At 42.3% G+C, this 107,519-nt stretch overlaps 1 protein-coding gene across 1 annotated transcript; it reads left to right on the forward strand.

Annotated features, from left to right (window-relative positions):
- The first annotated feature begins 21,598 nt into the window (after window positions 1-21,598).
- CASQ2 (calsequestrin 2) lies at window positions 21,599-100,068 on the forward strand. Its single transcript, XM_037815117.1, has 11 exons — window positions 21,599-21,847; window positions 52,181-52,265; window positions 55,027-55,127; window positions 56,520-56,631; window positions 60,501-60,574; window positions 66,194-66,324; window positions 67,933-67,978; window positions 74,240-74,294; window positions 94,880-94,980; window positions 96,931-97,005; window positions 98,294-100,068. Exons 1-11 carry the CDS (start codon window positions 21,614-21,616, stop codon window positions 98,495-98,497), a joined length of 1,218 nt encoding a protein of 405 aa, XP_037671045.1. The 5' UTR covers window positions 21,599-21,613; the 3' UTR covers window positions 98,498-100,068.
- The last annotated feature ends 7,451 nt before the right edge of the window (window positions 100,069-107,519 follow it).

The raw sequence follows: 107,519 nt of genomic DNA on the forward strand, positions 1-107,519 counted from the left end.
ATGAGGGTTAAAACCAGTGATGGTGAGAAAAACAAAAGGAAGGGAAGCGGCAGCTGCTACCCAACACCTGGCTGGTGGATGGCTCCCAATTCATCCTTATTCACCCACACACCCTCCAAAGCCAGGGTTGTTTAACTAGGGACAAGTGTTTCAGACCAAAGGTATTTGGTGCCAAAGTCATCATTGGGGGAGGAAAACAATTTATATCCGTGGCAACAATGAAAGGGGGCAGAACCAATTTCCTGTCAACAGCTCTAAAGCTTGCCATGGGCCATCTGAGTGAATGTGGGTTGGACACTGTGCCTCAGTTTCCCCCTTTGTTGATTGGGGGATTGTGTTCTCACATCTAAGATGTGGGTGATAAGACTTATGGTAAGAGAAGATTCTATTTCTGCTCCAGTCTTTGTGACCTTGGGGGGCCAGAAGGGCTTGCAATTGTGGTCAAAACCAAAAGTGTTCCTGAACTGTGAGGTCTGGGGAGAGACAAGAACCTGTACACCCAATAGCTATTTATTAAGGACTCCATGTGCCTGGCGTTGTGCTAGGCACTGAGTATGCAGTGGTGAATACAAGCAACCTGAAGCTCACCCTTGCCCTCGGGTAGCTTACAGTCTATGGGACAAATACACGTTAAACAATTCTTCATTCCAGTACATGTAAAGTTACCCCTCTGATAACTACTTCAAAGAAGCAAAGAGTTACGTGAGAGGCTAGAGGGGGACTAGATCCTGTCAGGGAAGGCTTCCCTCAAAAAGGGGCAATGAAGCTGAGAGCTAAAGGGCAAGTAAAGTCGGCTCAGTGAAGAAGGGAAGGATGAGCATCCTGAGCTGCTGGAACAGCATGTGCAAAGAAAGCCTTCTGCGACTGCAGGTGTGCTAGGTCATATTATTCGCTGTATTTTATACCATAGGGCGTATGGTATAGGGGGTGGGAGGGCAAGCAGGATTTTTTTTCTGAGTAGGAATTGTAAGCTTTTTCCTCAGCAGGGGGCTGGATGCAGCTCCTGTGTTTCACTTAGCTGGCTGGTCAGTAGGAACAGGGTCAAGATGACCTGATACAGCTCTGGGGCAGCACACAATAAGAGGGACAGGACTTGCTTCAAGGGATGGGTTTTAGACAGGGCCCTTGACATTGTATCATCTGTATTAGTCAGCTATCGCCACGATAATGCTGAGGAACAAGCTAACCCAGGCACTCAAGTCGGTCACCGCAAGCAGCGTTTATGCCCATGGTCTGCAGGTAGATTTCAGTTCAGCTATCCCGGGAGGCTCTGCTTCAGGCTTCAGGTCAGCTAGCCTGGGTTCCTGGCTTCAGACTGGCTTCAGGTCTGTTTCATGTGTCTCATTCTGTGGTTCCAGGTTGAAGGGACAGTGCTACCTGAGGCTTGTTCCACTCATGGTGGATGCAAAAGTCAAGTCAAACTATGCAAGCACACTTAGGGCTTCTGTCCACGTCATATCCACTAACATTCCACTGGCCAAAGAAATTCAGGTGGGCCAAGCTCAACATCAGTGGAACAGGGATATATATTCCACCCACAGTGGGAAGGGATATGAATGAATATTTGCTGAATGATAATCAAATTATCACACCATCCTTAAGACCAGAGTGTGATTATCTTAGGATCAGAAACCGGTACTCTGCAAGCTCACTATTTGTACTGTCTACTCTCATTTCCTCTTTGTTCGCCCTTAGCATTTAGTTAAATTCTTCTTGAAACTGTCAGGTGTTCTCAGCTGTGCCATGAAGAACCAAGGGAAAACAATTTTGTCCCCACCTTGGACCAGAGTTTTAAAAAGAAACGGGTGTACCCTGGGGTGAGAATCCCAAGTGGGAGGTGAAACTCAGGGGAACAGTTTCAGAGAATTCTTGTTCAGCTGTCCCTGCCCCTCAGGGGGATTCTCCTTCCAGCACTCTTCTCTGCTTACTCCTTGGAGGATTCTGGGATTTGTTTTCATAAGAAAACAGTGTCCTTGCAGTGTGGATGATGTGTCAGACTATATCATAGATAAAAACAGCATGTCATCCATCCTATCCTAAGATGCTTCCAGTTGACTTGTCGTCAACAAGACAAGCCTCCATAGGTATTGACAGTTGTTTTAACAGTCACGGACCTTTCAGGTCCAATGGAGGAAAGTGAAGTCTACAAATGCTCTGATTTTAGAGAGTAATTCATTGGGAAGTTATAAGCACACCCATCCTATTCCTAAGAAAGAATGCTGAAGGTGACTAGACTCTGCCACTAAAAATCAAAACCCTGATCAAACTCCAGGGGCTATCCACAACCTCTCCCCTTTCTCACTTGTAGCCAGTGGTTTCAATTTGCAAGAGTGCTTGTCAAACTTTAATGGGCTTAGGAATCACTAGGGGATCTAGTTAAATTCAGATTCTGATACAGTGAGCCTGAGGTGGTCCTGAGATCCTACATTTTTGATAAGTTCCCAGCTGATACTGATACTGCTGGTATATCAATCTCATTTTCAGTAGTGAGGGAATATGGAAACCAAATTCTTGTCCTTCTAGGACACTAACCTACAGAGGGAGTGAAACTGCCATTTTCAGCACATCAAAACATTAAAAATGTATGGGGTGACATTTGGTAGGCTTTGGTGTGGAGCAAGGCTGTTGCATATGGTTTCAGCTGCCAAATTGGGAGCAGAGGGAAAGTTACATAGAGGCTGATGTTTTCTCAATCCAAAAAATAGTTTTATAGCCAGAGCTGTTAGGTTATTGCAGATGTACTGAGCTCCCAGCTCCTGAAGGCAAAGGAGAGAAGTCCAAGGGACCACTGATGAGAGAATGTGAAAAGGACTTAAGCCTGGGTGTGTAATGGACTGTAGGACACTAGAGTGTCTTCAAGCTCTTGGTCTATAATTATATTGCATATGTGGCCTCTGTATTAGATACGATTCTTTCTAATTTGTGTTTTATAATTTTTGTTGTGAAATGCTCAGAAATGGCAGATGCTATAAATCAACCCAGCTAAAGAGAACCAATTCTAGTCCCCCCAAACCCCCAACAGACTTCTTATTTCTAGCTAATCTTATTTACTGGAAATAAGGGGCAGAAGTGAGACTTGCTGTTTTGCACATTGACTTCAAAGTACTGGCCTTGGAAAAGCCCATGCAGAGCAAAGGGGAAACCAGGGCACAAGAAACTCAGCAGGAAGTCAGAGAGGAGAGGGCACCACCTGGGGACCAGATCCTGTGGGCTTCATTGCTGGGCCTGCTACTTACTAGCTGTGTTCCTTGGATGGGACATTGAACCCATCTGACCCTCCCTTTCCACATATGGTAATGAGGGAATTGGATTAGGTCCATTGGCTTCATTGTCTTTTCTTTTTAAGCAGAACTGTTTTACCAAATGAAGTCAAATGAAATTTATCCAATATAAAAAAGCCAAGCTTCTCTTCAGGAGCAGGAGAGTCTGGAACTTCCCTGTGGGTCCCCTTGATTCTTCCTTGGGCATCGCTGTGGAAACCAACTGATCTAGCAACAGTTTACAAACCGCAGCAAACCACCTGTCTAGATGGCCTCAAATGACCCTCCTGTTCCAAGGCCTGTGGATCACATCATCTGCAGAAGTGTCCCTAAGAGTGGATGAAAGATTGGAATTATACCTCTCTCAACAGTAGTGCACCTGGCTGTAAAGGGCTTAGGTTCCTTCCTTTTCCTGCTCTACACACAAATTCAGGTTTTGGGTGATACAGAATGTAAGCTAAAATCCTGAGCACGGTGTACTATTCACAAATATTTGGTTGCAAGGAACAGAAACCAAATTTAATCCAGATTAAATAAAAAAGAATTCATTGGTTCGCAATCCAAACTTCAGGAAGAACTGGGGAGCTGATCTAAAGATAAGTGGAACTAGAGACTAAAAGCTTCTTTCTTTTTTTGAGTAGCAGGGGAATACGACAACCAAATTATTTTCTTTCTAGGAAACTAACCTACAGAGGGAATGAAACTGCCTTTCTTTTCCTTCCTTCCTTCCTTCCTTTTCTTTTTCTCTTTCTTTCTTTCTTTCTTTCTTTCTTTCTTTCTTTCTTTCTTTCTTTCTTTCTTTCTTTTCTTTCTTTCTTCTTTCTTTTTCTTTCTTTCTTTCTTCTGTCTCACTCTCTCCCTCCCTCCCTCCTTCTCTGTCTCTTTTTTCCTTTCTCTTTTCCTTTCCCCTCTCTCTCTCTCAATTTTAGTCTCAATCTCACTCTCTCTTTTCTTCTCTTTGCTTTTATTATCTGCTGATTCCATTATCTCCTCCTGAATGGCTGCAGTCATCTTTGTATTGTCATTCTTCAAGCTTGGTAACTATAGAAGGAAGAAAAGTGCTCTGATACAATATATCCATTTAAAAAGAACATGAAAGGGAAGGGTTCTGCTTGGGCCACGTGAGCTGGGTGTCCTCTGTGGACAGGAGGTGGGGTAGGCTCTGTGGTGAGCAGTCCCTATGGGAGCCAAACAGCTAGAGGGGAAAAGCTGTTTGAAAAGAAGAGGAGAAAGGAAGGGGTGCTTGGCATCAAAAACAGTAGAGTCAGGGGTTTCCAATCATCCAGATGGTAGAGTGAGCTGCTCCAGGGTTCTCATGCCCCAGAGAAACTTTAAGCAACAAACAAGAACTGGCAGAACCATCTTTTTCAAAACTGCAGGAAATACTTAAAGGGTTGCAGTAACAGGGAAAGGCCAAATCAAGAGAAAGGAAACAAAAATGATAGGAAACCTCCTTGTGGTGCCCTATCCTCTTCCCTATCCTTTCAACTGCTCAGTGAGGAGCTGGCCTGTGCTTCCAGGGCAGGTCCCTGGTCCCAGTTCTGGAGGGAGAAGAGTAACTTTGTGCACACACTGGGAGCATGAATAGGCCTGTGCTAATCTGTCTGGTGGCAGCCTGAAGGCCTGAACGAGGGTACTCATCACAGGCAGCTGACAAGGCTCTCTTTCAGAACATGGTAGGAGAACAGTCAAATTGTGGCTGCCTGGGGCAAAGGTATTCTGCTGTTGGACATACAGTGCTGTGCCTTGGACCATAAGGAAACACTGGTTCCTAAGGAAAAGACATGTGGATCTGTGTGAATGAAAGAATTCTGAGGGCTACATGCATATGTGCCCAGGAAAAGATGCATGTACAGAAAAGACCAGGGAAGATCCTATGCTTTTGTCTCAGGCTATTCTCTAAACTTATTGTTAGGACAGCTAAATCCTAAAGGAGAGCATTCACACAGGCCAATCTTCAAAGACTGATGAAGGCATTTCTTTTCTTTTCTTTCTTTAAAAAATTTTGTTAGCTCCTGGAATTCAAGGAAATCTCTACTATAACACCAACTGTATGCAAACTTAAGGAACAAATGCCTCAGTGTCAAAATTTCAGAGAAAACACATTAAAATACCAAAATGCCTAGGTGGCAACAAAAGATTACAAAACATACCAAGAAACAGGAAATGATGGCTCATGCAAAAGAGCAGGATAATGAATTCGAAACCAACATCAAGGAAGGCCAGAGCTTGGACATAGCAGACAAAGACTTAAAAAAAAAATTCCTAAATATGCTCAAAGAGCTGAAGAAGAACATGGATAAAGAATTAAAGGAAATCAGAAAAATGATAGAAGAACACAAAAGGAATGTCAATAAAGAGATCAAAATCATGAAAAGGAACCAAGCAAAGCTGAAAAGCACAGTAACAGAAGTAAAAAATTCCCTGGAGGAGTTCAACAGAAGATTGGAGTTGGCAAAAGAAAGAATTAGTGAACTTGAAGAAAATACAATTGAGATTATTCAGTCTGAGAAACAGAAAGAAAAAAGAATGAAGAAAAGTTAACAGAGCCCGAGATACCCATGGGACATCATCAAGTATACCAATATATACACTGTGGGAAGGAGGAGAAAGAGACAAGGAGGTAGAAAGAATATTTGAAGAAATAATGGCTGAAAAACTCCCAAATTTAATGAAAGTCATGAATATACATATTCAAGAAGCTCTATAGACTCTAAGCAGAATAAATCTAAATAGAACCACTTGAGACATAATGATTTTCAAACTGTCAAATGCCAAAGGTGAAGAGAGATGCAATGTGTCATGTATAAGGGACTCTAAATAAGATGAAGTTCCGATTTCTCATGAAAAATCATAGAGGTTAGAAGGCAGTAGGATAGCATATTTAAAGTGAAGAAAGCAAAAAAATTGCCAACTGAGAATTCTTTACTTGCAAAAAAAAAAGAAAATTGCCTTTCAAGAATAAGGGAGAGGTTAAGATATTCCCAGGTGAACAAAAAACAGAGGGAGCTCAGTACCATTAGACCAGCACTACAAGATATACTAAAGGGAGTTCTTCAGTTTGAAAGGAAAGGACCCTAGCCAGTAGATCAAAGCCACATGAAGACTTAAAGATCTCCAATAAAGATACCACAACATGGGTAAATATAAATTCCAGTGCTATTGTGGTTTTGGTTTGTAACTCTACTTATAGCTTTCTACAGGATCTAAAATGCAAATGCATAAAAAGTAATGATAATTGTTTGGAACTTATAATGTATAAATATGTAATGTGTAACAAAAACTAAATAAAGGTGGGGTAGGGAGGGGTATAGGAACATAGTGTGTTTATGCTAATGAAAATACACTGTTGTCAAACCAAAGGAGATTGTTACAGATTTAGGATGTCAAATTTAAGCCCCATGGTAGCAACAAAGAAAATAATGGAAAAATGTTTGGAGATATAGGAATAATATACAAAATGAGAAGAGATTCTAGAGGGTTCACTACAAAACTTGGCAAAGGACTTGACAGAAATTTATCCAAGGAAGATAAACAAAAGGCAAATAAGCACATGACAATATGCTCAGTATCATTAGCCAATAGGGAAATGCAAATCAAAACCACAATGAGATATCACCTCTGTGATGGTTTGAATCTGAATGTATCCCAGAAAAACAGATCCTTAAATTTAATCCATTCCTGTGCATGTGAACCTATTGTAAGAAGGACATTTTGATAAGGTTACTTCAGTTAAATATGGCTCACCTCAATCAGGATGGGTCTTAATCCTATTACTGGAGCCCTTTATAAGCAGAGTGAAATTCAGATAGATGGAGAGAAAGCCACAGGAAGCAAGAGGCTGGACATTGATGGAACCTGGAAGAGAAGGGAAAGACCAGGAGATGCTGCCATGTGTCTTTCCATGTGACAGAAGAGCCAAGGATTGATGGCAGCCAGCCCCAGAACACTACAGGCTTTGCGGAGAAAGCATTGTTTTGTTCATGTCTTCATTTGGACTTTCTTTTAGCCTCAAACTGTAAGCTAATAAATTCCCATTGTTTAACCTGACCCATTTCACGGTATTTGCTTGAGTAGCCCAGGAAACTAAAACAACCTTACACCCACTAAAATGTCTACTATTAAAAAAAAAAGTAACAAGTGCTAGAAGGGATGTGGAGCCATGGGAACTTTAGTACACTGTTGGTGGGAATGTCAGTTGGTGCAGCCACTGTGGAAAAACAGTTTGGCAGTTCCTCAAAAAGCTAAACATAGAACTACTATATGACCTGGCAATTCCACTTCTATGTACTTACCCCAAAGAATTGAAAGCAGGACTTGGACAGATGTTTGTACACCAATGTTCATAGCAACATTATTTACAATAACCAAAAAGTGTAAACAACCCAGAGGCTGGTCAACAGATGAATGGATAAACAAAATGGGGTACAGACATACAATGGCATATTATTCAGCCCTAAAAAAAAATAAAGTTCTGATACATGCTTCTGCATGAATGAACTTTGAAGACACCATGTTAAGTGAAATAAGTCAGATGTTAAGGGACAAATATTATATGATTCCACATATAAAATAGCTAATAACATGCAAATTCATAGAGACAGAAAGTAAAGTACAGGTTACTGGGGTGGGGGAGCTCTCTGTATGGGGTTTGCATTATTTTTGCAACTCTCCTATAAGTTTGAAATTATTTCACAATAAAAAGTAAAAACAAACAAACAAAAAACAACTAACAGCAGAGGTCTTTACATCTGGTATTCAAAACTTCTCTTAGTCGGGGTCCGATGTAGCTCCACCGCATCACTGCTCATTAAGTTGCACACAGCCATCACTCCAGCCAGACTGTCCCTCATTTTTTGCTTTTGTTTCTCTTGTCTGGCATGTCCTTTTCTTCTTTCTCTGCCAGTCTAAGTTCTACTCATCCTTTAAGGTTGGTTAAAATCCAATCTCTTCCAGAAAAACTTCATCTATCCAATATATTCTCTCCCCAATATATTCTCTGAGAATTTCACATACATATTTCCAGCAGTGTGCTGGCAAACATTTAATAATGGTTCTCCTGGAAAACAATAACAAAAACATAATAACCTTGATTTATCATTTTCCAGTTTCTGTGGTGCAAATACTCCCATCATGGTTGGTTTCAAGCTACCAACATGACATCACTAAATGCAGAATTGGGAAGAGATGTGCAGTCAGACACTATTACATAGAATTTTGACCATATAGATAGAACAGATGTAAATAACCTCATGGGCATTTATATTACCACTACTGGTGTGGCTTCAAGAAAAGGGATCCAAGCAACCATCAGCAGCTGGAAGGGGCAAGGAACAGAATCTCCTGTAAAACCCCTGGAGGGGGTGTGGTCCTGCTGACACCTTAATTTCTGACTTCTGCCTCCAGAACAGTGAGAGGATATGTCCGCTGTTTTTCCTTTTACTTAATTATTTTATTTTACATATATATATTATTGAGATTGTTCACATACCATACAACTATCCAAAGATCCAAAGGGTACAATCAACTGCCCATGGCACCATAATACAGCTATGCATCCATCACCACAATTAATTTTTTTTCAATTTTTAGAACATTTTCACAACTCCAGAAATGAAATAAAGACAAAAGAGAAAACTCGAATCCTCTCATACCCCTAACCACACCCCCTCCATTATTGATTCCTAGTTTTGGTATAGTACGTTTGTTACTGTTGATAAAAGAATGTTAAAATACTACTAACTGTAGTACATAGTTTGCAATAGGTATGTATTTCTTTCCTATATGCCTCTCTATTATTAACTTCTAGTTTTAGTGTCATACATTTGTTCTAGTTCATGAGAGAGATTCCTAATATTTGTACAGTTAGTCATGGACATTGTCCACCACAAGATTCACTGTTTTACACATTCCCGTCTTTTAACCTCCAACTTTCCTTCTGGTGACATGCGTGACTCTGAGCTTACCCCTTCCACCACCTTCACACACCTTTCAGCACTGTTATTCTCACAACATGCTACCATCATCCCTGTCCATTTCCCAATGTTTAGGTTCACCCTAGTTGAACATTCTGCTCATAATAAGCAACCACTTCCCATTCTTTAACCTCATTCTATATCCTGGTAACTTATATTTCATGTCTATGAGTTTACATATTATAATTAGTTCATATCAGTGACACCCTGCAATATTTGCAGTTATGTGTCTTATTTCACTCAACATAGTCCCTCAAGCTTTCTTCATCAACCCATTTCTTTTAAGATGGTTTTGTTCACACACCATACATTCCGTCCTAAGTAAACAGTCGTTGGTTCCCTGTATAGTCACGAATTTATGTATTCAGCACCATCACCACTATCTACATAAGGATATTTCCATTTCTTCCACAAAGTAGGAGGAAGAGTCAAAGAAGGCAGAGACACAAAAGAAAAAGAAAAGAGAAAGAGAGAGAGAAAAAACAGCAGCAACAACAAAAAGACAGCTAGAAAGCAACAAAAGGAAAGATAGTATTATCTTAAAGTAGAATAAAGAGTCAGACAACATCACCAATGCCAGGAGTCCCATACCCTTCCCCTACCCCCCCCCCATATGCATTTAGCTTTGGTATATTGCCTTTGTTAAATTAAAGGAAGAATAATACAATGTTTCCATTAACTATAGTTTCTAGTTTGCATTGATTATATTTTCCTCCAATCCCACCCTATTTTTAACACCTTGCAATGTTGACATTCATTTGTTCTACCTCATGTAAAAACATTTTTGTACCTTTCATTACAATCATTGAGCACCCTAAGTTTCCCTGAATTACACAGTCCCAGTCATTATCCTTTGTCTTTTGTTCTGGTGTCCCACATGGTCCCAACCTTCCTCTTTCAACCATACTCACAGTCAGGCTTGTTCAGTGTACTTAATTGCTGCACTACTATCTCCCAGAATTGTGTTCCAAACCTCTCACTCCTGTCTTTTCCTTTCTGTCTGCAGTGCTTCCTTTAGTGTTTCCTGTAGAACAGGCATCTTGTTCACAAACTCTGTCATTGTCTGTCAGGGAATTTTAAGCTCTCCCTCATATTTGAAGGACAGTTTTGCTGGATACAGGATTCTTGCTTGGTGGTTTTTCTCTCTGAGTATCTTAAATATATCACCCCATTTCCTTCTTACCTCCATGGTTTCTATTAAGAAATCCGCACATAGTCTTATCAAGCTTCCTTTGTATATGATGGATTGATTTTTTCTTGCTGCTTTCAGGATTCTCTCTTTATCTTTGACATTTGATAATCTGATAATTAAGTGTCTTGGCATAGGCCTATTCAGATCTGTTCTGTTTGGGGTATGCTGCACTTCTTGGATCTGTAATTTTATGTCTTTCATAAGAGATGGGAAATTTTCATTGATTATTTCCTCTATTATTGCTTCTGCCCCTTTTCCCTTCTCTTCTCCTTCTGGGACACCAATGATATGCACATTCCTGCATTTCATTTTGTCCTTAAGTTCTTGGAAATGTTGCTTATATTTTTCCATTCTTTTCTCTATCTGTTCTTTTGTGTGTAGGCTTTCAGGTGCCTTGTTCTCCAGTTCCTGAGTGTTTTCTTCTGCCTCTTGAGATCTGCTGCTGTATGTTTCCATTGTGTCTTTCATTTCTTGTGTTGTGCCTTTCATTTCCATAGATTCTGCCAGTTGGTTTTTCGAACTTTCGATTTCTACCTTATGTACTCCCAGCGTTTTCATTATACAGTTCATCTCTTCTGCCATATCTTCCCTAAACTTTTTGAATTTACTTAGTATTAGTTGTTTAAATTTCTGTATCTCAGTTGAAGTGTAAGTTTGTTCCTTTGACTGGGCCATAATTTCGTTTTTCTTAGTGTAGGTTGTAGTTTTCTGTTGTCTAGGTATGGTTTCCTTGGTTACCCCAATCAGGTTTTCCCAGACCAAAATGGCTGTGGTCCCAAAAGGAAGAACTATTCAGTATCCAGTTTGCCTGAGGGCATGTCTTAGAAAATTGGTACGTCCTGTGAGGCCTCAGGTCACTGTAGCTCCTGTCAGCCAGTAACTCCAGACTGGTGTAAGGAGGTGTGGCCTATGGCTGTTTTCCCCCAGGCTCTGCGGTCTGGTTTTGAATGGGAGGCAGGTAGTAGAGATGGGCCCCACCTCTTTCCTCTTAGGGAAGATAGACCCTCTAGGGAGAGGTCATTAGTATTTGAATACTCTTTCTCTCTCTCTTTCTCTCTTCCTGTGCTATCTCTACCCTTATCTGGGTCAGAATACGGGGAACTGAAATGGCTGAGCCTTTCTCCACTGAGCCAAAACAGGGACAGAAAGCCCCCTTCAGGGCCAGTCCATGGCCACCCTCTGGCTCTCCAAGGTCAGTCACCACCCAAATCCTCTGTCTGCTTGTTGGGTAGTCGTAGCTTGTATTGAGCAGTTCACATTTGTTAATTAAAACCCCAGTTGGAGCTCAGCTGAGCTGTATTCACTTGCTCAGAGAGATCTGCTCTCTAGCACCATGAGGCTTTGCAGCTCAGGCTGTGGGGGGAGGGGGATCCTGGCTTGTATCCGCAATTTTTACTTACAGATTTTATGCTGCGATCTCAGGTATTACTCCCAATTCAGGTTGGTGTATGATGAGTGCACAGTCACATTTGTCTGCCCACAGTTATTCCAGATTATTTACTAGTTGTTCCTGGTTGTTTATTAGTTGTTCCAGGGGGACTAACTAGCTTCCACTTCTCTCTATGCTGCCATCTTAGATCTCTCTCCAGTTATTTTTGTAGTAGGCCATCTGATACTGCCCCATAGGTGACTAGGGATGTGTTTATTTTTTTCAATTGTTTTTCTGAATGTACTTCATTATAGGTAGTTTTTTCTACTTTGTCTTAAGGTTCATTGATCTTCTCTAATATCTTACCAGCTTTTAATCCCATCTAGTGTATTTTTATTTCAGATATTTTATTTTTCATGTCTAGATAAGTTCTATTTGGGTTTATTAGTGGACACTTACCCTTGTTACTTAGATGCTTAGAGAATTTGACTAGTCCTACCCAACAGTTAATAAGGTCATGCAATCTCTTGGAAATAATATAGCAAAGAATAGAGAATTTGAAATCTACTCACACAGAAAATCTGGCTTATTAGTTATGTCACCTCAGGAAAGTCACTTACTTTCTTTGAGCTTCAGGATTCTCATCTATAAAGTGGGGGTTTAATAGTATTAACTGAATGTTTAGGAATTTGTTGGAGTAGCAAACAGGCGGAGGAAGTATTTGGGGCCATGAGGTCCCTTCCTTAAGTTCTTCAACTTTCCCACTTTGGAGACTGGCTTTGGTTATGAGTCAGAGGGAGGATTTGCAGTCCCTTTGCTCTCAGAAGGAGTGGCAAAGGAATGTTTCTGGATGTTATAAACTGAGACCACACATTGCAAGGGCAATACAGTGGCTATTCCCAAGACGTTTCTAAGAAGATGATCCAGCCTGCTCATGAGAACCCACAGACTCCAGACTCTGAAGAATCAGCCCCAGACAGATCTTCTCCAGTCTCCACTGGTGGAGAACTCTGCCCCTGGGACAAACTCTCACAGATGCCTGAGCACCTGAGCAGTGTCAGGCTGGACTTGTGCTGCGGATGAATGATCAGGGGACTTCAGAAAATGGCCTGCTGCTGTGATGATCCAGCAAACAGGACAGGCAGAAAGAGAATCAAAGGACCATATTAAAGCATATATCCAGGAAAGGTGAAAGAACCAGGGCTGCTGGGAGCACTTGCGCTGGAACAGTTAAGGCTAGGGTAGCCTTCCCAATCTAAACTCACCCCATAGGCCATGAGGGTGAGACAGGTCTATAAATAGCAACAAGCTGTGCAGCCAGGGCTGGATACACCAGCTGAAAACAGTGCTCATGTAACCAAACAATGAGTTAAAGCGTGCCACCTATTTTTTGAATTCTGTGAGCAGGGCCAGTTTCAAATGAGATCATAAGGACTATAATGCTGGTTAATGCCCACTGAGAGGGAACCTCAAGTAGCATGTCGTGGACCAAGGGTTTCTCGACCTCAGCACTGGTGTCATTTTTGGATCAGACAGTTCCTTGTTGTGAGCAGCTACCTCGTGCATTGGTGAATGTTCAGTAGCATCCCTTACCTCTCTCTGCGAGATGCCAGGAGCATCTACCGCCCACCATTGAGTGGCAACAATCAAAAAATGTGTCCAGACATTGCCAAATGTCTCCTGGGAGTGGGAGGGGGGAGGATCCCCCTCAGTTGAGAACCACTGATCTAGTCGTCTGGTCCCAAGCCTCAGAAAAACTGACAACACTTTCATTAATGTTTACTGAGACCTGAGCTTGTTGTGAAACACAGGGACCATGACTAAAAATCCAACACTTATAGTGGTTTACTAATAGCTGTGAAGCAGAAAGCCATTCTTTATAGAAAAAAATAAATTGCCCTGAGCACTTACCAGCGGCGTGCAGTGTAGTGGGTAGGAACATATACTCTAGAGCCACCCTGGCAATACTCGAATCCCATTTCACCATTTATGAATTGGGTGACATTGGGCCAGTTAACGTCATCTCTTGGTGTCTCAATTTCCTTATCCATCAATGGCAGACAGAGTCTCCCTTACAGGGCATTTGTGAGGAAAAGCCTCAGTCGCTACGTGTAAAGTGCTCAGCAGAGCCCTTGGCAAATGGGTCCCCCGGGTGATCTATTCCAGCCCTTCTCAGCTGGGGTGGGGTGTCTTGAGAGAGGAAGTGACTTGCTTGAAGAAATGGTTGTCCCTGCTCCCCCATGGAGTGGGGATAGAAAGGAATCATAAATATCAAAGGACCCGGTCAACTATACTGGACTGAACTGTTCTCTCATATCTGTTTGTTGCAGGCAATGGGGCTAGATGAAGATGCAAATTATTTTTATACTGGTAAAACAGCTAATGTCAGAGGAAGGGCAGCTTCTCTGCATTTTTGGAGTCACTTTTCACTGGTTTCCCTTTGCATTAGTTTCCTGTTACTGCTGACAAATTTCCACAAACTCAGTGGCTTAAAACAACTCAAGTTTATTATTTTACAGTTTTGGGGGTCAGAAATCTAAAATTGGTCTGCAGGTCTGTGATGCTTCTGGAGTCACTAGGGGACAATCCATTTTCTTGCCTTTTCCAGCTGCTAGAGGCTGCCAAGCACCCCTGGGCTTGGGGCCCCTCATCTTTCCAACTTTTGCTTTCATCATCACAGCTCCTTCTTTCACTCTGATCCTCCTGTCCCCCTCCTACAAGGACCTTTGTGATAACACTGGGCCTCCCAGGATAATCTCTCTCTTTCAAGATCCTTAACTTGACCACATGTTTGGAGTTCCTTTTGCCATGTAAGGATCTGGACATCTTTCCCCTTTGGGAGGCCATTATCCTGCCTACTACACCCTGCACCTGGATACTTTGATATGATCTCTATATCCAGCTCTCTTCTGTTCTACTTCTTTTCCTGAGAAGGATATGTTCCTCCCACTAGTTCCAGGACAAATTAATCCTAAATTTCCATTTCTCTGTTCTTGTTGACATTTTCTTCTGAACTAAATTCCTCATTTTTGTTGTTGTTGTTGTTGCTTTTCTTTTTAAAGTTGTTCCTTTTGTTCTCTCCTGTCAAAATATCTGGTTTCCCTTTATTTCTCGCCCTGTAAATTTTGTCTGATCTGGATTCTTCTGTTTTCGTTTGTCCCTGAGGGAGACAGAGAAAGCTGAGCAGACTGGGGTCCTGATAAGCCAAATGGACCTGGGTCCAAATCCAGTCCCTTCTACTTACCAGCCGTGTGGCTTGGGCAGCTGACTTGACCATGCTGGACCTGTTTCCTTGTCTGTGAAATGGAAGAAGGAATGCCCAGCTTGATGGGATTTAAATGAGATGATGTGTAAAATAACATGAGTCCAGTGACTGGTTCATAGCAAGCATCAGAAACATTTCTCCTAAACACACAGAAAGCATAATATAGTCCCATACATCTGGTGGAGGTGATTCAATGCGAGAACAAAAGCCTGGGCCTATCCCTGAGTATTCGCCCCTGGCAGGCGGCTGTTTATTATTCTGAGGCAATTCCTGGCTTCCTGAGCCTCCTGGGGGTGCCATCTATATCAGTGTAGGGACAAGCTGCTGGAGCCAGCCTGGTTCAAACCCCAGCTCTGCCACTACTAGCCATGGGACGCTGGGCAAGTTACCGAACTGCTCGGTGCCTCAGTTTTCCCATGTGGTAAATGGGAATAATAAAATTGCCAACCTCATAGGCTTGTTAAGAAGAATAAATGAGTTAAAGTAGTAAAGTACTTAAAATAAGTCATGGCACAAAGTATGTGCTACATAAGTGTTTGTTAAATAAAAAGCCAATTTGTTTAATGAATATTTAATGAGAACTACTATGGGCTAGGCCCTGAGCTAGTTGTGTGGGGTACTGAGGAACAGGAGCTGGCCCTGCTCTGATAAGCTTGGACTATATGGGGAAAAAATTCTACACTGAAGGTCTCAGAGGGTCTCCCTGAGAGAGCAACAATTGTCAAAATCTGGAATTGTTATTAGTAGAGTTTCAGAACCCTTTTCATCCTAGCATTGACCCCTTTCTGCTTGGTTCATTTTAGAAGTTTCCTGGGTGGGGAGGTAGGGGAGGTTCCTGAGGCTGCCTGCTTTTCAGAGTTAAGAGGAGAAGAGGGCCTTGAGGTTGTGAAGAAGCTAAGAGGCCTGTTCTGAACTGACCAGAGGAAGGCTGAAGCCATGGAGCCCAGGGCTCTAGAAAAGCATTTCTGGAAACTTCCCTGGCCGGTCACCCAGCAGAAGACGAGTATGAGGTAAAGGGACCAAAGGAAGACGCTATATTCTGCTTTGTCCACTGGGTGGAGCATTTTAGCCAGGGAAGGACCTCTTTAAGGCAGTGAAGTCCTGGGAGGAGCTGTTTAGCTTTGAGAAGAGGCAAGCTTCAACTTGTCCAGAGTATGCTCTTCAAAACCCTTCTCTGCAAATAACATACATCAAACTTCCTCAAGCTTGTGGGCTGCGCCAAGGCCTACTGTAGTGAAACAAAATTCTCTATGGGGGTAACAAACTTTAAAACTTTAAATCCAGAAAGGAGCCTTACTCTTAAGGCCCAGTGAATCTGAGACTCTCTTTCACAAATTGGAAATGCGAGGGTTGGAGAGAAGAGGATGAGTGGACAGGGAGGGTCATGCAGGAAGGCAGGGTCAGAACCAGCCCAGCGTGCAGGTCTCCTGGCTTCCTGGTCATTGTCCTCTAGCTAAAGTGCCCCAGAGGCAACTGGGTGGGTTCCCTGCTCTGTAAATCTTTGGAAGTGGGTATGTTTTATGAAAAGGTAAAGGAGTCTGAGAAAACTAATCTTGACTTCTGAGGAAGGAGGAGGTGCTGAAATCCCCTCAGGTCCTGGGAGCAGAGGCGTCCCCCATTTCTCCCTGGGGACTTGAATCACTAAGCGGCAGGCTCTCTGCCTCACGCCCTTACCGCCTTCGGATCCCTGCTCCATCATCCCTGCCTCATAGCTGCTTTCCTGATCCCCCATCCGAAAGAGCACCCCCCCACCCCAGTCACCCATTCTCCCCTTGCTCTGCTCAGTTGTTCCTCAGAGTGTGATTCTCCACTTGACATTGTATCTCTCTCTCTCTCACACACACACACACACACACACACACGCACGCACGCACGTGCGCGCACACGCACACACACACATTTTCTGTTTGTCTGTTTATTGCTTTTCTCCCCTCTAGGGCACAAGCTCAGTGAGTTAGAAGTTTACAATGTTGCCCTGTTATGCCCAGAAGAATATCTGGTACATAGAAGCTGCTCAATACACATTGTTTACTTAATAAATAAATAAAAGATCGAGTCTACATATCCTGGTTCATCTGTAAAGGGATTTTTTGTAAAGATCAAGTTAAATAATACATGCAAAATCATTCTACCACCCGTCAAAGATAAATAAATAAAAGGGGCTAGGCTAGAGTAAGGGATCTTAGGGGGTGACCACTTACCAAGTGAGGATTGGATATTGTTGGCAAAACATGGGGCCTACATCATATACCGTGATGAAAATGAACATTTGTTTGTGTTGGTTTGTCTGTTTAGTTTTACTCCTTCTTGTTCAACAAAACAAAACAATAAAATCCTGACAGTGGCACACAAAGATACACACACTTCGGCAAGAACACAAAAATTAGAAGCGCATGACACACTGGCTTGGGCAGCAGCTAAAACTAGAATGAGACAGCAAGTCACAAGATGTTGACTCAAAAATGTGTGATGCCTTCCCTGTTTACAAAATAAAGGAGGTGAACAATAAGGCAAAGGAAAAACAGAAATAGGAAAATAAAAGGCAGTCAGAGAAAAGGCTGATACCTAAAAAGTTGACTATGGAAACCTTTCTCTTGGTGAGAGCAGGACACAAATGCAGATGTTCACAACTACCAGTGGATGCAGAGAGGGAAAACTGATCACAGTATATGACGGTGGCTGGGCCGTCCTCAGGGCTGGGCTGCAGGGCCCCAAACAGGATCTGGACACAGGAACTTTCCATAGATGGGACTTTTTTTTTTGTTGTTATTCATGCATTTTTGGTTGTAAACCAGATTGAGGGTTAAACCAAGTTTTAAAAAATTATACTTTTGCCCTGATAGTTTTCCTCAGTTGTAAGTCAGTGGGAAATTCACAGCCTCTGACTTCAAACATCTCTGTAATAGTACAAAAAAAGAAAGAAAATCTTATATATTAAGGAAAGTGGAGCAAATTCTAAATAAAGGTAACCCAATGAGATTGAAACAACTGGGAACAGTTTTGGGAAGCTGATCTTGAAAAGACAAGACATACATTGTTTCACTTGGAAATTTTTTTCCTCCTATATTTTCTAAAGAAAGCTGATATCTTGCATGATTGTCAATGACCTGGAAAGCTAACCCCACCTCAGGATGGTTATTCTTGGCTTCATCTTGAAAAAACATAGAGCCTATACCAATCAAAAGAATGAAATGTCATCAAGGCTTTAAGGTTCCTGGTACCTTAGAGTGTCTTGTGAGGCCAACTCCTTATCAGCCTGTCTCAGGGTAAGACCCTTTGACTGCATTAGAGGGTCCTCTCCTTACTGACGTAGGCCTGTAAGCTTCTCCTGTTCCCTACAAAAATTGTGAGTGACAGATCATCTTTATCTCCAAAGCTGATTTCTCAACTGAAGGAAGACAAAACTTGGCCAGTCTCATAAGAGAGCCATAGACAACTCTACAAAGCAGAAAGCCACAGCTGAGCAATTATTGACCAGGAGACGAGATCGTCAAGGAGCCACTTAAGGAAAGGGGTGTCTGCAGGGGAATTGTCCAGACTCAGAAGCAGAGCAACCAGGGGCACCAGGTCTAGGGGCAGAGTTGGATTCTCGTGCTGGCAGTTAGTAACTCTGCAATCCTAGACAAGTTTCTAATCTCTCTGAAGCTGTTACTTCATCTGCAAAATGAACACTAATCACAGCTCCAGTTGCCTGCTGGACTCAAGGAGAAATGGGTAGGAAAGTGTTCACAAACCACAAATATTAGAAACTGGCAAGTGATTATTGTAATAACCAATGTTTCAACATCTCCAGTGAGAATGACATAAACTACCTGCTGTTTCTGAGCACCTACTTTGTGCCACACTCTTCCATCCATATTCTGAACCTTATGCTGTAGTTATAATTATTCCCATTTTACATAGGTGATGACAAGGAATCAGAGACGGTGAGTGGGCAGGTTTGTACCTATCATGTTCCCCTCAAAAGCCATGCTCTTTAACACAATCTTGTGGGGGCAGACTTATTAGTCTTCTGATTAGGGTGGGATGTTTGATTAGACTGTTTCCATGGAGATGTGACCCACCCAACTGTAGGTGAGACCTTTTGATTAGATCATTTTCATGGAAATGTGGACCCCACCGATTCCAGGTGGGCCTTAGTTACATCACTGGGGTCCTTTAAGAGAAGCTGAGAGAGACATTTTGGAGAGGAGCTAAGATATGTAATCCAGAATTTGCCTCTGGGAGAAGCTAAGAGCCAACACAGATGCTTGGAGATGCTGACAGATGCAGACAGAAGGATGTTTGGAGATGCTAAACTAAGAAATGAAGCCCAGAGTTTGTCCCAGAGAAGGTAAGAGAGGACTCCCAGATGCTTAGAGAGAAACACCCCAGGAGAACCAAGCAGAAAGAGCTGAGAGAAGCTAAGAGGGAGACAGAAGTCCAGAGACATTTTGGAGAAAGCCATTTTGAAATGCAACGTGGGAACAAAGGACCAGCAGATGCCAGCCATGTGCCTTCCTAGCTGACAGAGGAGTTCCAGATGCTGTTGGCCTTTCTTCAGTGAAGGTATCCTCTTGTTGATGCCTCGTTTGGACCCTTTTATGGACTTAGAACTGTAAATTTGTAACCTAATAAAACCCCTTTACAAAAGCCTATCCATTTCTGGTGTTTTGCATAGCAATAGCACTAGCAAACCAGAACAGTGAGTAACCCTCCAAAGTTCATTCAGCTATTAAAAGGCAGAGTGGGGATTTGAACTCTGATCTATATGACTTTGAGACCTTCTACACCATTTGTCAAAGGAAGAGGAAAGGGGCAAAAGTGATCACATTAGGGGTTAATGTAAAAAACAAATATGACAGGAATGGTAGTGAAAAATCTAAGAGGGTTTCTGAGTGAGGTGGTTGAAATTTTATTTCAGTTTAAAGTAGGGATAGATTCTCTACTGGCATAGGCAGGGTGCTGTTGTAGGTGGGGACGGCAGAGGGGACAGAGGCCCTGGTCAGGCTGGGGCCTCTGGAATCCTTTATGTGCAGGGTGTTCTAGTTTGCTAATGCTGCCAGAATGCAAAACACCAGAAATGGATTGGCTTTTATAAAAGGAGGTTTATTTGTTTACACAGTTACAGTCTTAAGGCCATAAAGTGTCCAAGGTAACACATCAGCAATCAGGTACCTTCACTGGAGGATGGCCAATGGTGTCCGGAAAACCTCTGTTAGCTGGGAAGGCACGTGGCTGGTGTCTGCTCCAAAGTTCTGGTTTCAAAATGGCTTTCTCCCAGGACATTCCTCTCTAGGCTGCAATTCCTCAAAAATGTCACTTTTAGTTGCTCTTGGGGTGTTTGTCTTCTTAACTTCTCTGGAGCAAGAGTCTGCTTTCAACGACTGTCTTCAAAGTGTCTCTCATCCGCAGCTCCTGTGCTTTCTTCAAAGTGTCCCTCTTGGCTGTAGCTCCTCTTCAAAACATCACTCACAGCTGCACTGAGTTCCTTCTGTTTGCCAGCTCATTTATATGACTCCAGTGACTCAACTTAGACCCACCCCAAATGGGAAGAGCAACACCTCCATGGAAATTATCCAATCAGAGTCAACATCCACAGTTGGGTTGGGGTGCATCTCCACAGAAACACTCAAAGAATTACAATCTAATCAACACTGATAGGTCTGCCCACACAAGATTACATCAAAGATAATGGCATTTGGGGGGACACAACACATCCAGACTGGCACACAGGGCTAGTGGGAAAGGGTGTCCTAATATCCCTTGCCTAGTGACTGACACACCTGCTTGGGCATCAAGCAACACAGCCAGGGCCAGATTTCTAAGAAAAGAGGACACGAGGCAGGGAATGGCAGGTGCACAATGTACAGTCCACCTCGGGGCTCCCCTTGGTTCTCATATCAGCTGTGTGCAAGTAGGGGACAGGCTGAATGACCTGCCCAGAGTGATTTAACAATTCAGTAATGTATGCGTGCCATTTTGGCTGTTCTAACCTCTCCACTGGCTTATTGGTGCCACAGACCTTCATCTCTTCCCTCTCTGCTTTTCTATTTTTCCCTCTCAAGTTTACTTATCTCCTCTGACCCTCCTAGCCTCCTTATTTCATGTGTACCCATTTCACAAGCACTTCTTTTTCCTCCTCCCTCTCCACCACTCTGACAGACTATATCAGAGAATCCCTCAACAGTGCCATAGCTATCTTTTTTATTCGTTGCTTGACTTATTTTTAGCCTGAAACAACTGCATCCTAAAAATGGAGCTCCTAATGAGACAGGGGCTGGGCAGAGCTATGTAAGGTATCTGGGGCTTGGACTCCCAGCCTCCCCCGCCGCGCTCTTACTCTACACGCGCATGTGTGCGTGAGCCTCTCCTCTCTTTGTCCTGAGCCCACGATTACAGGGTTAGCTGGACCCAAGGAGGTGAAGAGTCGATTCTCAGCCCCTGGAAAGGCAAAGGAGAGAGACAGACCCCACCTTTCTCTGCTCCCCACACGGCTCGACAAAACCTCTCTCACAGTCTTCTGTCCTCTGTACGCACGTATTTCTGAGGAAGAAAAACAACTTGTCCCAAATGAAGAGAACTCATCTGTTTGTTGCGGGGGTTTTCTTGCTGTCCTCCTGCAGGGCAGAAGAGGGGCTGAACTTCCCCACCTACGACGGGAAGGACCGGGTGGTAAGTCTTACAGAGAAGAACTTCAAGCAGATTTTGAAGAAATATGACTTGTTGTGCCTCTACTACCACGAATCTGTGTCTTCGGATAAGGTTGCGCAGAAGCAGTTCCAGCTGAAAGAAAGTGTTCTTGAGGTAAGCAGAAGGGCAGGGTTGCCACATGTCTAAGAGAACATGGGAGGTGTATGTGCTTGGTCAGGGGTGGCCAGGGGTTGGGATTAGGGCATGAGGGTGCAGGGAACATATACCAAAGTCTGGCTGCCTTTGTCTCACTTAAATCTGAGAATACTCTCTTTGGAAAACTGGGACCGATGAACAAGGAAAGGTGGGTCCCACTCTTAAAAATGGAGATAATTAAATGTGTTTCACAATGAATGGGTCTAATTTAAAGTCTTTCACATTATAGACCTCTTGCTTTTCCAAGGGTTTTTTCCCTATTGCTTGTTTTTCTGAAAGAAGATGATAACTCTTGGCTGACATAAAATTCAGAGATTATTTGTGGATTTCATTCAGGGTGCTAACTCTCCACTCTTTACCCCTCAAATCCCCCCATGATCCTGGAGAAACAAGAGTCATTTGACCTTGCATTTCTTCGTGGCCAGATGGGGGAGAGCGCTAAATGTTTTTCCTCTCTCGGGATCTGGTTTCAGTCACCGTTACGCAGTATAGATATGTGAAGATCTTAGCTGCACATTCATTAACGGGACTTGTTTTGTTCTCAGAAAGTTCTTGGTGTGAGTTTAGGAAAGATGCTGTAGTCAGTTCTTATTTTATCTACAATACATGGCCTGTTTATAACCTGACACGGGCCCATTTTCTAATCCTTTGAGAATGCCCTAGGAATGATCCCTGCAGCTCCTCCTGGACAGTTTAAGATCACTTACATTTTATGAGTTACCTGTGGGTACCAACAATTCTAACAGGCACCAAGATCCCTCACCAGTGCCCATGCCCAGCCCTGGCCAGTGTTCCTTGAGCATTACACCATCTATTAACCAGCACAGAGCACTCAGGTTAATCAAACACTTTGATTAAGAGAATCGTCATATAAAATTTATATGCATTTGAATTCTCAGAAAAAAAACTTGACTATACTAAAATCCAGGCAAACCAGACCAAACACATCAAAATATCTTTGATGATTTTTAAAGCACTTCAGAATCCTAGGTGTCTTTGACGATCATACAAGCACCTATTTTTACGGGATTTCTACATGGAAGTGTGGTCATCACAGAAAGGTCTGGTTAACAAAATGCTAAACACTTAAAAAGTATCACCAGGATGGTTACATTTTTCCTCAGGCTCTACCATGGGGGCTGAATGTGAACGTTTAGTTTCCTCTGTGGTTGGCAAGTGTAAGAGAAAGCAGGGACACTTTATAAGTCTTTGCAGTATATAAATGGGAAAATCTCATCTCCATCTCAAACTGTAATACTCAATTATTCAGAGCCTTTTTTTGAGAAAGTTAATTGAAGGCATAAGGACTTAACCCCATAAGCTCATTACTGTCCAGTTAGTTAAGACTCAAAAATAGGGGTTTGGGTAGCCAGTACAATGATACAGTGATCCAGTTTCTGATTCCCTATCCTATTAATATACATTTTATATATATATGTATTTCTCCAACCCAAAGACCAAGTTCTGGGTCCCCAAGCAAAATCATGAGAGAAGACTTTCCCCTGAGCTCACCAACCCTCCAGATGGTTCTGATCCAAGAGCACCTTCTTTTTGTGGGCATCTGGCCCTGCAGAGACTGAGTAGGTCAAAGTTCAGCACAGGATGTTGTCTGGAGCCCCACAGACTCCTAAAGCTGGAAGGGGAAAAAGGGGGAAAAGAACAGCGAATATCTGGCTCTGCCACTACTAGACACATGGTCTAGTTTACTTAATTTCTCTGATCCTCATTTTCTTATCTACAAACAGGGTAAAATAATAACTATCATACCAACTTGTTGGAGGATTAAATAGCAATAACTACTATTTATTGAAGGCTTACTATATGCAGGGTCTATTCTAAGCACTTTATGTAATAGCTGGTTTAATTCTTACAATAGTTTTGTGAGGTAGACCCAGAAACCATCTCATTTTACATATGGAGAAACTGAGGCACACAGTGACTATGTTGCCTAAGGTCACACATTTTGCACCAGTGAAGGCATTCTTAGCTCCTACACTGCACTACTCCTGGAATCAAATGAGACAATGTGCAAGGAGCTGCTGGGGAGACTATTTGGGACCATTGTGAGAGTCATGAGTAAGTAGAGTCCCTCAGCGCCTGGGCATGGAAACAATGACGCCAGCACCAAAAGGGCAGAGAAGCATGTGGCCCTGGAGGCACTGTTCATGCAAATGTCTGCACCAAGGAGGAAGCCTAAGTAGGGGGCATCTGTTAGCTACCTGTCAGGTACAAGTTCTTTTTCTTGGAATCCAGGACAAAAATGGCTCCAGGAATCCCATGGATGGAGAGAGAGGGTGGGTGTGAACCTCTAAGTTTTCTTTATGGTCAAAACAACTATTTTTGTTTTCTTACTCCCCTGGGCCCTGCAGTCAGAACCCTGTTCTAAGACAGTTATTCTGCCAGTTCCAGGGGCTTTGGTTGGGGCGGTGGTTGGGGTGCAGGGAGAAGAGGAGCCATCCCCAGTGTACATCCACAAAACATTGTGGGCTCAGCCATGGGCAAGCAGCCACAGAGAGGTTTGGGCTCCTCTCCCTCCTAGTAGTTGAGGAAGGTGGTTTTTAACAACTTTTTTTAATTGTAACCCACTGTGATCCAGTGCACGTGCACGTGCAAACATACACACACACAACAAAAGTTTCATGGGACAATACTCATTATTACTTGGGGAGTGCTACATTAAAAAAAAATTCTCTTTTACTCTATTCTGTTCTATTTCATTTAAAAAAATATTGTTCCTGACCCATTAAATTGATTTCATTCTCCAATGATGACTTGCTACTTTCAAGTTTGAAAAACATTGCTTTCGGGGTTAGACGTTCATAACTCATCACATGAGGGCTAACCCATACTGATAACAATCCAAAGGCAACTGTGGTCAGTCATGTATACATGGTCTCCTCTAAGGGATGTCAGTGAAAAGACCCAGACAAAGCCCCGTCCACAGGACACGGAGGTCATGGCCACACCAGGAGGCCTTGAAATTCTGTTCAATTAGTCATACATCCATCTGTCAGGCACTTACTCTATGCTAGGCCTTGAGGCGGATGGTGTGGATACAGGGTGTAGTGGCTCATAGCCTAATAGGGAAGAAGATACACAAACAAAAAGCTACAGTGCCAAGGGGTCACTGTAATAGTCGAGCTATTTATAAGATTCTTTGGGAGTACAGAGGAAAGGGAGTGAGGTAGATGGCGTGTCAGGGAAGAGATGGTCTGTGGATCTGAGTAGGAATTTTCCAGGCGAGCAAGCAAGGGGAGGGGAGGGAACTGCAGGACAAATGTTCTGATGGCTCTAAAAGGTTTTCCCACCCATTAATATTTTCCTAAAATTCGGCCACAAGGGCCTTATTCCTTTAGGATAAGACTTTGATGCCTCTGGGGGAAGTAGTACTTTAAGATGCTACCATCATTTACACCTCCCGTGGTTGAGTTTGAGTTCTGTAGTGGGTGGACAGGTAGAAGAGGAGAAGGGATGGGATGTAAGGTCACTAAAACTTAAGCAGAAAATGGGCGTGTAAACTAGCTGCAGGAAGCACCAAACTCACACTTCACTTTTCGATTTGGCCTGGGTCTGTCTCAGGGGCTGCTGAATGGATGATTGGAATGTTAGAGCTCATGAGAGCCTTGGGAATCATCTGGTTTGTTCTGACCCCCTCATTTCATAGCTATGGCCTTGTAGTAGCGTGACTTCCCCAAGATCGTGCAGCTGGTAATTGTAATTCCTGCTTGGGCAAACTTCATCCATGAAACAGTGCATCCTCGTTTAGGAATTTAAAAATATACAGACAAGGATAAAGAAGGCAGTAAAAAGAACCACTCAGAAATAAACATGATTAACAGACAGATTTCTTTCCAGTATTTTTTTTCTACAAATAAACATAGTTTTTTTCAATTGGGATTACACTGTTTATATAGCTCTTTTTCCTGCTTTTTTCATTTCCATTGTATTATAAGTGCTCCTATGTCATTCAATAGTCTTATTTTTTTTTTTTTTTTTTGCAAATGTGATTTTAATGCCAGATAGTATTCCAGTGTATGACCATACATATTTTCAAAGTGATTTCTCTATTTTTGGATATTGACACAATTCTCAGCTGTAAAGAAAATCTTTGTCTATTTAGATTTTCATTATTGTTTTAATAAGCATTTTTTGATTACTAGCTAAATTTAACTTTTTTCATAGAATTATTTGCCATTTACATTTTTTCTTCCATGAATTATATTTTATGTCTTTCTCTCCATTTTTCTATCAGGGTATCACTACAAATTATAAAGGGAGTTGCAATTTTGCATGCCATCTCCTGCAGCTTCAGCTGAGATAGTGAATTCAGTCACACCCAAGTGGCCAAATCCTATTAACAATACTGGATTCAGAGACAAAAGAGGAGGGTATGGGCAATGAATTCAAGTCCTCTTTGCTCCTTCCTTTCCTGCTTCTTCTTTCCCTTTGACAGGAGCTGCTGCTCATGTCAAGTTCTATGAATATTGCCAGAGAAAATCTTCCAACATCACCAATCTTCTCTTTGGTTGAATGCTTGAAAGATGTTGTGCTCCAAAATGAGCTTCCAAGTCAGATAGACCTGGGTTAAATTCCTAAGTAAAAACCCTCTTTACATTCAGTTTCCTTATTTGTAAAGAGGTGATAGTAAGTGTTGTGTAGACTAAATGAGGTAACATGGTAAGAGCACAGTTTTTGGCACACAGAAGGTGCTCAACAAATTTGGCTTCTTTTCAGCCCCCATGCTGTCAAGATTTTAGACACAACCTAGCCTATCCCCATCAGTCTATGGACTAAGGAAACTGGGCCACTTTCAGGGAGCTCAGAGGCTGGCGATGCGGATGCCATGTTGCTTATTCACAGCCAGCTGGGCCCCAGAGAGGTGGAGTGACTTTCCCATGGTCACTGCTTCTTAATACCCCCATGCTCAGCTCTCCCTCTGTTCTCCAAGGCTCTGCCCAGTCTGTGCTTGATACATTCAACCATCTCATTAACACCATTTATTAAATAAGGTCCCTTCCATGTTTTCAATCATGGTTCAGTCTGTCTCCCTTTGAGAGGTGTTTCTTGTTTCCTTCAGGCTCCTTCTAACTTACTCTAAAGTTAGAAGGACTTGTTCCAGCTTAAATTAGAAATTCCCTCTTCTAGATTGGATGCCTCCTAGGAATAATCAGAATTTAAGCAAACTTGGTAATAGGGGAAATGAAAACAAACAAACAAACAGAATCAAATTCACATTGGGCAAGGATCAACTAACTGCTTGTAGAGCAAAAACACAAATGAATAAACTGGTGATATGAAAATATGGCAGAAAGCTACCTTGATGTCAGAAGGACCCTGAGCTGGCTCTGTACAAATATCATGGCATCCACATTGTCAGTCCCTGAGCTCTCTGGAAATGGCATTACCATATTCCAAATACCTAAGCAGGAGATGGGGAATCATTTATATCTTCCTCTGCCCCTCCCACCTTCACACAGATCTTATCTTTGACTCCAAGGCCCATATCCTTTCCTCTACCCCTTTCTTCCTCTAGGAAACCAGCATTCCAATGAGAAAAAGAAGGAAGGAAAAGGACAAGGTTTCTCCACAATCAGCTTCAGACTTAGAAATAATTTCATGTCAACTTAAACCATCTCTAGATGAAAAGGGGAGAGGAAAAATGCATGGCCCTCAGAGCTTGGTTTTAGGATCTCTAGGCAATACACATCACCTATCACATTCGAAATTAATGCTGTTTAGTATGTATGTGTGTTTGTGGGATTGGAATGTGGGGAACAACTAAGTGGACCAACTTGTAGCCAATATATGTTTATTAGATTAAGGGAAGCTACAGGGAATTTTCTCAGGAGCAAGTTGGGGAGGTTTTGTAACGAAAGTATGCATTGTGAATCCATGAGTAGAACTGATCACTCTTTCATTCATTCATCAAATATTCATTGCTTTTAGCGGACACTCAGTATTCTTTGCATGAATGAATGAATGCATGAACGATGAACGAGCAAAGCTTTCCACATTGTGACTGGTACAAATGGCTTCGTCTGTTAAGTGACACTATATAATGCTTACTGGGGTGGACGAGTTCCCTGGGACTGGCAAGCAATCTGGGGCCTTGGCACAAAAATAGCCACATCATCCCTGATAGTTGCATGCCAGGCTGTCCTGCTGCTGCTGTTGTTTTATAACAGACCTCAGCTAGGGCTCAAGGTTTGAGGCTGCTCCTGGGTGTCTCCTGAAAAGGTACCTTCTGCTCTTCCTGCTTAAGGAGGTCCCATGTTAGCTCACCAGATGAGCTATGGGGATGCTCTTCTGTCATCCACATATGACCTGCCCAGGGCTCTCTGCCAAGCCTTCTTGGATATTAAATGACCAGACCACCACCTAAAAACTGTTGGAAAATGACCTCTGCACCAGCAGGAAGGTTGGATGTTGGGACCAATTTTCCAGTGCCATAGTCAGGTTACTTTCCACTAATTTTTAGGTGGTGATCCCACCATGGATTATCCATTAGCCCTATGTAGGGGCCAGAGGAGGGAGGAGAGTGCTGGTTTCCATCATCTATGACAGATAGATCTGCAAGCCCCCTAAAAGATGTACTCTCTTTTTTTTCACCTAATTGATTTGTATATCAAGTAATCTTTGCCTGAGAGTGATTTCAGCCTCCGTACACTCTGCTGTGTGCCCCAGCCAGCCAGAGGTCACAGCCACCCTTGTACACCCATCCTCAGATGAGGTAGCAGTGCTTGGGAAAAGCAGAGGACTGGAAGTCAGGGCACCTGAATTCGAAGTGCTTCTCTTCTACTTACCCACTATTTCATCCTGGGCAAGTCATAGAAATTCAGCTCATTTTAATCATCTATAAAATTGACTGTGTAGTTTCTACTCCAATGAATTAAGAAAATTAAATGAAAGCAGATGAATAAGAATTTCTTGTAAAATTAAAGGACTTGTATGTCAGGTGTTATTATTTTTATTCTGTTGGTTGCTATTTAGGAAATTAATGTATGTGAAATGCCTAATTGAGCACTGAAATGTAGCTGGGGTTTGTCAGTTGCTAATTTCCTTCACCTATCACTTAAAAAGTAACAGTAGTTGTCAACCTTGGCTGCATATTGGAGTTTTTGTTTTGTTGTTCTTAAACTTTTTATTTTAAAATAATTTCAAACTTACAGAATAGTTGCAAAAATAACACAAAACCCATACAGAGAGTGCCAACATATCTCTCTCCCCAGCTACTCACATCCACCAATTTTAACATTTAGCTACATTTACCATATCATTCTATCTATCCAACCATCTATCTGTCTATTTGCCTATTTTCTAAACATTTCAGAGTAAGTTGTATACATCAGAATCCTTGAACACTTAATACTTCAGCTACATTTCCTAAAAACAAGGATATTTACTTATTTAACCACCTTATAGTTATCAAGTTTAAGAAACTTCACATTGATATAAAGTTTACAGTCTATATTCTAATTTTTTCTTGTATTCCAATAAGGTCCTTGTGAGCCTTTTCCAGTTCAGGATCATGTATTGCATTTACTTGTCATTATCTCTTGAGTTATTCTTTTTTAAAAAAGCCATGGAACTATATATACAACATGAATTTCCCTGTTTCAACCAATCCCAAGCATCCCATTCAGTGGACTTGATCACATTTCACAGTATTGTGCTACCCTCACCACTGTCTATTACCAGAACTTTCCCATCACCTCAAACAGAAACCCTGCACCCAATATGCATTAACTCTTTTCATTCTGCCTCCCCTTGGGCCGCTTCTGGTAACCTGTACTCTACTTTCTGTCTCTATGAATTTGTATATTCTAGCTATTTCATATAAGTGAAATCATACAATATCTGTCCGTTTGTGACTCACTTCTTTCACTCAGCATGATGTCTTCAAGGCTCACCCGTGTAGTGGCATGTATCAGAACTTCGTTCCTTCTTAAGGCTGACTAATAGTCCACTGTATGTTGCTTTAGTTTCCTTGGCTGCTCGAATACCATGCAATGGGTTGGCTTAAACAATGGGCATTTAATGGCTCACTGTTTTGAGGGCAGGTAAAGTCCAAATCAAGGCATCATCAAAGCAATGCTTTCACTCCAAAGACTGTGGCATTCTGGGGCTGGCTGCCAGTGATCCGTGGTCCTGGGCTTCTCTATCCCACAGCAATGCACATGGCGGCCTCTCCTGGTCTCTCACTTCTCTTCTAGGTTCTGCTGACTTTCAACTTCCTGCTCTCGGTTTCTTTTTCTCTCTCTGTCTGAATCTCATCCTGCTTATAAAGGACTCCAAGTAATAGGATTAAGAACCCACTGATTGAGCTGAGCCATACCTTAACTGAAGCAACCTCATCAAAAGGTCCTACTTACGATGGGTTCACACCCCAGGAATGTATTAAGTTTAAGAACATGTTTTTCTGGGGTACATATAGCTCCAAACCAGCACATAGGTGTATACCATATTTTGTTTACACATTCATGTACTGATAGATATTTGGGTTACTTCCACCTTTTGGCTATTGTGAATAATGCTGCTGTGAACATTGGTGCACAAATTTCTGTCCAAGTCCACCTAGGGAGTTTTAAAAAGTCTTAATGTCTGGGCCCCATCCCCCCAGATGCTGATTCAATTGGTCTTGGCGTGAAGGGGAGAGGTCCAGATACTACAATTTTTAAAAGCACTCTGGATGATTCTATCGAACAGCCAAGTTTGAGAACACAGACCAGCAATGATGGCATCACCTGGTGCTGGCAGAAATGCAGAACCTCAGGCCCCAACCCAGAATCAGGATCTACATTTAAACAAGATTGCCAGGTGATTTGTAGGCACATTAAAGTTTGAGAACCAATGCACTGGTTGGGAAAATTTTCCATATGATCAGAATCATATTGCACCTGTTTGATCTTTGGTCCACTGAACCACCTGAATGATATTGGACCTGTCATCAAACCTTGGAGAACAGCTGTGATATCAAGTTGGTTTGGGGGCTGCAGGATTTCATGCCAGCCAGGCTTCCCAGAGTTCTTCCTGCTGACACCTCACTCACACAGTCAGAGATTGATCTCTTGGACCTCCTTAGAAGAGGAGGCCATTGGGAAGCTTGAACCTACTTGAAAGATTTCCGGTTGAGTTGTCCAGTGTTCTGAAGTCAAACCAGATGGTGCTCTTCTAAGTAGCATCCTTAGAGTCCAGGATTTACCTGCTGCAAGGAGAAAATGCATCCGTTTGGTTGCTGCATCACATTGTCCCTTTCCTCAGAGGAGATGGTAAATCTGAGAACCATGGAGGTATATGAATGTGGAATACTAATATGTTACCATATTTAAAGGGAAGCTGTGGGAAAGTGTCTCAGAGCATTTTATAATGTGAAACTAAGTTCCGTGACCATTTGAACAGAAATATTCATTCTTTCATTTATTCATCAAATATTCCTACATTACTTACAAAAATGCAGATGACATGTCTCCTGATATTGACAGATACATTTCATTTCTAGGGATGATAGGAATCTACTTCCTTCAGCTCTATGCTTAAATGTCACCTTATCAAAGACTCTATCCCTGAAATCTATATAAATCAGTTTCTCCAAGCACTCCCTTTATCCCTCCTACCCTCTATTTTTCTCTATAGTGCTTAGCAGACCTGAGATTGCTTATTTTCTGACACTCCCCTATAGAGTATAAAATCCACAAAGGCAAGGATTTTATTTTATTCATTGCACTGAGATCAGTGTCTGACTCCCAGTAGGCACTCAACGGTATTCAAAGAATGAATGTTGAATGAACTGAAGGAAAAGGAGGCGAATGGAAATAACATTCACCACAAACTTATCATAAACTCTTCCCAATATGGACATTTTACATACGTTATTTTATTTCATTCTTACAACATATTCTCACATTACAGACTAAGAAATGAGCCCAGAGAGTTAAGTAAAATTTGCCCAAAGACACAAAGCTACAAAATGGCAGAGCATGAGATGAGGCAGGGTTTGAACCCACCTTTATTTGCTTCTAAATGTCATGTTCTTTTCACTACACCAAGAAGCAGGTAAAAGGGATTGCTTCATGTTTGTAAAGCAGCACCAATTTATGAAGGAACAATTTTCTTCAGTTCGATTTCTGGATTTTCATCACACTTGAGCAGAGTTTAATTGTACAGCTGGACTAACTATGTGACCAGAGTGAGCCAATGGACAAATGCTTAACAACTTTTGGTATTTAATAAATGTTTGATGGATGGATGGATGAAAGGATGGAGGTATGGAAAAAGTAGGAAAAAACAAAGTTATAACAAATACAGTCTATATTGGAAAAATATTTCCCCATGATCTCTTTTTTTAATTAAACTAAATTTATGTTTTTAAAATGAAAAAACAGTTCTTTTCACTATTGGGTAGAATGTAAAGAGTTAGGTTGAATCTGTCAGATTTAGGGAGCTGTTTGTCACCTTTTCTTAATCCCAATGAAATGTGAGTAATTCTATGTTTTTGTTGTTGTTTTCATGGACCTCTTGGTCAGAAATGTCTGCACAGCATGGGGAGAGATCACTGGGCTCCATAAGGCTGACCCTGCATTCCAAACCCATTTAGCACTGGCAGAGGTCTCAGTGGTTGCACCTCAAATCCCCAGGACAGGGACGCAAAATGGAGTTGCTGGACTCAAGTAAATCTACAGATGGAGTGATGTGGGAACACCGAGCAGAAAATAGAACACAAACAGGATTTCAGGTATTTTTTCCAACTGGTCACTGCCCAGAGATGGTCCTCTCCAAACGTGCACCTGCTTCACTCTGAAAAATCAGATGAGGTCAGGCTTATTTTGGTTTGGCTTTGAGAACTAGTCCTCACATAAAACCAGTGTTCTTTCAGAAGATGTATACTCAGACTCTAAAATCGCAGTTCTCCATAGAGCCCAAGGGCTGCTGAACTATTGGATGAGAGTTTGCTGTGCACCTTTCAGTAATAAAACTGGTACTTAGGGTGACATGGTAAAAGGACGAGGAGTGCTGTGGGAAGAGGATGGATTGAGTTGATAGTAGATGAATTCTTCCTTTCCCACATTGAATTAATAGGGAAGTAGAGATTTTATAAAGCAGAAAATACACTGTTGATTTCAGAAATTTTTAGACCATTGGAAACTTCTTTTTTTGCTACTCCCATACCAAAAAGCCTTGCATAATATTCTAGCCCCAAAAGGTTATCTAGTCATCATAACCATGAAGGAGATCTCCCTCCCAAAGTTGTAAATTTTTAAATGGGCACATGAAATACCATGAAAGTTGCCATTATAGTGCTACTATAAGGACTATTATAATGTAAAGCAGTAAAATAAAACTGAAGTAAAAAAAAAAAGGTTAAAAACAAAATTTTTTTCAGAATCACAATATTTATCTTTAAAAGTAGCAGTCCTGCTCTCTCACAATTTGAACTTTACTGAAGGTTGCAAAGTATTTTTGTGTAATTATCAGGTCAGTCTTTGCACACATCTAAAACTATTTGTTCCTCCAAGAAAGGCAGCCCTCCAAAGTACTGAGACTGTTCAGAGAAGCCTCTGAGGCTCCCGTCTTCTATAAACTGGATGCTGTAGGCCAGGATTACGCAGATTAGCTGTTTCTGTTTGGATAGTCACGCAGGAAAATGGCCAGCGTGCCATCTTGCAGCGTGATGGGCTGGGTGAGCCAGGGCCGCTTCGGCATGCCCGGGGTGCCCGTTCCAGGAGTGCCTGCCTGCTGCCTGGGTGCCCCATGCCAAGCAGGCCTTTCCTCACCATCTGCTACATCCTGGGCAGGGAGACAGGCCAGGCAGGCCAACAGGTATCCCTTACACACTCACCTGCCTCTGCATTGCACCGACACACAAAGCCACCCTGGCTTAGGATGCTAACCGTTTGTTGGCCTGACCATGACCCCCTATTTATTTATGAAGAAAAAAGAAACACACTCAAAAGGAATAAGAAAATACAATACATAAATGTGAACCTGCGGTATTGCATAGCAGTGGAAGAATCATGGACTTTGGAGTAGACCAACCTGGTTTTGAGTCATTGTGCCATGACTACTGTGGGGGTGCAGGCAGGTCCCTCACTCTCTCAGGCTGAGTGCCTTCCTTTGTGAAATGGAAACCAGAATCCCTTCTTTATGGGGTTCTTAGGAAGAAACAAGAGACAATGTACAAAATGACTGGCACATGTTTAGCACTCAGTGAAGAACGGGCTATTCTTGACATTATCCTGTATGTGAAAGCACATTGACACTCTCAGATCTCCACATATGTTAGTTATGCATGATATTTGTTGTCATTTGTAGATGTCATCAAAATCAACACTAGTCAGATGTTTCCTAAAATTCAGCCCAGTAGTAACAGATCCCTCTCTTGTTTTTCAGTGTGCACTGAGGGAAAGAGAAGTCAAAGACCTCTTCTCCCAGTCATCATGATCTTACATTTAGGAGTTCTCTCCATGAGGTGACCTACCCCCTCTACTTTTTCTTTTTTCTTTTTTCTTTTTGTTAATATAAAGAGCACCAACCTATGGAAGGTTGAGCAGTTAGAAAAGGGATATCGCTCTCCAGCTCCAGGAAGGCAGTGACTACTGGTGGGATTCCCGAGAAGGTAGGGCTCACCAGAGTTTGGGCTGCCAGACTGCGTATTCACAGGCTCTCGGTACTCTGAACTCTGTCGCGAGAAATTAAAAAAGGTCATGGCCTAGCCCCATATCAGTCAAATCCACTTTAAAAAAAAATCCCTTTGCAATGATATTTTTAGTATTCTGTATATATATATAAATAATCTCAGAAACAGCCTCTGCCATGCTGTCTATTTGGAGCTCACCAAATACTGCACAACAAAAGATTGTGGTGTGTCTGTCAGAGACTGTGGGAAAACAGAGGTTCTCAAGGTCTGATCCCAGGACCAGCAGCATCAGCACCACCCAGAAACTTGTCAGAATGAAAATTCTTGGGGCCCTCCCCAGACCTGCTGAATCAGAAGCTCTGGGAGGGGGCCCAGCAACCTGTGCTCTCACAAGCCCTCCTCCAGGTAATGCTGATGCACACTCAGGTTCCAGAACTGCTGGCTTTGCCTACTGGGGTTTGCCTTGTAGTGAATTTTTAGGGAACAAGCATTCTCTAAGTACTGGCATAAATGTTACTCCTGCAAAATGAGACCTCAGTTTTCATGTTTGGAAATCGAGATACAGGAAGTTGTGACTTGCTCAGTGTCTCACAACTGTTAAGTTGCAGAGCCAGCATTTGGATGCAGATCCTTCTGAGCTTGGGCTCTGGAGCCAGAGTGCCTGGGTTGGAATCCTAGCTTTGTCACTTCTGTGCTGTGTGACTCTGGGCAAGTTGGTTAACTTCTCTGTTCCTCCTTTCCCTCATTGGTGAACCTCCACTTCATGGGTCTTTGTGACGATTCGATAAGATAATCTAAGTAAGGTAATTGGAGCACGACCTGGCATATAATAAGCACCCAATAAATGCTATTTTTATTGTTGTAGTTGTTATATTGCCTCTCAGCTGGGTGGAGTGGAAAAAACACACACCGTGGGCTCTTAGGTCTCTTCCTTGTCTTTGACCAATACTGAAGTCAAATCACCCTCACTGAGCCAATAGTCCCAAAAGTGCCTATAAAAATAATCAAAGGCCTCCCTCTCCCTGCCCCCCAGGCTCTTTCAAAGGCTGCCCATTCCAGCCTCAAGAGGACCCAATATTCACTTGAATATCATAAAAGAGCCGTTCCACTCCCTTGGCTTGCCTCCTCCATGGATACATCACGTGCCCGCCCCCCAGCTATACATAACCCAGGCCTGAGTTGTGGGGGGTGGAAAGTGACAGGAGATTACTGGAGATAAACGTCAGCTCTCCAATTTCAGGAGAGGACACATAGTTGTTGAATTTTTTGACATGTCGCCAGATGGTAACAAAGACAGTGGGTAAAACATCCATTTGAGGGTTGATGACAAAACCTCGAGGGCAATATACTGAGTGAAATACGCCAGACACATTAGGACAATTATTGCAGGGTCTCACTGATAGGAACTAATTATAATATGTAAACTCATAGACATGAAATATAAGGTACCAAGATATAGGACGAGGCTTAATAATGGGGAGTGGTTGCTTAGTACGAGCAAAATGTTCAATTAGGATGAACTTAAATGTTTGGAAATGAACAGGGGTGTTGGTAGCAAGATGTGAGAATAGCTAACAGTGCTGAATGGTGTGTGAATGAGATGGAAAGGGGAAGCTCAGAGTCATATATGTCACCAGAAGGAAAGTTGGGGGTCAAAAGATGGGAATGTATAAAACTGAATCCTATGGTGGGCAATGTCCATGATCAACTAACTGTACAAATACTAGAAATCACTTCCATGAACCAGAACAAATGTATGACAATACAATTAGAAGTTAATAATAGAGGGGCATATAGGGAAGAACTATATACCTATTACAAACTATATACTACAGTTAGTAGTATTTCAACATTTTTCCATAAACAGTAACAAAATTACTATATCAATACTAGGAGTCAACAACTGAGGGGGGTTGGTTAGGGATAGGGGATGTTTAGTTTCCTTTTCTTTTTTTTCTTTTTTCATCTTTCACTTTTATTTCTTGTCTGGAGTAATGAAAAGTTTCTAAAAATTGAACAAAAATTAAGTGTGATGGATGCACAGCTGTATGAGGGTACCCAGGGGCAAGTGATTGTACACTTTGGATCTTTGGATAATTGTATGGTATCTGAACAATCTCAACAAAAATGAAAACAAAACAAAACAAAACACCCATTTGACTCTTGGCCTACGTGGAGAGAGCAGGATTGCAGCCAGGGTATTTTTATTAACTGGCCTGAGGGACATTCACTTTGAGCAAAGATCTGTGATATTTTCCCCCGGGATCCTTAGATGTCCATTTTTTTTTCATATTCTTGGCACTGCAGAAAGTAATCCCCACTCACCTCCCTTCAATAAGCAACCACTCATTTTCCTTCTCCATCCCACTCTTCCTCCACCTTCTCTCTGACCGTGAAGTAAATTCATCTCCATAAGGGTGGTTCTCAGGAGATGGTAGAAATGTAACTTTCTTCTTACCTTTCCCTGATAATTGGGGCTGATAATTCCCTGAGGAAGAATCTGGACTTGGAAGGACATACACAGACATATGGGCCCATATGGGCCCTGAAGATGGCATATTCGATGTGCTGTCCTCTCAGGTGCTGGGGCAGTCACCTGCATGGGGGCTGTGCCGCCACCACTGCTGTGTTAATTTACCTCCCCCCACCCCTTCACGGGCAAACTTCTTGAACAAGAGATCCACACCTGCTCTAACATGTCCTGCCAGCCGCTCGAATGTTTAACTCCCAGCACTTTGGCTTGTGTCCCAGCTCTTCTCTAAAGGTCACCCGGGACTTTCCAGTCCTGAAATGAGACGCCTCATGGTGGTTCCACCCCTCCTTGACTCCCCGGAACATTTGATATGACCACCCTCTCCTTCCTGAGGCTTTCTCCTCCCATGATTTTGGAGTCATGACACCACAATCCTTTTTCTCCTCCTACTTCTCCAATAGCTCCTTTCTTGCCCCCATGTGCAGTCTCTGCTTCTTGTTCTTGCCTTCTATGACACAGCCAGTCCTTTACCCTGTAAAGGTATATGTTTTCTTGGTATACCCTCCTCCCTGAAGATGTCACCCACTCTTACTCCTTCACCTCTCACTTCCACAGCTCTTCCTCCAAGCCCTAGGTTGGCTGTGCTTGCATTACCATGAACTCATTGCTTCTAAATCCAAGCTGAGAACCTTGCCCCCAGTTCTGGCATGTTCTTCAAATGCTAGTTTTGTCCTTCACTCTGTTTCCTGGCTGGAGACCCTTGGATCATCTTGCCTCCTCCTCTCCCTCCATCTTCCTCCCTTGTCTCCCAGAAGCCAATGAACAGTTCACCAGGTCTGGCTGATTCTCTCCTTATAACATTCCCCACATAAATTATTTCTTCTCTTGCACTGCTACTGCCTGTGTCTGAGACTAGAGGCATCTCCCACTCAAAAAATGGTATCAGCCCCTGACTCGTCTCCTTTCCCTTCTACTCTCTTTTCTACCTGTAAGGGATTTGCCATGAGATCAACCTTACCAAAATTCAAATTAGTCATATTGCTCTTCTGCTAAAATATCTCCCAAGTCAGAACTGCTAGCCCTAATATTCAAAGTCCTTCAGCCTCTTTGACTAATATACCTTAAACACACTATCACTTTCAGCTCCCCCAACTGAGCCCTCTGCTTACATGAGCCAGACTGTTCTCCCACACCCACCCTGCACATTTGTGCTGTCAAACTTTTGCTTATGCCATTTCCCCTTCCTGGTAAGCTGTTGCTGCTCTCTTCTGCCTGTCCGCACACTCCTCTTCCAAGGAGTGCCCTTTCCAGCTGGCTGCCCCTCTCCCACGCAGTCTCCCCTATCACTCACTCATTTATTCAGGTAACTCATGTTTTTTTGAGGTCTACTCTGTCCAGGTTCTGTACTAGGTGCTAGAGATTGCATGGTGAGAAAAATGGATATGGACCCTGCCCTCATGGAGCTGATAGACTATTGAATTGATAGTTGATAGACAAATAATCATATGAGCAGATATGTAATTATGAACTGCAAACCGTGTGCTATGAGCAACTGTAAGAAGGGACTCTGATTTAGATTGGGAGTCAAGGAGTGACATTTGAGGAACTGACATTTAAGTGAAGACCTTGAGGGTACCAGGCGTCAAATAATGGAGGGAAGAGTCTTGTAAATACAGGGAATGGCATATGTGGAAGTACAGCCTGTTTTTGTGCCTTCATGTGAATTAGAATAAGCTATTCTCTTCAAGAATCTGTAACCTGTGCCATGGCCCAGTGCTTGGGAGCAGAGCAGGGACTGACTTTCACCTTCCTCTTGGTTCAGGACTTGAGCAGTAAACAACCTGCACAGCTGAATGAGGTGTTCTTGGGCGAAGACCTAAGACAGGAAAGAGCTCAGTGTTTTGAGGGACTAAAGAAGAGTGTTGTAAGTAAGAGGGAGAGAGACACAAAATGAGGCTGGAGAGGCAAGTGGGCCAAACCATGTAGGGCATGGTTGGCCCTATTAGGGATTTGAAACTTCTTCCAGAGTGCAATGGACATGAAATCCCCAGTTAACTCAGTCTGCTAAGTTCTGCATGATCTGACCTACCTGCCCACAGAGCAGGTAACTATTTGAATTATGCGATTTAGCTACTTAACTTTTTTTAAAGTTCTTTTGTACTCAAAAGAATCAGCAATGGTCAAAGCAAATCCTAATATTTCTGGAAAGAATAAGCACTGTTCCAACACCCAGGAACCACCACATAACCATCCATAAGAGTTAGCTTTAACCCCATTCCCTAGGAGGGAATGGCAATAGGTAAGGATATTTGGGAAGTAACCAACTAGCCAACACAAAACCAGCAGTGGAAAGATTATAAGTCAACAGGAGAAAATTGCAATCAAATCTGAAGAGTATTCTAATTTTCTGGGAATTTAAGACACTGATAGTGACTCTACCTTTTCTTCACCTCCTCATATTTGCAACCCTGGGTCACTACAGTTGGCTGCAATTGTTACTTCCCCCTTTGGCTCACATGCCCCTGGAATGAATGGGGTACTCAGATCAGTCCATCATTCATCCACAAGAAGGCTGAGTGTCTCCAAGAAATGTGGAAGTCACAAAAGAAGCACAAAATGGGGTCCTCTTCCTTAAAGGAGGAAAGATTCACAACAGAAGAGACAATACACAGCTATAGTGATCACAAAATAAGTGCCCAATTGCTGTGCCCCTGCGACAGGCTATTGGAATTCACAAAAGGGAGAAATCTGTGGAGCCTGGGGTGATAGATGAGCAGGAGTTGGGCTTTTGCAGGGTTTGGGCTGCAGGGGAAAGGAGACAGGAATATTTAGACCGGAGAATCAGGGCTGGAGCACAGGCAGGAGGCAAGTGTGAAAGGCCGATAATGTCAGGCCTGCCCCACTGGCCCAGCAGGGGCTTCTGGTCCTGAGGGAGCCAGATAATGTCTGGCGTCAGCCTGGAAGGCTCCAGGCTTTCACCACAGTCCTTCTCCTCCCACCTAGTCCCAATGCACTCTCCGGTCACTGCCAGTCCTGTCCACTCTTGGCTTGGGCCCATGAAGGGTACTTGCTAGGGCTGCTGAAAGTGATGACAGAGCTTAAGTGGGCAGGCTCTGGCCTAGTCAGGGTTGGAGGCAAGAGTGACCGGGTGCTGCAGGGATTATGAGTGCCAACGAGGAGGCAGGCAGGTGTCCACTAGCCTGAACTCCTGGCCCATCTGTGATGCTGGCTTTGTCAAGCCATCCGTGGCAGAGGACAGCTATTGGTTGTGCTCAGTTAAACAGGAAATCAGAAAGACAGAATTGAGTTCATCCGAGATAGTACCTTCCACGCATATATCTTCAAAAATCACATAAATATCAATAAGGCTGGGGGTAATCTCAATGTTATGGGAATGCTCAGGAATGATTATGGTTTGCAAACTTCCTTGGGTATGGTAGGATCATGTTGGAAGCAATGCAGTTATTTTAGGTTATTTGTTTTTCTTATTCCTTTGTTTTGTTTTGTTTGAATTGTCTTTTTTTAATTTTTTGATAAAGTAAAAAAAAGCTATGGCATTAAAAAATACTTAACTTCAACGTAGTTATTTTAGGTTATTTGACTTTTCTTATACCTTTGTTTGATTATGGTTTGTTAATTTTCTTGGGGTATGGTAGGAATATGTTGAAAGCAAAGTAGTTATTTTAGGTTATTTGCTTTTCTTAATCCTTTGCTTTGTTTTGTTTGAAATGTTGTGAGTTTTTTTGTTGTTTGTTTTAATTTTTTGATAAAGTTAAAAACTTTTTAAAAGAAGAAAGAAACATCCTGCAAATTATATCTATCTATCTATCTATCTATATATATATATATCCATGAGGTAACCAGCATGGTCATGCTTTATATGCCTATTAGAGGAATACAATTTGCATCTACCTAAAACCAATCAAAACATGGCTGTGTATGCCTAGGAGAGGTAAGAATTAAACTGTCTGTTTAATTCTCAGAGTTGATTTCTTATTTCCTCTCTCATTTCTTATATTTTTACTATTATTAGGACTTCCATGCCAAAGGTGGAGGGGTCAGGAAAGCCAAGCAGGGTCCATGGTTCACAGTTGGAAGGACACCAGCTCATATTACTTTTATGAGCTGACAACCATTTATAGCTGTGTTTTTCAGAGGGTCATATGAGATGTGCTGCTTCAAAATCATGGGGTGTGGTTGTGTGGTTTATAAAAATGTAGATTCCTGAGCCCCACCCAGCTCTCCTCTCAACTCTTGGTGCCAAAGCCCAGGAAGCTCCATTTTAACCAGCAACCCACTGAAATTTAAGAACCACTGTCAGAAGTTCATACCCTGCAATAGGGAAACAAACTAATATCTCTAAGTTATTAGATCTCAGCATCACTGACTTAGAATGATAGATCAGGGAATGTTTAAAACTTTTTGACAACACTAAAGAGGACAGAGTGGCTTACGCTGAAAACTAGAAAACTCATTTGAAAATGACCTTGTCTGATAGATTAAATGCAACAGACTGAAACCAAATGAGTTTGCAGAAAGACTGACATGTCGTGTATAGGCATTGCAGGAAAGCTCAAGATGAATCATAACATAAATACTGATGATGCGCCTTTCATCTTAAGCCTTCCCTAGTCCCAGCTGGAATCCAAGAAAGGAGGAAAAACTGCAAGGGGGCAGGGGTGTGTGTCATTTGTTCCCTGTGCCCCTCCCCCAGCCATCAGGGATATTCTGCAGAGCTCTCTGCTCTGCTGGATTACTCTTTGCCTTAGGAAAAGGAGCCAGAGAGAAAGGGAGTAGGAGGAAGTAAGAAGGCTAAGAAGGGAAGAATGAATAGGTGAAGGAAAACCTGAGAAGTTACAAGGGAGGAAATCCAAGGGGAGAAGCCACTGATGTTGGGAAAATGAAGGAAGACATGGGAATGAAGCATGGAAGAGAAAGGAGAAGAATGTATATCACAGGTTGTAAAAACAAATAGAACCAGGCTCTAATCCTGGTTCTACCATTTTCGACACATTCACAATCCTGTATCCCTAGTTCCAAAACCTAAAATGCCCTGGAAAACTAAAGTCACTTTGTAAGTTTGCAGGAAGCTTCTCTGGGGGTGAAAACCGACCTGAACTGATGTGAGGTTATATCCTGCTTAGTGTGGATATGCATAAGTGTTGCTGTAGAAATGTTAATTTGTTTGACACTTCCTGCCCAGACCATGACCAGAGTTATGTAAAATTTGGTTTTGTATCCTATTGCCTTTGTAAAATCTGAAAAAAAACAAAAACAAAACCCTGAATTCTGATATACATTGAGCTCTGAAGGTCTTGGATAAGGCATTCTGGATTTGAATTTGCATGATGTTGAGCAATGACTTTACCTTCTATTCTTCAATTTCCTTTTCTGTAAAATGGGGGTAATAATACAATTCCAGGGCCAGGGCTCAAGTGAGGTGAACAAGACACCTAGGGCACTCACCCTAAGGAGGTACTCACTCTCAGGTGCCAGTCCTGTGCTTACGCAACCCTGAGAAAGAGCACCTCCTTAATATTTTGCACCTTCAATGTTTTGCTCCTTAATGTTTTGCATCTTGCTTGCCTCACCCTAATCCCAACCCTGACTAACTTTGATGGATTATTGTGGTGTTAAATGAAATGATGCATACTAAATGCTGGACATAGTGTAGGCACTCAATTATGATGGTGATTATCATCATTATTCCAAAAGCAGCCACACATATGCTCCTGATAAGATCAGAGTTATGTCTTCCACTCCTAGTGGAGCTGTCCTTAGCCATACTCAGCACCCACTTAGCTGGCCTATCGTCATGGCTGGTCAGCTTCTTTCCCTCCACCTACATCTGTACTGACCACTGGGCAGGCACCTGCTCCAGAGCCTGACCAACTCCCATCTCTAAAACCTCTCAGGCTTGAGATCAGTACTAGGTGGCCAGGGAGCCAGAGGAGCTGACTGCAGTTAGTCACAGAGCGTCAGAACTTAGAGAAGCCATCAAGTCCTCTCCCTCACTTCCCACACAAGGACACTGAAGGACACAGAGGTTGCCTGTGGCAAGCTCACTCAGATCCAGGCTGCACTGATGGTCTCTGACTCTGTCTGCAAGCTGGAGAAAGAGCAAGAGACTGTTAAGTGCAAGATAACCCCACCCAGCCCCAAGCGCTGCCTGTGTCTAACCAGAGGGGCTTTGTTGACATGGAAACTGCTGATTAAATTTTCTCAACTCTCACCCTGCCAATTTCTAGTTTATACAGTTAATAATCAAGGGCTGCCCTTCAAATTAATAAACTATTCATTATTTTAACACATATTTGCTAAGCACCTACTATGCACCAGGCACTTTCCCAAGGAACAAAACAGACAAGACAATTACACTCAAAGAGCTGACATTCTAGTGGATAAAGACAGATAATACATTTTAAAAAACAATAAATAAAAGTGGTATGTGCTATGAAGTACAAAGCAGAGGTAAAGAGTAACTGGAAAAAAGGTGTTGTTTTATGTGAGATGGTAAGGGACAGCCTCTCTAATAAAGTGATATTTGAGCAGAGGCCTGAAGAAAGGTGGAGAGCGAGCCAGGTAGATAGATATCTGAGAGAAGAGTGCATAGAAACAGGTGAAGAAAAGTAAGTGCAAAAGCCTTGAAGGAGGAGCATTCCCTTTTGAAGGAACAACAGGGAGGCTAGAATGGCAGGAGCAAAGTGTACAGATCAGTGTGTATGGCAGAGAGATGCAGCCTGGGAATGGTAGGAGGTGTCTCAGTCTGCCAGGCTGCTATGACAAATAACACTTGTAGAGTCGGCTTAAACAGCAAGAATTTATCGTCTCATGGCTTTGGAGGCTCCAAGTCTTGCTTTCTTCCAGTTTGGTAGCTTTTTGGCAGGCTGGCAATCTTTGGGGCTCCTTGGCTTTCCCACCACGTGGCAATGTCCTCTCCTGTGTCTTCTGGGTTCCTTGTTGACTTCTGGTTTCTGGCTCCTCTCCATGGCTTTCTCTTTTTAAGGCCAACAGTAACAGGATTAAGGCCCATTCTGATTCAGGTGGCCACATCTTAACTAAAAATAACATCTTCAGAAGGTCCTATTTGCAATGGGTTCACACCCACAAGAATGGGTTTAAGATTAAGAACATGTTTTTTCTGGGGTACATAATTCAATCCACCACAGGAGGTGAGGTCAGATAGTAGGGGACAGATCACACAAGACTTTGGAGGCCATGGCATGGACTTCAAAATTTACTCTGAATGAGATGAGAGCCGTTGGATGGTTTTGAGCATGGGCATGACATGATCTGACTTATGTTTTAAAAGCAATATTAGGGACTTCCACTCCCAGGAAGATGGAACAGATGTACTTTTCCCTATCCCCCCTACTAAGAACAACTAGAAACTCTGGATATCATATATAAAAAAAACTTGAGAAAGCTCCGAAAGGAGTAGAGAACAAATTATACTGATGAGAGGCCTCAGATTACAAAGAATGACACAAGATGAGTCCCCTGGAATTTCCTTTTGCCTCATTTATCCCAGACTTGGAACTGAAGAAGCTGGCAGCCCAACCCTAAAGAATGGTTAAAGAAAGGTCTCCAAATAGAAAGGAAACAATAAAAAAAGGAATGCTGGGGCATCAGGAAGGAAGAAAGAACATGGTAAACAAAAAGATGGGTAAATACAATAGGCTTTTTTCTCCTGAGTTTTCAAAATTATGTTTGACGGTTGAAGCAAAAATTATAACACTGCCTGATGTGGTTTGAAATGTACATAGAGGAAATATTTAAGACAATTGTATTATAAATGGAGGATGGTAAAGGGATGCAAAGTGGGGTAAGATTTCTATCCTTCACTTAATCTGGTTGAATGATAATGCCAGTTAACTAGGATTGTTATACATATATAATGTAACAACTAGAGAAGCCACTGATAAAGCTATATGAAGGGATACACTCAAAAACACCATAAATTAAGATGGAATTCTAAGAAATGTTCTAGTAATCCACAGGAAAGCAGGAAAAAGTAAAAAGAGAAACAACAACAACAACAAAAAAAACAGAGAGCAGTAACAGAAAACAAAAAAGATGGAAGACAAAAGCCCTAATATATCAACAATTACATTAACTATAAATGGCCTAATGCACCAGTTAAAAGACAGACATTGGCAGAATGGATTAAAATACATGATCTAACTATATGTTATCTACAAGAAACTCACTCTACATATAACAATACAGAAAGGTGAAAGTAAAAAGATGGAAAAAGATAAAGTCATGCAAACTTTATTGAAAGTAATCAGCAGAGGCTACATTAATACAAGAACAAGCAGACTTTAGAGAAAATTACCAGAGACAGGGAGCAATAGTATACTAATAAAAGGGTCAATCAACCAAAGAGACATAGCAATCCTAAATGTGTTAAGTATAAAATAACAGAGTTGCAAAATATGTGAAGCAAAAAATGATAGAACTGAAAGGAGACAAAAAAATCTATGTTTATAGTTGGAGATTTCAACGTTCCTTTCTCAACAATTGATAGAATAACTAGACAGAAAATCAGCAAGGAAATAGAAGAACTTAATAACACCATCATCCAACAGGATCTGATCTACATTTATAGAACACTCCACCCAACAACAGCATACACATTCATTACAAATGTCCATGGAATATATACTAAGAGACACCATATCCTGGGCCATAAAACAAACCTCAAAAATTTTAAAAGAACTGAAATCTTGTAGAGTGTGGTCTCTAGCACAGTGGAATGAAATTAGAACTCATTAACAGAAAGATGACAGGAATGTCTCTGTGCTGGTTTGCAGCTGTTATGTACCCCAGAAAAGACCATGTTCTTTTAATTAATTCCTGTGAGTGCAGACGTGTTGTGGGTGGGACCTTTTGGTTAGGCTATTCAATTTGAGATGTGACTCACCCCATTCAAGGTAGGTCTTAATCCTTTCCTGGAGTTCTTTATGGATAAAAGACAGAAAAAGCCCAGAGAGCTTAGAGAGAGAAACACCCAGAGAGAGCTTAGCGAGGAAAGCCCCAGAAATGCTAAGAGAGAACCCACAGAAGCTCAGAGAGGAGGCCACTGGAACCAGGAACTGAAAGCAATGAAACCTGGGAGTGAAGGAGCAGCAGACACCAGTCACATTCTCTGCAATCTGGCAGAGGAACCCTGGATGCCAGTGGCCTTTCTTCAGAGAAGGTATCGTCCTGCTGATGACTTAATTGGGATATGTTCATGGCCTTAGAACTATAAATTTGTAGGGTAATAAATCTCCATTGTAAAAGCCAACCCATTTCTGGTATATTGCATTCCAGCAGCTATAGTAAACTGAAACAGTCCCCAAAGACTTAGAAATTAACAAGACATTTCTAAATAATACATAAGTCAAAGAAGAAGTCAAGGGGAATTAAAAAACCCACTCAACTGAATGAAAATGAAAATGCAACATATCAAAATTTATGGTACACAGCTAAAGCAATGCTGAGAGGAAAATTTATAGCACCAAAAGCATATATTACAATAAAAGATCTTCAAATCAATAATCTAAGCTATCATCTCATGCATCTATAAAAGAAGAGCAAAATAAACCCAACACAAGCAAAAGGAAAGAAATAATAAAGGTATAAGAAGAAATCAATGAAATTGAAAACAGGAAAACAATAGATAAAATCAATGAAAGGAAAAGCTGTTTCTTTGGGGAGATCAATAACACTGACAATAGAGTGGGATTGGAGGGGGATGGTTTGGGTGTTCTTTTTTTGCTTTTATTTTTTATTCTTATTCTGATTCTTTCTGATGTAAGAAAAATGTTCAGAAATAGATTGTGGTGATGAATGCATAACTATATGATTGTACTGTGAACAGCTGATTGTATACCATGGGTGATTGTATGGTATGTGAATATATTTCAATAAAACTGAATTAAAAAAAAAATAACATTGACAAACCTCCAGCAAGACTGGCAAAGAAAACAAGAAAGAAGACACAATTACCAATATCAGGAATAAAATAAAATATCACTAAAGACTCTGCATGTAGCTAAAAGTTATTAAACAAATATTATGAACAACTTAGATGAAAGGGACCAATTCCTCAAAAAGTACAAACCACCACAATTCACCCAGTACAAAATAGATAATTGCATAACCATGTAATTATTAAGGAAATTGAATTTGTAATTTTACAAGTCCCAAAAAAGAAATATCCAAGTCCAGATGGTTCACTGGAAAGTTCCACCAAATATTTAAATGTTAAACATTAACATTTAGAGAAACACGTAATCTCTAAAAGAAAACAGAAGAGGAGGGAACACTTTGCAATTGATTTTAAGAAGCCAGTATTACCCAGATACCAAAATTAGACAAAGTCAGTACCAAAAAAGAAAACTGCAGATGGATATTCCTCATGAAAAAAGATGCAAAAATCTGTAACAAATTATAAGCAAATAGAATTCAGCAATACATAAAAAATAATTATATACTATAAGCAAGTGGGGTTTACTCCTGGGATGCAAGGCTAGTTCAATACTCAAAAATAAAATAATGTAATCTACCCTGTTAATAGACTACAGAAGAAAATCATATGATCATACTAATCAATACAGAAAAAGCATTTAACAAAATTCAACACATATTCATGATAAAAACTCTCAGAAAAAAGGAATAGATGGGAACTTTTCTCAACATAGTAAGGAGCATCTACAAAAAATCCACATCTAATATACTTAAAGGTGAAAAACTGAATGCTTTCCCCCTAAGATCAAGAGCAAGGCAAGGATGTCTGCTCTCATCACCCTTATTCAATACAGTGCCAGAAGTTGTAGCCAGTGCAATAAAGCATTATAAGGAAAAAAAAAAAAAGTGTACATATTGTAAAGAAAAAGAAAACTGTCCCTATTTGTAGATGACATAATTGTCTACATAGAAAATCCTGAGGAATTGACAAATACAGACAAACAGATGAACACCTCCCAGAACTAATAAGTGAGTTTAGCATGGTTAAAGGATATAAGATATACATACAAAAATCAGTTGTATTTCTATATGATAGCCATAAACACATGGGCATAGAAAATTAAAGTACAATGCCATTTTTAATCACTAAAAAGTTAAATACTTAGGTGTAAAGCTAACAAAACATGTACAAGACACGTATGTTGAAAACTATCCAATGCTGATGAAAGTAACCAAAGAAGACATAAATAAATGGAAGACATACTGTGTTTATAAATTAGAAGCCTCAACATTGTAGATAAAGGCAAGATTAATCTAAAATGTATACAAAAAAACAAAGGACTAGAATATCTCAAGCAATTTTGAAAAAGGGTAAAGTAGAAGGAATCAGTCTAGCAGATTTCATGACTTATTATAGAGCTACTGTGATCAAGATTGTGTGGTATTGGCAGAGGGATAGACTCGCTGATCAATGGAATAGTGTTGAGAAATCAGAAATAGACCCACAGAAATATGGTATGTGATTTTTGATAAAGGTGTAAACGCAATTTAATAGGGATAAGATAGCCCTTTCAACAAATGGTACTGGACCAATTGGACATCACTGACAAAAAAAAAAAAAAAGAACCTCAACCTAATTGTCCTACCTTATATAAAATTTAACTCAAAATGGATCATGGAATTAAATATAAAATGTAAAACTATGAAACTTCTAGAAAAAAGGAAAATTTTCAGGACGTAGGGCTAGACAAAGAGTTCTTAGACTTCACACCAAAACCACAATCCATAAAAGGAAAAATTGATAAATTGGACTTCATGAAAATAAAAACTTTTGTTCTGTGAAAGATACTATTAAGGGGATGAAAAGACAAGCTACAGAGTAGGAGAAAATATTTCCAAACCACATATCTGACAAAGGACTAGTTTTAAAGAACTCTTAAAACACAACAATAAAAAAAATAAAAGACATGAACAGGCATTTCATAGAGAGGGCAAATAAGCACATGAAAAAAATGTTCAACATCATTAGCCATTAGGGAAATGCAAATTAAAACCACAATGAGATATCACTATAAACCTGTCAGAATGGCTAAAATAAAAAAAAAAAAATGACACCCGCTGCATTAGCCAGTCAAGGCTCCGCCCTAACTCACCTCCGGGCGGCTGTTGACGAGGACATTCGTCACCTACAAGACGCTATTTCCCATCTTAAAAATTCTGTTAACTCCCTCTCTGAGGTCGTGCTCCAAAACCGCCGAGGTCTCAACCTTCTCCTCCTCAAAGAAGAAGGCCTTTGCGCCGCCCTAGGAGAAGAGTGCTGTGTATATGCCAATTCCACAGGTCTCGCCGAGGACAGCCTAAAGAAGGTCCGAGAGGGACTGGAACAACGCAAAAGAGACCGTGAAGCCACCAGCTATTGGTCCCACATCTTTACCCCCCTCCTCCCTTACCTCCTCCCTCTCCTCGGCCCCCTACTAATGATTATTCTAGCTCTCACCTTAGGACCCTGCATTATCCGCAGAATTGTCCAGCTTGTAAGGAAACAAACGGATGCTATTTTCTCCTCGTTCGTGCAAGTCCAGTACCAGCGACTCGCCACCTCTGACGCTCCCTACTCCGAGATGACAACCAACCCTCCGCGACCTCACCGCCACCGGTCAACCCGCCGACCGCGAGGCCCTTCTCGATCGCCTGAACATCGCACCAACCTCGAGCTCCAGCTTCTCTGAACCTCCAACTTTAAACCCCCCACCCTCGTCCATCCCGCAAGCAGCAAGGCCCCTGTCGAGCGCCCGGGCGCCACACCAACGCCGAGCTCCAGCCTCGCTGAGCCACCGTCAACCCCTTTTTCCCCTCCCCGGCCTCCCCCTTCCCTCATCCCTTAGCGGGCCTCTCCGGTAAGCTTCTTCCTTTAATTAGAAAAGAAGGGGGAAATGCGGGACACTGATTACGTGCTTCAACTTGGCGGGCCTGGGCTGGGGGACCTGATCAGCCCCTGGGGAGGGTGGTGGGCACGGGCGACAGCGCCCTCCGCAGCCCCCCGGGCCTGGGAAAGTGAGGCCGGAGGCAGGCCCTATTTCCTCACCCAAAATACCACTGTTAGGGGAGGCTTGCCGGAGGGAACCGCCTTTTCCCCACCCCCTTATCTTGCCCGGACACTCCCCGTTGCCAGTGCAACTCCCATCACCACCAGTGCGCATACATTGTTGCCAGACACCGTTACCGGAGCAACTCTCGCCCCTTTTCAATCAATCTCTGCGCCCTCTCAGAACCAATCCAAGCCTTTAACCTCTACAGCTACCCCGCCCTCTAAACGCCCGATATAAGCTTGTACTCTCCCCTAATAAACTCTCTTGGCTTCTTCACCTTAAAAGAACCGTGTCCCGCCTGTTCCTTTCTCGCCGCCCTCCATACTTTGCACGCCTACGCCGGGGACCGGGCCCAGTCCCCCGCCTCGCCCTCGCCTCCGGGAAAGAGCCCCCGCCGCCGGTACCCTCCAAGCAATCCTGAGAGCCTAGGATTTGGCAACCGGCCGCCACCTCCCCCCCCCAGACGAGTCAACTGCGACCGCAACACCACCAAAAGTTGGCAATGATATGGAGAAATTGGATTGCTCATACACTGCTGGTGAATGTATAAAGTGGTACAGCCACTCTGGAAAACAGTTTGGCAGTTTATTGTAAAACTAAACTTGCAGCTACCATATGACCCAATAATTGCAGTCCTGGGCTTTTATCCCAGAGAAATTAGAACTTATGTTCACACAAATACCTGCACACAAATGTTCATAGCAACTCTATTTATAATAGTAAAAAACTGGAAATAATCCAGATGTCTTTAACAGGTGATTAATCAAACTGTGGTACCTCCATACCATGGGCTTCTTACTCAGCATGAAAAGGAACAACCTATTGATAAACACAGAACAACCTGGATGCATCTCCAGAGAATGATGTGTGAAAAAAGCCCTTTCCAAAAGGTTTCATACTGCATGATTCCACTAATATAACATTCTTGAACATTATGGAAATGGAGGACAGATTAGTGGTTTGGGGGGTTAAGGAGAGATAGGGCCAGGAGTAAGTGGATATGGCTATAAAAGGACAACATGAGGGATTCTTACAGTGATGGAAATGTTCTGTGTCTTGAATGTATCAATGCCGATATCCTGGTTGCGATATTATACTATAGATTTGCAAGATGTTATTATTAGGAGAAACGGTGTAAAGTGTACAATGGATCTCTGTATTATTTCTTACAGCTTCATGTTAATCTACAGTTATCTCAAAAAGAGTTTTTTTTTTAAAAAAAAGCAATATTAGTATCCCATGATCTCTCTAGTAGCTTCTCCACACTATTTCTATTTTAACCCCATTCAGTCAAATGGCAGGAGGTAGATCTCTGTCATTGAGGGTTTCCCTACCTCCTCATATCTAAGTTTCAATCCATTCTTGTGCTTGGTGTCCCATCTACACTTGTGTCTACCCAGAGTAGTTTTCAGCCATCTGTCCATGGAGGACATAGCTGCATCTTCCTCACCACTGGGGCTGGTGCTCTCAGTCCCCTCCCTCCCCCAATCCTTACCCTGAGATGTGCCACTCTTGGCCACCCTGGAGACCCTTTACTACTTCTTCCTCTGAATAGGCTGCAGGAAACCTTGAGAAGCTATCTCAGGCCTGCCGATGAGAGACACACAATGGGAACCTCCTCCACAAGCATGAGGGGCAGGAGAACTCGAGGCCTATGCTGGGATATCAGGATATAGGTCTTCTTTATTCTAAGATCCCTCCGCCTGTCTGTTATCCTCTCATGTCCTACCCCATCCCAGGCTCATTTGTGGGGCCAAGGCAGGGCTTAGGGCCACTTCTTAGTTATCCATGGGCGTCCAAGTACTCTTTGCTTTATTTCTGTTTAGCAAATCAGATTTTATCTACCCCAAGGGAAGAACAGTAGATAGCGTGTGTGTGTGACAGTGAATATATTCTTCCAAATTTTTTATCATAGGCCTCGTTCTCAGATTTTCTCTTCTTCAGTTCTCAGCATTCTGCTGAGTCATCCTTCTCTCAGGCAACAAGCGTAGAATTAATTAGCTGATGCTTGAATTGGTCACAGAGTAACTAGAAGGATGGAGGAAAACTCTCCTGTCAACATCAAAATATTATCCTGTGATGTTTTCTACCATCTTCCTGCCTCAGCCGCTTACCCTCCTTTGTGTCTTTCCCTTCAGCTCGTGGCCCAGGTCCTAGAACATAAAGCCATAGGCTTTGTGATGGTGGATGCCAAGAAAGAAGCCAAGCTTGCCAAGAAACTGGGTAGGTGTTTTTTTTTTTTTTTTTTTTTTTTTTAGATATATCAGGAAGAAACAAATCTCTCTTGAAAAAAAAGAAAAAAAGGACAGTTGCATTTATTCTTGCATGATAACTGGACTATTTTTTAATAAGTATAAAGTCATAAAAGTAAATATAGGCCTGACTTGACACAGTTTTCACATAAATCATCTGATGTATTTTGGTGTCAGTACAATAAAGAGAGTTTCTTCCTGTAGAAACTGATGCTAAAGATCCCAGCCTTTATTTCCAGTTCCCAAAGCAGGCTAAAAGGGCCAGCTTCATCACCTCTCTACTATGGTGATCTCCTGAGGGAGGTAGAATCTCTTCTTCCAGCACCTACTATTTCCTCTCCTCTTGGCTGAAGCAGCCAACAAAGATAGCATTAGTTGTAGTGACTCTGGGGTCCCAGTAGTTTCTAAATTTAAGGCTAAACCCCACTATCACCAATGATGACAGGGAGGATTTAGGTGAGGCATGGTTAAGTGACTGCACAGTGGAAGTTGTAATCTCCTGTGTCAATATGTCATTCTTAAGTGCAAGTGCACGTTAAGGTTCTTACAACTATAATCCCAAAGAGTGAGAATATATGTAACTCCTCTGGTTTTCAAACACCCCCACACAAGTACTGCTTAACTGGCTTTTTCTGCATGGCCAGCAAATAATGGCTATTTAAAAATAGCAGGAGGTTATAAAACAGGACCTTTGAAGAAAGGTTAATTGGATTTGGAATAGTAAGCACCTAAAAAAAATACCATTAGTGGTGGTTCAATAAATACCTTCAGGTACATGAAAGTTCATTATCCTAGAGAATTATAGACAACTGCTTTCTATTTTATTTTCAGGAAGACCAGGCTTTTTTTTTTTTTTAAGATTTAAATTGTGAGAGACAATATTTAGGTTAGATACAAGGAAGAACTCGTAACTATAAAATGATAATGAATTATTAAAAATGTCTGGGTATCTTTTTCCATAGAGATCAATTAAGGAATATTTTTTCCCTGGAGTGGGGGAGCAAAGTATGTTAAATTTTTTCCCTAGAGGCCAAAGCAATTTAATGAGTTCCACCTCCTCCCCCAACAGCCTATTGATTCTCTAGCCTTCTCTTTTCCCAACATCTTAATGAGAAATTGAATTTAGGTGAATTTCTAGTAAATTTTGTTAGAGGACAATATTAGTCTTCCAGTGACCTAAGAGTTTAGGGAGGACAAGCTGGGGCAAATATTCATAGGAATGGAGCAGGGGATATTCCCCCAGCAGAGGATGTGCCAGGGCTACATATCAGTGAAACTTTTTCCAAGCTCAGCCTGAGAGAATTGGGGAAGTTTCCTTCTGGCCCTTTGATCCTCATATTTACAGGACAATAACTGTATTTTGTGAACCTACTCCTTCATCTTCATTCCCTCTCCCGTTTGCCTTATTTTGGCCCCCGTCAGGTTCTGCTTGAACTAGTTCGGTAGCTTCCTAACTGGTTTTACTCAGAACAAAATCAAACAGGAGGACACTGGCTGATGTTCTCTCTGGTACCTTTTGAGAACAGCCATCACAGACTTCCAGGATACCTGGCACATTGATCCTTTTGATTAACAAATGATGCTCCCCAGTGTTCCAGGGACTACTCCTCAGATGTGCCTGGGGACACAGCAGACAGTGGTCAAGTCTGCCTTTCCCTGGAGGTTCTGCATAAGAGTTCATTTGGAGAAAGCACTCTCCAGCTAATAGAGTTTGAAAACAATCAATCTAAGGAATTAAGGGTGCCATGCATTGGACCAAATGACAGCCTCAGTTATTTAGAATTCCTGAATAGGGGAATGCAGTTTTCCAGCAAGCATTTGTTAAAGTAAACAGCATCACTCCAAGGACGATGGAGGGTAGAAAAGGAGAAGATACAGAATCCACCCTTGCAGTGTTTACCAGCTAACTGGGAAAAGAAGACATGCAGAATTCACTTGAACAGAAAACATATTGCAGACAAACAATATATGGAGTGTCCAATGTGTCCAGGCTCTGTGCAAGGCACTGGAATACCAAGGGAACAGTGGTCCTACCCTCAGAGAGCTTACTGTTATAATGAACACCCATAAATGGAGCTGAGGGGATACCAACAAAGACAAGAATCCAGTGGGATCAGAGTAGCCTTCTTAGGAAAACTGAGTCCCGAGCTGAGACCTGAAGGAGCTGGTCAAGATGGGAGAGGAAGTGAGGTATCACTCCACGTCTGGGAACAGGACAACGTAAGTGTAGAGAATCATGCTCGTGACTTTACTCACCCTTCATATGAGCATGTGGACAAGAAGCAAAGGGAATGGCACAAGAGATTAAGAGAGTAGTTCTGAAAAGAGTACTGCTCTACCCAAGGGAGCATACAGGAGATAAGGTTGGCACTAGATTGTGGAGGGACTTGAATGCCAGGCTAAGGTGTCAGGTGGGCAGTAGATCCATCACAACTTTTAATAAGGAGAATGACATGGGATCAGCAATGTTTTTGGAAAATGAAAGCAGTGGTAGTATTGAGAATATATATAGTTTAAATTGAAGTTCAGGTGAAATTGCTGTTTCTTGACTATTTCTAGTTCTGGGAGCTCCTCAGAGGTGATGTTTTGAGGAAACTGGTCCCTGGGTTAATGCTAGTTCCACCGATCCTGACCCCATTGTCACCTGGGAATTCTCAGGCAGACTTTGTTGAACACAATGGCACTTCCTACATCAGGATGACTTTGTCCTGGGGTCTTATTGTTTCTTCCAGGTTTTGTTGAAGAAGGAAGCCTGTACATTCTTAAGGGTGATCGCACAATTGAGTTTGATGGCGAGTTTGCAGCTGATGTCTTGGTGGAGTTTCTCTTGGACGTAAGCATATATGTACAGTGGCCCTGAATGGAGTGATTTTGGCTCAAATACAGGGGGAGGTAAAACTCTAAATTAAGAACACAGAAGCTGAGAATCTGACCTGGTCTAAGAGATTTCTCAGGCTTCACATAAAAGCTGAAGAGCACCTACTTCACAGGATTATTTACTTCTACTGGAAGGCTGGCTCTTAAGTCACCTTAGAAACTATTTTATTAGTCACAAATTCCTTTGACTTTGTTCCAGTGCTGCTGAAGAGGAACTGAGAAGTGTGAGAGATGGATAATCACCTGAAGATAGAGTAGGAAGAGAGTAACCATTAGCTGAGTTACCCTGAGTCACTCACAGAGCTTATTAAAAAAGAGGCAGGGCTAAAAAGCCCTCCAATATCACACTGACTCTCAGCAGTGGAGACATATACACCTTCAGATTCATAGGTGCAGAGAAAACAACACTATAAAATAATTTATCCATAAATAAACTCAGACTTTCAATAATAGCTGTGAAGCTAAATGCTTGTGAACACAGATCCCTGCACAAATAACTTACTATTGCACATCCATACTGATTATTCTTTATCTACCATCTGGTACCTGGTGTCTACTGCTTTTCCCCTATAGCTTTGAAAACCAAGATAGAGGGTCAAAAGTGAGTTGAAGACCATGTCCTACAAAAAAAGTGCCCATAGACTCTGCTTGGCCATCTCACTGACCCAACTCTAGCCAAGATGGTGCTGTCCCAACCCTATCAGCTAGGAGCAGGCTTTTAGATGCAAGTAGCAGAAACAAAACTCCAATTTAAACAATAAGCAATGTGATTGACCCATGTAAATGGAGTATCAGAGTTAAGGGAGATTTTAGACTTGATCGTATCAGTGCTATAGCTCCATTTTTCTATGGAAATCACAGAAAATGCTATTTTCAGTTTTATTTTCAAGCTGACTGTTCTCAAGTTGGTTCCAAAATGGCCAGAAGCAGCAGCTAATACATCATATGTCCTCATTAATATCCAGTGGAAAGGAAAAAAAACAAAACAAAAAAACCCTGGCTTCCCAGTGCTCTTTTAAGAATAATGAAGAACTTTCCCAAAGTTTTCAGCAAATCTAGCCTGAAATCTCATTGGCCAGAATTGGGTCACAGGCCTCCTCCTGAATCAGAAACTGGCAAGAGGAGCAGAATTGCCCCCAGACCAGTCAGCCTAACCCTTGAATTAAGGTCAATTCCTGAAAACACACTACTGGTGCTCACTGGGGAAGGGAGGGATGGAGGCTGAAGCGTCAACCATGAAATCCACTACAACTTCCCTCAAAAACACTCTATATATGTGCCTGGCTTCCCCACTGAGGTAGGGAGAGTTCTCTTATTTGAATATGTGTGTATATGCTTGGCATTTCAGCTAATTGAAGACCCAGTGGAGATCATCAATAGCAAATTGGAAGTACAAGCTTTTGAACGCATTGAGGACCAGATCAAACTCATTGGTTTTTTCAAGAGTGAGGACTCAGAATGTAAGTGGTCTGTCAAGCCCAGCCGGTGAGTCTAAAGCTAGATTCCCAGTCAGGTATATTATGTTATCCCTAAAGAGGATGGGTCATCAGCATATCCTGGACTGGATAGAATGAAGAGAATCCCCCCTGTAGCCTGTGCAATGAAATACAGGTGAAGAAATTATGCAAAACAGGTGTGTGTGTGTGGGGGGGGTGTTAAATGAACATTAAGGTTGTGCCATGTTCTCTGCCCTTTAAGTGGGATGAGTGTTTTAGAGAAAAGAGGAAAGCTCTCCCTTCACTTTTCCTGCCTGCCCACCTCCCAATGGGATTCTCCCCTAAAATGGGGCAAACAAAGACAGTCTCCCTGACATTGGCAGCTTCTGTGGTCACCAGCTGGAGAGCTTCTCAGTGATTTGGAAAGCATTAGAGGAAAATTTGGGTAGAGATGGGCTCAGCAGCTGCTGCACAATATGGAAAATTGCTGGCCAAGCCCACAGCTGACCCCCGAGGCTGCCTGCCATAGCCAGCCACACCCTTTGGCATTTTCCCTTTGAAAGCTTTGTGGCCAGGTTTTGGGTGTGCACAAGAACATATTATAGCATCATCAGATCCCCTGTTAGGGGCTGATGGTGGGAGTCAGGAAGAGCAAGGAGAAGGGACCAGGAAGGGTAATGACTTGAGTACATTTTTAAAAACTGCTTTGGCAGCATGGGTCCAATGAGTAAGTCTTTGCTGGTTGTGAGAAGACAGTGTTAGAGAGAGGGTATAGACATGAAAGAGAATCTGGTAGCATGTGGGAGGAGTAAATATGGGCTGGTTATGACTATTTCTGGAAACTCCAAAATATTTTGAAATTATTTTGCAAAGTTGTTTCTTTATCCCATCTGCCAACTAGCAACCCTTAGTTGACTCATCAACAACAACCCACCAGTTCGCTCTTTCTCATGCCCTAACTTTCATTTATTTCTTCTAGACTTCCACTCACAGTGCTTAAAATAGGCATGTTGCAAGGAGGTAGCTAGCCAAAGAGTTTTTCCTCAGTTCTACTTTAGGTGACTTTATTTCAATTTGCACATTTCTGTATAAAAGCTGACAAATCTGGGGTGCTTCTCCTGATCCCTTCTACTTTATCCTCTTTCACTTTTTCCTTTTCAGACCTACCTCTCAATTTGTTTCCATTCTTTTCCAGTCTTAGGTTTCCCTCTCTTCCCCCATTAAACTTAGAATGACAGATAAGAAGGAAGACAAAGCCAAGATTAGGATAAGGAACACTCCTTTCAGTTCCTTTTCTCCCCTACTCCAAACTAATAATAATAACTCCATTTAATTAGCATATATCATGTGCCAGAACCCATGCTAGGAAGTTTATATGGGTGCCTTTATTTATTTCTCACACATCTATGAAGTAGTTACCATTATTATCAGCATTTTAATGGTGAGGAAATGAAAGAACAGAAAGGATAAAAACAGCTCACCCACTATCACACAGCTGGTAAATGGTGGAGCCAAGATTTAAATCCCAGGAATCTGACTTTAGAGTTCGTACACCTAACCACTGTGCTATACTTTCAAGACTTCACAAACTTTGTCAAATCAAGGTACACATAAAATGCTATAATGCTTGGTGGTAATTTGGAAGCAATTTGGTCTTGGTGAAAAATATATTTTTAAAATGTATTTATTATATACTGACATATAGGCATGTATATTATTATATTAGCACATTATAGTATATAATAAGAAAATGCAAAATAATAGAAAAGATATCAAATATTGCATTGTAAAAAACTTAAAAATAAAAAATTTTAGATTTTGTAGTAAGAATTCTGTGCTTACATCCAAGAATGCATCTTTTTGATATTAGATTTTTAATAGCAACATGCAAGTCTTGATCAAGAGGCTTTACTTGCACATGTAGATGGTGGTGTATATCAGGACAGCATACATCACTTTCTCCTTGATTGATGAATGTACTTTTCTTGCCTTTGTACAGAATTCAGATAATTCAGTCTCTAAATTGTCCTTCAAGAGTGTGAGCATTCTTTCAGTCTTACTAAATTACTGTTCTTTTCATTGACAAATGTAATGTTGATATTTCTTACGATAATTTGAATGGATTTAAAATCTAATTAAACTTCTGCATCTTACAAGGAGGTTGGGCAAGAAGATTCATATCCAGGTTGAGCAGATAGCTGTAAATGCAAGTGTTAAGACACTGAACATGACAAAGAACTTCTTGGGGGAACTGATCTAATGCCAAACTGGGGGAATCTAGAGCTAAGGGATCAATATCCAGCATGAAAAACTAGGAGAGATAGAGAACAGAGATGACGAAATGCTAAGATAAGTTATAGTGGGCTGGAAATTGGGGCCTGAAATGTTCAAGAGTTTATTCCAGAAGGGGAAGAAGGCATCAAGGTAGCTGGGGGTTAGGCTGGGAAGAACCAGGAAGGAGCTGGTCAGCATCAAAACAGGACATGGGGGCTAGAACAGTGTGGAGATCACATGAGATCAGACGGAGCAAAAGACAAGACCAGGTTTCCTAGAAGACAACTGCAGTTGGTGTGAAGCTAAAGGGCAATCACATTTTGAAGCACTAATCTGGGGAGCCACCTTGGTCCACCCTTCTTCACCTTAATAGGAATGTAGACTGGATCCCCAAGAGAAGAGCGGAGGCTCATGACATGGGCCTAAGCTATTGTTTCCATTAGGGTAGGAGTTCATGAAAGTGGGCAGAGATTCATCGGGGACATGGAGGCCAGGGAAGAGCGGACAGGAGCCTCTGACTGAGCCCACTGTTGCTTTGGGCAGGAAAGGCTTAGGTAGTGCTTTAACCATTCTACTTCCTCTATTCTTCCCACATTCTCTCTATGTAATCTCCAAATTCTACCACCAAGCACAATTGTATTCCCCAACAGTTGGGCTATATGATATATTTTCTGACTACCCAATTATTTTTATGAGAGTGAGTTTGTGTTAGTTGGCACTAGTATGTATGGGTTTCTCATTAGTCTTTTAACCTGGGCAAGTTGCCCTTATCACTATTAAAGTAACTATTGCATTGCAGTGAGATCATTTTGAGAGCAGTATCCTTGTCTTACTCGTCTTGGGACCCCCCTGACTGAGTAGTATTCTTTAAATGTTTTTGGATAGAATATTAGAAAAGTATGCATGCTACCAGAATTCCAGCAAAAGCCTACACCTATGATGATGAAAGATACAGAATTCTATAAAATGGGGGAAAAAAACCCTAATCTTGTTAAAAAAAAAAAGAATGATAGGATCATTGACTCTTGGGATTATGGAATTTATTTAGAACAACAAAGCCTTCCCCCTCCTATCACTGTCACCATTGCCTTTACATCTAAGGCTTAAATATGAATATCTTCACCAACCACCTGTCGAGATGTACCAAAGCTCAGCATTGCCACACTCACATGGTCTCATGCCTACCTTGGCCAATTTGGGTTCAAGTTTGGGACCAGTGTCAAGCTTATCTATACAGGGCACAATTATAACTAGAGTGAGTTTAAGTGAAAGGTTTGGTTTGGAGCTTTAAAGTTCTTTTTCTCTCCTTTGTCCTCTCTTGCTTTTCTCGCTTTTTCCCTTTCTTGCTCCACTTTTTTTGTTTTCTCTTTCCTATCTACGAACTTCAAAAAACTGTGATAAAGAGTTTTTCTCTTGGGTGAATGAATGCCAGTCAACTCAAACTCCTTGGGGGAAACTGGGTTTAAATAGTACTAAATAATTATCTATCTAAATAATATCTACTAAATAATTACCCAGTCAGGATTAATTGGCTTTCCACTCTCTCTATACTATTTAAAAAGAGAAGTTTTGGGAGTGCACATATTGAAAATGTTCCCCCATCATCTTTTCCCTCTTAGATTATAAGGCTTTTGAAGAGGCAGCTGAACACTTCCAGCCTTACATCAAATTTTTTGCCACCTTTGACAAAGGGGTAAGTACCCATGAAACCCCAATTTAAATACTTTAGAAGGCACAAATCATTACATTTTGGAGAACGTTCTGGCATTTTTTCTTTTCTTTTAGCAATATTAGCCATCTCTGTTGCCTTTTTCACCAGATGCTTTAGAAATAAGGCAATAAGTCATTATTGAATGAGATATGAAAACAAAGATGATTAATTCAGACAGTGTAAAGATAGTTCTAAAAACAATCCAATGAAAACTCATGGCCCACCCTTTATCTTCTCATACACCAAGAATGGGAAGTGTGTGAGCCCAGAGTGGGCCAGGCCATGAAGCCACTGTTCCCTTTTCCCTTGGGGGGCACCATCTCCCTCCTTCCCTCCCTGGGCTTGCTCCAACCCCCACCACCACCCCTGGGTTTAGAAGGGTGATGGTCTGAGGAGGGGCATTTACCACTTTTACCCTGGGTCCTTCAGAAAGTTACCTAATCTTCAGGAGATGTCATTGATGCACTCTTCAATAATTCAGATGGTCTTTATTTTCTGGCTGTAGCAAGTGCTTTGAAAGCCCAAATTCAGCAGAATAGAGGGAACTTGCATCAATGGGCAATTTATTTAGGGCCTAGTCTCGTTCCTGTTATTACCGAAGTGATTACTATTTGTTGAGTACTTTCTGTGTGATGGGTACAATTTGATATGTTGCATTTATATTATCTCTAATCTTTTAAATAACTATGAAAGATAAAATCCCCACTTTTCAGATGGAAAACAGTCTTACAGAGATTAAGTAACATCCAAAGTCTCTAGAAAATTAATGGTAGAGCTGAGATCCCACCTTAGGACAATCTGGGCCCCAAACTCATGCCCTTGCCTCCATATCACACCATTTAACAGAAGACCCTGTCCCTGACCCTGAGAGTTAGAGTGTAGACACACACACACACACACACACACACACACACACACTGACAGCCCAACATCACTATTATTTTCTGGAACAAATAAATCGAGGACAAACTAACTCTTTAATCGAATTCAAGTAAAGGTTAATCGGAGAGTGGCCTACTGAAGAGTTAGCAGATGGCACAAGCAGTGCTCAAGGGCCTTTATACTAAGAAGAGTTCAGGTATTCTGTGAAAAACAAGAGGAAACCTCTAGGGGCTATCACAGGGAAAGGGCATGAAGATAAAAGTTCCTGTTCAATTCACCTCTCTATTGAACTCCTTTTATGGATATGGTCCCTGTTCTCAAGTCTGCAATCCAGAAGAAAGGTCTGTAAGCTAAGTAGTGTTGAAGAAAGTTTGCCCTAATTGGTTGGATCGGAGTTGAGAGAGATCTTCAGCAAGAATTTCAAAACTAATAATACCAGTCATTTATTAAGTACTTGTTATGCACCAGGCTCTGTGCTAAGAGCTTTACTTAGGTTTTCTCATTTCTCCTCTTAACACCTCTGTAAGAGAAGGATTAGTATTCTCATTCTACAGAGGATAAAACTGAAAGCACCAAGAGACTGAGTGATTTGCTCATGTTCACATTGTTAGCAAGCAGAGAAACTTGAGTTAATCCTAGGTCAGCTTTGTTCTACTATACTCCAGAGAGAGAAACAATATATGCAAAACACTTAGTCTTGGGTTTGGCACAAAAGCACTTGGTAAATGTCTGCTAGCTATATTAGCATTGTCGTTAATAAGAAGGCTGTCATCTAGGCCTGGGAGGTTGGGAGGTTGGATATAGTGTATCAGGAAAGAAGGGGAGGCACAGAGAAACCCACACCAAGTCCATCATTGAAGTTTAGATGTGATGGGCCAGGAGTGACCAAGGTTACTTCCGGTTATGAACTCATCTGAAGAAAAGAGAGTGTTAAGCTGACAAGCTTGGCCAAGCAACAAAGCCTTAGTTTTTAGAAGGGTGGTCCAGTTCTGAGTTCAGGATAGTGTCTGTTTTCTGGAGAGCCTCCCAGCCTAATCATATGGCTTTATGGCTGTGGCCCATGAAGAAGGTGAGGTCAGGCTATAATTAAAAACTCAAAAAGCGGCTTCACTAAAAGCTCCGAAGGCACTGAGTCATATGTGCTACTGTTCATGTAGCCTTTTGGGATCTTATAACATTTTAAAAGGGAAAGATGCACTCTCTACCTCTATACGGAACACAGAGGGAGGGGCCATTGCATGGGGAGGATCCGGTACCATTTTGGAATTTAAGAACTTGCATTGATCTGGGAGGGTGGAGGTTGGTAGTGCCCACTGGAAGATGGTGGGGTCCAGAAAGCATGATATCCAGCAGGGGGTGCTAGCGCAGAAGAGGGAAACAAGCAATGGAAGCCATGAGGTGGCTGAAAGGATCAGTTTGTGAGACACTCCCTGAGTGAGAGAGGTAGGAGAGGAGAAGTGAGGAGGACGGAAGAGACAAAAAGTTAGTAAATAAACAAACCAATAAACTATATCACACAAATTGGAGAACTGTAAAGAGAATAAGATGTCAGGGCTGCTGTTGTAGATTTGGGAATCAGATTCCAACTACTATCCATATTGCTGTCTCCCAGGGAACTTTTAAAACTATAGAGCCCTGGGCCCCACTCCTGCAAATTTGGAAATTTTAGGGTTGTGACAGGGCCCAAGAATCTACATTTTCTAAAAGCTCTTTAAGCAATTTTACTGGGCATATAGGACTGGGTCTCCACTGATCTACTGATCCTAATCCTAAATCAGGCTACACTTGGGCCCTACCACCCTAAAGAAGCATTTGGAGCAAGAGAGGGTCAGAGGGTCAAGGATAGTGTCCACTCTGCCGCACCCAACAGCCTGACTCATGTTGTCTCTAATTATTGCATGTCACCTCCCACTGGCCAGTTCCTTTCTCTGTTGAGACAGTAAGAAGCAAAATAATTTTCTCTTTTGAACAACACTGGGGCCAAAGGAAGCCATGATTATCAAACCAAGGACAATGGAGAAGATAGATGTTGAACTGGCCTAAATTCACTTTGAGTGGGTTTCATTTGCAACAACTGAAATGGTTTGCTAATTTGTAGGGGGGAAAATGTTTGTATCAAAAGTCTTACACTAGCAAATGTCAGAAAAATGGCTTTGTGGTTTTCTTATCTTTGCCCAAATCTATTGCAACTAGTTAAAAAAAAAAAAAATGAAGACGATGACAGAACTCATTTATAAGGACCCATTCAGCTTTTAATAGAATCCTCTATTCTAACATAATTGTAACACCCATGAGCCAGATTTGATCCTAGAACAGTACCTTGGATATGTTCTGCCCCACTAAGTAGTTACTGAATCAGTGAATGAATAAAGGGCTCAATTAAATCTCCTTCAGTCATTAACTTCAGTTCCCTACCAGCCAAGATTCAATTAAGAGAATGAAAGAAAGGATACAAGTTGAGAGCAATCTGGAATGACAGTGGTGGGGTATAGGGAAGAGGCCTTTGGAAAATCATACTCAGTGTTCCCAAGACCCAAACTCAAAAATGTGCAGTCGAATTTTACATTCATGTACTTAACACTGCGGACTCCAACTCTGTTGTTGAGGGACCAGAGACCACCACACATACCCACGATCCCATGCACAGGCCCACTGCTTTCTTTGACAGGTGGTTCTGATGAGCTCATTCTCACCATCAAGAGAGGGGTGAGCCTTAATTATAGCAGGCTGTGCTGGGGATGAATTGATGCAAGAGCAGGTCATTTTACAAGAGGAACAAGGAAATGCTTCACTAAAACATGGTTGAAGTGCCAGTGTAATATTTACAGGGACAGATATTCCTTTCTTTACAGTGTTATGATGAATGTAATTTTCAAATGAAAGGGAAGCTGTAATCCAAGGAAAAAGGTAGAATGCTCCACTGCCTGCGTTTGCATTCTAGCTCTACCCCTTCTAAGAAAATGATCTGACAAATTACTTACCCAAATTGTTCCTCAGGTTCATCATTTATAAAATAAGTACGATAGTAGTTCTTACCTCATGTAATCAAAGTGAGGGTTTAATTAATTAATTACATTACATTACATTACATTACATTAAAGTAATGCACCTAAGACACTTCGCCCCTGTGCTTGGCTTGCTATTATTACTGTTTTTCTTTATCCAAACACCCCCCAGCACTTCATGCAAACACAGGGTTTCCTTGTTCCTAGACTATGTAGTAAGTGAAATTTTTTGAAAAGCAGAACCCGGTGTCATTTTTCAAGTCCACTCTGCAATAGGCCCAACTTTGCATAGAGCTCTGTGTAAACCCAGAACCTGCCTGCATGGGTCTTCCTTCCCCAATCCCTGCGCCCCTGCCCACAGTCCCCTCCCTCCAGTAGAAGACAGACAAAAAATAAGAAAAAAATCATACATCCTCATTCCTCTAAACAAAACCAATATGGCGATAAACTGTCTTTTCTGTAACTATAGCTCTTAAAATGACCTGTTTCTTTTAGCTCTGAGTTGGATGCTGCAGTCTCTTTCCCTAAAGTACTTTAAGAAATGTCTTTTGAAGTATAGTGACCTGGAATTAATAACAATTGATGACAGAAACCAGGGGGACATTGACTTTCCTCAGAGTGGACCTCTTTTTGTAACTGCTTGTGTAACACTCAGTTCCTTCCCCTTCCCAATTAGTCACGGCCACCCTGGGTCATTGCACCCTTGGTTGCCACCACAAGGCGTCGGCTCTTAGGCAATTCCTCTTTAGTTTCAAGGGAGCCACTGTTCATCTCTGTGCTTTCTGGGACCACAGTTCCTCACTAGAGAAGAATGGCATTTGGTTTTTTATAGAGCTTTGCACATTCCAAGCCTCTCAGATCATTCCACAGAGAGAGGTCCTGAATTCAGTGGCTCTGCAGGCAAACACAGCAATAATTCTGCCCTGACGGGACAGTGTGGCCACTTTAATCAAGAGAAGAAAAGTCTTCCAGGCTATGGGCTGGTTCCCCAAGCCTTTTATCTGGTATAGGTTGACCAACCAGTCCTGGGCGGTCCAAGACTTTCCCGTTTTAAGCACTGAAAGTTCTTTGTCCTGGGAAATTCCTCAGTTCTGGGCAAATCAGGGCCGTTGGTCACCTTATAACTAGTAACTAGAGTTGTTCAGCTGCAAACAGGGCAGTTCCCAGGGCTGATAAACCATCAAGCAAGCACAGTACTGGAAGATTTCACCCTCAGGCTAGGGCCTCAACCTCAAAAACAATGCACTGATCAAGGACAGATTAATGGTTTAGCCTTTGATTTTGAGTAGCTGTATGCTTTTACTGTCTCCATGAGTTGCCTCTTTTATCAAAATTGGTTCGATCAAATCCACACATCCCAGGACACTGAGCATACTCTGTTGACATCTGCTCCCTCCGTCAGCCCTGGCAAGTACAATGGAGTGATGAAGATTGTAGAATTAAGTTTCTCAGTCTCCGTTCTGACTGCTCCCTTCCCATGCATGGCTTTCTTTGCCAGCTCGGTCTTTTTCTCCCTATCTGTACTTCTTTGATCACAAAAGGAGATTGGTCCAGCCCAGGCCTCAGGTCATGAGTTCCTATTGCTTCAACATTTAAGTTAAAACTGTGAATACATTCTCATGGCTTTCCCAGAGAACACACATACTTCTTTTAGATGGACTACCCATTGATATTCTAGACTACCATTCAAGAATCTTATTTGTAATCATTACAGGTTGCAAAGAAACTGTCCTTGAAGATGAATGAAGTTGACTTCTATGAGCCATTTATGGACGAGCCCATTGCAATCCCAGACAAACCTTACACAGAAGAGGAGCTTGTGGAGTTTGTGAAGGAACACCAAAGGTGCCCAAGATGGCATGCAGGGGCTAGGGTGATCCAAGGTCTGGAGAATGAAGAGCCTCTTAGTCCTGACATGTCAGACTCTCCAAGAGCAGAGTTATTATAGTTAGTACCCCCCAGGACCAAACTCAGTAGTATGGCTTTGTTGGTCATTGATGAGTGGCGGGGTGTTGCTACATTTTCTGAATATCGGTCTATGATTGCAGGCATGGTTAGAACATCTCCTCACCATCGGCAGATTCCCTAGGTGGAGCTTGGAGCCCACAAACCTTTGATCCACTAGGTTCCTTTGACTCCCCATTATTGTAGAGTGCTGTGGAGGGTGGCCTGCTGGGTCTCCAGGGGCACTGCCTGAGAGGTGGGTTCCTTGATAGGTGGGAGAGACAGCCTGAAAATCTTGACATATGAGTATTCAGCATGCAACAAAATCTTGGATCTGAGCTCTTCCCCTACAATAAACTACACCCACTGTCCGTTGGCTTAAAGAAGAGCCAGATAAGAGCAAAATTCTGCAATAACAGCGATAATCATTTAGTGATCACCTCCTGTATGCCAAATGCCATGCTAGGTGCTTTTCTGGAAGCTATTTTATCTAATCCTCAGACTTAAGGGATAATTATTATTATCCCAATTTTACAGATTAAGTAATTGGGTTCAGAGAAATTAAGTAATTTATCCAAGGATAAGCATTCTATTCATAGAACTTCTGGGAGAGGAAAGTTGGATACTACTTAGAACAGCTCTAGCCTGGCTGAGCAAGCATTATTGTAAAGGGCTAAATAGTAAATACTTCAGGCACTGTGGACCAGATGGTATCTGTTGCAGCTACTCAACTCTGCTTTCATAGCATGAAGGCCGCCATGGACAATATATAAACAAATGGGTATGGCTGTCTGAAAATAAAACTTTATTTTGGCCCATGGGCTATAGTTCGCCAACTCCTGTTCTAGAGAGAGGGACAATATTGGAAGATGGTAGTGGGTTCATAACCCATCCATCCACCCTCCCATGCACATGTGTATGCATGTTCATCGAACCTAGAGCATCAGGACCCCGTCACCAGGATAGTCCTAGCGCCTGCAGGGATTCAGTGCTTGGAGGAACAAATGCCAACTCTTCTGTGAATGAAGAGCTTTGGTCTTCTGAATGTCAAGCACGATTTACTAACATTCAGAAAGAAATTAAACTAGGTCAAATATAGATCCCACCTGCTCCAACAAACATCCCCAAAGGGCTTTTGATGGGTGACCCTGCAGTTCTGGTCTCCTCATTCTGGCCTTGCTCTGGGATCTCAGCAGTGGTACCAGTCTGTAAGGGAAACAGCTTCTTTACCCTGGGGATGAGCTCATTCTGTGCCCTCTGATCCACTGTTTATTATACATTTTATAATCCTTGGATCAAATGAATCTATGAAAAGGCTGAGAAGAGGAAGTCCATAGGCCCGAGTGGTTGTAGACCCAACTTTGTGTGACCTGTGTGATCCTGGGGGAAAAGCAGGTTTCCAAGCTCTTCTTGCAAATGAACTATCTGATTTTACATATTGCCGTGCTGAGACTGTGAAGTCTGCCTTGGTGATGCCTACTAAGGGAAGCTCCTCCTTTTGTTTTTCAGACCCACTCTACGTCGTCTGCGCCCAGAAAATATGTTTGAAATATGGGTAAGAAAGTTTTATACTTTTTCTGCTTTGTAGAGATGGATATATTCCCCAGGAGGAGCGTTCCATTTTCTAAATCTCAAAACTCAAATTAAGTCTTATTCTGCTAGGGTGAATGTCTGGATGGTGGAGTATTCGAAACATAGACAACGTAATAATTAAAACCCAATTCTCCATGGACACAATTTAACCCTCTTTGGTATTACTCTTTAGGCAAAGTGAGTCCATTGCTGAGTTCATTTCCCAAAGTGACTACTCTGTTCAGTTCATTGTACACCCTGGGTGGCATAGTAGAAGGAGCTCAGGCTGTGGAGTCATAGGAACTTGGGTTCAAATCCAGAAACTGCCACCTTACCTAGTAGCTTTATGTCCTACATCAAGTCACACCATCTTTCTGAGTTTTAGTTTCCCATCTAAAATTGGGGCTTTTATAACGATGAGTAATGTAGAGAGCCCAGGACATGGTAGACTCTCAATTAATGAATATTAGCTGTTTTTATAAATATCAACTGAAGGTACTAGAAAGCAGCTGAGTCAGGTGGTCCTCTAGGTCTATGTCACAGAACAATATGTCAGGTGGATTGAATAGTATTGGAAAGAGGGCCTTGGAGATATCAACTCCTCCAAGCTTTATACAAAATTCTATAAACAATAACAACCAAAGTCTGTGGAGCCTTTTTCAAGGCATTTCATATGTCCTTCTACTTGGCCATTATAACAGCTCTAGCAAGTGATGTACAAATATTATTTTAGCCCTATTTCATATATGGGGAAACTGATGGTCATATGGATTTGGTTAATTACTCAAGGACTCATAGCTGATAAGCATGAGTTCTTGGGACTTAAATTCAGGTCACCTGGCATCAAATCTCATGTTCTTTCCAGTATGTCTCCCTAGAGTGGGCCATATCCCCAAAAGGCACCATTTGTGCAGAATGGAGACATTTACTTGTTGATTCCTTAATTCAGAATCTGAAGTGATGGATGAACAAAACCGTGGAGTAACCTGACAGTTTTATTGTCATGCATCTCACTTGGATGTCTAAAGGTAGAACAAACCTTTCACAAGACACTGAAGGGCAAATTATCCATTTTGAATCAGTGGGCTGTTTAAGAACAACTCAGCACAATAGAAACATAGTTTCACAATAATTAAATCTTTTAAAAATTAACCTTTAAAGGGTCTTGTCATTATACTTTAAAATAATAATAGTAAAGATATTACAGTGCTTTAAAAATAGTATCCCTTTTTATTTTTTAACTTTTTACTTGGAAATAATTTCAGACTTACAAAAATAATACAAGGAATTCCATTATATCTCCATCCAGATTCCTCAACAGTTAGTATTTTACCACCTTTACTTTATTGTGCTCTTTCTCTTTCTCTATATTTTCTGAACTGTTTGAGATTAATTGGCAGATGTAATTCCTCTTTATCGTGAAATAAGTCAGTATTACCTAAAAATGAAGGACTTTCTCTTAATAGCCACAGTACAATTACCAAAATAGTAAAAATTAGGATATTAACACTGATACAATTATTTTCTAATCTATAGACTTTATTCAAATTTGCTAGTTGTCCCACTAATGCCCCCCCCCCCCCCCCAGCTGAGGATCCAATTCAGGATGGCCTAGTTATATTTGTTTGTTGTGTTTCTTTAGTATCCCTTAATCAGGAGCAGATTCTTGGTCTTTCTTTGTCTTTCATGACTCAATATCTTAGTCTCCCACCTGCTATGACAAATACCGCACAATGGGTTGGCTTAACAAGAGTTTACTGTCTCACAGTTTCAGAGGCTAGAAGGCTTGCTTCCTCCCAGGGTCAGTAGCAGTCTGACTGGCTGGGTTCCTTGGGTTCCTTGGCTTTCCCACCACATGGCAAAGTCCTTTCCTTTCTCTTCCAGTTCCTGGTTCTGTTGACTTTATCCTTCTGACTCCTCCCTGCTACATTCTTTCACAAGACCTCCACTACCAGGATTAAGACCCATCCTGATTGAGTTGCCCACACCTTAACTAAAATAAATCTTCAAGAGATCCTATTTATAATGGGATCACACCCATAGGAATGTGGGTTCAGATTAAGAACATGTTTTTTCTCTGGAGTATATAACTCAATCTGCCACATACAAGTACCATTTTAAATTCAAAGTGATTATTGCTGTTCTGTTCTGCAATTTCTTAATCCTTGGTTCTTTTTATCTTTATTTTCCTCCCAAGGAGACAATGCTCAGTTATCTAGGTTCCTGGAAGGAAGAGAATACAAAATTATGAACATATTCATCTGGGGTTTTCCTCACTGACACAGCTGTATCACGCCCAAGACCAAGAGATTTGATAGTTGGAGGGCCTGTGTCCTGCCCCTGATGCCCCCCACCCCACCCCTCATCCCCCCACATTGCACTGCAGAAACGCTCCCTCACGTCATCTCAGAGCAGCACTGCCAATTGGCATTGAGAACAGATGTTCAAAAAGAAAGTTCTTTATCTGGCTTCACTGCAACTCCTCTGCTTGCATTTCACTTAATAAGATAAGTTACAGCCTTTTGCTGTAATGTAAAATAACAATGATGGCTCATATTTTCCACATTATTATATATTCAATTTTGTTTTCTCACTGGAGAAGGGCTGTGTACTGAATTTAACCAAGTAAAGAAAAGGGCAACTGGAAAGGTTTACTCCTTCCCAACATCCCAACTAAAACACTCACATGACTTCCCCAGATGTCCTAAGCAGGACATGCTAGCCCCCTCATCCAAGTCTCCAGCTAGAAGGGAAGGTAATACAGTATCTCCAGGGTAATGTTCACATCCTTAAAAAGAAGTAGCAGAAATCTATCTGTGAGAAGGAAGTTGGGGAGCCATGCCCCATAATCCCTGCCCATCCTCCCTCACCCACCTCAGAGGGCTCCGCTCCAAAGACCACAGGCTCCAAGGGCTGCTGCCACAGCACCTGAAGAGCACAGGTGTGAAGAAAGTCAGTCAATGAACTTAAGAATCTTTATCTTCAACACCCACTTCCCAGACATTGCAAAATATTTAAATAAGATAAGAAAGCTGCTAAGACTAAAACAACTATTTACCTTTTCCTCTCTCCAGTTGTGTAGTTTTTAAAAGCACCAAACCATAGAAAAGATATCATTGCCTTATTACTGGAGAAATCAATGCATAGTAATATTTGCTGTGTGCAAACTGAATAGCTCTTTATTTTATTTTTTATAGACAATTCAGAGAATGTAAAGGTGGGGCTGGTAATCCAGGCCTAGTGCCAATTTGTCATTCCCCTTGAGACTCCACCCTCCCACTCCCCATCCCAGCAAGCAGTCAGCCAGAGTCCTGTGCAAAACCCACAGGGGATGGGAGTCGGCAGTTCCTTCTCAAAGAATCCTTGCTCTGTTGCAACAGCAGGACACACCCAGACAAGCCCCCGGGTCATTTCATTGAATCTTAATCTGGGAGCCTGCTAGTTTTAACTGCATTTCTTTTCTTTGTATCAGGAACAAACATTCAACCAAGACTGGAAGGAACTAGAGCCAAATATTAGCAGTAGTTATATCTGGGTAGTGGGTAATAGATAAATTTAGTTTATTTTTGGTATTTCTAATATTTTCTAATTTTCTTCAATGAGTATGTCAGGTTTTTATCACTATTCTCCTTTTCTTTAAGTCAATAAGCATTAATTGTGCTAAGCATTGAGGTTATAAAAATGAAGGTTGCTGTCCTGGTAGATCAGGTTGAGTAGATGGAGCAGTCTCAAAATACATTACGCCAGTCCAATATCCTCATTGCTATGACAGAGGGACAGCCGAAATGCTGGGGGATCTGGAGGAAATAACTCCCAACTGTCCAGCTCTTTGGGGGATGTGGTGCTTGGTCACCTTATACAAGGGCCCCTACTCAGCCTCTTTCAACTTGAATAAGAGCCACTGACCTGAGTTTGCAACATCTCTGCAAACCCTGCAGAGTGACAGTCAATTCATGGAGCCTGTCATGCTGCTATTGGTGAAAAAGAAAGAATGTGAGCTTTGGGGTCAGACAGAACTGGCTTGAACCCCATTTAGGTCACTTACTGGCTCTGTGGCCTTAGGTAAGTCACTGTAAGCATTAAATAGGAAAAAGACTTTCATTTGAGATTTAGAGATAATGTACTTACACAGTATTCACAAATGGCAGATATGGTTATTTTAAGGCAAATCCCTTTCCTTTAGAGAGCTTCCCATCTAGTTGAGAAGGCAAGATTTATGAAGTTCAAAAGACAATTTCCAAGGCAGGATGAGCTAAAGACAAAATGGGTTGACTGAGCAGCAAAGGATGTGAGGTTCAGAGAAAGCCCCTGGGCTGTGCCCAGTTCTGTGGACAGCTGGCTCTGCTCTTCCTTGCCCACGCACATCTGATTCTCACCCCAACTCATGGGCTGGCCCACGGATACTCTGCTCTGTGATTTTATTACAGGAAAATACGTGACATCTCGCAAATGCCTGCTCCTCAGCAGGTGCTCAATAAAAGTTTGTGTCCTGAACCTTTGAGACACATAAAGAGAGAGTCTCTTTCCCTTGGTTACAGAGCTCCCCACTGGGACCGTCTCAGGCCTGGGGAGTATTATGAGCAGCTGCTTAGAAAAACGAATATGGATTCTTAATTCTAAAACCAATTTCAAAATGCGTTCTAGAAGGGCACACAGAAATGAAGTCTGCTTCCCAGAGTTAACACCACTCACTTCCAAAGTGATGGCAGGAGGCAGAGACCCAGGGCTGCCTAATGACAACTGAGCAGGATATTCTTTCTGGCGATAATAGCAAGTGTAAAACAGTGAAACCTCAGACTCCCCTTCTGTTTGCTGTCTGATTTTTGCAATAAACACACACACACACATGCACACACACTCACATCTGCAAAATTCAATTCCCCAGAGAATCTGGTCAAGGCTGTGCCCATGTTCTTGTTTTTAATAATAATATTTTCCATTTAATCTCTCAGAATTTGGGGAGGTTTTATGCTTTGCAAACTCAAAGGAAAAGAAAATTAGCATTTAGATAGGATTGCACCAGCATTAAAATCAATTGAAAGGGAAACGGGGATCATGGGAGGGTTGAGATGCCTGGAGTTTTTATCCATAGGATGATTCAGATATGACATTCGGGACGCCCAGTGAATACCTCTCTCATGTCTGTGATAATCAGTATTCACTTGGCTTTGTCCCCGGGAGCCTCGTTCTCACACATCATCCTCTGAAAATCTCCTGAGGATCATGTTTCTTATAACAGAGACCCCTCCAGGCTTTCTCTCCTCCTTCTCCAGGCAGAAACAGTGCAGAGGAAACACAAGGCATATCACACAGTTCTTTCTGTCCAGGATGTAGAAAGATGGAATGGTCCTTGCTTGCCCCATGGATCTGAAAACCCTCCCTAGCTTCTTTGCTTCGCCCTTCCCTCCCCTCCCAGCACCCACAGCTATACCCACTTTTCACTGGCCCCCACCCTCAACCTTCCCTAGGCCCAAATTCCAGGTCCTTCCCAGTCTCCCCCAATCACAGCCATGCTTCACAGGCTCGGCTTCTTCTGCAAGCTTTGGGTACAGGGCAGAAGGGACCCCAAATAAACAATCTGGAGGTCACAAGCAGCAAGGGACCTGACTTACTACATAGGTTCTGTTTATTCAGTGAAACATGCTGGTGGAATCTCAACAGAGAAGCGCTAGGCTTGCACCTGACTCCTGTCTGAACAAAGTAGACCTCACATCCTACTTACACAAAAATTACTCTCTGTTGCCTGTTGGGGATACTTTCAGGATCTGTCAGCAGCATCCAGAAGCTTTATAACCTACCACATCCACTAGTATATTGCTGGTAATGAATTCTTGTGAAAACAGACGCTGACAACTGCCATTCATTGAGTTACATTGGGAAGTGCTGCTGCCCCAAGCAACTCTGAGAAGCCAGACTTATGTTTTTCCTCATTTTGCCTTTTTTTCTGTTGCTTTCCCGGATCCACTAGACCATGGGAGTGAGACTCATTTTAGTGCTAATGTGTTGTGTTGTTTCCTGTCTTGTAAACCCATTTGTCCAAAATCCCTTATCAGAACCCGACAGCATTTCTCCTGGCTATGCTCATTAGCATTCTCTGCTCAAGTGTGTGTGCACATCCGGCTCTGTTTCTCTTGCCTGTGCTCACTGGCTTCCAGGCCTCCCCTCGCCTCTCAGTCCGTTGTTCTGATTCATTCCTCTAGACCTCCCCACCTGGAGCGTAAACCTTGATTCTTTTCTTCCCCAGGAGGATGATCTGAATGGCATCCACATTGTGGCCTTTGCAGAGAAGAGTGACCCAGGTAGGAAACTCCCACTTGGCTCTTTTACACCTTGAGCAAGAACTGACCTCAGCTTTCTTCATCCCTTCAAGGCCCTTCCTATCCGTTATGCAACAGCGCGCTATTGGGCACCCCCTGGCGGCCGCCTGTTAGGGATCGCGTCAGTTGTAAATTGTGCTCGACAGCCAAGGAAAGAGAGGGTGTGAACATGTCAGAATCTCGAAAAGTTCTGCTTAGCTTCCCAAACTAAGAAACACTGAGCACTAGGGAGGGTATTGAAGCATCTGAGCTTTATCTTTAAAGGATGTGTGTGTGTGTGTGTGTGTGTGTGTGTGTGTGTGTGAACCTCTTTTCACATTAAGAGTTTATTTACCTTGTGATCTAGCCTATATAAATCTCAGTCCTATCTTAAAATAACAACAAGTCTACCCTTTGATCTGAAAAATATTGTCTGTGCTTAGGAAAATGAATAGAAAATATTCCACCAAATAAGGAGAACCGAGCAAAACAAGCAGCTTGTTTTAAAGTGCAGATGACCCTATGAATGGATGAGTATTTTGTTTCAATTTTGGAACTTGGACAACTTTTTCTCCTGGTTTTATTTTCTTTCTTTCTTTCTTTTCTTTTTTTTTTTTTTTTTATACCAGTGGCAGTGGGAGAGTGAAATACAAGTGGTAAAATATTGGTTTTCTTTGGCTCTCTGTAGATATGTGTTTGCTAAGGGAAAGCGTGGAGATTCTAAAGTCCGTTTTGGGAGATCCTGGGACAATCCAGAATGCAATCAGAGAAGGCTTCGTTATTTCACTCAGGATGGATCAGCAGCCAGGCCTTGGGCCACAAGGTGCTAGGCAGTGGTTCAAACTTGGTGGAGCACAGAACTACAAGCATCAAAACCACTTCAGGCTGACTGCATCAGAACCTTCAGTTGTGGGCCTGGAACCTGGAATTTTACGGAATTCTGAGGCACGTTTCTGAGGCACTGTCAGGGTTGGTGCCACAGGTAATTTAGAATTATACGGTATTGCCTGGCCCTCAGCCTCTGTACATTCAAACCAGAAGGGAGGAATTTAGAGATGAGTTTGCTGGACAACAGAGGAAACCGAGGATCAGAGAAGTTATAAACATACTGCCCAAGAGGACACAGTAAGTTAGTGGCAGACCACCAAGGAGGGACAGATTGTCTTGTTCATTTACATCTACTTGCTTCTCACACAGATCTTTGACATCTGGTAGGTGCTCAATAAATAATTTTTAGTTGATTAGATGGGCAGATGACTGACCAAGACTGAGCACCAAACTCTTTAATGTCAGACTAGTTTTCTGTTGTTTTTGTTTTTTTTTTTGTAATATATTATGCAGCCTCCATAGTTCCTTACAGATGCAGCCAATCCCCTTTTTTCCTCATATAAATTTTTTATTGAGATATAATTTGCATATATTATTTTCATCCTTTTAAAGTATACACTTCAGTGTTTTTTAATACTATGTTGTGCAGCCATCATCACTATCCAATTCCAGAACATTTTTATTACCCCAAAAAGATACCCCATACTCATTAGCAGTCACTCCTTATCACTGTTGCCCCTGACAACTATTAATCTACTTTCTGTCTCTATGGATTTGGCTATTCTGGACATTTCATGTAAATGGAATCATACAACATTTGGCCTTTTGGGATTGGCTTCTTTTACTCAGCATAATATTTTCAAGTACATCCACTTACCATTTTACAAATCCAGATTTATGCTCCAAATTATGAGACCTTTTTCCCCATTTTTTAGTCAGTTTTTTCAAATGCCCATTGATGTCCCAGACTCACAGGGTTGGAAAAACTCTTCAAGGGTATCTAGTCTTTGTCCAAAACATGCCAGTGGGTTCCAGCTTCTTTCTACAGACTCTGTCCAACCCCTCTGCGCTAGATGGGGTAGAAAATAGCCAAGGAAGCCAGTTGCTTAAAGTTCACAAGCTATAATGGAACAGAATCGGATCCTGAACAGAATCGGATCCCTGGTGCTGTGTGAACAGAGATGAAATTGCCATTCACAGCAGCCTGCTGGCCAGACTCCCAGAGGCTTCCACCCCCGCCCCACCTGCACCCTTCCAGGATCGTGGGGAGGGCTGTCTGGTTCTCGGGAAACAATGGAACAAAGCGGCCCTCCCTGAAGTTGCGAAGGAACCTGTTTGACAGAGATTGCTGCCATAAGGAATCAAACTCCTGAAACTACTTCCACCTCCTCCTTGCACAAATATCCCTGGCCCGAAGATGTGCCTTTTCCCAAAAGAGCCCAGCTAGGGCTTGTTTCAGGGAAGCTGTAAGAAATATACTGAGGTGAGGGTGGGTTGAGTGGGGTAGGTGCTTGAAACGTCTCCTTTCAGTGAGGAAGGGCCTTGCCCATGCAGGGCTGAGAACGGGAAAGGCTTTTCTGTGCAAGTCCCTGACAGTGCAGTTAGTCAGTCATTTACCTGCTGGTCACTGAAGTGTCACATGGGGCAGAGGGGGCTGGCTGCAGGACTATGAATTTACTCTGCACAGACAACAGTCCTTATTTACCTTGCTATTGCTAACCAAGTTATGCAACTGCCTATTGCCCCAGTTGTACTCCTACTCACCCCCCCCAAAAAGGATACATCCAGGAAAATAATACAGCACTCCTCAAAGAGGTAACAGCTATTGAGGAATTGTACTGTAAGCCTTATGTAGATTATCTCGTTTATTCCCTAAAGCCACACTGTGACATTGGCGTGATTATTATAATCCCAATTTCTAATGAGAAAAGTGTCAGAGGTTACATAACTTGCCTTAACTCACTTATCCAAGCCAAGATTCAAATTCAGGTGGCTCTCCAGATCTCTAAATTCATCATGATTATGAAGAAGATGATCACTTATTGTGTGCTTATGTGACACAACCCCAGGAGGGAGGTACCATGTTTATTCCCATTTTTACAATGAGAAAGCTGAGGCTTAGAGAGGTTAATTTGCTGGGAATCAGTGGGAGTTGGAATTAAGCTGAAGGCTGTCTGGCTTCCCAGCCCACACCATTAACCACAAGGCCATGCTCCATACTTCCTCTCTGCAGTCCCTCACCACACCCCCAGCTCCAACGTTTGAAAGACAAGGAAATTGAGACCCAGAGAAGTTCAGTGGTGTGCTCAAGATCACACTGTTTGAGGCATAGCAGAAATGCAAGCTTAGATTTCCTAAAAGCTCATTCTGGGAAGCCTCCACCTTATCCCACTATCTCAGGGAGAGCGTCCCAGCCAGCTGTTGGCTCTGAGCATGTGCAATGGTGCTGCAAAGTCATGCAGGGTGGGGTGGGAGGGGAAGGGTCAAGTGCAGAAAGATGAGGAGGAGGGGAGAAGGAAGTGAAAAGAGGGTGGAGCCACATGGAAGCTTGAGAGCATAATTAATGGAGAAATGTCAAACTTTCCTTCTCCGCTATCCACCAAGGTCCCTAGATTTGAAATCTAAGATTATGCAATGACAACAACAACAAAAGTCTATCCTAGTAACCTGGGTCCTCCAAGGTTTTTTTTCTCCTAATGGTTCCAACACTCACAGCCAAGAGCTTGTAATCACTGACTGCAGGAAGCTGAGGGCAGGCAGCCCTCCCTGGGAGGAGACACGTCTGCTCTCCAGGAGAGACCTTCCTTGGTCCGGGAGCCATATCACTAGATCTCCTCCCCTGCTTTAAGCACTCATCCCAGCTGCCCGGAGAGTCTGGCTGGGAAGGACATTTCTGCAGTTCTCTGGTGGTGCTGCCTCATCTTCTTCCTCCAGAACCTTCCTTTCTTGCTCCTGCTCTCAGAATGCTGGCTGGAGGAGCTGCTCCTTTGACAGGTTTGAAAACCTGCATCAGGCTGACATCTTCTTTACAAGACTTGATGAAAGGCTTGCAAAGTGGTGTTTCTACATGAGTGCACCCTGGATGAACAACCTCCAAGTGCACTGGGAATATTAGCACTAACAAGCTGGAAATACAAGGACGGGCTGCTGTCTGTGCATATGAAACAGAATTAGAGATGGGCCCTGCAATGAACAGCTCCAAACCCTGTTCAAGTGTCAATAGCCTCAACTTCTTGTAAAATGTTTTTGAGACCAATTGTCTCAAGTAACAACACTAAGTGCTTATTTGTGCTTTCAAATTGAAATTTGGTTTATCAAATTTAGCATTTGATAATAACTAGGTGCTGAATGTTGTTCCAAGCACTTAACCAACATCAACGAATTTAATCTTCGTGACAGCCCTCTGTGGCAGGTACTGTTATCATCATCATCCGCAGTGTACAGATGAGCAAGCAAATAACAAAGAATTAAATAACTTATCAAGGTTACGTGGCTAACAAATGGTACAAATGGATTCAAACCCAGACAGTCCAGTTCAAGCCTAGGTTCTTTAACCTGGGGCTGTTCTCCATCACTGAGCCATATCATTTGGCTTTTTCACTAATTCTGGGATCCTGGGTTTAGGAGAAGATGGAGCAGAGAAGGAGCACTGAGGCAAGGAGAGAAGGGATGATCAGGCATCTCAAGTGCCATCGCAGGACCCCTATTCTCAGTGGATGTCAGTCTTACAGGTGACTTCTGGGCAACTCTACAGAGTCAGGGGAGAGTTTCTGGCCTGTTCTGTCCTCTTGAGGCTCCCCTAAAGGCCCAGATGAAGATACTATAATGCTGCTTTTTGAAAAATTTCAGGCCTTTCCCAGGAGAACCTGAGGGCAGTCACCCATCCTACACACCTGCATGTCCCAGCACCTGAGACTGTGCCTGAGAAATTGTGAACACTCAAAATATACCTGCCTGATGAAGACATGAATCATCCCCATCAATGAAGGATGAAAGTAGTGAAAAACACTTAAAATGAATAAAAGGTTGATGGAGATGGGGGAGGAAAAAGAAGAAGACAGGGCAAATCTTTACAGACTCTTTTGCATGTGCCTCACTATCTTTGCATGATAACAATATTGTATCATTGATACCAACGAGTACGTAAGGCCAATGAGGCAGCTGTTTGTTTCGTTTTTGGACAAGGAAATGGATGTTCCAGAGAGGCTAAGTGACTCGTGCAAGGTGTTCAAACTCCAGGCCTAGTGCTCTTTCCAGACACAACCTCCAAGCTGCATGATGCCACCTGCTGCCTACTTATCTATGTCCAGCTGATCACACGCACAGTGGCAAGACCAGACTCTAAGAGCCTGGCTTGCCCAAACCTAAGCCTTCCTTCCCATGAGCGAGAGATTCCTGAGTTCCATCACACCATGTGGGATGAAGACATGGAGGATTCCTTTCCATGTCTTTATGGAATGAGCACACCTGACTCCCTGGGAAGCTGGGTCATGAGGAAGTAAAGTTGAGGGCAGGGTGGGCAGCACTCTGTGGGCCTGTTTGCTCCTGGGCCACTGCTTGGTGTGGGACACACGTGCCTCTGCCAAATGCTCCTGAAATGGCTGCAACTGGGCTGGAACTGGTCCCCCAGGGCTTGGTGCAGTCTCATTCCCACCAGTCCCTGCCTGGGCGGGGGTAGAGCATAATCACTGGTTTAGCCTCCCACAAGATGTGATTCCCAGAGGCCACTTGCTCACTGTGGGAAACTTGACTGAACGTGCATCCCACAGCCCTGGGTAATGGAATCTCAGGATATAAAACCAGCGTGGCCCATGTGGCAGGGAAGGAATCACAGTTCTTGTTCTAGTTTGCTAATGCTGCTGGAATGCAAAACACCAGCGATGGATTGGCATTTATAAAAGGGGGCTTATTTGGTCACACAGTTACAGTCTTAAGGCCATAAAGTGTCCAAGGTAACACATCAGCAATCGGGTACCTTCACTGGAGGATGGCCAGTGGTGTCCAGAAAACCTCTGTTAGCTGGGAAGGCACGTGGCTGGCATCTGCTCCAAAGTTCTGGTTTCAAAATGGCTTTCTCCCAGGACGTTCTTCTCTAGGCTGCAGTTTCCTCAAAAATGTCACTCTCAGTTGCTCTTGGGGTGCTTGTCCTCTCTTAACTTCTCCAGAGCAAGAGTCTGCTTTCAGTGGCCATCTTCAAACTGTCTCTCATCTACAGCTACTCTGTTAGCTTCTGTGCATTCTTCAAAGTGTCCCTCTTGGCTGTAGCTCCTCTTCAAAATGTCACTCACAGCTGCACTGAGTTCCTTCTCTTTGTCAGGTTATTTATATGGCTCCACTGATTAAGGCCCACCCTGAATGGGCGGGGCCATGCCCCCATGGAAACATCCCATCAATGTCATCACCCACAGTTGGGTGGGGCACATTTCCATGCAAACAACCTAATCCAAACATTCCAACTTAATCCCCACCAATATGTCTGCCCCACAAGACTGCATCAAAGAATATGGCCTTTTCTGGGGGACATGATACATTCAAACTAGCACAGTTCTCGTAGCTCCATGTCTGTCTACTTTATTTAGATTGATCTCTGGGACTATGGTCCCACTCAGAACATCACTGGGTTAACCAACAGTCTGTGGCTGTGGGGAGAAGAGGGCTCAGCAGCCTGGTTAGAGGTAAAGGAAGGGACTCTGTCCCTACTGCTCCAGGGGAAAGGCAGTGCCTAGCCCATTGAGACTGCACCTGTGGACTGCTTCCTTGGTGTCACAACCCCTGCTTCTCTAATGTTGAAACTTTCACACTGGGCTTGGGGATCTCAAAAACAAAGTTGAAGAAGGAAAACAGCAGCAACAATTGCAGGGGTGGTGATACTTCAGAGGGAGTATGGATAGTGGAAACAACTCTAAACATACAGACAGGAGACCTGAGTTAGGATCCTATCCCTATCACTTTGCTAGCACGTGATACTGGGCAAGACACTTACTTTTCCTGTCTCTCAATGCCATCAATGGAGGTGATAGCATTTTCCTTACCACCATCAAACCAGAGCATCAATAAGTGCTCAAAAAGTACTCATAAATTAAAGGTTGGGGTGACATGAATACAGACTTCCTGCATACAAAGGACAATGCCTTGTCTCTGTAAGGGAAGAAAATTGGGAAAATGAAGAAGGAGGAGATATCAGTTGGATGCAAGAAAAAGACTCTTGACTGTCAGGACTATCAACATGGTAATGGGCCTTTCGGGAGGTCCAAGTCTCAGCCCTGGAAACGTTCAAAAGAAAAGACAGACAAATGTCCCAGGTGAGAAGATACTCATCTGCCTAGATATCTGGAGCCCCTTCTGGCTTTGGGAACTGATGCTTCTCTTTAGTCCTTATGTTGTTATGTCTAAATAATGAGTAGCCTACAAATCTCTAAATAATATTTTCCCCCTTTTCTTTGCATACTTTTTGAATTATGGGCTCTTCCTTCTGATAAATACATGGCCACAATCTTAAGAGACCTCTAAGCTCAGTACGTCATTAATAAAGGAAATATGTATTCATTTCAAACTCATTCATTCATTCATGTAATTCCAACTGTGGACAGATCCTGTGCTTAGGATTGAATCACAAAAGTGAAGCCTGGCTTCCTACACATGTCCTTCCTGGAAAAAACCCACAGTGGATGATTCCCTTTTCAAGGACACCTGCCAGTTTTTAAAAGAAATAGACGCTCTCTTTGGGGAGAAATTGAGCCTTTTAATTTTCAATTTTAACTACTGCATAAATGTGAGACCAGTTTAGCTGCCTTAATGAAGCTTTTCCAGATGAATGAGGATCCATCCAAACAGATCTACACTCAAGGCTGGAGACTGAAGTGGGAAGAACCTATCAGAACTCTAAGCCTGGAATCAGGAATATCCGAGTTAGCTTGGTGATTTAAAAACAAAGAAATTTAACCTCGGTCTAATGCATATATTGAAGCAGGGTTTGGAGAGTCACACAATATGGCACAACCTCCCATGATGCCTTCAGCCACAGAATCAGCAACAGGAGCCAGAAGGAACCAGCCAATGATACACTGCCTTGTGGTGTAATTTTCTGTGAACATATCCAAGACTCTTTCTAATCCCAGCTTGCTGCACTTAATACATACGTGTTGAACAAACAGGTGACTGGCCAGCTTCAGAGGGTTTTACCCAGCTCCTTGCATCCAGGCAAAAGAATGTCAGCCTGTTTAGAAAGAACAATGGTTAGAACTTACTATACACACTAACTACATGCCAGGCACTGCCTGAGTGCTTTAGAGGTATTGACTCATTTAACTCACAACAACCCTGCGAGGTAGGTACTATTATCATCACCATCCCTATTTTACAGACCAAGAAATGAGACATTAAATAATTTGCCATAAGTCACACTCTAAATGGCAGAGCCAGAAATGGGACCAAGACCATTGGCTCCGGTGTCCTTATATTTCAGCGTCATTCTGGGCTGCCTCCTCAAAGAATGGGGCTCTGTTCTATTCTCAAAAATATCCAGGGACACAGTCTGTTGTCTATCACAGAATACGTCACCTGAAAGTCAACAGACTGCCCTTGGATATAGATAAACTTATTTGGTTGTGAAGGGCTTTTGAGCTTTCCTTTCCTTCAGTCTCTTTCTTTTCATCTCAGAACCTGCTCCAGATTATAGACTAGTATAGGTACTTCTTTTTCTTTAAATGCAATTTTATTGACATATATTCACATACCATACAATCATCCAAAGTGTACAATCAGTTGTTCACAGTATCATCATATAGTTGTGCATTCATCGCCACAATTTTTTTAACATGTTCGTTAGTCCAAGAAATAAAAATGAAAATAAGAATAAAAATAAAAATAAAAGTACGAAAGAACACCCAGATCATCTCATAATCCACCCCCCCCATTATTCATTTACTTTTTGTCCTCCCTTTTTTCTATTCATCTGTCCATACACTGGATAAATCACACACTCACATCATATAAGATATATCATTATACAGTAGTCTTCAAGAATCAAGGATACTGGATTGCAGTTCAACAGTTTCAGGTATTTCCTTCTAGCTATTCTAATACACTAATGACTAAAAAGGGATATATATAAAATGCATGAGAATAACCTCCAGAATGACCTCTCAACTCCATTTGAAATCTCTTGGCCACTGAAGTTTATTTTGTTTCATTTCTCTTCCTCCTTTTGATCAAGAAGGCTTTCTCAATCCCACAATGCCAGGTCCAGGCTCATCCCTTGGAGTCCCACATTTCCAGGGAGATTTACAGCCCTGGGAGTCACGTCACATGTAGGGGAGAGGTTAGTGAGTTTACCTACAGTGTTGGCTTAGAGAGAAAGGCCACATCTGAGCAACAAAAGAGGTTTTCTGGGGGTGACCCTTAGGCACAATTATGAGTAGGCTTAGCCTCTCCTTTGCAGTAAGAAGCTTCATAAGGGCAAGCCCCAAGATTGAGGGGCTGGCCCACTACAATTGTAGTCCCCAGTGCTTGCGAGAATATCAGGAATTCCCCAAGAGGGGAAGTTTAATATTTCCATTTTTTTCCCAGTCCCTCAAGGGGGCTTTGCAAATACATTTTTATTCTCTGCCCAAATCACTCTGGAATGTATCAGGGCATTATGCTAATCTGCACAAGCCAACCAGATCTTACTCCCTATTCAAGGTTCCATGTAATCACGCTGTTTGAATAAACTGATCATACAAGTGAAATTATATAGTGTGCTACAGAAAATACAGATTTTCCACCAAAGAATCATCTCTTCCTTTGGTCTGATATAGAAGTTGAAGTTTTAAAACACAGTCAATATCATCCTTTTCCCTTTAGCCTGGTTTACCTTAGTCCTAACCAAGTCCATTTTGTTCATATCTCTAATTAAAGTCTAAACTCTTTTTCAGCTTCTATAACATTTGTTGTATGGGGTAATGCTGACATCCATAGCTGCCGAACTCTGGCTCTGAGTTTCAGGTGTCATGAAGATGCCTGAAGTTCCAGTGACTGACCAGGTTTTATAAAAACAGCTTATCACCTCGGTATTTAGAAATAACCACTACAACTCATGAATAGATGTGACTGCTGTAAGAGCTTACACTCTAGGAACCTTTACCATAAGCCTTCCCCTGATAACCTATACTCTCAGACTCAATTCTCAGAGTTTGCACATTATAGTTAGACCATATTAGTGAGGCATTATAATGTTTATCTTTTCAATTCTGGTTTATTTCACTCAACATACTGTCCTTAAGGTCCATTCACCTAGTTGCATGCCTCACAACTTCATTTCTTCTTGCCACTGCTCAATATTCCATTGAATGTATGCACCACAGTTCACCATTCCATTTATCAGTCAATGTACCCTTAAGTCACCTCCATCCATTGCAAATCATGAATACTGCCACCATAAACACCAGTGTGCAATGTCCATTCATGTCCCTGCTCTCAGTTCTTCCAAGTATATACCCAATAACGGGATTTCAGGGTCTTATGGTAACCCCATAGTTAGCTTCCTGTGGAACCACCACACTGCCCTCCAGATAGGCTGCACAATTCTAATACCCTACCAGCAGTGAATAAGTACACCCCTCTTTCCACATTTTCTCCAGCATTTTTATCCTTTTGTTTATTTTAAAAAGTTTTATTCACAGAGCATACAATCCATTCTAAGTAAACAATCAGTGATTCCTTGTAGAGTCACATAGTTATTCATTCACCTCCATATAGTTATGCATTCAACTTCTCACAAATATGATGACATTTCCAATTTTTCTGCAAAGAAAGAGGAAAAGGAGGGAAAAAATAAAGAAAAAATATAAAAGGTAGAAGAGAAGTAGTGTAAAATACAATGGAAATGTCAGACAATACCACCACCACCAAGAATCCCATATCACTCCCTTTTTAACCCCCTCTTACAGACATTTAGCTTTGGTATATTACCTTTGTTACAATTAATGGAAGCCTCTTACAATGTTACCATTAACTATAGACTCGGTTTGCATTGATTGTATTTTTTCCCTTATACCATCCAATTTTCAACACCTTGCAATATTGACATTCATTTGTTCTCCCCTTTGTAAAAACATTCTTATATTTCTACATTTAATCACTATCATTGACCACTCTAATTTTCAATAAGTTATATAATCCCTGTCTTTATCTTCTATCTTTCCTTCTGATGTCATACATGCCCCTAGCCTTCCTCTTTCAACTGTACTCACACTCATCGTTGTTCAGAGAACTTACAGTATTGTGCTACCATCACACAGTATTATGCTATCATTTCTGGATCTATACAATCAATCCTGTTTATCCTTATGTAATCCTTCAGTATCAAGTGCCCAATTTCTAACCTCTTTCTATCTCATGATAACCTGTGTTTTCAACTTTAACTCTCAAATTTTGCTCATCAATGTTAGATAATATTAGTGAGTCCATAGAGTACCTGTTCTTTTTGTTTCTGGCTAATTTCACTCAACATAATGTCTACTGTCTACCATTTTGACTTTTGGAATTTATGTGTCATATCTCATCTCATCTCATCTATTTTCCCTCTCTCCCTCTTTTTACTCTCACTTTTAGTCTTCATTTATAGTCTCTTCTCTGAACCTCTCTCTCCTGTCTTTTCTTATCTGCCTGTAGTGCTCCGTTTACTATGTCTTGTGAAGCAGGTCTCTTGTTCACAAACTCTCTCAGTGTCTGTCTGAAAATATTTTAAACTCTCCCTCATTTTTTTAATTTTATTTTGAAATAAATTCAAAGTTCTAGGAACAGTTGCAAAAACAATACTAACCCCATACAAAGAATTCCATCATACCCTGATCCCCCTCCCCCGATAGCTCAATCCACCAACCTTAACATGCTGTCACATCGCTATTTCTTTCCCTCCCTCCCTATCTATCATCCATCATCTATTGCTCTGTCTTCTGAACATATGAGAGCTAGCTGCACACATCCTTGAACATACACTATAATTCACGTATACACTTCCCATGAACAAGAACATTCTTTTATGCAATCCCATTAAGCACAGCTAAGAAGTACAACAGGTTCAACAATGATACAAAGATTACATTCTATATTTCCTTTACCTTATGTCTCAGCTGTGTCCCTTTGAGCCACCTGTCCTCTATCCTCTAATTCCACTGAAATACATCCTTGGCATTCAATCCTCTATTTAGACTGTCTTTTTTTTTTTTTTAGTTGTCGGAACATATATACAGCCTAAATCTTCCCATTCCACCCCCTCCCTAGCCTTCCATTAGTGGGATTAATCACCTTTAGAATGTTGTAATGCTCTTTCCCACCATCCATTACTAGAAATTTCCCTTCACCTCAAACAGCAACTCCACCCTCATTTCTTTTTTTTTTTTTAATCATCATTTTATTGAGATATATTCACATACCATGCAGTCATACAAAACAAATTGTACTTTCGATTGTTTACAGTACCATTACATAGTTGTACATTCATCACCTAAATCAATCCCTGACACCTTCATTAGCACACACACACACAAATAACAAGAATAATAATTAGAGTGAAAAAGAGCAATTGAAGTAAAAAAGAACACTGGGTACCTTTGTCTGTTTGTTTCCTTCCCCTATTTTTCTACACATCCATCCATAAACTAGACAAAGTGGAGTTTGGTCCTTATGGCTTTCCCAATCCCATTGTCACCCCTCATAAGCTATATTTTTATACAACTGTCTTCGAGATTCATGGGTTCTGGGTTGTAGTTTGATAGTTTCAGGTATCCACCACCAGCTACCCCAATTCTTTAGAACCTAAAAAGGGTTGTCTAAAGTGTGCGTAAGAGTGCCCACCAGAGTGATCTCTCGGCTCATTTTGGAATCTCTCTGCCACTGAAGCTTATTTCATTTCCTTTCACATCCCCCTTTTGGTCAAGAAGATGTTCTCCGTCCCACGATGCCGGGTCTACATTCCTCCCCGTCCACCCTCATTTCTTAACTCCCCATTGCACCGTCCCCCATTTCTCTTAACCCGAACTCTACAATTCATCTCTATGGTTACATTCTCTGATGGTTTCTTTGTGCTTGCTGTGGGGGTTAAAATTAACCTCTTATATCCATAACAATCTTGTTTTTCTTTGATACCACCTCCACTTCAATAGGACACATAAACTATGTTCCTATACTCCTCCATTCCCCTACCTTTAAATAGTTGTCTAAAATTACATATTTTACATTGAGTTCAAAACCACTGATTTGTCATTAGGGTTTGTGTAATTTATATCATGTAAGAAGTAGATAGTGGAGTTACAGTTCAAAAATTACTGACTTCTGTTTGTATTCCATTGTGGTTGGAGAATGTGCTTTGAGTATATTCAATTTTTTTTTTTTTTAATTTCTTGAGGCTTGTTTTATGTCCCAGCTTATGGTCCCTTCTGGAGAAAGATTCGTGATCACTAGAGAAAAATGAGTGTCCTGGTGCTTTGGGATGTAATGTACTATATATTTCTGTTAAAATTCTCTATATCACTTTCTTCTTTCTGTTGTTTCTCTGTTGGTAGGGTTCCCTTTAGAATCTGAAGTAGGGCAGGTCTTTTATTGGCAAAGTCTCTCAGGATTTGTTTGTCTGTGAAAAATTTAAGCTCTCCCTCAAATTTGAAGGAGAGTTTTGCTGGATAAAGTATTCTTGGTTGGAAATTTTTCTCTCTCAGTATTTTAAGTATGTCATGCCACTGCCTTCTCGCCTTCATGGTGGCCACTGAGTAGTCACTATTTAGTTATGTTGTTTCCTTTGTATGTGGTGAATTGCTTTTCTCTTGCTGCTTTCAGAACTTGCTCCTTCTCTTCAGTATTTGAGAGTCTGATCAGAATACGTCTTGGAGTGGGTTTATTTGGATTTATTCTATTTGGAGTTCGCTGGGCATTTATGTTTTGTGTATTTATATTGTGTAGAAGGTTTGAGAAGTTTTCCCCAACAATTTTTTTGAATACTCTTTCTAGACCTTTACCCTTCTCTTCCCCTTCTGGGACACCAATGAGTCTTAAGTTTGGATGTTTTATTTTATCTATCGTTTCCCTGAGATCCATTTTGATTTTTTTCTCCATTCTTTCTTTTGTTCTTCCATTTTCTGTTCTGTGGACTTCTGGACACTGAGATGTTGTTCAGCTTCCTCTAGTCTTGTATTGTGAATATCCAGTCTTTTTAATTTGGCCAACAGTTTCTTTTATTTCCATAAGATCTTCTATTTTTTTATTTAGCCTTGCAATGTCTTCTTTATGCTCTTCTAGGGTCTTCTTTATGTAGCTTATATCCTGGGCCATGGTCTTCTTGATATCCTTTAAATCCTTTGCCATGCTTTCGTTCCTCGATTGTATTTCTTTGATTAATTCTGCGAGCAACTTCGTTTCTTCTGATAACTTGATTTGTGTGTTTGGAGTTGGATTCTCCATATCGTCTGGTTTTATCATATGCATTGAGATTTTCTGTTGTTTTTGGCCTCTTGGCATTTGCTCTGCTTGACAGGGTTCTTTCAATTTGTAAAAAAAAAAACCTATCTAATTTTTCAGAAACACTGTTTGGTGACATACACTTTCTCTAACTAACCAGCAGATGGCATCTGTGAGTCACCTATACCTCTCAAGTCAGTTCTCCACCTTGTCCCCACGTTATATGGGGAAACGATTCTTGTGGGGTCCAGCCGGAGAACTCAGCCTGGGTGTGTGGCTGGAGCTGTCCGCCCTGAATGCAGGCTGCTTGTACGGGTGGTCAGGGAGGAAGGACAGCCTCAATATTCAAATCCCCCCGGTTCCTGGAGATTCAAGGCCGCCACAAGAGTCCAAGCCTTCATTTCATTTCAGCCCCAGCCCCTCTCTCTTGATGTCCCACAAACCACCAGACTTGGCGTAGTGTCTCTGGATCTCCCAGCAGGTCCCCCCGCCCAGCCGCGATCCTCCAGGATCTCTGCTGAGGTAATGCTGTGCTACATCATCAGTGCATGCTGTCCCTCAAGGGAAGCCCTGGGCCACCGGGCCGAGCCAGCTAGCTTTCAGCCTTATGCAAAAATGGCCGAACGGGGCGTCTCCACACCCCCCTCCTCGTACAGTTCCTCCTTCCCAGCTCCAGGACAACTGGCGGGGCTCTGGGCTGTGGGGACAGCTCCAGGCAGGAGTTTATCCAGCCCTCCCGGGAGCGAGCTGTGAGCCGCGGGGATTCTTTCGGCTCCTGGCTCTCCGCTCCGTTCCCCCGGCCCCAGGGATATCTGCAGTGGGCTATCTTCCAGGCCAGTCACCGAGAGGCCGGCCCAGCCCCCTCTTGCTGTGTTTTACTGCGTGTTTCCCACGATTGCACCTGCAGCCAATTGCACCTGCAGCCGCTCCTGGGTTTTCCCCTTTTTTCTTTTTTCTTTTTTTTTAATTAAAAGAGCCCATTGGTCTCCAGATGCCAAACCCTGGCTTCCCCGGATCGCCGCGTGGCTGTGGGACTTCCAGCCAGCTTACTCACTCGTTTCAGAATGCAGACTCTCGGTTTCACCAAGTATACAGCCCCTGGGAACTAGCAGATCTCATCCAGCTGGCACATCGCTGTAATCGGTATTCTGGGTCACTCTCTGGTCCTTATCTAGTGTTTTCCACGGAGGTGTTCCTTAGCCCTGTCTCACCTAGCCGCCATCTTGGTTTCTCTCTTCCTCATTTTTGAAGGACAGTTTTGCCAGATAGAGGATTCTTGATTGGCAGTTTTTCTCTTTCAGTATCTTGAATATATCATGCCACTGCCTTCTCAGCCCCATGGTTTCTACTGAGAAATCTACACATAGTCTTAATGAGCTTCCTTTGTATGTAATGGATTGCTTTTCTCTTGCTGCTTTCAGAATTCTCTCTTTGTCTTTGGCATTTGATAATCTGATCATTAAGTGTCTTGGCACAGGTCTATTCAGATCTATTCCGTTTGGAGTATGCTGTGCTTCTTGGATCTTCACTTTTATATCTTTCATAAGAGATGGGAAATTTTCAGTGATTATTTCCTCCATTATTCTTTCTGCCCCTTTCCACTACTCTTCTCCTTCTGGGACACCCATGACACATACATTCATGCACTTCATGTTGTCATTCACTTCCCTGAGATGCTGCTCATATTTTTCCATTCTTTTCCCTACCTGTTCTTTTGTGTGTAGCTTTTCAGATGTCCTGTCCTCTAGTTCCTGAATTCTTTCTTCTGCCTCTCCAAATCTGCTGTTGAACATCTCCATTGTGTTTTTCATCTCTTCAATTGTGCCTTTCATTCCCTTAAGTGCTGCCAATTGTTTTTTCAAACTCTTAAGTTCTTCCGTTTGTTCACCCAATGTCTTCTTTACATACTTCATCTCTTTTGCCACATCTTCCCTCAACTCGTTGATTTGATTTTTGAATTGATTTAGTATATTTGTTTGAAGATCTTTAATTAGTTGTTTCAACCCCTGTATCTCATATGAAGTGTAAGTTTGTTTCTTTGATTGGGCCATATCTTCATTTTTTCTAGTGTGGTTCATAACTTTTTGCTGTCTAGGAATGTGGTTTCCTTGATTACCCCTGTCAGATTTTCCCAGACCAGATGGGCCCAGGTCTCAGGGAAAGGGTGTAATCAGTATCAAGTTTCCCTGAGGATTAGACCAAGTACGTTGTCAGACTTTCCTGTGAGGCATCTATATGCTGTGTTTTTCCCATCCTGCCCAGCAAGTGGCACTTGTCAACCCACAGCTCCTTACTGGCATTAAGAGGTTCATGGCCTTTAGTTCTCAGTTGACCCTGTCCCAGCCAGGACCTGAGAGTGTCAGAAGCCAAGCTTAAGCTATTTGTTTTGTTTTGTTTTTTTCCCCCAGGTCCTAGGGTCTGAGTTCTCTAAGGGAGGGCAACCACTTCAGCAGGGTCCCACCTCCCCCCACTTTTAGGGAAGATAATCCTTTTAGGAATTTATCTCTTACATTTGACTTCTTCCTTTGTCTCTATAACTATCTTAATGCCACCCTTGCCTGGGTCAACACTGACAATTGAAAATGTCTGAGGCTTCTCTAATGAGCTATTTAAAATGAAAGAAAAAAAAAGGAAAAAAGAAAGAAATCCCCTTTTCAGAGCTGGTCCCCAGACCCCCAGTTACCAGTCAAGAACCAGAGTTGGTGCCTGTTTCTATATGCCCCTATTCTTGGCACACAGCCCTTTTTCAGTATTCTGAGCTCGGCCAACTCCAAAAGCCTCTGTTTTTATTTATTTATGCATTATTTTTTCCATCAGCCATGATTTCCCTCTGCCAAGAGAAACTTCTGGGTTCCTTTCCTGCTTGCTCTTGGTTTTATCTGTGCTTGTAGCTTGTATTCAGTAGTCCAAATTCGTTAACTGAAACCACAGTTGGAGCTTGGTTGAGTTATCTTCCCTTCCTCCTAGTAGACTGCTTCTTTATCCCACAGGGAAGTGTTTCAGCTCAGACCACTGTGCCATTGGGTGAGGGGCGCCAGAGCCGCAGTTTTGGGAACTTTACTTACAGTTCTATGCTGTGATCTCAGCCTTTATACCCATTCCAGACCGTTGTACAAGTGTTTCTGGTCACAGATGTCCCCAACAGTCGTCCAGACTGTTTTTACTATTTGTTCCTGGCTATATGCTAGTTGTTCCAGAGAACTAACTAAATTCCACACCTCCCTATGGCACCATCTTGCCCCACCTCCCCTAGTACAGGTTTTTGTATGATATGTGACTTTCCTTTTTTAAAAATCCCAGTGTGATATAGGGGTTTGTTTGTTTGTTTGTTTTTTCCATCAGGGAAATGCAGCACTGCCTCCTACTCAGTGTGTATCTTTGAGGGCAGATCTCCCCTTCGATTCCCCACAACCCTTGTCCCCTTTCCTCCATGTGAATTAGCATTTTGCACCTCTAGTTTGCTTTCTACTTGAACTTGCCTCTGTATTGTTGAATTTCCTCCTATTCATGAATTTCTGATTGGTCAAGGCCACTTTTACATTTATTCTCATTTTCCAGCGCACTGGGAACATCACTTCATATGTTATCAACCCTTTCTCTTCTGTCTGCTGAAAGTAGAAACTCAACGTGTTTGGGAGGAATCCCCCCTTGTGGTCTATGTATTGTGGCACACAAATCCGCAGGTCACGAAGGTGAGGTGGCCCATGCTTCCCCCTCCTGTGACACAGCAATATGTCTGGGGTGGGGGAGGAGCACACTATCCACATAGCAGCAGCCGATGACCCTGGAGGGGGCTTGATGGTCTCAGCCACACCTCTATGCACTAGCAGCAGGAGGGTCGCAACCCCCAGATCCCTGCAATGATAGATTAATGGACTCTAAAGCAGGTAGCCCTGTGGATCTCAGGTGTCTGTCACACAATCTAACGTGCAACATAATTCCAAGCAAAGATTGAAAAAATCACCCAGGCAGGAAGGGGCCACAGACCATAAAGCCCCTCTTCTCTGCTAGAGGTCGCTCTGCTTTTCAGGTACTAATGCCTGCGGGGGCCTGGTCTGAACTATTTGAATGGGTGACTAGCTGACTCAGAGCACTGCTGCTAAGAACATGCATTATATTAGAGATGAGGAAGTACAGAGAAAAACTTTACCAAGAGGCCAAAGTAGCCTAACAAAGGCTAGCGCTAGAGCCAGGGGAGTGGAGAGGCTTGTTAGAGGCCACAGAGAGGGGAGCTGGAGTTGGCAGGAATCCCAGGCAAAGAATGAAAAAATTTTGCAAAGAAAACACAACTGTCACGCTAAATTTACAAGCAATTGGTGAGGTGCTAGTATAGAAGGTATAAATTTCAGGCCACAAGTTCAGCTGTGCAAGAAATGTAACTTTATTGTCTAGAACTGAACCTACATTTCTATTTTTGGGCTGTGTAGCACTGGATGGTGGAAATTGAATGTGACAACTAATGGTCCCCTCCCCTCACCATCCCTAGGGGTCCAGGGTCTTGTTGGTTCCCAGGCGTAGGTGGGTGGGGTATACATCTGCTCAGTCATCATTGTTCACCCACACCGTCATCTGCAGAGCAGTCTGTCATTCTGTTGGACTCGAGTCCTTGTTCCCAGCAGCTCAGCACTGGTCCTCTCCATACCAACTGCACACCTGCCTCCCCTTTCAGCTTCTTCTCTGAAAGAGAACTTGCTGGGGCACTCAAGACCCTTCACCACCTCGGTGCTGTGGCCTGTGTCTTTCCCAGGGGTGAAGGAGCTCTATGAAGTTCTCTCAAGCCCATTACCAAAATCTCCTGGCAGACTTTTCTGCCCCAGTGCTCTTGCACCAGGAAGCTCTCTGTATTAGGGTTCTCTAGGGCAACAGAATCAATGAGAGATATCCATAAATATAAGATTTATAAAAGTGTCTCACACAACTGCGGGTAATGCACAAGTCCAAATTCCTTAGGGCAGACAGCAAACTGGCAACTCCAATGAAGATGTTCGACGAACTCCTCAGGAAACGAACTGGCAACTTCAACGAACTCCTCAGGAAATGCTTCACTAGTCAGCCAGAGAAGTGAAGGTCCTCTGTCTGTCCCACTTAAAAGTCTTCAACTGATTGGGTTAAATTCAGCTGACTCATTCTCTCATTGTGGAAGACACGTCCTTCATTGATGTCATCAGTCACAGCTGCAGCCAATTGACTGATGATTTAATAAACCAGCCTGTTGGTTTATTAACCAGCCACAAACATCCTCACAGCAACAGTTAGGCCAGTGCTTGCTTGACCAGACAGCTGGGTACCATCACCTGGCCAAGCTGATACATGAACCTAAACATACATTCTCTAAGGTATTCTGGGGACTTCCCTTTTTCCTGAGCTCTCTTCAGAAGCAAAGCACAGGGCCCCTATGATCTAAGATTCCCTGAAACTGTGGAGCTTCCATATGTGCCCATGGCTTGCATTTGTACCCATGTGTACAACACAGGCAGGCACAGAGCTTATTCTGAGGGACTTTTCAGAATCTAATTTATTTTTCTCTGTTTTTGGTGGGGGTGCTGAGAGTTTAGGGTATGCTTTCTCTTATTAAACATGCTTCTAAAATTTTTGTTTATGGCATAAATTCTACGCTTCTAGTCCTTCAGGTTTAGGTTTTTGAAAAGTCTGTGTTCTTGAAATTTATAATTTGTCTCAATTTTTCTTGCGAATCATCCCTCCCCTGAATCCCTCCCCATGAATGCTGCTGACTGAATGGGGACAGGCAGAGAATACAAGGAAATGGTGAGCGGGGGAGACCCAGCTACCATCTCAAAGAATTATCCAACCACACTTGCAAAGGAAAGGATGCTGTGAAACCAACTGTAAATCAGAAGCTCACTTAGTTTGAAGGTTTTGGCAATCTCAGGTTGCAGAAAACTGAGGATCCAGTTGAAATGTCACATAACGATATGGTATGGGGAATCTGGGAGACAGTAAATTAACTGTTACAAGAGATGACACAGGAGCAATGAGAACCAGGCAGGGCTTTGAACTGAACTTCCTGACCCAAGGCTGGTCAATTTTTTTCACAAGCAGATTAGTGAATGGAGCTTGACCTTCAAGACAAGAATCAGCCAGTTCCCTGGGAACTTTTCATTTCTTTATTTAAAATTTGTATTGTTTCCTTCGTATAAACTGCTATTGGCTGGAGTTCTCATCTGACTCATTATATAGAATAATCCTATAATTGAGGGCATGTGCTAAATGGGCCAAGAAACTCCTGTAGGACAACTGCACTTTCTGCTGTCCGTGTGAGAAGCCACGTGTGTGCAGGGGTTACTCAGCCTTCTTGAACCCTCTTCCAGATGGCTACGAATTCCTGGAGATCCTGAAACAGGTCGCCAGGGACAATACCGACAACCCTGACCTGAGCATCGTGTGGATTGACCCAGATGACTTTCCTCTTGTGAGTGGCCCCGTCCTTCGTCCCCTTCACAGCCCCATGTTTTATGTTTAGTGTCAGCATGAAAGAGGATGTGAAATAGGAGGCGACCATGTAGAAACACTGTGAGTGAGGGAGTTCTTGGCCATTGTGCCCACCTTAAGCTAAGGGCCGGGGCAGATATTAGAATGGTTAGGTTTACTGTTCCCATTCTCTGAAGATCAGGAGTTGGAGACCTTTGCAGGGGCCCAGCCAAGTGAACTTGGTGAAATGCTTTTGCCAGCAGCTCCACAGCTACCTTTCACTCCATACCTATCCCTTCCTATAACCTTCATTTTCTGGGTAGGGACCATCATTTTGAGGCAACCTGTGCCACTAAGTAACAAAAAACAGAGGAGAACATTTTGCATAGCGTTAAGAACTTCATGGAGATGAGGAATACCCTCTCTGAGGACAGATATTATGTCTGTTTTCTTCCTCTTGTTCTCCCCAGGACCGTGCACAGTATCTAGCATAACCTGAATGTGCAAGAACCTTGACGCCCCAGCTCTTGCTTGAATCAACAATCCACAGCCAGAAAGCTTTGCTTATGCTTTGTTTTAAAAGGAATAAATAGAGTTTGTAGAATACATGAACTCAGTGGTAATAATAATGAACATAGCCAATACATTATACCACATGTCTGAAACCCTAGTAAGTACACTACATGCATCATTTCAATTAATCCTCACAACAACCCAATGAAGTAGGCACTTTATATTCCATATCCTTGTTATATAATCTATCCTAAAGGACAGGGGAAAATGGTAAAGCTAGCAAGTCGTGGATGTGCTATTACAACCCAGGTCTACGTGATGCCAAAGCTTGGTCTATTGACTGATTTAGGTAATGGGTAACTACTGGTAATCAGTACAAGTGTGGTTATCATCAGATTATAAATGATCACTTTATCTTTTCCCAGGAATTACCTATTAGTTGAATTGTAGTTGTGACCAATCAGACTATGATTAAATAGAGAAAATTTAGAGGTTTTATTGATCTCAGGGGGTACTGAAAACCAATCCTCCACAGAGGATGGGTGAATCAAAGGCAGAGACTTCATAAAACCTGAGCCTAATGTAATAATTCTGTGTAATCATAACAAGCCATGGCCATATAAGACCCCATTTAAGACCCCAGATGGCACAGCTTTGTTTATTTAGCTTCAGCCTGTTTGTATTTCTAGTTTATCTGAACTATTTTGTTGTGCAAGCTTACATAATATGGTTGGCAGTTCTCCTGTCCTGTTCTAAATGTTTGTCTTGATTTGTCCAAGGGAGAAATCTTCAGACTGTTCTGATTTTCAGATTCCTGAATATCCTCACCCCCAATCAGGCAGGGTATTTGCTTGGGAGACTTTTTACTGTTACATTTCCATTTTCTTAGCCCCATGGCCCTGTCATTCCTTGAGTCCTGCTCTAGTCAGGGATTTGTCCACATGGACTCCAAACCAGGTAAAATGCACAGGTCGTCTTCTTACTTATTTATATACCAATTTATGGCAGATAATTGCTTTCCCAGCAATCTCACATAGCAGAGTGGCACAAGGTAAGTTATTTCTAAATGGGACATTGAAATAGAGATAGAGGGAAGTGACTCTTTCACCAGATGTAAACTATAAAAGAGCCACAATAATTTGGGAATCAACTTTGGACCATCTCTGTAATATTCTTCCTTATGGCTATAGAAGCTTTGATATTACATGTTTTCATAGTTTGTGTTCTAACATCTCTTTTTAATGCTTATTTAAAGTGCTTGAGGGCTGGGGCCAAGTCTTCAATTTCCTAAGTGCCTACAGCTGTTTTGGAAACCTGTAACTGTCGGTGACCTAGTTACTGTGATGGAATCACAGGTGGGCCCAGCCACAAAAAATGGCTTTAACTTGAAATGCACCCTGCCTGTTGTCTGATCTTAGTTTTCTTTTTGTCGCTGCAGCTCGTTGCCTATTGGGAAAAGACTTTCAAGATTGACCTATTCAAGCCACAGATTGGGGTGGTGAATGTGACAGATGTGAGTATCTCCCATGCAAGTTTGCTCGGGCACCCTCAGCCTAGATGTGAGATCACAGACAGGAGTCCAGCCTCTTTTGAAATATGTAGGACCCTTCACCCTGCCAGAGCTCAGGAAACTCACCAGTGTGGCCCCACCCCGATCTCTGTGCCAGACCCAATCTGTGGTTCCATGGCTCTCGGCACTGTTCCTTGCTTATGTAGTCAGCCCAACGTGATTCACTGATTATTTGGAACTTCCCATCCAAGTAAACTCTTCTGTTATTTCTCCCTAAAGCACCACAATGAGGCTTCTTTGCCAGGGAAATCCACACCTGGAGCTGCCATTGCACAGTGAATGATGGGGCGGTTGTGGCCTAGAAGCCCAGGCAGGCAACCACCCTACAGCCAGGACTCCAGGCAGGAGGCCAGGCCCACAGAGGGGAAGGAAGGAAGGAAGTCACACAGGAGTCAGGGTAGGAGAGTTTTCCCCACCATTCAGGCACCACTGAACTGAGGGTTAGTTAAGGTTAGTTAAGGTTAGTTAAGGTTAGTTAAGGCTAATTAAGTTGGGCTGGCAGAGCGTGAGGAGCTTGAGACCTCTGTTACCACATCTGACACAACTCCACTATGGCAAACAGAAACGTGGAGGGATCCAACCAGGCACATAACGGACAGAAAGTGATGGTCACAGAGGATCCATTAGAGCATAATTAATTGTGATGGAATCTGTTGTGAACATGAACCAGTTAGCGATATCCTTTTGCCCTCTTAGTATGAGCTCAATCACCTGGGGACACTACATTCATTTATTTTGTAAACTGCTTTATAAATTTTAATTTATAACAATACTTAAATTTTAATAATTTTAATTATTAAAAAATTAATTTAAAAATAAATTAATAGTTTAATATATTAAATTTTAATAATAATAATGATTTGCACCAGTTAAAACGTTTTAGAACAGAACAGTAGGATATAAAGCAAAAGGAAAGGTGTTTCCCACTGCCCTGATACCATCCCTAGTCCTACTCCCTAAGGGAACCATGGGTTGTAGTTTCATGGGTGTCCTACCAGAAATTTCATATATACACAATGGAATACACATTGCCTTTATATTACACAAACAGGATACTATACATATCAGTCTGCAACTTGACATTTCCATTTCATAATGTGTGCACATGCTTGATAAAAGTAAGTGACCTGGGTCCTACTCATCAGAACTACGCGGAACCCTCTGGTCTGGCTCATCCTTCATGTATTCACTCACTCACTTGCTCACTCACTCACTCTACCCCTCACTGCAGGCTGACAGTGTCTGGATGGAGATTACAGACGATGACGACCTGCCCACAGCTGAGGAGCTGGAAGATTGGATTGAAGATGTGCTTTCTGGGAAGATAAACACTGAAGATGATGACAATGAAGATGAAGATGATGATGACGACGACGATGACAATGATGACAATGATTCTGATGAAGAAGATGACAGTGATGATGATGATGAGTAGCCCCAACTCCAAATGAAAACTCGCTCACATCTACTCATTATCATACAGCAAAAGGTGGCAACAAGCCACACTGCCCCACACCCAGCCAGCACCTTCCCCTTTTCCAACATCTTTCCCACTCCCTTCTCATCAGGAGCAGTACAATTCAGCAAATATTGCCTCCCTAAATCCAGCAATCCCGCCCAGGAGGGACAGGAAGGGAATTATTCCCATCTTGACTGTCTTGACTGTCATGGAAACAGCTCTTGTTCTTTGCCAAACCATCAGGGGGCCTGGCAGTGAAGGAATCTGGCAGTTTGGGGAGAAAAATTCCCTAACATCTCTACTCAAGTTTACTGTTGTCTTTGACTGTGACAGTAACAGAATTGACAGCTTGCTAACTTGCAAGCTTGGTGTGGCCTTATCATCAGTGCCCAGGGAAGATAAATGATTAATCCATTTAGCCCCCATGCCTAGAGCATCAGTTAGGATTTCTATTCAAGCCACAAGTTTCCTTGTTAGTGAGGGCTCAGCCTTGGAACCAAGTTTATGAATCAGCTTCACTTGACTCTATTAAACTTATTATTTAAAATGTAGGTCAAACCATGATGAACTCAAATCCAAACCTCTGAGAGGCCTTGAAACATGTATGTACGGGTGTCACCATCATTATTTCTAGTATCTTAGGATACTGAGATGGGGAGTTGATTTGCTCTCTGAACTTCTCTCTAGATGATATCTCATATACACACAGGAGCAGGGGAAAGCTGGAAGGATTAAAGACTTTTAATTTTTCTGATGGGTTCATGTCTCTGATTAGGTCAGCTGGTTGCTAGCCTGAGCTGGGATCTGGATACCCTTTCTCTGTCATTGCTAGTGGGCCTTTCCATTTAGTTTGAAGGTTGGTTTATCCAAGAGCCAGTGAACTCTGATCATCAGCACTCCCACCATTTACCAGTGCAATGATAACTGGAGTTCATAATGATGCCCTGAGGCATTGAAAAGAAAATCCCAAAGTGCCTTCTAAACTGTCAAAAAAAGTTATATTGTGCTCAGTAGTTTTAGTGTTAGGTATGCATTATAATGTTTTAATTTAATTATCTCCTTTTAACATATGTAAGACTTTGCAAATTCTTTAAAAATAAGACAGTCCTTTATATGGAACAGGAAGCAACTAACACTGTCATTAAACTCATATTTTGAAAATACTGAAACTATCTTGAACTCCTTTCTTGATTTTCTGATCCTGCTCATTCTCTCTTGGCTTTGTCATATCTCTCTGATCATTCCTTCTACATTTTCCTTTCTGGCCCCCACTTCCTCTGCTTTCCCTTTAAAAGTTGGTATTTCACAGGTTCCCTTTCAACTCTATTCACTCTTCCAAGGCAAAGACCATCAACTACTACCTATGTGATAATAATCTCCATTTCTGGGTCTCTAACTTTGACCTCCCTCCTTAGTTTTAAACCCACTCATTCAACTGCCTCTGGACATCTCGGCTTGGATGATTTGCACAAGAACATCAAAATCAACACAACAATACCTGAATTCATTATCTTCTGCCCTTCACTCATTCCTCCTCTTTAGGGAGTCCCGATTAAAACAATGCGTGATGTCACATCCATCCAATTGCCCAGGTAACCTGAAGGTGCCTCCTCCTCTGTGCTCCCATGAATCATGGCACTTGTTTAATTTGTCATGTGTGTTTGCGTGTCTGTCCTTTCACCAAGCTCTTAGCTTCTTGGGGGAAAGGAATTGTTTATCTGTTTATCCCTAGCGCCTAGCACTTTTCCCAGTACAAAATAGATACCCATTTACTGAATCGATGGATAAATAGTTGACTAACCATAATACCCATAATTCCCCTGCACCGTGAGATAACAGAGCTTACAGTGCCTCCATATCCACTCCCCCCACTCCCAAAACAAGGCAGATGCTTCTCAAGCTGGGCTCTTTTGCCATTCAGCCAGGCCCAGCTACACCTCAAGTAAGCTCTTGAGGAACTAAATATTCAAAGCAACCTTTGAAGTTAATTCTTTCAAATAGCCAAGGAGTGTGTTCCATCATGAAAGTGGTCTGCTCCCCAGCCTTGGAAAATTGCTTCATTTTCAGTAATGTGCATTAAGTTTCAGTCGTGTCCTGGTGCTCCTAGGTTAGAAGCCCTGAGCATTAAGCTGGTATATCTGTAAGTACTCGTGTGGTTTAGTTGCTGGTCTAACATTTTTAAAGCTGATATTTAGGAAACATTTGTTATGTGCCTGAAGCACTGTGCCTTAGAACAGTTGGAAATGGTCTTATGAGGCGGATCTTATTATCCTCGTTTTACAGATGCAGAAACTGAAATGCAGAAGGATCAAGTAATTTTCCCAGGGTCACACAGCACTTCTAAGTAGTGTAAATATGACCCCATTTTTACACTTAAATCAAGGCAAAGGATTCCTTTTTTTCCCCTCAGATAGTGTCTTGAGATGGACTCAAGTGAATTTTCCATAATCCTTTTTACTGCTTGAACCAGGACACCCTTTCTTTTCATAATCAATCTAAACAGCATTGGAAAAGTAGGCTCATTAGAACTGCAAGATCTGGCCATCCTACTTGAAAAAAAAAAGATTTGCTGGATTATCAAGAATTCACAATCCTTTTTTATGTATTTCTGTTAAAAATCATATCATAATTGAAGCATACTTGTCCTCACTGTAGAAAGGTTTTGTTCTGTCCAGGCCCTGGTTTGCAGCACACCTGGGAAGCCCATTATTAGTTGAATGTTGTTAATGCCACCAGGCATGGATCATTATCAAATGGCTTTCGATAAGCAATTCCTGATACACTCAGACACACACATTCTTAGTCAGTGCTGGTGGTTCCTGCAGCTCTGTCCTCAAACTTTTTACTTTCACCAGGGCTTCTCAGCTCTGGCTGAGTGAACATCTGATTCCCACTGAAAATTGTTTTAGAAAACACAGATGCCTGCAACCAGCCCAGATCTACTGACCCACCATCTCCAGAGCAGAGACCTGAGCTTCTGCATTTTAAAGAGTCACTGGGGACTGACATGAGCCAGGGCTGGGAATGCACTGCTCTTTCCACTCCCCTGGGTCAGTGCATCCAACCTGTTGCTTCAGTGTCTTCAGCATTTGGTGACTCATTCAGCTATCTCTCTAGCCAGGATGTCTCTCGAGTTCCAAGCTCTTAAAGCCACTGTCTGACCCTGGCCAGCCCCACCTGGATGTCCCACAGGCACATGAGATCAACAAAGCTGTGGGGTTCTAAAGAGATGCTTTTAAAAAAGCACCCACCTTTTTCCTAACTGATATCTGAACCAACTAAGAAATTAGGTCAAAAAGTCAATAGCATCCAAAATATCATCACTGTTACTGAAAAGTAGTAATTTGGAGACTAGTGCTTAGGAGAAAGGGCTTTGCAGTTTCCTTCCTCCCAAGGCAGCCCACCCAATGGTATCAGTGGGCTATTGCCTCATGGTGGTCTACGGTGGAGCGGGAAGGAGAAAAAGACTGGACACCTCCCCACCCGGTAGGACTTTTGAGAGACTAACTTCACCCTAAGAAATACGGACAAAGGGCCACTGCCCACCAACCAGATAACTTGCTCATAGAAGCAGACGAATGGGAAGAGCCGGCCCCATCTAACAGTGTTCAAGTCAAACACCTTACAGTCATTTAGTTTTCTCTCACTCCCACATCTAATGGGGAACAAGTTTATCCCCTTCTCTTCACCCCACTGCTACTGTTAATTAATGCTTTTACAGTCTCTCACCTGGATTTCTGCAAATATTCTGACTGGTCTCCTGTCATGGCCCAAGAGGGATTTTGCAGCCGAAGGACTAAAGAAAGCATTGGACACGTTTGGCGACATGAGCTTTTATTATGAGGTTTACCTACAGGGCGGGGAAATCGAGTCATGTTGCCCTGAGTTCAGGAGCTTCTCTGAATGGATTCAGGAGCTGTTCTGAATGGTGGCAAGTTCAGAGCTCAATGTGGAAATGGTCCGCACTTTGGGGGTGCTGAATAAGCTCGTTATAAGGGTTCAACTTCCATTGGGTATGAGCGTAAGGCAGGGAGTGGGGTTGTGCAACATAGGGACTAACTGTAATCAACAGGGAGGAGGGGAGGGTTATAGATTAACTTGCAGATAACAGTATCTCAGGGAGACTCGAGGAGGAGGTAGTTTTGGGTATAGATTACATTTAGCACCTGATATTACAAGGCGAATAGGTCAAACCTTAATTGTCCTACGTCAAGCAAACTGCTATGTGCAGTCTTCAAGACACTTGGGGGCCCGGGGCTCCCACATCTCCCATCTCCAATCCAGCATGCACAGTACAGTCAAAGTGATCTTTATAAAATAAAAAAAAACTGATCAGGTCACACACTTAAAATTCTTCCTTCCCAATGGGTATTTAATTTTTTTTTTTTAAAGACTAAGAGATGAAAGAGTGAACACTGAATGGAAAAGTTTTCATCTGCCTAATGTAGAGTCTAGGCTGTGGGTTATGAGGTTGAGGAGGAGAAATGGGGTATGTCTCATAAAACCCAAAGTCCTTGAACTGTCTCTCTTCCACATGTGGAAAGCAAAGTCTGAGTAGTGTTGACTGGCTGGTGACATCTGGGCTTATTGATTAGATAAGCACTGGACTGGCTGCAGGTGATTTCTGCTGTGCACGTAGAACACCTGCTTTGGGATTATGGTGGAAGCTGCTTGGCTGCCTGATGCCTCCAAGTCTTGGCTCAGGCTGTTTGTCTGCTGGAGTGCCTTCCCTTTCCCATCTGTGCCTGCCTGGCAACCTCCCCAACTATCTTACCTTAAACGTTACCCACTCTATGACTCTTCCTATCATCTTCCAGGCAAAGTGGCCACCTCCTCCTTGGAGCCCTCATTGCAGCCTGTGAAGAGTTCTGCATTGGAACCTACAATTTAATGCACTTTTACTTATATGTCTTCCTCCCCCTGTTAGTCTGAAAGCAACCTTAGGTAAGAGACTGGCTGACTCTGCTCTATCTTTACTACCTAAGTTATGGCAAATACTTAATAAATTTTGTTTGACTAAACACTCTCTAAACACTATGCAAGTCTAATTTAACAGTTGTTATTCTCAGTAAGAATGTACAAAACAAATTTAGTGATTATCAAAAGCCAGTCTTCTCCTGAGAAGGTTTTGGTAAGTGTCCTCTGTTCAGATGTGCCCAGGATAGCCAATTGCTAAAGAAATAGAATCTCCTTGGCTTGTGAGAAAGTTTCCAATATGGATGCCTTCTTTCCTCAGATTAGCCAAAGCCCCCCAGAAATACAGTCGTTAAGTGATGGGAGGCAAAGCAGCCTGGGGGTAATAGGAGCAGTGCCAAACCATGGTCTCTGAGAATGGAATCAGTGCCAATTCACTTATTTTAATGCATCTGTAGACCCAAATGTCTACAAGGTGAATTAAGGATCTCCTTTTTAACTAATGTGTCCTTTTATCAATCTGAACTCTTTAGAGCAGTGATGACTAGGACCCTGCAAAATCCCAATGATCCCCTGTAGCTAACAGTTCAGAATTGAGGGGACTATTATGTTCTCAATCATTCATACGTTCATTCAGACCTTCAACTGATGTACCCTTGATGCTTACCATGTGCAGATACAGAAGGCAAACATGAGTGGGTAACACAGGAGAGCTGAGCAGTAACCTAGAAAATGAAACGTTTGAAGCATCTTGTGTAAGTACTACAAATGCCTACAAATACTTTGTCTGAAATACTACAAAGGCTTGGAACTGCAGAAACATATTCAGATGTAAATAGAGAACACACCCAAAAGTCAAATATAGTTTTGGATTATCCATGCCAACCTTAGCTGTATAACTAGGGGTGTGTAGACACAATGACACCAACAGGGAGTCACCAAGTCTCTCCAGAAGTGGCAATGCTGCCCATGCCAATACTGCTGGTGGGTCCATTTCTGGCAGTGGGTGGGCAGGCAGTGGCCTTACCTGGTACCACCCAATATCCCTCACTCCTTTTCCATAATCTGGTAGTTTGTCATCTGAGGTTCTCAAAATTCTTTGAAAATTCTATAGCCCTATCACAGGAAATGAATGAAAAAGAATCTTAGGAGTCTTCTGGTTTGCCTACACAAGACTTTATTTTTCTCTCTAGTAGGATTTGCTTGTGCAGATTTATAAATTGCACATCTTGGACAGCCCACAGAAACAGAGCTTATCAACAATCCATACAATGAATCTTTTCAAATTAACTGCTTTCTCTGATCCCAATCCATGCAAAATAAAGAATTCATGCGCCACCAGTATTCTATACAGGTAAAGTTTAGAAGGCCAGTTCTACAATTTCTTTGTCAAATAAGCAAATTCTCTTTATATATACTGATCTAAAACAAACCAATAACTTAAATTGAATTCCACACCACCCACAAAAGCAACGATCCAATACCTTTACCCTACCCCTGAATCTGGGTGTCTGACACTTATCTCCCACACCAGTTTACTCAAAGATCTTTTTTCACTGGATGATTTACTCAAAAGGCCTGTTTCATCTCCAAGTTTTAGAGCCTAAGGTAATTTTTCAGTGATCTATTCATTTAAACATTTTTCCTGACCGCAAAGTGATTCTAACAACCAGTTTTTGTTGTGACAACTGTACTTTTCCATTCAATCTATCATTACAGTTGTCTTTGTTTTTATAGCAAACTGATAGGCAACCTTTAAGAGGGTGTAAAAATTATGCAAGAGTGAAAATGTTCCCTAAAAGGTGGACAATTTTTTAGATTTAAATAATCACACAGGGAATATACAATTTGGGATTTCAGTTTATTTTCCAAGTTTACAGTATAAAAAATGTAAAGTGTAAAACGTTTTACAGTTAATTGGGACAGAGGGAAGGCTGTGAATGGAGGACCCAAAGGGAACAAAGTTATTATGGATACACCAGGTACACTATATCTCTGTCACAGTCACTAACGTTACTGATGTTACAATGAGAAGAGGTTTCAGAGCATAAATCTTATGACTGTAAGTAAACATACTTGTGCAGATGGTTGCTGGTAATGTAATTTTTATGCTTAAAAATGTCTCAATAGAGCCCACCATCCAGTTAATGCAGTAAATCACACTTAGGCTTTATCATTAGTATATGGTGACTGTGAATGGAGGCTGGTTACCTGGTTACAAAGGGCATTATTAACTAATTGGAGAGAAGATAAAAGGTCCCTGCCACATCCTTGCACAAAGGGTTATGACTCCATCAGACAGAGACAAGTGGTTTCATCACTGAACTTTCAGGCGGTTGCTGGGTTCTAAATCCAGAAATGTAAAGTCATTCCAACGTAAAAATAGGTGCTGAATAAGCTTCTCTCAAATAAGACCTGGCCAGGTCTCTCTGACCCTCTCCCTAGCACCTTTGTTAAAGAAGCTATCCATCCACAAGGTGAGTCACATTCACAACGAGCCAGTATCCTCCCCTGCCCCATCCTTGCTGGTTTAACACCTGGACTAGTATTCTGCAATAGGTGTACCCATGAACAACTGCCTTGAAATCAAATTTGGTTAATCACATTATAATTTAGGGGTCCCAGAGAAGTGTGTCACTTTATTTTGTAATGTGAATCCATTACAAAAATAAGAAATTATCGCCAAGGCTTGAACTTTGTTTTTCTCCAATGATTACTTCATTGGAGCTGAAGTGTGCTAGCAAATGAAAGGCAACCTCTTTCCACCTGGCCCCTGGAATGGCAGTGATGTGCATCTCTTCTAAATTCCAAATCAATATGAGCTAAACTTGTCACCTGCAGATAGATGCCCCAAGTCCCACTGCCACTTCCCTGAGTAACAGACTCTGGTCCTCAGAGATGAAACTTTGCCATGCTAAGGTCTTATTAGGATTTACAAACTCCAAGATGATGAGTTCCTGCAGAATGAAAGCTCATGTCCACAAATGAAAGCATGGATAAATATAAGCAGCCTATACAACCAGACAATTGTACACATTCAAATATTTTTTTACCCAAGCACTACTTCAGTGTCCAAAGAAGTGCCAAAGACACTCTTCAGTGAAAAGCTTGGCTTGTCACATTTGTGCTCAAGGCTTAGGTTAAAACCGTTTTATTTCACTAACACCCAGGACAAAACACGATCTGTAGACTCTTAGTGCCATATTTGGGCTTTAAAAATCTGTTGCATTGGGGAAACTCTAAAACAACCCATTAAAGAGATTTATTTTACAGGTACAACTAAACAAATCATTATTTAAGTAGAAAAGGAGCAGGGCCTGATAAAAGGGACTCAGAGAGTCCTAAAATCTAATTGTTTTTCAGTAGTTCTAAAAAAAGTTCTCACCCACGGTTTGAAAGTTTGTCTTCATAAGCAGCAACCCTGAGGGATGTGAGCACCATCTCCCCTTCCCTGTCCTCCAGTGAGAGGACACAGCAAGAAAGAAAAAGATGGTCTATGCACAACTGGCTCAAGACACTGGTATAGAGAAAACATTGCAGTTTCAGAGCCTTACTTCATGTCTGTTCTATCAAACTCTTGAGGCAAGTGTGGGGAAGAGCGATGGGAGGTGAGCCTCCCGCAGAGGACACTGATCTTTACAGAGGTGGAACAAGGGCTCCATTTCCAAACCTCCCCCACCCCAGCCAGGCTAAGAGGCTGGGATGTGAGGTGACATCGCACCAGGGAGAGGTTTTTCAACACAGGAAGAGGCCAGGTCAAGCTCTGGCATGCTTTCCTGCATCCACCACCCAAGGACAGTATTCCCGCTGCACACCCGCCCAAGCCTGCAGGGGGGATGAGGTGGGGGAATGGAGGGCCGGAGAGGCAAAATCAAAGAAAGGGTGGCTGCGGAAACTATTGACACCTCTGTCTTACATCAGGTGCTGGCAGGGCTGGGTTTGTCCTGGGGGAAGGGGGAGTCTCACAATTTTTCAGTTGAAATCTAAGAAATCTGCCAGCACAGCCGGAGAAGCTTCCCCTTAGGTCATTCCTCTGGGGGCGCAAAGTGGAAGAACAGAAGGGCTCTGCCTCCATAGAATCCCT

This window comes from Choloepus didactylus, chromosome 2 (assembly GCF_015220235.1).
Source record: "Choloepus didactylus isolate mChoDid1 chromosome 2, mChoDid1.pri, whole genome shotgun sequence".
Taxonomy (NCBI): Eukaryota; Metazoa; Chordata; class Mammalia; order Pilosa; family Megalonychidae; genus Choloepus; species Choloepus didactylus.

Coding starts and splice junctions, on each gene's coding strand:
- CASQ2 (XM_037815117.1), top strand. CDS start 21,614: ATGAAGAGAACTCATCTGTTTGTTGCGGGGGTTTTCTTGCTGTCCTCC. Junction 21,848..52,180: donor TGAAAGAAAGTGTTCTTGAG/GTAAGCAGAAGG, acceptor CTTTCCCTTCAG/CTCGTGGCCCAGGTCCTAGA. Junction 56,632..60,500: donor CAAGAGTGAGGACTCAGAAT/GTAAGTGGTCTG, acceptor TTTCCCTCTTAG/ATTATAAGGCTTTTGAAGAG.